The sequence below is a fragment of the Cavia porcellus genome, unplaced genomic scaffold (assembly GCF_034190915.1).
Source record: "Cavia porcellus strain 051 isolate PalLab524CR breed Dunkin Hartley unplaced genomic scaffold, mCavPor4.1 scaffold_20, whole genome shotgun sequence".
NCBI lineage: Eukaryota > Metazoa > Chordata > Mammalia > Rodentia > Caviidae > Cavia > Cavia porcellus.
The window spans coordinates 6952811-7096989 of record NW_026947503.1 but is presented as its reverse complement, the minus strand read 5'-3'; the positions used below and the strand labels follow the sequence as shown (position 1 = coordinate 7096989).

Here is a 144179-nt window from a genome sequence, read left to right as displayed (position 1 = left end):
GGTATTCTAGAGAGAGAGAAAAGTACTAGGATTCCAGGAACAGTGGCAGAGAGGCCTCAATGAATGGAGCAGAAAACAGAATGAAGAAGATAAGTAGACAACTCATGGCAAAAAAAGAGCATAACAGAAATGAGACAGAGAAGATTTTATTCAAAACTGATATGATTGATAGTATCAAGTCTGAGAGTATAGGCAACTACACTGAAGATGACAAGACTCTACGATACACATTCTGGTTTGTTCACTGCTGGTTTTTGAAGTTCTATACTATATACAAAGTTGTGTTTTTATTAATACTGTTATGTACTGATATATTCAATTATACTATGTCTGATGATATAGCAAATTCTAGTGGAGATAACCAGAGACAACACAGGAACCATGGTAGAACTCTTTGCACAATGGTCTTATATGTTTATTTCATTTCATGTATTTATAGGAATATGTTTTGTTTTGCCTTGCTTTGTTTTGTTTCTCCTTCTAATATAGAAAGGATAGAAATACATGTTAAGACTCATGTATTTGTAGAATCTATAAATAGTTTATGAGAACTGATCATATGACACATGATGAAATGAACAGATACTTTGAAGGAAAAGAGAAACTAAAATACCCAGTGCTAATCCTGGAGTGTCATAATGTGAAACCCAGCAATAGTAATTATTCTTTGTTCAGAGTGATATTAGCCTGCTTGGGTTTATTCAATCTCAACATAATTGAAGAGGTGGATAACTGCATGTATGTTTAAGTGTATAGGATTGATAACCATATTTCTAAGTTTTTGTTGGATAGTTCAACAGAACTGGTTGCAATCTCATTGTTTGAATCTCCACTTTATATGCTCCACTTTAGTATCTTGAATATCTATTTGTAAGAAGACAATCTGTAATCATCAACTAGTGATTTCTTACTGTTTATTTTTTCTTTGAAATTGTGTATTATTTCTGTTTTCTGTTTTTAGTCTTTCTTTAAATTAAATTTTTAAAAAAGACACTACAGTACCCAGTGCTGATCCTGGAGTGTCATGATATGAAATCCAGCAATACTATTATTCTTTGTTCAGAATGATTTTAACCTGCTTTATTTAATCTAAACATAAATGAAGATATGGATAACTGCATGTATGTTTAAGTGTATAGGATTGATAACCATGTTACTAAGTTTTTGTTGGACAGTTGAACAGAACTGTTTGCAGTCTCGCTGTTTGAATTCCCACTTTACATGCTCCATTTTTGTACCTTGAACAACTATTTGTAAAACGACAATATGTAAACATCAACTAGTGATTTCTTACTGTTTTTTTTCTCTGAATGTATGTATTATTTTTACCTATTTTCTGTTTTGTTTAGTCTTTCTTTAAATAAAAAAAAAAGAATCTTTTGGTCACCGGAGTGTCACTATTCTGAACTCACAACCATTCAGATGTCCAAAATTCTGCCCCACAGAGGAAAGGAACAAATGGATGAGAGGCATTCCCTACATGTAGGCTTAATGTCAGGACTGTTCTGATGTGATCTTTTCAATAATTATTTACCACCACAGGCAGATATCGCCCCAATCTTGAGATGAAAAATGGGAACCAGACAAGTGCAGAGTGTGACTTGGATCACATTCCAGTGGGTAGCATCAACAGGACTTGAATCTTGATAGGTCTAAGGTCAAAGAGTTTGTTGTGCACTTCACTTGTCCCGTTTGGTAGGTTTATAAAGCGCAGTTTCTCTAAGAAACTTGATTTTGAAGTGTGTTTCAATGTACCCAACAGACATAGCCAGGAGTCCAAATTGGAGGTAAGGAATTTGCTTTGGGGTAGAAGTCTCTCCAGTTAGTATAATTTAATCAGAATCCTGGCTGGCCAGATCCTCCTCAGACCCTCCCAGCTGCCAGGGACCTCTCTCCACACCCACCCCAACCCCAAAGACCTTCTGCATGTTCTTTCATCACCATCTTTCAGGTCCTAGAAAAGAAAAAAGCTGGTACTGCTCCTCCTGCTTTCCCATCGTCACTAATAAATAATTGTGACCAACACTACAAAGCCACGCCTTTCATGTGCAAAATATTTTTATTGCCCCCAAAGCACTTCACCATTGAAGACATCATTTTATTTGAACTTTTCAGGTTCTTCAAGGCCTTCTGACTCACAAAGAGGAAATGATGATTAGAATCAAAAAACTGAGTAAGAATTACAATGGGGAAGGAAGATAATAAAGCTGTCAGTGAAAAATCTTGGCACTGTCCTTAACTATCTAAAACACCTACTTACTTTTCAAATATTAAATATCAATTATTTTCTGGGCCTATATTAAGCAGGAAAATGTTAAAGAAATTGCCCAGTAAAGCACAATAGGCTGTGGTACGTTGAGAAATAAAAGTCATTAAAAACCCACTCACCAAATCAAGTTGGGGTTTGGGGCGGACCAATAACAGATGCTCATGAAGTACATTTCACTTTTATTAGGTAGCTATTATGTTCCACCCACTGGCTTACCAGTGCTCCAGGGAGAATAAAAGTTCTAAACATCTGGTCTGCCTCCACTCTTCAGCATAGTCCTTCTTCCAACAGCTGGAACAGCAGATATCAAGTATTAACTTTGATATTTTCCAGAATTTCTACCTACATTTCTTTTTCCACTGTGGGGTAGCATAGATATATTTTCAAATATCTTTCTGAGAGTCCTATGTTGACATCAATGCTCTGGATATGCATTTATTTTATATTTAATTTTATTGGTACATATTATATATAATAATCAGACATATAACTCATCATCAGTAATTTATACTTTTACATAAAAATTTGATTCTTTAATCCCCAGTAACTGCCCCCCTTGATGTCTCTTCTTGTTGTTCCAATTTTCCTTCTATTCTCTTTTTTTCTTTTCCCTTCCTTCATTTCCTCTTCCCCTCTTTAGTTCTTCCCATTTGAATATTTTCTTCTTAATTCTCAACATCTATTATATATTTTGGTTCTTATCTATACTTTTAGTTTCTCACATCAGAAAAATGATGAGATATTTAGGAGGCACCTCGGCCCGTGCCCAGCCGCGCCTGGCCATCGGTGTGCGGAGGAGGAGCTGCGCGGATCCGGAGGGCCTGCAGAGGCCCCTTCCTTTGTCTGGAGGAGGAGGGGTCCCGGGTTCCTGAGGCACCTCGGCCCGTGCCCAGCCGCGCCTGGCCATCGGTGTGCGGAGGAGGAGCTGCGCGGATCCGGAGCGCCTGCAGAGGCCCCTTCCTTTGTCTGGAGGAGGAGGGGTCCCGGGTTCCTGAGGCACCTCGGCCTGTGCCCAGCCGCGCCTGGCCATTGGTGTGCGGAGGAGGAGCTGCGCGGATCCGGAGCGCCTGCAGAGGCCCCTTCCTTTGTCTGGAGGAGGAGGGGTCCCGGGTTCCTGAGGCACCTTGGCCTGTGCCCAGCCGCGCATAGCCATCTGCGTGCAGAGGAGGAGCTGGGTAGATCTGGAGTGCCCGAAGGAGGCCCTTCCTTTGTCTGGAGGTCTGTGGATATCTCTGCAAGCAGGGGGGGATCACAGGCTCCTGAGACACTGCGGTCTGTGGTGAGTACCCTAACCCGGCTGCAATCCAAGAGCTGTGGATCTACCAAGGGGCAGGTGGGCGCACAGTGTCCCTGAGGCCCAGCTTGTCTGGAACCGCAGAGTTCTGAACAAGCAGAGAAGGGCCATTGGTTCTGCAGGCCCAATGGCCTGGGGTAGAGTGGTGCCAGAGTCTCAGTAGCTGCAAACATAGAAGGGGATTTTCAACAGATCCTGAGGAGGCTTTCAAATAACACTTGAAACACAGAAATATAGGAAAATGACAAAACGAAAGACCAAATTACAACCTCAAACCTCCAGCCCATCTCAGGAAACCCTAGGAGAAGTGTATTTAGAAGAAAATATATCCCATCCTCCTCATATAACAGACACAATAGCTACTGAAGTTGACAAGCAACTCCAGGAAGCTTTAAAGAAATTCAAACTCGAAATAATATCCCAGATAAAAGAAGAAATGATAAAAGAAATGAAAGAGATTCTAAATATATCTAAAGAAAACACAGATAAAAAATTGGAGGAACTGAACAAAAAGATAGAATCCCTAGAAGAGCAATATAAGAAACAAACAGAATACATAATGCAGATACACAGAGATATACAGGAAATAAAAAACTCCACTGAAAGTTGTAAAAACCGCCTTAATGAAAGTGAAGATAGAATTTCAGACCTTGAACACAGGATTGCAGCTAGTGAACAGGAAAGGAAAGATCTTTTAAAAATAACAAGGAATCAGGAAACAACAATTCAACAACTGCAAGATGATGCAAAGAAGAATAACATAAGAATGGTAGGGATTAATGAAAAAGAAGGAGACAACATAAAGGATATCAAGAGGATATTTAGAGAAGCAATAGCTGAAAACTTCCCAAGCATGAGATCAGAAACTGACATCAGGATCAGTGAAGCATATAGAACTCCAAATAGTCATAACCAAAATAAAACTACACCCAGACATATAATAATCACCATCCCAGAAATCCAACACAAGAATAGATTATTAAAAGCTGTCAGAGAGAAAAGACAGATCACTTATAAAGGAAAACCTATCAGAATCACAGCAGACTTCTCAGCACAAACAATAAAGTCAAGAAGAGCATGGAGTGAAGTATTCCAGATCCTAAAGCAAAATGATTTCCAACCTAGACTGATATATCCTGCAAAACTATCATTTAAAATAGATGGTGAAATACGATACTTCCATGACAAAGAACAGCTGAAGAACTTTATGAACACCAAACCAACCCTGCAAAAAATATTGAAAGACAGTTTAGATACACAAAGGAAAAAACCACTAAGCAAAGCAAATAATTAAACAGAACAGAAAGATAAAGATGCAACAGCAGAGAGATAAGAATCCTACAATTAAACAACATTTAACAGTAATAACCATTAATGTAAATGGTCTCAATGCACCAATCAAAAGAAACAGACTAGCAGAATGGATCAAGAAACAAAATCCAACCATATGCTGTTTACAGGAAACCCATCTAACCCAGAAGGATACTCACAGACTGAAAGTCAAAGGATGGAAAACAATTCTTCATGCAGCAGGAATCCAAAAAAAGGCAGGAGTAGCCATTCTGTTTGCAGACAACGTGAACTTTAAACCAACAATGACCATAAAGGATAAAGAAGGTCAATACATACTCGTAAGGGGAAAACTCCAAGAGGAAGAGATAACTATCTTAAATATATACGCACCAAACTCCAGAGTGCCCAGTTATATAAAACAATTATTAACAGAAATGAAAACTCAAATTATCAGTAACACAATTGTAACGAGAGACCTTAATACGCCATTGACACCAAGGGACAGATCGACCAGACAGAAAATGAGTAAAGAAATAACAGAACTGAATCATACCTGTGAACAAATGGGTTTGATAGACATATACAGAATGTTCCACCCAACAACATCAGAATACACATTCTTCTCAGCAGTACATGGATCATTTTCGAAAATGGACCATATATTAGCTCATAGAACATATTTAACCAAGTGCAAAAGAGCTGAAATCATCCCTTGCATGTTATCGGATCACAGCGCTCTGAAATTAGAAATTAATGATAAAAGATACCGCAAAAATCCCACAAACACATGGAAACTGAATAACACACTCTTGAGTAATCAGTGGGTCACAGAAGAAATTAAAGAAGAAATCAAACAATACCTAAAAGAAAATGAAAATGCAGATACAACTTACCGGAATCTGTGGGATGCAATGAAAGCCGTCCTGAGAGGAAAATTTATTGCACTGAGTTCCCACATCAGGAAAACAGAACGAATACAAATAAATAACTTGATGCTACACCTCAAACAGCTAGAAAAAGAAGAGCAAGTCAAGCCCAAAGCCAAAAGAAGAGAGAAAATTATAAAAATCAGAGCAGAAATCAATGCAATAGAGACTAAGAAAACAATCCAAAGGATCAACAAATCAAAGAGTTGGTTCTTTGAAAGAATAAATAAAATCGATAAGCCCCTAGCCAACCTTATTAAAAAAAGGGAAGAAAAAGCTCAAATTCATGCAATAAGAAATGAAAAAGGAGAAGTCACTACAGACCCAATAGAAATACAGAAGATCATCAACACCTATTTTGAAAACCTCTACTCTCAAAAGTTTGATAACAGAAGAAATAGACAGTTTCTTAGAAGCATATGAAGTGCCAAAGCTAGATCAAGAGGATATAAAACTGTTGAATAACCCAATCTCGGTTACAGAAATTGAAAATGTAATTAAGTCCTTACCCACCAAGAAGAGCCCAGGCCCAGATGGATTCACTGCAGAATTCTACAAGAAATACAAAGAAGACCTAATGCCGACACTCCTCAAACTATTCAATGAAATTGAAAGGGAAGCAATCCTTCCTAAGTCATTCCTGGAAGCAAATATCACTCTAGTACCAAAACCTGAGAAAGACCCAACTAAAAAAGAGAACTATAGACCGATCTCCCTAATGAACACAGATGCAAAAATCCTCAATAAAATATTGGCAAATAGGATCCAGCAAATCATCAAGAAGATTATACACCATGACCAAGTGGGATTCATCCCAGGAATGCAAGGATGGTTCAACATATGCAAATCAATAAATGTAATCCACCATATCAATAAAGCCAAAAATAAGAATCACATGATCATTTCTATAGATGCAGAAAACGCCTTCGATAAGGTCCAACATTTATTCATGATAAAAACTCTACAAAAAATTGGAATAGATGGTATTTACCTCAACATAATAAAGGCCATTTATGACAAACCAACAGCCAGCATCATACTAAATGGCCAAAAATTGAAAGCCTTTACTTTCAAATCAGGCACAAGACAAGGATGTCCTTTATCACCACTCCTATTTAATATAGTACTGGAAGTACTAGCCAGAGCAATTAGGCAAGAAAGAGAAATAAAAGGGGTAAAGATAGGAAAAGAAGAAGTTAAGTTGTCATTGTTTGCAGATGACATGATACTCTACATAGAAGACCCCCTAAGCTCCATTGAAAGACTCTTAGATACAATAAATAAATTCAGTAATGTGGCTGGATACAAAATCAATACTCAGAAATCAATAGCATTCCTATACACAAACAACAAAACCACAGAGAGGGAAATAAGGGAAACTGGACTATTCACATTAGCAAGCAAAAAAATGAAATATTTAGGAATTACTCTTACAAAAGAAGTGAAAGACTTATACAGTGAAAACTATATTACTCTGAAAAAGGAAATTGAAGATGATCTCAGAAAATGGAAAGACATCCCTTGCTCATGGATAGGAAGAACAAACATTGTGAAGATGGCCATTCTCCCAAAAGTCTTATACAGATTCAATGCAATCCCAATAGAAATACCATCAACATACCTTATAGATCTAGAGAAATCACTCCTAAATTTCATCTGGAACCAGAAGAGACCTAGAATCGCAAAAGCAATTCTAAGCAGCAAAGACAAAGCAGGAGGCATCACAATCCCAGACTTGAAATTATACTACAAAGCAACAGTAGTAAAATCAACATGGTATTGGAATCAAAACAGAGCTGAAGATCAATGGAATAGATTAGAAGATACAACCACAACTACAAACACACTCAACCACCTTATCTTTGATAAAGGAGCCAAGCAGGTTCACTGGAAGAACGACAGTCTCTTTAATAAATGGTGCTGGAAAAACTGGCTCTCCATTTGCCGAAAACTAAAGCTAGACCCATGTCTATCACCATGTACTAAATTAAAATCTAAATGGGTCAAAGATCTGAATATTAAAACAGAAACGCTAAATCTATTGGAAGACAAATTGGGTAGAAACCTTGGAGACATAGGAGTAGGTAGAGAATTCATGAATAGGACTCAAACTGCACGGGAAATACTTCCCAGAATCAATAACTGGGACCACTTCTTATTAAAAAGTTTCTGCATGTCAAAAGAAATCTCCAGCATAGTGAAAAGAAAACCCACAAACTGGGAAAAGATTTTAGTGAACTCTCTCTCAGACAAGGGACTCTTGTCTAAAACATATAAAGAATTAAAAAAACTCAGACCTCCAAAATTCAAAGATCCAATCCAAAAATGGGCATCTGAGATGAATACGCAATTCTCAGATGAAGAAATGCAAATGGCAAATAAATACATGAAAAAATGCTCATCATCATTGGTCATTAGAGAAATGCAAATTAAAACCACACTGAGATACCATCTCACTCCTGAAAGAATGGCCAGGATCAAGAAAACCGACTACAAATGCTGGAGAGGCTGTGGGGAAAAAGGAACTCTGCTGCACTGTTGGTGGGAGTGTAGACTGGTACAGCCTTTGTGGAGGTCTGTCTGGAGGTTTCTCAAAAAGTTGGGATTGGAAATCCCATTCATTCCAGCTATTCCACTTCTAGGCATATTCCCAGAAGAACTGAAAGCATCATACCACAGGGATATATGTGCACCTATGTTTATAGCAGCACAATTTGTAATCGCCAGATCTTGGAAACAACCCAAGTGTCCATCAACTGAGGAATGGTAAAAAAGTTGTGGTATTTCTATACAATGGAGTATTATTCAGCTATAAAGAATGATCGCATTGAGATATTTATCAATAAATGGGCGCAGCTTGAGACCATACTCATAAGTGAAATAAATCAATCTCGCATGTATGAATACCGAATAGTTTCCCTAATGTAAGTAATGATTCAAATATATAAAAATATGTGATAATCATGATTCCCCATTATGTGGCCTTGAAGCCTTATAAAATTTTCACTTGTTAATTAGAAAGGCTTTACTCTGGGCTTTTTGATATGGAAATATTTGAAGCTATAGTATATGAAGTTTTATCCAAATATTTTAAGGAAAAAGACAGACACTATGGTAACTACTATTCTTTAAAAAAATTATTTAGCTATTTCTTATGTTTATTTTAATTAAGGGAAAAACTTAAAAAATTAGGATATATAGTAGTAACTCTTTTTGATCTCCTATTAACTTGTTTTGAAGTCCTGTAATACTCCCAAGATCTTGTTTTGACTGATTAGACTCTGTTCCATTCTGTGCGATAGTAGCAAGTTTGAAGGTATCGGCAACTAATTTGAAGGCAATAAGATTCACAAAGATGCCCATTCTGGTTTGACTATTGTCTCCTTTGGAAGTCCTGTAATGTTCACAATGCCTAAGTTTTATTGGTCTTGTTCTCCACTGTTTTGTCCGGCTTTATAATATCTAATGAGATGGACAATTCCTTTTAAGGAAACAAGAGACAACGTTGATAACCATTGTTGATAACCTTGTACTCTGTTCTACATCATGTGCTATGTCTATCCTTGGTTTTGACTTACAGCTTTGTTTTGCCATATTTGACTTTATTCTCTCCCCCCCAAAAAAGTAATAAGAACTAAGGAGTAATAAAATACAAAATGTGTAAATTTTGTTATAAAAAAGAGAGGGAGGGGGAAAAAAAAGAGCTCTAACGGAGATAACAGCAAGTGTGTTTAGGGATGTTAAATAGCTGACTATATTAATGTTTTTGGATCATTGAACACAGCTGTTTGCAGTCTCTCTGTTTGAATGTCTACTTTGTATTCTTTGATACTGTGATTTGAGCAACTATTTCCAAGATGATATTATGTAATCTATTAACAGGTGATTTCTTACTATTATGTTTTTTTTTTGTAGTTCTGTATTATGTGTAACCTTACACTGCTTTGTTTTGTTTTGTGTTTTTCTCTTTTTCCTCTTAAATAAAAAAAAAAAGAAAAATGATGAGATATTTAAACATGTGCCTAGTTTATTTCACTTAAGTGTATGGTCTCATTTACCAAGAAATATCTTAAATTTATCCTTCTTTATTGCAAAGTAGTACTCCATCATATAAAAATATCTTCTTGTCCGTTTATCTATTGATGGGTGTTTGGGCTGTTTCCAAGATTTAGTTATTACAAACTGTGCTGCTACAAACATGGGTACACATATATCACATATGTGTGGCATGATGCTTTTAATTCTTTTGAGAAGACACCAAGAAGAGGATTACCTGGGCCAAATGGAACTTCTAGTTTTGGTTTTTTGAAGAATCACCACACTGACTTTCACAGTGGTTACACCAGTCTACATTCCCACCAACAGTGGAGAAAGGTTCCTTTTTCCCCACACAGCCTTGCAATCAATTGTTACTAGTCAATTTCTTGATGATAGCCATCTGGAATCAGATGGAATCTCAGTACAGTTTTAGTTTGCATCTCTCAAATGACCAGTGATTTTGAACAGATTTTCATATATTTATTTGCCATTTGTGTTTCTTCATCCAAGAAGTGTCCATTCATTTAAAACACCCTTTTTGGATTGGGTCTTCAAATTCAATGGGTCCAATTTTGTGAGTACTTCATATAATCTAGATATTAGTATGTTGAAGAGCAGCTAGCAAAAAAAATTTCCTACTCTGAGTTGTGACTTCACTCTGCTGGCAATTTCTTCTGCTGTATCAAAGCTGTTTAATAAGATGAGATCTCAGTGGTTCATTGGATGGAGTTTTGCTCATAAAGTTTTTGCCTAACCAGTGTCTTCGAGTCCTACCTATTCTCTTCCAGCAGATTTAGTATTTCTGTTTCAATATATCAAAATTTGATCCATTTTGATTTTAGTTTAGTGCATGTTGAAAGATACAGGTCTAGTTTTAATGATAGGGATGCAGAAAACCAGTTTTCCTAGCATAATTTATTAAAGAGGCTATCTTCCTTCTAGTGAACATGCTTGGCCCCTTTATCAAAGATAAGGTGATTGTGTGTAGAGTTGTTTCTGCGTCTTCTGGTCTTTGCCATTGATCCTTTGGTTTTTGTTTGTTTGCTTGGCTGTCTTTTTTTTTTTTTTTTTTGCCAGTATTACGCTGTTTTTATCACTGTAGCTTTGTACTATGATTTCAAGTCAGAGATTGTGATCCCCCTACCTTGCCTTTGTTGCCCAGAGTTACTTTAGCTATTCTAGGTCTCTTCTGTTTCCAAATGAATTTTAGGATTGTTTTCTCTAACTCTGTGAAGTATTTTGTTTGGGATTGGATTACCTCTGTAAAAAAATTTTGGAAATATGGCCATTTTCACTATATTGGTTGTTTCTACCCAAGAACAAGAGGTATCTTTCCATTTTCTGATATGCTCTTCAATCTTTTTTTTCCAGAATACTATAGTTTTCAACATAAAGGTCTTTTATTTTCTTTGTTAGATTGATTCCTAGATATTTCTTTTCTTTTCTTTTTTCCTTCAGAATAGTATTGTGAAAAGTATGGCTTTCTTAATTTGTCTCCCCATGAATTCATTATTTACATACAGAAATGTTACTGATTTCTGAGTGTTGACTTTGTATCCGGCTACATTACTGAATTGGGTTATTATAACTAAAGGTCTTTTGACAGAGTCCACAAATAATGATCATTTAACTTCTTCCTTTCTTATCCTTATTCCTTTTATTCTTTTTCTCTTGTCTAATTGCTCTGATTGATATTTACAGAAGAATTTTGAATAGGAGTGGTGATAGTAGACATCCTTTTCATGTTCCTGATTGTAGAGTAAAAGCTTCCAAGTATTAATCATTTAGTAAAATATTGTCTTTTGGTTTGTCATAGATCACATTGAGATAAACACCATCTATTCCAATTTTCTGTAGGGTTTTATCATGAATGGGTGTTGGACTTTGAGAAGTGCTTTTTTGTGTGTTATTGGGATGATTATAGGTTTTTGCTCTTGTTTCTATTAACTTTTTTGTTTGTTTGTTTTGTACTGGGGGTCAAACTCTCGACCTGGCACTTGCCAGGCAGGCGCTTATGTTGCTGAGCTAACTCCCCAGCTATTCTTGTCTCTATTAATATGATGTATTACATTTATTTATTTGTAGATATTGGACCACTGCTGCAACCCTCGAATAAATCCTACTTGATCATAATGTACAATCTTCTAATAATTTGCTACATTATTTGCCGCTATCTTGTTGAGAATTTTATCTATGCTCATTAGGGAGATTGGCCTGTAGTTCTCTTTTGTGGTTGGGTCCTTCTCTGGTTTTAGTATCAGGATAATGCTTACTTCTAAGAATAGTTGCTTCCCTTTGAACTTTGTTAAAGAGTTTGAGAAGTAGTGGAGAACTAAATCTTCTCTAAATGAATCATCAGGACCTGACCTTTTCTTTGTTGGTAGCTTTTTAATTACATCTTCAATTTCATTGTCTGATACTGTGTTATTCAGAATTTTATATTTTTTTGTCTCAGCTTTGGTAATTCACATGTTCATTTCTCTGTGTTTTCTATATCTGATACATGTTTCTGATAAGAGAACTGCAGGAAGTCAGGGTAACAATCAAAACAAAGTCCACTAGATGTATCCATCATGTAATAAGACCTGCAAATTAGTACTTAATTAACAATTGGCCCCAAGGTGACTCAAACACAATATTCGCCTTAGTTGGTATTATGTACTGAATAGATGTTTTCCAAAGTTCCTGCTTTGAAGTCTTAATCCCCATCATGGCTTCATTTGGAATAAAGTAACCAAAGTGAAATGAATAACAAGGGTCTGATAAAACTAGTGTCCTTATAAGAGACACCAGAATAATCTTTCTTTCACCCTGCCATATGAAGATAGAGTGACAAGATGATTCTGCAAACCAAAGAGAGAGCCCTTAACAGGAACTTGATCTGGTGTATTTAGCCTCCAGACTGTGAGAAAGAGACTATTGTTATTTATATTCGTAGTCTGTGGTGTTTTGTATGAAGTGCAAAAGGTTAGAACAGCAGAATTTCATTATCCTCCCCATCAAACTCAAATGTGACAACAGAGCTGGGATGATGAGAAAAAAGGGAAGAGTCAGTAGTGAGTCACTGGTTACTGTCCCAGAGCAGAAATCACCCATTATTTTGCATCAATTCTAGAGCTACACGGGGTAATCTCTTCTGATCAAAAGCTCAGTGGTTATCAGTGTGGCCTGACATACAGCAATATAGCGTATAAAGAAATGATATCAAAGAAAATGATGTGACTATTTGCTTTCTTTTTGGCTTGATACATCAGTGTTTTAGAATTCAGACACAGGTATCTCCTCAGCCCAGCTCTTAACTCTGAGATTTCACTTGTGTTCCTTGTATCCTTTGCTTACACCCTCAGGAATAAGGAGCTGGCAGGGAAGGGCTGAGTTAAGAAGGAATGCAAAGAAGATCAGAAATAACAGTATCTACCCAAGTTTTATTTTTTTAACAAGGTTCTTAAGAATTGTTAATAAATGTAATAAATCAGATTATAAGTGTTTTGTAAATCTATCATATATATGGGCTTAGTTACATGTATTGGTTTCTAAAAATTTAAATAAACCCAATTTTTGCATAGAGTATTGTGAAATTACTATTTAGTGTCTGTGAAATATGTCCTTGCTGGACAAAAAGAACATCATTTAAATTGAAAGCTTAACATTGATAGTGATATATGAAAATACTGATGATGGTCTTCATTTCTGTACGAAATATTTCAAACACATCATCCTTCTTAGGCACTGCTTATTATTACCCACACTGGCTTCATATCACTTTTTAAAAATTCTTCTCAGTCTCACTTTCCTCTTTTCCTCCTTACGCAAACAGAATCACTCACTTGAATAGAGCTTAACATTTCCATGCACATTAATGATATTACTATAGATACATTTTATTAAAGATATTGAGGGTTAATTTTGATAATTTTTAAATCTTATGTAACCATCACAATTAACCCTCTTTATATTTTGATATTTACCCATGTTCAACCATGTAGTTCCAGTTAATTCATATTGCTGTATAATATTAACATTTTATGAATATGCCACAAACTATTAATTGATTTTTCTGTTGAATATATAAGACATTTTTAATTTCTTGTTATTACAAACATACATCATAAAACAAAGTTTGTAAACCAAGGTACAGTACCACAATAGATTCCTTGTTGAACTTCATTATTCTGAATTTTGTCAATAGTTTAGTTTGTGATATTGCTATAAATACGCACTTGCAAGTAACAATAATTTGGTTACTTCTAATCTTTTCTCATTTCTCTTTTACCAATCTTACTGCACTGCCCCAAACCAAGTCAATTCCACAAAATTAAAAAACAGACAAAACTAAAACACTTGGCAACACAAGCTAAGATTGTAAAAGTATGAATAAAAGTAAGCATGGGAACCTATAGGGAAAAGCAAGGTCTTTCTTAGGAAGAAAGGGTTCCGGGGGGCTGGTGGGCCACAGCCATAATGGATGAGGTCAGCAGAGGTTTGAATCACAGATACTTTAGTTTGATGCAGTTTTCTGTAAATTTACAATTTAGGATTTTTCAATTTTTAATCTACTAATATTATGTGGCTCTTGAATATGAAGTAAAAAAAAAAAAAAAAAAGAAAAGAAAAACAGCCCCGCCAAAAAAAATTCCTTTAACTACAACTTTGTAATGCTGGGTTTTTTGTTTTTGTTTTTTTTGCTTGTTTTGTTTGTTACTGGCAATTGATCTTAGGATTTTGCACTTGCCAGGCAGTTGCTTGTGCCACTGAGCTATATCCCTGGCTAAAGTAATGCTGTTTAAACGTATGGATTTAGGCTATTGATTGAATTTCTTTAATGGTTATCTTTCACTCACATGTTCCATTTCTTATCAGTTTTTCCTGTAATATTTTTCCAATAAATTATGTTTTCTTTATATTTTCCTTTGGAATAGATTTGTTTATAATACTCTCAGATTTTAAATCTTTAATATATCATTATCTCATTTTGTTATTAGTATGAGTTGTACTTATTCGCTTTAGAATTTTTAAAAATTTTCCTCATACTTTGCATTTCTTGAAAAGAGCATTTATCATTTTTATCATTTATACAAATCCAAAAATTTGGTAAGTTTTTCAAAGAAAAAATGAAATCTCTGAGATTTCCATAGTGTGCAAAAAACACTTCATGAGACAAAAACAAACAAAGAAGAAAACTACATCCCAATGTGTCTAATCAATAATCTAACATTTCACAAATCAGGTTTTTTTAAATGTACTTCCATATAAGAATGTGAATGTCAGTTGGCATATTTTAAAGGCAATGAACATGCAAGGATATTTCTGCCAAGAAAGAGATTCTCCTTCACCTTTGTGTCTTGCCCCATGGATGCCCAAGGTTGCATCAGCTCTGATGGTGGGAAGGAAGCTCTAGACCAGTGTGGTGAACTTTCCATAATACAAACAGCCCGCTGAGGCATGTATGCCTCAGACATGCAGCTGAATTCTAGGCCTGGAATACATTCACCCTAACGGCTGATTCTTTGGGCTACTGAAAACAAAGCATTGCTTTATTTCCTCCACCTTTGGGATCATCCCGGTATTTCAGTGAAACTTTTGAAAACATATTTAGAAAGGACACATCCTTCAATTGAAAGAAAGTAAATTGTTTTTACCAAAGCTTGATAATCTGAAATATTATAGAAATGCAGTGTATCAAGAAAACTATTTCATGTGCTTTTTAATCAGGAGTCATTCATCAATATGTTTTAATATTTGTTATGCCATTTGTTTGCAACTGAACTTCATTTTAAATAGTAGTACCACATGGTCATAATTTATCTTTATCTTCTATTTTAAACTACAAAACAAAGTGAAAAACATCATTCTCAAAGGTCAGTGTTAATCATTTTCTTTTTCACTTCTCATAAGGTAGAGATAAGTTCTCCAAATAATAATCTCTTCTTGTACACTGTATGTAGAGATGATAGCCTGAAAGGCAATTCTGCAAATGACACGTGTGATAGTTTATCATTTATAAGAATTACAGCTTGATAGAGGGGCTTATCCCGATATATCTTAGTTGAATTTTATCCCCATTATTTGATTTTCCAGGCTAAATGTTACTAAAACTATGTCCCAAAACTGAAGCTATTAACTTCTCTGGTTACACACAGCCCTAATATGTTCTGTGGACCGAGATTTGAGCACAATTTCTAATGTTCTTTTGCTTTAAAAATAAATTGCCTAATCACATTTACAGAGCACCCCTTTTCTAATGGATATTAGTGGTTTAATTATTTGAGTCAAATCAGGAAAAGATGTGTAATTACATATACTTCAACAAACTCACTTAGTTCTGACCTTTGTTGACTCTCTACTGTGTGAATGATGACATCAGGTTATTGCCTTAATCTCTCTTCTTTGGCAAACTTTAATGAAGTATGAAGCTTTATCAATTCAACATGTCCTCTGTGAGCTTTATTTAGCATGTCAACTTAGTCAGCAAGATTGTCTTCTAAATGACATACTAAGGGTCATTCTGGAAGTAAACCAACCATCAAGTTATACCCAAGACATAACACCCCTCTTCAAGGCCCAGATGCTTACAGTATACATAGTTTACATGCAGCCACATTGCCCCTAACTTTCTAAAACTTGGTATTTTCAGCTGCATCCCACCCTCCTCATCTGCACTGCCTCCCGTTAGACACACTCCTGTTAAGCTGCTGAGGAGGAGGGCAAATTACACTGCAGCAGTTGATGCCATCTGCAGCTGCCTGATATTTATATGTATGTGTGTGTGTGTATGTCAGATTTCCAGTTCCTGGATGGGCACAACTGACATCCTCTCATACGGAACAACTGTTCCAAGATTGCAACATAGCAAGTGAAGAGCAGAGCAACAAGCCCATCTTTAATTCATGGAACCTGTCATGATTTTCTGGTTTAAAGTTATATGGGAACTTTAATTGGGTCTCTAAAAATGTAGGCATATCTTCAAATTAAATAGAGACTAATGGCAAGAAAGACAGAAATTACTGTTGTACTCTAGACAAATGTTCGTGTAGAGTGTACCGAAATATATGTTGTAGAGACGGGTCTTCATTTATACCTTCTGGGTTTTCGTGTTTGTGGAACAGAATTTGGTAGCTTGGGAAGAAGCCTGAATTCAAGCAGCTCTTTTCACTTGCCTGGCCTTGGTTTCTTCTGTACTTCTTAGTGTTGGACTCTGTCCTCCACCTGACATCCTGAGGACATATAGCAGCTCCACAAGGAATTTCTCTTCTCATTACTGAGTGATTTCATATACTGTATGCTGCAGCAAAGGGACAGTAAGAACAGTGATCTGCCTCAGGGTGCATTCTTGGTGGCCTTGATTTACGACACCTAACCGTGATAGATTATTTTCCCAAAATATTAACCTATGAATGTTTCCAAGGAAAGAGAGGGAAGAAGGCATAATCTATCTTTGTGCATTAAGAGTGTTACAATGTACCTGTCATTGCAAACTACTACAGCCTCTCTTCCATCCATTTCCCTGCAAGTTTTATGCAGCAATGACCTCTCTCATCCTGCACGGATGCTCATATCAGAAAATCTTTATTTTTATCATTCATTTCCCCAAGACAGTGTCATTCTTGGTTATATGAGGCTGTAGACTCTTCCTGCACTAGGAGATATGTAATTGCTTGCTTGAAGAGCAGTTCACCTCGTCTATTAAGGACAGGACAGACAATGCTCTTGTTGGTATTGTGCACCTACTTGGATTTGCTTTCAGGCCCCTCTACCCCAGTGAGTGGCATATTTCTAACTCTAAGGCAGAATCATCCTTGTTTATCAGCAAGACTGCTGAGAGGGCAGGGGGTGCCTCAACACACTCACCACATTGATGCTGCCCACAAGGACCTTTCAGGTCACTACAGTCCCTGGCTAGGTTGTGAGTGGTTTTTTTTGTTTTTTTTTTTTTTAATTTTATTTAAGGAGAAAAGAAAAAAAAAAAAGCAGGGAAAGGGTACAAGTTATACAGATTTACAGAAAAAAAATGAACAGTAGGAAATCACTAGTAAATGGATTACATATTGTCATCTTAGAAATAATTGTTCAAGTCACAAAATTAAAGCTTGTAAAGTGGACATTCCATCAATGATACTGCAAACAGTTCTGTTCATTGATCCAATAAAACTCTGTGATATCATTTTCTATCTTATACACTTAAATATACATGCAGTTATATAGTTTGGAGCACTTTCTTTTCCTCTCTTTTGTACCATGACTATTACACATTTTGGATTTCATTGCTCCCACAGTTCTTATTACTTTTTTGGAAGAGAGTAAAACCAAATGTGACATAACAGAACAGAATCGGTCAAGTCAAAAGGGTGGACATAATAGATAATGTAAAAACATAATACAAGGTGATCAACAATGGTTACCATAATGCCTCCCACTATCTCTAATAGAATTGCCTATATCGTTATAATACAATTGAACAAAACAGTAAAGAATAAAACCGACAAAACCAAAACATTGGAGACATTGTAGGTCTTCAAAAGTAGATAAAAGTCAACAAGAATGGGCGTCATAATGAATCTCATTATCTTCACAGCTGATGCCTAAACTTTTGAACCTGATACTATCCAGCAAAACAGAATAGGGGAACATCAGTTAAAAACCAGATGGTGAGAGTAATACAGGGCTTTAAATCAAGGTAATGAAAAGTCAAAGTGGGTTACTATAATATATCCTGCTATTTTTTTTCCTTTAATTAAAAGGATAAAGATAAAAAAAGTAAATAATGGAGTGGAGATTGAGATAAAAGAGGGCATAACAACGAAACAGCACAGATCAAAACATAACCATTTAAGCAGAATAGTGTTCATCTAGCTTTTGTCCTTCTGTCTCCAATGGTCTAAATAGGCTGTATCTTATTGGATTTTATTATGTACGATAGTATAAGCAAAAACCTTTTAAAGACAAGGAGATTATACAGAAACCATTGTTCATTTTCTGTTAGTAGATTCTAAATACTCTGTAATGCTGTCATTCTCTTGAATGGTTTTACATTGTTTTGATATACTTAATGTTACAGTATACGAAGTTGTACTCAAGGATTTCAAAGAAAGAGACAATATGGTAACTACTTTTAGGTTAGGATTATCTGGTTGTGAGTGTTTCAAAGGCAGGGAGCATGCAGGACACTCCCTATGTATATTCACAGTGGTCTAGGTGCAAAAGGATAGTTTAATGAGTAAAATGAATGAATGAATGAATGCAGATGACTCACACAGAAATTCGCTCTATAGTTGCTTCTGCTAGTTGCATTTTCTCAGAAAAGACATACAGATATCACCTGGAGATACAGGAAGGAAATGTACAAAAAGGAAAAGTCTCCCTACACCGACCACTGGTCTGTCTTTGCTTTGGGGTCACTGAAGCACAAAACCTCCTCAGCCTGGCTCCCAGAATGTCCTTTCCAGCTGCAGGTGAGAAGACAGAGTCTGTGATTTTTTTATACAATGATTTATTTCTACTCTGCTTTCATAGATCTGTATAGAACGAATCATACATAACTGAGGTCATTGAAAAGGTAAAACTACACAATTTGAGGCATTTCCTGTGTGAACTCAAACTGAATGCTGTCACATATTTATTTAAAAAAAGACATTATATTGACATGTAAAATTTAAACTCTGAATATTATTTTCCAAAGATATGAACTCTTCAGTGTAACATTTGACTGCATAAAATCCAATCATGTGCCACTGCTGGTGGCCAAGTATTTATGATATCTATGAAGCACCCTAATTTAATAGTGTAGACAGGTCATGCATTATCTAAACTATACACATACATTGAAAAAACTGAACAGCTCCAAACTAAACAACAAATATTACATCTATATCAAAATCATCTCTGAGAGAAAGACACTGTAAGAAAAATATCTGAATCCAGTAGGCAAATAAAAAGAAAACAGAAAATTTGGAGTAGGAGCAGCCTACTCGATGTAAATACAACCTTTCCCACCTCTGACAGCCTGAGCCGTTTTCCTGAGTTGTCTCCACCTCTGTGATAGTCTACCCCATCTCTCTCTACAGCTTTCCTCCTCTGCCCACACCTTCTTCCCTGTCCTGCGATATCTCTCATGGTCTCTTTCCCGCACTCATGAATTCGGTGCGCATTAGGATAAATTGTGAAGCTCATTATTCAAGTTGGCCTTTAAATACTGTAAAGGAAGCGACGTTTTCCCACAATCTTCAACTTCCTTCTCTTCCTTATACTTTTCTCCATACAAGACAACCTGAGTTTTACAAAACAAAAAATATTTTAATGTCTGCTTTATCCAAATGATCCTTATGTCTTTTCAGCTTTAGATGTACCACATCTTGACTGTTGCCTTATACCAAATAGGCACACAATAAATGTGTGTTGAATCTCATTTTTTGGAGTCACTGACTGCTGGTGAATTCTCTCACCAATGAGTACCATAAAGTATGAATAAAAACCTGCTACTTAGGTAGCACAATTTGCAACAGGTAAGCTCCAGAAACAGCATAGAGGTCTACCAAGAGATAAATGGATTAAGAAAATGTGGTGTATAACTCCAATGGAATTTTATTCAGCCATAAAGAAGTATAAATTTGAGTCATCTGTAGGAAAATGATAGATTTAGGGACCATAATATTAAGAGAAATAAATCAGATAAAGAGAGTTAAATATTATATGATTTCCCTCATAAAAATCCAATCATAAATAAATTATAAATAAAGCATAAAATACAGGCAGACATTTTTGAACTGGGGATGGAGGAGAAAGAGGAAGAAAAAGGACAAAGGAAAAAGGAAATGCTTATGTTATATACACACTAATCCCCTAAAATGAATGGAAATTTCATGTATTGTAAATATAAACCAATAAAGATACAAATAAATAATAAATGTAAATTATTAGCGATAGCTAAAGGAAAATTTATGTACCTAAAATCCAAGTTCATGCTAAACTTTGGCACCAGTTTTCACCTTCACCTGCTCTTACTTTAGAAGTAAAATGTCTTCCAAAATTCTCATGTGTAGAAGTCATTGCATCACAGGAATGTTACACTTCGGTGGATTCATTCACTGATGGATGTTCATAATTCAGTATGCTGATAGGAGGTGGGGTCAGAAGAGGCAGGTCACAGAGACCATGACCTGGAAGGTTATATATCTTTCTCCCTGGTTTCGCCTTTCTCTCTGTTGGGAGACCTTTTCCACTACTGTATTCCTCCTCTGCCACCCAGTTTCTACCTTGGAGCCAGGCAACCATAGACTAAACCATGACCCAAAATACTCCTTTCCTTTGTAAACCATGAGTGTTGGATGTTTTGTCCTAGTAACAACCAAAATAAATAATCTTATAATCATAATTTTACCATTCCATTGAGACAGTTCAGTATATTTTTTCTCCTCAATTTTAAATAATTGAGGGCAATTCTAAGTATTGCCCAAGAAACCCTATTTAATTCTACAGGATTCAGATTCCAGCCCTTAGAGAAACTTAGAGAAACTATTTTCTCACATCCACAGATTGGTGGGGGAGATCCTGCATATGGAAGTAATGCTCTCTGTTGCCATTAGGTTTTTAAAATAAATCATACAGCCGCGCCTAGCCATCGGTGTGCAGAGGAGGAGCTGGGCGGATCCGGAGTGCCTGCAGAAGCCCCTTCCTTTGTCTGGAGGAGTGAATATTTCTGCAAGCAGGGAGGGATCCCAGGTTCCTGAGGCACCTCGGCCTGTGGTGAGTGGCCAGCACAGTCTGCCCAAATCTCAGACTATTCCGGACCCCCCAGGCTTCTGGGTCCAGTGAAGTGGAGCAGTGGGTTAGACGCCACTACTGCCGCCTCCCAATCCCAGCTACACCTGGAGGTCTGTGGAGCTCACCGGGTGGGCCGGCCTACACTATCCCCTGAGCCCACCCGCGCCTAGCCACCTGCGTGCAGAGGAGGAGCTGGGCGGATCCGGAGTGCCTGCAGAAGCCCCTTCCTTTGTCTGGAGGAGTGAATATTTCTGCAAGCAGGGAGGGATCCCAGGTTCCTGAGGCACCTCGGCCTGTGCCCAGCCGCGCCTAGCCATCGGCGTGCAGAGGAGGAGCTGGGCGGAGCCGGAGTGCCTGCAGAAGGCCCTTCCTTTGTCTGGAGGACTGTGGATATCTCTGCAAGCAGGGAGGGATCACAGGCTCCTGAGGCACTGTGGCCTGTGGTGAGTACCCTAACCCGGCTGCGATTCAAGAGCTGTGGATCTACCAAGGGGCAGGTGGGCGCACAGTGTCCCTGAGGCCCAGCTTGTCTGGAACCGCGGAGTTCTGAACAAGCAGAGGAGGGCCATTCGTTCTGCAGGCCCAATGGCCTGGGGTAGAGTGGTGCCAGAGTCTCAGTAGCTGCAAACATAGAAGGGGATTTTCAACAGATCCTGAGGAGGCTTTCAAATAACACTTGAAACACAGAAATATAGGAAAATGACAAAACGAAAGACCAAATTACAACCTCAAACCTCCAGCCCATCTCATGAAACCCTAGGAGGAATGTATTTAGAAGAAAATATATCCCATCCTCCTCATATATCAGACACAATAGCTACAGAAGTTGACAAGCAACTCCAGGAAGCTTTAAAGAAATTCAAACTCGAAATAATATCCCAGATAAAAGAAGAAATGATAAAAGAAATGAAAGAGATTCTAAATATATCTAAAGAAAACACAGATAAAAAATTGGAGGAACTAAACAAAAAGATAGAAACCCTAGATGAGCAATATAAGAAACAAACAGAATACATAATGCAGATGCACAGAGATATACAGGAAATAAAAAACTCCACTGAAAGTTGTAAAAACCGCCTTAATGAAAGTGAAGATAGAATTTCAGACCTTGAAGACAGGATTGCAGCTAGTGAACAGGAAAGGAAAGATCTTTTAAAAATAACAAGGAATCAGGAAACAACAATTCAACAACTGCAAGATGATGCAAAGAAGAATAACATAAGAATGGTAGGGATTAATGAAAAAGAAGGAGACAACATAAAGGATATCAAGAGGATATTTAGAGAAGCAATACTGAAAACTTCCCAAGCATGAGATCAGAAACTGACATCAGGATCAGTGAAGCATATAGAACTCCAAATAGTCATAACCAAAATAAAACTACACCCAGACATATAATAATCACCATCCCAGAAATCCAACACAAGAATAGATTATTAAAAGCTGTCAGAGAGAAAAGACAGATCACTTATAAAGGAAAACCTATCAGAATCACAGCAGACTTCTCAGCACAAACAATAAAGTCAAGAAGAGCATGGAGTGAAGTATTCCAGATCCTAAAGCAAAATGATTTCCAACCTAGACTGATATATCCTGCAAAACTATCATTTAAAATAGATGGTGAAATACGATACTTCCATGACAAAGAACAGCTGAAGAACTTCATGAACACCAAACCAACCCTGCAAAAAATATTGAAAGACAGTTTAGATACACAAAGGAAAAAAACACTAAGCAAAGCAAATAATTAAACAGAACAGAAAGATAAAGATGCAACAGCAGAGAGATAAGATTCCTACAATTAACCAACATTTAACAGTAATAACCATTAATGTAAATGGTCTCAATGCACCAATCAAAAGAAACAGACTAGCAGAATGGATCAAGAAACAAAATCCAACCATATGCTGTTTACAGGAAACCCATCTAACCCAGAAGGATACTCACAGACTGAAAGTCAAAGGATGGAAAACAATTCTTCATGCAGCAGGAATCCAAAAAAAGGCAAGAGTAGCCATTCTGTTTGCAGACAACGTGAACTTTAAACCAACAATGACCATAAAGGATAAAGAAGGTCACTACATACTCGTAAGGGGAAAACTCCAAGAGGAAGAGATAACTATCTTAAATATATACGCACCAAACTCCAGAGCGCCCAGTTATATAAAACAATTATTAACAGAAATGAAAACTCAAATTATCAGTAACACAATTGTAACAGGAGACCTTAATACGCCATTGACACCAAGGGACAGATCGACCAGACAGAAAATGAGTAAAGAAATAACAGAACTGAATCACACCTGTGAACAAATGGGTTTGATAGACATATACAGAATGTTCCACCCAACAACATCAGAATACACATTCTTCTCAGCAGTACATGGATCATTTTCGAAAATGGACCATATATTAGCTCATAGAACATATTTAAACAAGTGCAAAAGAGCTGAAATCATCCCTTGCATGTTATCGGATCACAGCGCTCTGAAATTAGAAATTAACGATAAAAGATACTGCAAAAATCCCACAAACACATGGAAACTAAATAACACACTCTTGAGTAATCAGTGGATCACAGAAGAAATTAAAGAAGAAATCAAACAATACCTAAAAGAAAATGAAAATGCAGATACAACTTACCGGAATCTGTGGGATGCAATGAAAGCCGTCCTGAGAGGAAAATTTATTGCACTGAGTTCCCACATCAGGAAAACAGAACGAATACAAATAAATAACTTGATGCTACACCTCAAACAGCTAGAAAAAGAAGAGCAAGTCAAGCCCAAAGCCAAAAGAAGAGAGGAAATTATAAAAATCAGAGCAGAAATCAACGCAATAGAGACTAAGAATACAATCCAAAGAATCAACAAATCAAAGGGTTCTTTGAAAGAATAAATAAAATCGATAAGCCCCTAGCCAACTTTATTAAAAAAAGGGAAGAAAAAGCTCAAATTCATGCAATAAGAAATGAAAAAGGAGAAGTCACTACAGACGCAATAGAAATACAGAAGATCATCAACACCTATTTCGAAAACCTCTACTCTCAAAAGTTTGATAACACAGAAGAAATAGACAGATTCTTAGAAGCATATGAAGTGCCAGAGCTAGATCAAGAGGATGTAAAATTGTTGAATAACCCAATCTCGGTTACAGAAATTGAAAATGTAATTAAGTCCTTACCCACCAAGAAGAGCCCAGGCCCAGATGGATTCACTGCAGAATTCTACAAGAAATACAAAGAAGACCTAATGCCGACACTCCTCAAACTATTCAATGAAATTGAAAGGGAAGCAATCCTTCCTAAGTCATTCCTGGAAGCAAATATCACTCTAGTACCAAAACCTGAGAAAGACCCAACTAAAAAAGAGAACTATAGACCGATCTCCCTAATGAACACAGATGCAAAAATCCTCAATAAAATATTGGCAAATAGGATCCAGCAAATCATCAAGAAGATTATACACCATGACCAAGTGGGATTCATCCCAGGAATGCAAGGATGGTTCAACATACGCAAATCAATAAATGTAATCCACCATATCAATAAAGCCAAAAATAAGAATCACATGATCATTTCTATAGATGCAGAAAAAGCCTTCGATAAGGTCCAACATTTATTTATGATAAAAACTCTACAGAAAATTGGAATAGATGGTCTTTACCTCAATATAATAAAGGCCATTTATGACAAACCAACAGCCAGCATCATACTAAATGGCCAAAAATTGAAAGCCTTTACTTTAAAATCAGGCACAACACAAGAATGTCCTTTATCACCACTCCTATTTAATATAGTACTGGAAGTACTAGCCAGAGCAATTAGGCAAGAAAGAGAAATAAAAGGGGTAAAGATAGGAAAAGAAGTTAAGTTGTCATTGTTTGCACATGACATGATACTCTACATAGAAGACCCCCTAAGCTCCATTGAAAGACTCTTAGATACAATAAATAAATTCATTAATGTGGCTGGATACAAAATCAATACTCAGAAATCAATAGCATTCCTATACACAAACAACAAAATCACAGAGAGGGAAATAAGGGAAACTGGACTATTCACATTAGCAAGCAAAAAAATGAAATATTTAGGAATTACTCTTACGAAAGAAGTGAAAGACTTATACAGTGAAAACTATAATACCCTGAAAAAGGAAATTGAAGATGATCTCAGAAAATGGAAAGACATCCCTTGCTCATGGATAGGAAGAACAAACATTGTGAAGATTGCCATTCTCCCAAAACTCTTATACAGATTCAATGCAATCCCAATAGAAATACCATCAACATACCTTATAGATCTAGAGAAATCACTCCTAAAATTCATCTGGAACCAGAAGAAACCTAGAATAGCTAAGGCAATTCTAAGCAGCAAAGGCAAGGCAGGAGGCATCACAATCCCTGACTTGAAATTATACTACAAAGCAACAGTAGTAAAATCAACATGGTATTGGAATCAAAACAGAGCTGAAGATCAATGGAATAGATTAGAAGATACAACCACAACTACAAACACACTCAACCACCTTATCTTTGATAAAGGAGCCAAGCAGGTTCACTGGAAGAACGACAGTCTCTTTAATAAATGGTGCTGGAAAAACTGGCTCTCCATTTGCCGAAAACTAAAGCTAGACCCATGTCTATCTCCGTGTACTAAATTAAAATCTAAATGGGTCAAAGATCTGAATATTAAAACAGAAACGCTAAATCTATTGGAAGACAAATTGGGAGGAAACCTTGGAGACATAGGAGTAGGTAGAGAATTCATGAATAGGACTCAAACTGCACGGGAAATACTTCCCAGAATCAATAACTGGGACCACTTCTTATTAAAAAGTTTCTGCATGTCAAAAGAAATCTCCAGCATAGTGAAAAGAAAACCCACAAACTGGGAAAAGATTTTAGTGAACTCTCTCTCAGACAAGGGACTCTTGTCTAAAACATATAAAGAATTAAAAAAACTCAGACCTCCAAAATTCAAAGATCCAATCCAAAAATGGGCATCTGAGATGAATACGCAATTCTCAGATGAAGAAATGCAAATGGCAAATAAATACATGAAAAAATGCTCATCATCATTGGTCATTAGAGAAATGCAAATTAAAACCACACTGAGATACCATCTCACTCCTGAAAGAATGGCCAGGATCAAGAAAACCAACAACAACAAATGCTGGAGAGGCTGTGGGGAAAAAGGAACTCTCCTGCACTGTTGGTGGGAGTGTAGACTGGTACAGCCTTTGTGGAGGTCTGTCTGGAGGTTTCTCAAAAAGTTGGGACTGGAAATCCCATTTATTCCAGCTATTCCACTTCTAGGCATATTCCCAGAAGAACTGAAAGCATCATACCACAGGGATATATGTGCACCTATGTTTATAGCAGCACAATTTGTAATCGCCAGATCTTGGAAACAACCCAAGTGTCCATCAACTGAGGAATGGATAAAAAAGTTGAGGTATTTCTATACAATGGAGTATTATTCAGCTATAAAGAAGGATCGCATTGAGATATTTATCAATAAATGGGCGCAGCTTGAGACCATACTCATAAGTGAAATAAATCAATCTCGCATGTATGAATACCGAATAGTTTCCCTAATGTAAGTAATGATTCAAATATATAAAAATATGTGATAATCATGATTCCCCATTATGTGGCCTTGAAGCCTTATAAAATTTTCACTTATTAATTAGAAAGGCTTTACTCTGGGCTTCTTGATATGGAAATATTTGAAGCTATAGTATATGAAGTTTTATCCAAATATTTTAAGGAAAAAGACAGACACTATGGTAACTACTATTCTTTAAAAAAAATTATTTAGCTATTTCTTATGTTTATTTTAATTAAGGGAAAAATTTAAAAAATTAGGATATATAATAGTAACTCTTTTCGATCTCCTATTAACTTGTTTTGAAGTCCTTTAATACTCCCACGATCTTGTTTTGACTGATTAGACTCTGTTCCATTCTGTGCGATAGTAGCAAGTCTGAGGGTATAGGCAACTAATTTGAAGGCAATAAGATTCACAAAGATGCCCATTCTGGTTTGACTATTGTCTCCTTTGGAAGTCCTGTAATGTTCACAATGCCTAAGTTTTATTGGTCTTGTTCTCCACTGTTTTGTCCAACTTTATAATATCTAATGAGATAGACAATTCCTTTTAAGGAAACAAGAGACAACGTTGATAACCATTGTTAATAACCTTGTACTCTGTTCTACATCATGTGCTATGTCTATCCTTGGTTTTGACTTACAGCTTTGTTTTGCCATATTTGACTTTATTCTCTCCCCCCCCAAAAAAGTAATAAGAACTAAGGAGTAATAAAATCCAAAATGTGTAAATTTTGTTGTAAAAAAGAGAGGGAGGAAAAAAAAAAGAGCTCTAACGGATATAACAGCAAGTGTGTTTAGGGGTGTTAAATAGCTGACTATATTAATGTTTTTGGATCATTGAACACAGCTGTTTGCAGTCTCTCTGTTTGAATGTCTACTTTGTATTCTTTGATACTGTGATTTGAGCAACTATTTCCAAGATGATAATATGTAATCTATTAACAGGTGATTTCTTACTGTTATGTTTTTTTTTTGTAGTTCTGTATTATGTGTAACCTTACACTGCTTTGTTTTGTTTTGTGTTTTTCTCTTTTTCCTCTTAAATAAAAAAAATAAATAAAATAAAATAAATCATAGCAAGTAAAATGCATGGGTATGCCCTCTAATTTAATAAAACCCTTGAGGAATAAACATGAATGGTCACATAAATCCATGAGACTGCATTATATTGTCTGCCTCCAGAATGCAGCTTTGCATTTACTTCTATCACTTGGAACATTTTCCATCTTGTGCTTTCCTGAAACAATTTTTGTCATTCAGAAACTTTTCCTACAAATGGCTTTGATATTCTCTTTAAAAGAATTGTGAGTGCACCATAATGAGCACCTGCAAAAAGAGAGGAGCAAACACTTATAATCGAAGGACAGGCATTATGCAGGCCATTTCCATAGCACAGAGAGCACAGAGCAAATAGAAACAGCAGTGCAGCCACTTTGGAAGCTATTTCGAAAACAAATTTCTCTTCCATGAGCATTTATCCCACTTAAGCAGAAGCAATAATAGGGTAAATTAGCAATTTAGTGGCAGAACAGTACCCAACAGAATCTTATTACAGAAAGTGTCCTGTTCTAGGAAAATGGGTAGATGTGGTTTATAAATCTGTATGAAAATAAGTATGTTAGTATTTTATTGCATGACAGCTGCAATTCTTGCTTTAATGCAAATAGATCAACATGTGTCCAAAAACCACAAAAACCAGTGGCAATAGAGGACTCCTGAGAGACAGGATACATGCAAATAAAAGGTCAAACAATTTTCATTGCAAACTCCATAATCCAGTTATATCAGAAATTAATGGTAGAATTAATGTAACAAGAAGCTAAGTTTCTGATATTTTATTACAGTACAGCAACACTACAAGAATTATAACTAAAATGTACTCATAATCTCATGACTTTAATAAATCAGATTTCATTTATTTGGCCATCAATCCTTTTATTATAAAAATATATAATTTGGGACTGGATATTTAGCTCAGCGGCATAAGCACCTGCCTTGCAAGTAGGTGGTGGTCAGTTCAATTCCTGGTACCGATAAAAAGTTTAAAAAAAAAAAAAAAGAGCAAACAAAAAATATATAATTTTAACTTAGCTTAGAGTATGCTATGATAAAGAAGTACTTGGTATTTTAAATCAATAAAAATTTCTCAGAATATTTTAACCCCACTATTTTTGACCTGGAGTATATTTAGAAACTATTTATCGATAAAAACATTGCCTTCCAAATCACAGCAACATTAAATGTTAAGCCAACATAATTCTTCAATTAAGTTTCCTATATCACATAGGTAAATAATTTGCCTCTTCTCACTTTTCTGTTTTGTTTGTACACGTCACAAGACAAATTTGGATTACTGATGTTTCCATGTCTGCCATCTTTACTAATTAACATTTTTACCCTGAGGCTTTTCTTAAATTACTATTATTTTTCCAAGCGTAATGTTCTTAGATGAAGTTCTAGCTACCACTATCAGCTTCATTTTCAGTTTCTTGTTTCCCATAAGTCTAAGTTTTACTAGTAATGCACACAATAAACATCATTATTTCTAAAATGGTAGAGTAAAAAGTTTCATTTTTACATACTTTACCTAACAGACTTTCTTTTTTTATAATAGAGAGATGTATAATTGACTAAAGTCCACTAAAATCCAGTTTCTTCAGCAGTTGCTAAGAAACCTCCCTCCAGTTCCCATTTATACACTGATGAGCTAAATCTGAACTCATAGTGGAAAAAATACAGCCAATGAGTTATACTTACACCATTGGTCATATATAAAGATGGATAGATACATATTTTTAGTTACTTAGAATCAGATCTTGTGTCTAAGTTGGAGCATCATAGAGTTCTCAAAAGAGGAAAAATGAAGATCCTGTACCTAAAAAGATAAAATGGTACCTGAACTGAGGCTGAGATGCCAGCATATGGAGACTGCTCATATAGCCTTTTTCTCTTCATGGTTAGAACATGTAATATGAGCTCTATCTTCTTTACAAAATTTTAAGTGCACAACACAGTATTAGTAACTTACAGGGACAGTAGTTGCTCTTTGTATTTATATATTAAACAGCAGTTCCCTATTTCTTCTCCCCAACTCTGGACAACCACATCCGACTGTCTGTTTCTGGGAGTTTAACTATTTTAAATTCCACAGGTAAATGAGATCTTATAGATCTTATAGTTCTTTTTCTGGGTCTGGCTTGTATACTCAGCATAATGCCCTCCAAGTTCATTAACATCTTTATTTTTTTAAGGCCCAAAGTATTTCATGTTGTATGTGTGCACGGGCATATGTTTCATCCTTTCATCCATCAGTGACATGCACACTGATTCTACATCTTCACTTCTGGGAATATTTTAATGAGCCTGGGAGTTCAAAGACCTCAAGATCATGATTTCAATTATTTTAAACATATATTCCCAGAAGTAGGACTGCTGCATCATACATTAGTTCTACTCTTAACCTTTTTGGAAACTTCATACTCCTTTCCTTCATGGTTGTACCATTCACATTCCCACCAACAGTGCACAATGGTTCTCATTTTACCATGTCATCACCAGCAGGTCCTGCCTTTCTTTTGTCATTATGGTAACACCATTCTAACAGGTCTGTGATAATGCTTCAAGTTGGTTCTGATTTGCATTTCTCTGATGATTAGCGGTGGTTTGTTTTCATATACCTGTTGGCAAATTGCATCTCTTCTTTGGAGAAATGTTTGGATCTTTTGTCCATTTTAAAATCAGGTTTTCTCCTTTATTGTGAAGTTGGGGGTTACCTATCTTGTCTTCGCAGGGCTTTCTCACTTTAATTTTCACTATTAGATCTATAATTCACCTGCAGTGTGCCTCTGAGCATGGAGTAGAGTAGATGCACTTTTCTTTCTTCTAAGTGGCTACACAACTGACCCAGCATCACCCATTTCAAAAATCGTCTTGATCCCACTGCTCTGTGAAGCCACCTTTATAATAAAATTGAGTTGTATCTGCATTCTGAGCTCTAAATTCTGGTCCATTGTCTATGTATTTGCTTTTATTTGCACTAAAGAGTCTCCTGTGGAAAGTCTTTTGAAGCCCTGAATCCTCATACTTCTTTAGAGTCACTTGGTTATTCTCAGCTCTTGGTGTTAGTAGAAAACAATTTTATTGATCCTTAAGATACAATTCTGTTAACAAATTTACCTGTCAGGCAATATTAGCTTCACTGTACATGTTTAATTATGCTCTGCTAAATGCCTACAAGTTATAACTCTGTATGGTATGTTCATGATGGATCTCCTGGTCCTAGCACTACAGCACACGGAGCATAGTGGACTATCCAATAGGGCCTGGACTCTAGGATGAGGCACATCCTAGCTGTGACTATTAGAAGGCGGGTCTCTCTGATGATTTAACTACTATGATCTCAGCTCGTTGTTATGAAATATCATTATCAAACTGTTTACGCCTAGGATTATAGGGTTTTTTTTTTTTATTTAAAAGGAAAAAGAAAAAAAAAGCGGAACAAAACAGTGTAAGGGTACAAGTAATTCAGAACTAAAAAGACAGTAAGCTATCACCAGTTAATAGATTACACGCTATCATCTTAGAAACGGTGTTTCAGGTCACAGGATCAAAACATACAAAGTGAACATTCAAACAGTGAGACTGCAAATAGTTGTGTTCAGTAATCCAATCAAAAATATTAATATGGTCTTCTATTTAACACACCTAAACACCCTTGCTGTTGTATCCTTTAGGGCACTTTTTTTTCCCTCTCTTTATTACAACAAAATTTACACATTTTGGGTTTTATTGCTCCCTTAGATCTTATTACTTTTTTTTGTAAAAGAATAAAATCAAGCATGATAAAACAAAGCTGTCAGTCAAAACCAAGGACAGACAGCACATGATGTAAAAACAGAGTACAAGGTTATCAACAATGGCTACCATAATGCCTCTTGCTTCCTTAAGAAGAATTGTCTATCTCATTAGTATTATAAAGTTGAACAAAACAGTAGAGAACAAGACCAATAAAACCTAAACATTGTAAATCTTACAGAACCTCAAAAGAGGATAATAGTCAAACCAGAATGGACATCATAGTGAATCTTATTGCCTTGAAAGTAGTTGCCTATACTCTGATACTTGATACTTTCATACAGAGCAGAATAGAGTCTAATCAGTCAAAACAAGATAACGGGGATATTACAGGACTTGAAGTTAATAGGAAATCAAAAAAGTTACTATAATATATCCTGGTAGTTTTTTTGATTTTTCCCCTTAGTTTAAAAAAGAAATTTAAAAAATTAAATATTTTTTTAATGAATAAGTGAGAGGTTGAGATAAAAGGGGGCATAACAACATAACAATACAGGTTAAAGCATGACACTTTTAGCAACCTAGTGCTTCACCACCAAATAACTCGACTTAATAGTAGTTACCATAGTGTCTTTTTCCTTGAAATATTTGAATATAACTTCATATGCTATAGCATCAAACATATCAAGACAGTGGTATTTTTAAAGATACTATACAGAAAAATTATTGCATATCACCTGGAACACAAAAAGCTCCCAATTATTAAAAATGAGAGCTACTACTAATATTTCATGGTGAATTTTTCACTTTCTCCCCATCCAGCATTAAGTCAGTGAGAAATCATTAGTATTTTATCTTGATTCTGTGAGCACTTTTCTGAACTAGACATGTAAAAATAAATGCTTTCTTCTTGACCACGTCACTGTGAATCAACTACATGACTATATATCAATCAGTAAGCATACACTTAGGCTTTGGGTCAATTCCCAGAGTTCATTTTTATAATCACCAGAGTGAGGAGGACAACAGCAGTCAACCATCCAGGCTGAAGCAATAGAAAAAGGCTGAGGACCTGCCATTCACTGAACAAATCTCCAACAAATCTAACATCAAGCAGATGAAATCTCATCATTTATACATCTCTGAGTATTTGCTCAACTACACACACCACTTTTAGGAAAGAGCTGACTCAAAACTGTTGTGTGCAGCTGAGAAGGTGAGTAAATTGCAGAATCTCTGGCTGAGCACTCTTGGTTCTCAGGAATTGCTGGTGCACTTGTAAGCTACAACTTTAACCAGTTTTGCTCAGACCAGATTGGCCTTCTTGGCTACTTGAAATCCTGCATCCTCAGCTGCAACAGGCATGTGAGATCCACCACTGTGCTGCTTTCAAATGTGCATTGCATTTCTCCATAGCTGCACCTTGCTTTCTGAGTCGCCCACTATGGCCCGTTCCTGCCCCTCATCTAATCCCATTGATCCGTGCTCAGTAGTAGCGCACCTCACTCAGGGGCTTCTGCAGCTCTGGATCTGAGCAGAGATCTTGTTACTAAAACTCACAGAAAACCTGAAGCCAACAGAGACCACAGAAGACAAACCAAGACTCAAGCTGGATACTACCCTATCTATGTATGAAAAGCACACTGGTACTTTAAGACCAACAGTTCTGCATCCAGCTTGTTAGAAGCATAATTTCCTTACATTATAGGCATGGAGAAGACATTTGATATTGATCTTCCTGTGTAAGCATTTTGTTTCTGAAGCAATTATAATTATTAGAATTATAAGCAGACAATAAGAGACAATTATCCAGTTACTTATAAAAGTCATCTGTATAAAGGCTGGTCAGATCTTTGACCAACTTTAAAGCAGCCAAGATTTTGCATCTGTATATACTTGATATAAAAATGTGTGTTCCTACAATGGTAGTAGATAAGCTTTTCTTGTTTTCTTTGCCAATGGCATAATTAAGAGTTTGCACCTGTTACTTTTCTTGAATGGATAAAACTCAGTACACCCCTACTTCATGTCGAGTTTTTTGTACTTAAAATGCGCCAGCATAATCATTCCTCTTGATTTGCAAACAGAAAGTTTTCTTCCTGACAAAGAAACATGATTAGTAAATGCTTTTACTGTATATGTCTGACAGCTTAATTTCAATACATACAATATTAAGATGATTTCTTTGTTTTTCGTTGTTGTTGTTGTTAAAAAAATATCTGAGAGTGAATAATTTATCAACAATAGGGTTGAGTTAGCTCAGGACTTGGAGGCTCGGGAGTTCAAGAGGATGGCCCCAGCATCTTGTCAGCATATGGTGAAGGCATTGTTGCTGCATCCTAAAATGGTCAGGTGTCAGAGGGCAAAGGTCAAGTACTTAGATTAAATGAGGCTGGGAGACAATATTTTATATTCTGCTGTATATATTCCTATTACCACCTTTATATGTGAAAACAAAACAAAATATTTAAGCCTTTTGATCCAAAGAGTAAAGTTCCAATTTGAAAATACTCTGGTAATCTTCACAACCCAACAGCACAGATTTGGGTTCATCTCCCCAGGTGATAACCACAGCAAACCTCTCTATTGCCTTTGTGTCCTTTCTTTATACACTCCTGGGCTTTGGGATTCTGGAGTTGTACTGTGATTCTACTGCAGGCTTGCTGGGATCACATAATTATCAGTCTGGGTTCTATCTGTCTCCTCTGTTCAGCAACAGCAGAGACGCATCCTGAAGTAGACACTACTGCAAAACCGTACACCCCAGAAGAGAGCCAGAGGCTTGAAATCACACAGTAATCTCCCTCTCTTTTAACTGTAAATCCTTATTTTTTCATGAATGTGAACAATTTTTAGATTTGTTTTGTTCAGTTCTTGTTTTTGTTTCTTGTTTCCCTCCTGTGTTCTTCACCAGCAACCAAAAGCTTTTCACCAGTATCCTTTGTCCTTCAACCTTGCTTCTAATCTTTTTTCTCTATTTTATCATCTTATCCTTTTAAAAACTTCTCACCAGAGGTAAGGTCACTTGAAGGGATATTTACTGTAAATAATTTTCTGGTTTTAGATTTTTTTCTGTAACTATACATCTTGTTCATAGGGTAAAGGCAAATAAATAGTTGCCACAGTTTGTCATTTTCTAGGCTGTGCTACACCCTATTGTTATTACTGACTATACTACCTAAGACAAGGTGATATAGTTGTTCTAATTAGTTGTTTGCCCTTGTATACCCAGATCAAGATGATCTGAGAGTCATTATCAATACTGTAGCCCAGCTCCAAAGAACCAGGGGCCAGCCAGGCGTGGTGGCTCATGCCTGTAATCCCAGCACTCAGGAGGCTGAGGCAGGAGGATCCTTACAAGTTTGAGACCAGCCTGGGCTACAAAGTGAGCTCAAGGCTAGCCTTAACTGCATATTGAGACCCTGTCTCAAAAAGACAAAAACAAACAAACAAACAAAACACCAGGGGCCAGGCCCAGACAGCAACTTCTCATCCCTAATAAACTGAAGAGGTTGGATCTTGTAACAGATGCTAAAGCCAAAACCAGCTACACCTAGAAAGCATCTCTGAAAAGTAGTAATTTCCTAAGGAGTTCTCAATACCAGCTACCTACCATAAGCAACTTACAAGCATCAACACAGAAAATAAATTTTATAAAAAATAGAAAATGAAAACACACAGAATCAAGATGCAATCCCAGACTTTCAACTTGCCCAAGGCAAACACAGAGGGCAATGAGGTAAACAAATCAAAAGCCACCAACCTGAACACTCTGAAATGGTGACAGAAGTAACGAAGCAGATGAATGAGGTTCTAGAAAAAAACAAATCCTCATAATGAAACAGATGATGACTATAATGAAGGACACAGTGAATCTGAAGTAAAAAAAAAAAAGATGATTTACTGCCACTACTCCTCCAACTCTTTAATGAAATTCAAAGGGAAGCAATACTCAAGTCATTCCTAGAAGCAAGGATTAATCTGAAACCAAAACCAAAAAAAGACCCAACCAAGTGGGAGAACTACAGTTCAATATTCCCTAGTAAACACAGATGCAAAAATCCTCAAGAAGATACTGGCAAACAGAATGCAGCAAATCATTGTAAGATTACCCAATCATAACCAAGTAGGATTCATTCCAGGGACGCAGTGATGGTTCAACATACACAAATCAATCAATGTAATAAACCCACATTAAAAGTGAGTATAGACACAAAAATTCTCACTAAGATATTGGCAAACATAATATACCAAATTATCAGAAAATTACCCACCATGACCAAGTAGGATTCATCTCAGGGATGCAAGGATAGTCCAAAATCTCCAAATCAATAAATGTAATACATCATATTAATAGAGAGAAGAACAAAACCATGTAATCATCTCAATAACATACAAAAAGCACTTGACAAAGTACAACACCCATTCATGATAAAAACTGTATAGAAAATTGGAATAGATGGTATTTATCTCAATCTGATAAAACAATCTATGACAAACCAACAGGCAACATTTTACTAAATGGTCAAAACCTAAAAGGTTGCACTCTAAAATCAGGAACAAGATAAGAATATCCACTACACCACTCCTATTCAAAATTCTTCTGGAAATAGTAACCAAAGAAAGAAAAAGAATAAGGATAGAAAAGAAGAAGTTATCATTACTCATGAATGACAGGATACTCTACATAGAAGAACCCACAAATTCCAGTAAAAGAAGTGCAGATCTAATAACCAAATTCAGCAGCATAGCAGCATATATATCAACACTCAGAAATCAAGAGCATTCCTATCTATAAAAAACAAACTCATTGAGAGACAAAATAAGAAACCACAACTTTCACAATAGTATCCAAAAAAATGCAATATTTAGAAATCAATCTAACAAAGGAAGTGAAAGACTTTTATGTTGAATGGCCAAACTTCCAAAATTGTTACACAGATTTAATGCAAACCTGATCAAAATACCAATAGCATACCTCACAGAATTAGAGGAAACAAACCAAAAGCAACTGAGAATAGCAAAAGCAATTAGAGGCAAGGAAGGCTACTGAGAACCACGAATTCACAATGGCTAGTTTTTCCATACTGCCCTAAGGGATAAATGGAGGCTTGGGATTATGGTATCACCTTTTTAAGACTTCCCATTAACTCTAGGAATGAGCCATCCTCTCCACTCACCAAGACTAAAACTTTCAAAATGGAAAAAAAAAAAAAAAAAAAAACACTCCAGAGAAAGGTCCTTCTTTACCATAAAATCATCTCCACCCTCTTGAGTCATCCCAGGATTATCTGTTGCCTGGAATCTGTCACTAGCCCTTCCTGTCACTGAATACCATTGAATATCATTGCATTATACATACCCAATAAATAGTGGTTATTGGAGTTTCTGGGTCTTTGCCTGACCTGAGGCAATGACCTCCCACCATCATGCATTACTAAATGGGTCTGTTTCTTATTTTATCCTTTGCTCTACCCCTCACATGGCAGGGCCTGGATCTTGGCCAACTCAGAAATAAAGGCAAGGCAAGGGGCTTCACAATCTCTGGTTTAAAAATATACAACAAAATTACCATGATAAAAACAGCATGGTACTGAAAAAAGAGAGAGAAAAGAAAAACAGGCCGTAGTGTTAATGAAACATTAGAAGATATAGAAACAACTCCAAATACACTCAGCTACCTAATCTTTGATAAAAGGGCCAAATAGCTTCACTAAAAGAAAGCGTCTTTATAAATGGTGCTAGGAAAACTGGTTTTCTATATCCCAGAGATTAAAACTAGACCTGTATCTTTCAACATGCACAAAATTAAAATCAAACATCTAAATATTAAAACAGAAACATTAAATCTGCTGGAAGATAAAACTCTTTTAGACACTGGTAGAGGCAAAGACTTTATAAGCAAAACCCCAATTCCACAGGAAATACTAGAAGAAATCAAAAATTGGGATTTTCTTATAGGCAGCTGAGTTAGACAGAAATATCACAGGCAGTTAGACAGGGCTAGACCCTCAAAGGATCCAATACAGAAGTTCCGATACATTGTGATCTCTGAGGAGACAGGCACTTAATGCTGTGAGCCAGGCCTTAAGACAAAAGATCAAACAAATGGACCAGATACCTTGAGACTGTTGCAGGAGATAGACACCCTCCAGTAGTGGGCCAGATCTCAAGACAGAAGGCAAACAAATGCAACCAGATCCTGAGTATAAACATTAGGGACTGATACTTTAATAGTCACATATCGCCTTGATACAGCCAGGAGCCGCCATCCCAACACCCTACAGAGTCACTGCTCCATAAGAATGTGCACTTGCTACATGACTCACTTCCTCATTTGTCCCTGATTTGGTCAATTTTACCTGAACAATTAATCTTATTGGTTGGCCATAGTTCTGTCCCAACACAAGCCTGTCTGCCTTGCGAGTTCCTAAGTTTTCCCCATCTTGAACCCATTTCACCCCATGGTTTTACTCTATAAAAGCCCCTAGAAAAGACAGAGTCTTTGGCAACCCACTCAGGACCCCTTCTGTCTCTCTCAGACAGAAGCTTTCTTTTAATAAATATATTCTGCTCTTAATCTCCATTTTTCCTAAAATTCATTCCTCAATTTTAGAGAACACTGAACTCTTACCAGACATACAGCAGGTTAGGAGTTTCATTCCCATATATTGATTTCATCATATTAAACAGCTTTTACATAGCAGAAGAAACTGCCAATAGAGTGAAGTGACAATTCATAGAATAAGAAAAAAATTTTGCCAGCTGTTCTTCAAGGTATTGATATCTAAAGTACTCAAAAAACTTGGACTCACTGAATCTAAAGACCCAGTCCAAAAAGAGCATCTGAAATGAACAGACATTTCTCAGATGAAGGAACACAAATGGCAAAAAAATATATGAAAAGTTGCTGAAAATCACAGGTCATTCGAGAGATGCAAATTAAAACAATATTGAGGGTTCATTCTACTTCAGAAAGAATGGCTATTATCAAGAAATCAACCAGTGACAAATGCCTGAAAGACTGAGGAAAAAGGAACCCTTCTCTACGATTGGAAGAAGTGTGGACTCGTACACACACTGTGGAAATCAGTGGGTAATTCCTCAAAAAACTAAAACTAGAGATTCTATCTGACTTAGCTAGTCCCCTTCTCAGTATCTTTCTGATAGAATTAAAAGCATCATGTTATAGTGATATATGTACTCCCACATTTGCAGCAGCACAGTTTGTAATAGCTAAATCTTGGAAACAGCCTAAATGCCCATCAGTTGATGAATGGATAGAGATGTGTGTTTTTTATACAATGGAGTACTATTCTGCCATAGAGAAGGACAAACCAGACAATTCTCAGTAAATGGTTGCACCTTGAGATATACTTTTAAGTGAAATAAACTGGACATGTTTAATATCGCATTGTTTCTCTGGTGTGACAAACAAATTGTAAAAAAGGACAAAAATGTTAATAGATATTATAAAATAGGACGAAAATGTTCAAATGGGAAAGGGTTATAAGGGAGGGGGAAGAGGGAAGAGGGAAAGGAAGAAATGGAAAAGGAAAAATAACAGAACATAAGGAAAAAATGGAAACCAGGCTCTTGTAAATAATGGTAAGAAGAGGGGTTGAAGGGTGGGGAAGTTACTTGTGGGGGGGGACAAGATATACTACAAACACAGACACAAAAGAAATCAGAAGTACCACAGCTGAAATTTCTGAAATGATAGCAATGGAAGTAAAGCAACAACAGTGCTTATATTGTTTGATTAACTTTGCATGCTTGTATCTGGTAGCCTGAGCAACTATTTAGAGGATAACAATGTGCAATATAGTAACTATTGTTGATTTCCTACTGTCTTGTTTTTGAAATCTAATATAATTGTTTCATTTTATTGTTGTTTTATGCTCTTTAAAAAACAGATATATTATGTATAAGTACAACTATCCTATGATGAAATATATATATATCCAATAAAATTAATTTAAAAAATAAATGGGACTTGAAGATAAAGAGAAAATGAACCTACAAAAAGACAAAGAAATTGAAAAAGACAAATGATTTTAGTTTTTTTGTTTTCATTTTGAAATAATTCCATATTTACAAAAAAGATTACAAAAATACGGCAAGATTTTTCCATAGGCCCTCATTCAGACTCTCCAAATGTTAGCATGTCATATTTTGATATCAACATCAGGAAGTAAGCATTTATGGAATGCTGTTGTCTAATCCAAAGCCCTTCATACTTCACCCACGGCTTTATCCCTAATTTTTTGATTTGGTTGTTTTCAGATTTACTACAAGCAATACCTGGCTCCATGATACTGCATCTCCTGGTTCTGCTTCTCACTATCACCTTGTCCTTGTCTCTGGCACTGCTAAAGCAAAGCTTCCTTCATCCCCAACTCCGACTCATATGCAACAGGCATGCTACACATGGTCTTTGGCAAATGAAATGACACGTCCTATGCTCCCAATGTCTGATACGGATTTCAAGTTTTTGTCTTCTTAAGGGATCTGGCCCATGGCCAAGGAGACAGGAGGGTGACGATAGCGCTAACAGCAGGGATCCTTTCTCTTATATTCTTGGAGTAATAACTTAACAGCACTCTCAAATTTTATTGCCAAAGAGAAGCCCTAATCCCATATTCTCTTACATACTCACTATCATCCACATGTCTCAAGAGGAAAATAGCCAAAGAGGAAAGAGAAGAGGAAATGGCCATGATCAAAAGGAGAATAATGAAAAGGTTTAATCATGCATACTTGAATAGGAGAAATACAGTATGATATAAAAAAATCACCTCTGAGAATAACTTCTTAAGGGGAAAATAAAAACATAAGCAAAGATAATAAACCCCAAAACAAATTTAGAATCAAGCAAGCTACAACAACATATGCATGGATATATGCTGCCAGTATTTGATCCACATACATCTGTGAGTTCACTCAAAATATTCCCAGAGGAAGTGTTTGATAACTCATCTATCACCCTCCTACTAATGAAGAGCCTGGAGCTAGGTGACTTAACTGTGTTCTATTATTCTCTTATTACTGAATGCTGTGAGCATAACACTTTGTATAGCTCTAATGGATACCATGAAGTTCACATTAGTGAACTTCTCATTTGGGCTCCTTGCTGATTAAGAAACAACAAAGCCTTATCTATACATCACATATATACACACACAGGTTTGCACACACACACACACACACACACACACACACAAACCAATCACCTGCTCATGTAGACTTTTTTTAAATTAAGGGCAGAAGAGAAGTAAATAGTTTTTCTCTTTTGTCTTACATGAAATTTCATTGGGACATACTATTTTTAAAAATTTAACTTAATCTTCTAAATGTTAACTTAGAAATGATATGCAAATCATAATTTCTATTATAAAGTAAGCATCATAGAGATTTCTATAAATATGCTTTATTTAACTTTTAATAGCAAGAACAAAACTGTTAGTCAAAAACAAATGTCTAACCAGCAACAATGCTTTGCCACCTACTGTTTAGTATTTTGTTCCAAACCAGTGGTTTATTTTTGCTACGCTGAGGTAAAGGACCAGGTTGACAATGAAATATTCTTCTGTCTCCTCAATCCACACCAGCTCTGCATGCACTCTTCCTTCCACGTCGTTATAGTCAACATAGAATGTCTGTCCCAAGAAATGAGGTCCATCCGAGGGGCAGGCAGCTGGCTTCATATGGACTGCAGAGCTCAAGCACCAAAAGGGCTTCCTGTGCTCATCCAGAAGAGTTACATCCATGACAGAACAACTCTAAAAACAAACATAAAGATAAAATGGCCAAATATACCTTTCTCTCATTGTAAAACTGACTAGAAATCTTGGAGGTGACATCAGACGCAGAATATTACTACTGGCTGTGTAACCTACACGGTTCTAGACTGTCAATGGCGAATGTTTTAGAGCTTTCAATGGTACAAAAAGGCCTCTGTGGCAAGCATGTCATAGGTTCATCACCACTGCCCTACAATGGCATTTATCGGGTCCCATCATTTCATACTTCCTCCTGCAGACATGTGAGCCCTTGAGGACTTTCAGTATGACACAGTCTAGAGCTGGATCCTAAGATACAGAGTAAACTTTGCCCCTGCTCACGTTCTGGAGGCAATGGACATTACCCAATGACAGATGCAGCAGTGTTAGTGCTTCTGAGATCCCGAAGTGCTCTGGAAAGCAGTGGTGATGTCCTCCTGGCTTCTCCATGCACCAACATATGTCACAGGCCATTCTATTGTAAAGCTCTTCCTTCTCTGAGGCTAGGGTTTTGGGCTCTTCCCCTTGCTCCATCCTTGTTTCTTTTGTATATGAACCTCCTGCTCACTCCTCTTTCTTGAAGATGGTGGCACCAGACTCACTGTCTGTCTCTGTGTCTCTTTTGGTCCTAGGTCTCACCATCACCCTGAGTAGCTCCACATCTTTGAGGATCCCAGTAATGCACTAGATTCTCAGTATCCTCTCCCTCCACCCTCTCCACTCCACTCCTCTCAAATGCCTCTAACAGATGATCTTGATCTTCACACAGATAAAAAGGGTATTTTCCTTATCTTTCCAACACCAAAGCCACAAACCTGCTGCCTCTGTTCCTCCCCTTCTCTCACCTACATACACAGTTGTTTTTAATCTAATCTCGTTTGATCTGACCCAGCAACCTGGATTGTGGCTCATCTACATTCTCTCAAGAAAGCTGCTTCTCAGACTCAAGTGGGTACTTTCCACCACCTTGCCAACTTTAACCTTAAACATGTGCAAGTAATTTCCATACTGGAGAAACTGAGAGAAATAATCTCCCCAGACCCCAACATCCCCAGCCTTTTTCCTCCCTTCACACAGAGATCTCTGTCTTTCCTGTATTTTTCCACATTCGTAGCTCCTACTCATGCTTCAACACACTCCAAGCAAACACATGTCCTAGTCTCCATTTCAGCATTTAGTGCTACTTATCATTCATTCTGAAAAACTGTCCTACCAAATGCTTTCAGAACCTGCCACTCTGCAGCTTTCCACCAGACCTCATTGCTGGAGGGCCTCACAACTCTGTCTAAAACCCTGGTTTCACTACATACAATCCCCTTCCTTATACAGACTCTGTTCACACCCACAACTCGAACTATAACTACTGTGCCTGTGAATGCTAACTCTATCTCCAGGTGGAACCATCTTTCTAAGCTCAGATACCTGCTCAACATCCTAGATGCTTCAAAAGTCTGGTGAATTAATTCAGCATGACTATAGCCAAACCTAGGATCAGTCCACTAAACTGGAATTAGTGCTCTTAGAAAAGAGGCCCTAGGAGATTCATGCCATGTTGGAACTTATAGGATGCTGGGAAGCCAAGCAAGCACCTCCCCTCCTGGTAAGCGGAGGTGGTGTGGCAGACTATGGACCTTCCAGGGGGAGAACCACCAGTGGCTCCTGAGATCCTTGCCATGTTGGCACTTAGGACCCTGGGAAGCCAAGCAAGCACCTCCCCTCCCTGGTAAGCGGCTGCAGTGTGGCAGACTACAGCCCCTCCAGGGGGAGAACCACCAGTGTCTTCTGAGATCCACACCATGTTGCAACTTACGAAGCTGGGAAACCAAGCAACCAGACTGCCTCCTTGCTAAGCAACAGTGAACCTACTGGTGCACGGCCTAGAGTCAAACATCCCACTTCCCCTACCCACTTCTCCTGTCCCCCCATTAGCAAATGGGAACCAAAAATCTGAGCATCTCCTGGGAGGATGACCATAACAAATAAGGGAGATTTCCTTCTACCATCTCTTTGAAGGCAAATATTTTTATTACTGTTTTGTTCTATTCTGATTAATGGTACTGCTCTATTCAGTATTCTGTTTTGATAAGTTCTATAATGTTCTGTATTTCATTTTATTTTGATATATGTGATTGAAAGAACAACTATTGTGAAGATAACAAAATGTACTGTGACACCTACTACTGTTATCCCGGTAACCTGCTCTGAAGTTCTGTACCAATTTCACTGTACGATCTTAGTTGGCTTTATTCTGTCTTGTTCTGTTGTATTTTACTACTTTCAAAATAAAATTAAAAAAAAAAAAAAAAAAAAAAAAAAGAAAAGAGACCCCAGAGAGATGCCTCACCCCTTCCACCACATAAGGACATGGTGGGAGGATCTCATCCATGAACCAGAAATCAGATCTTCCCCACCAGAATCTGCCAGTGTTCTGATCCTAATTTCCCACTCTACACAACTGTAAGAAAAAGCTGTCTGTTGTTTAAAAGCCACCTAGCTCCTGGTACTTTGGCAACAAGCTGCCCTTTCTTTAAGGAACCACAACAGAAACTGACCTCCTTCCATTCACTCCCATCATCTGTGTTCAGGGGATTAATCTGCATAAAATTCAACTCTGGTCATGTCACTCACAGTTTAAATCCTTCTTCGTGCCTGTTACTTTCAATAAAAAACCAAAATTCCTTTCTGTTGCCAATAAGCACTATCTGTGTCTATCTGTCCATCTACCCTCACTTCATGAAATGCTTCCTCCTGCCATCTGTGTGTGCCACCACCAAATCAACCTTTTTTCCAGTCCATGAACATGCCATGCTCTCATCTGACAAAAGGTCATACCTGAGCACTCTCCTCTCCCCTGCATTTGTCTTGACTTTTGGAATTCAGTTCAACACCAAACCCTCCAGGAAGTCTCCCTGACACTCCCATTTCAGCAGACCAGAAGTATAATGGGGAGACATACCATGTATTGTGTGTTGTGCTTTTCTTCAGGTCTCATTTCCTATGCCTGAACACCTAGCTCAGTACAACCCTTAGTAATTAAAAAATATTTGATGAAGAATAAATAAAATGAAGTCTTGTCATAAAGGATGAAAAGAATTTGAGTCATCAAAAAAGGAAAGAAAAAAGGGAACAAGATATGCCAAAAGACTGGAAGAATATGACACGGCTGCATACTGAGGATTAGTCAGCATGATAAGGACCAGGAGGACCAGACTCCAGCATCTTGAGGACAGGGCTAACGTCAGCTCCTGGACTTATAAATATGCCAGGTTCAAAACTCTGGGGGACTGCAACACTGCCATGTATGCCCTGTTCTTTTAACTGTGTTTGTTCTCTTGGAACCAGCCGCCTTGGTCCTCATACAGCCAGCTCAGCACTACTGAGTAAACTAGCCAAAGCACCCTTGGTATGAAGCACAAGTATCCACAACATGCTGAACCCATGAGCTCAGAATGACCTCAGGCTGTTTGAACTCAACTCTTCCTGTATAAAACAGAACCTAAGAACTATCCTAAAATATCTACTTTAAATTAAAATTGATGCCAAGCTCCATATAGATTTAGAAGCAATATTAAAATCACATTTTTAAAAAAAGCCAGGCATGGGGGCACATGCCTATAATCATAGCACTCAGGAGGCTGAGGCAGAACAATCATTGCAAGTTCCAGACTAGCCTGGGCTACAAGTAAGCTCAAGACCAGCCAGAACTACAGTGAAACCTTGTCTCAAAAAGACAAAAATATATAAATAAACAAATAAATAAAATAAAATATATCAAAACACGAAAGAAAAACATAAAAGACATAAAGAAAAGCCTTACCAAAAGAAAATTCATCAGGCAGAAATTCTAGGGAGAACTGAGAATGACAGATCATAAGAGTATTTTACTGTCAATTATACTGAAGGTTGCAGCATAACTGCTTTATAATAGTGTAGTCTAGATATCCAAAATGACTTCAAAAAATAACACAGTAGCCATCCAAAAAGCAACTGTACAGTGTGGATTCATTACGGACATCAGTCATGCTAAGCATCTTTAAGATACATTTGGTATCATAATCTGACTTTAAAAAAAAAGACTAGTCTGCTTATAGTATAATCATTTTGCTTTTAGAATCGAACAGTCTACCACAGCACTGTGTGAGCTCCTAAGTTAGACTCCAAGGACTCCAGCTCAGGATGCTTCCTATCAGTGTCAGCAAATGTTAAATGTAACTGCATGCCTGAGCTCCAGGTAAGAACTTTGTTATGGGAACAGTGAAGTCCAAAGAATCAGAGATCCCTGCCAGGACTACATGTTCCTTCAAAGAAAATGATGAAACAGGTACTACCTTCTTTCCTTATCATTAAGCAGTTGTTTTTTTGTTTGTTCATTTGTTTCTGTTTTTGTCATAAGAACCAGAATCAGATTTGGGTGAGAGATTTTCCTTATCAACCTTTGCTCAGATGTGTAAAGTATTAGAAGACATCATGTGAAAGGCTATGTCTTCTATTTCTAGAAGCAGTTTCCATTTAACTCTGTTTGTAGTAATTATGTGGACCTAAGGAATTTTTTTCTAGCTTATGCCCTTGCTTAAAAAAAAAGTCTTTAATTCACTGAAAGCAATTTCTTAAAATACTTTTTATTGATTCACTATGCTTAAGGTAATCATATTCCCAAAGGAAAATCTCTTGAGTTGCATGGCAAAATCAAAGAATATGACATCATTTACCTGTCTTCTTTCTTTGGGAACTCCAAGGACAGATTAGTCTTCATACTGACTCCCTACACAAATAGCAAATGCAGATCAGCCTACTCACCCTCTGCTCTGAGCCAGGGGACAGGCTGTTGCACTATTCTCCGTCTTCCTTCTCCCAAGAACAGGAATTCACAGGGAAACTGACTGGAGCCAAGCCTTCCACTCCCTACTGCAAGAATTCCCAATCTTCTTGTCAGATTCAGCTGTTCTGCCATCCTGTGTACCTACATTCACTGTGTTAGCAGCCTAAAGAATCATGGTCTGCCGTCGGCTAGAGGGTCTGGTTTTAGGCTCTGAGCCCAGTTTCTATGAGAACTGCTGCAAGAAAATGTACTGATAGGCTGGGGATTTAGCTCAGTGGCTTAAGTGCCTGCCTGGCAAGCGCAAGGTCATGAGTTTGCTCCCCAGCACCAGAAAAAAAAGAAAATGTACTGACGCATTTGCTGCTAAACATGTTTTTAAGATTTCACCTGCCTTTCCTACATTTCCGCAGGAGACTTTGATTTTAGTAAAGCTTTGTTCCTTGGTATAATTACTCTGTTTCCTTTTTCCCTTTAAGTGTAGACAAAATGACTATTTTTACATTGCTTGATACTCAAAGTCTATTTTGATTTTAATATTTACAATAAGCCCCATCTAAATCTATCAAAGCTCCATGGAGGTCTACAAAGTGTGCACTTTTTATCTGCTCATATGTAATAAACATGCTTTTTACCAAAACACAAACATTTGCTTACATATAAGTAGGATGAGTAAAACATATTATTGTATCAAATACCAAGTGGTCCAGGAGATAAATACTCCATAACTGGTTATGGTCTTGGTCATCATTATTAACACTCCTAAGAAAGAGTCTAGGAGATGAGCTCACTCATGCCTGTGACTATGAAATCCTATTAATTCTATCAAATAAACATGGAGAGTAATGAGCCCCAGGGCAGCCACAAGCATAGAATCACAGAAAAGAATAAACTACCTGGGAACAGTCTTCCTCTTCCTTCCTTTACTTCATCCTCCACTCCTCTCCCTTGCAATGCTCAGCACTAAATCAACTCTCCAATCCGCGAGGCTAAATTTTACTTAACTACTAAGAAGATGCTTATATCCTGGAACAAGAACTTATAGCTTTAAGCTGATATGCAGGGAGGAAAGTGTTTTGAGGAAATCCCGGTTGAACTTTTAGATCCATTTTATCTATAGAACAGACAGGCAGGGCAGGGAAGAGTGGAGGGTACAAGCAGTGCAGTTCAGAAACTGTTGCAGTCCATCACCCTTCACAAAGAACAATAGATACTCTATAAGCATTTGATAAAGGAATCAAGTGAGGGCCAATGACAATGAGAATGTGTACAAATATACACAAGGACAATTAATACAAAATTAAATATATATATATATCAACCAACACCTTTTCTACAGAAGCAAAAAATAAAATAACTTTTTTACCTCTATGAAGGTATCAAAAATATTAGTTCTCCAAGCAAGGCCGATTTTTCCAATAAGAGGAAGATGTTCTCTGCTATTTTTAAAATTTATCACAGTAAACTTCACATATCCATCTTCAATGCATCCTGAAAGGATTTAAGATAATTTTCATTACATTCTGATGAAGGATAGCAAATCAAGAGTCTTCAGGTTGGGCACTCAAGGAATACCTCATACTGCTAAGTTTCAGATTCACCAGGGGATATCAGCGCAGATAGTACTGTGGCTAGAGCAAAATATCTATGTCCCAGTGATAGAAAAATGAATGTATGTTCTGGGAAAGGAATGCCAATGTTAGTCAGAAAAAATGGCTAGAGAGAGCTTGGGTATCACTAACAGAAAGTCTATAAAAAGTCTTTTCTCACTTGGCGCGTTAGTCTGCTTCCCATTGCTGTATGAAATACCTGAGGAAATCAACATATAAAATTGGTGGGTGCTAGGCCCCATTACTTCTAGGTCTATGCTAAGGCAGTGTATCATGGCAGGGAGCACACTGTAGAGCAGGCTGCTACCCACATGGCAGCTGGAAACGTACTGCTCCACAGCCCCTTCAAGAGCATGCCCCACTTACATGAAGACATCCCACAAAGCCCTACTCGCTTAATGGTTTCTACCATCTTTAAATAGTGCCAAACTGAGGACCAAGCCTTTATTACAAATGCCCTGGGAACGTTCCACACCCAAATTATAGCATCTGGTCAAGCTCTAACACACTGTCCAACAATGGAAACCGAGAACAAGAAATATGGAGCTTCAGAATTAAGATGCAGAGATGGCAACTAAAGGAAATAAATGAGTGGTCCATGTTAACACTTCCCCCAAAAGGGGAAAATGAAAAACGGCAGATAAGAAGAAGGACATAAGAAAAAGAACCCAGCACATAAAATACACATCTTTATAATATTCATAAATGAGTAAAAGGCCTCACACGTGCTTACCAACACATGAAGCCAAGCCCTATCCCTCCTCTAACTCACTCAAAGCTGGATGCCAGCAACCTCACTGCCACTTATGGTCCTTCACCATCATGCAACACATATGTTCTGCCTTCCAAGAACTCTTGTGTTGTAAGAGAGCCCACAGAACTGTCCAGTTTTCAGAATATTAGGCTCCATGGTCCATTTAGTGCAAATGAAAAGTGATTGTGAAACACAATAATATAACTAAATCTTCACTTATAGGAAAAACTTTTTCAGACAGACATCTGAATAGAGGTAAGATGCACATCACAGGGCAAAGTAGATAGGGAAAATGCAGAACAAATCCATCTTCAATGCATCCTAAAAGGATTTAAGATAATTTTCATTACATTCTGATGAAGGATAGAAAATCAAGTAGTAGTCCTGGGGTTGGTTATTTCACAGGAGCCAAAGCTGTGTTCCAGAAGGACCGTACAGTATTTTCCAACTTAAGCGCTGCCAAAGGTTACAACTGATGCTTTCCCTGGGTCTTCTGCTTACAACACAATAATGTTCTATATGTGACAGAGACCATCACGGCAGGCACTCTGAGTTCTGAGTCCTGCAGGTGGTACTCAGCCTTAGTGGCCAGGCTTTGTTTTTTTTTAGACAGTCTCACTGTGCAGTTCAGACCGGCCTTGAGCTCACTTTACAACTCAGGCTGACCTCGAACTTGTAATGATCCTCCTGCCTCAGCCTCTCTAGTGCTGTGATTACAGGCATGTGCCACGATGCCCAGTTTGAAAATCTTACTTTTGTCCCAAGGATGGAGGTAGTAGTATCTGCTTTCTCTTGGACTGCTGAGTAATTAACAGAACTTGCAGTTCCTCTGTCCACTCTCCCTAGGTGTAGGAACGAATGCCAAATGATACTGTTCCCTCCCAAGTGTACCGTCACCTCGGCAGGACTGGACAGAAGCAGCAACAAACTCTGTGAAACACAAGGACAAAATGGAGACAGAGTAGTGATCTTCTAAATGGACCAGATGTGACTTTGGTCTGCTATGTACTACAGCACCACCATGTGCAAAATCTGGAGAGATCTCCAATGTCTCGACGAAGGCAACTTAGGCAGTGGATCTGGCAGTGTGGAACAGAAAACTGGAAGTCCTTTTTCCACGTGGTTCCATCTCAGAACACTGTGGGAAACAGATTCCATATACAACAGCCAATTACCACTCAGTAGCAACTGTCGAAGCTGATAAACATGACATTCTTAGGAAGCAAAGCCTGCTACTTCATTATTGCCACATAAGTGCCATTTCAGAACAAATATAAAGCTGCAATGCGTTAACAGATCGGACTCTTTCAGCAGGCTGTCTATACCTTCTTAAAGCTGTATGGCAGGACAGGTTCAGCTGTGTTCAGATTTAAGTGATCTGCAATAGGAAATGTGAGGAGTAAGAGTATATATAAGATGTACTGTTGTTGGAGACTGTAATCTTAACCTTCCAGTACTGGCAGTACACTGGTATAAATATAAAATGTTGCCCAAAGACTGTATGTTGAGGGCTCAATCCCAAGGCAACAATATTCAGAGGTCACACCTAGAAAGGTGACTGATCACAAGGTCACCAGGGAACTGATTCTTTGATGAGTTCATAGCTGAAAAGCTATTAGGAGGTGGGGCCTATTTGAGGAGTAGGCCACTAGAGGGGGATTTCTTTGAAGAATATACTTTGTCCCAACTCCTTCCCTCTTTCTGTGTCCCCAGGTGCCATAAAGTGAGCAGCTCCGTTCCATACGTGCTGTCTCCACCATGGTGTTCAACCTCATCTTAGGCAAGAGCATCGGAGCCAGCAGACCGTGGACAGGAACCTCTGAAACTCTTAACTAAAACAAACCTTTTCTCTTATAAGGTGTTTATATCAGTTTTTTTGTCACATTGACAGCTGACTAACAAAAAAGACTATCTCAAAATGCTGTAAAATATAATTTAAATTTCACTATCTTGACTTCCAGCATCCATGGGCATACAAGCATCAATGCTGGAGTCACAAAGACTCCTTCCAAACCCTGACCAGCGATATAGCCATGTAACCACTGTCAAGTTTCAAGCTGAGTACAATATGGATACAAACAGAAAGCACCTTGTAAGGCTCTGTGAGATCTAACTGAACCAAATATAAATATTAACATTACAGGGTAGCTTATTATATATATCAGGCTAAACATGCCAATGTACCTTATGTGCATTATTTCAATGATAATACTCTAAAAAGCCAAGGCTACTATCAAATAGAAAATAAGGATATAATACAGTACATAAATGCACATAGAAGACTCTATTATTAAGATGCCCATTTACCCAAGTCTGTCTATCGATTTAATACAATTACCATCATAATCCCAGAAGGCATTTTAATAGCTCATAAGTAATTAAAAATCACAGATAAATAAAAATGAACAAAATTAACCCATAATTCAAGTAGAAATGGTGAAGTCTTAAAATAATGACAATTTTGAAAAGAAAAAAAGTTGACTTCAATACTATAGACCTACAGCAATCAAGACGGCTTCCAAAGTTACACAAACAGACCAGCACAATAAAAAAGTATACAAACAGAATCAAACTTTTTACATGTAATCAACTTTTGACACACCACAATAATCCAGCTAGAAGAGAAAGTCTTCACAAATGATTCAAAAACAACTCTACACAGAATTAATTAGATAACAGACCTAAAAGTTAAAGCCATAAAACTGATAGAAGAAACAATGGAGAATATTTTGTAACCTGAGTAGAAAAACTTTTTAAGACAGAAAAAGAAATTAATAACCAGAAAATCAAAACTTGATAAATTTCATCAAGAAACTTATGATCAATCATCACACAATATCATTAAAAAACCAAGACTAATATTTGCCAAAAATATTTCCAACAAAGGACTGCTATCCAGACTACATCAAGTCCTACAATTAAGTAGGAAAAAAATAACTTATTTTTATAAAGGCAAAAAGATAGATACTTCAAAAAGAAGATAAATAGCCAACCATTATTTGAAAAAGTGCTTAGTATCACTGGCCATCAGGGAAATGCAAATCAAAAACTAGAATGAGACACTATTACCTCACATAGAATGGTTGAAATTTAAAACCAACAATATCGAATGGTGGCCATGTAATGAAACCTTTAAATCTTTTATATATTACTAGTAGAAATGACAAAATGCATAACCAGTGTTTAAAAAAAAAAAGGTTGACAATTCCTTATACATAAATCTTCACTATGATTCAACAATTTCAGTCCTAGGCTTTTAGCCAAGAGAAACAAAAACATGTCAACAAAAGACTTTCACAAGAATTCTATAGCAGCTTTACTCATAAGAGCTACAGAAAGAAAACAACCCAAATTTTCTGTCTACAGGAAACAGGTTATCAAATTATACTAATCATTCAATGGAATACCACCAATCATAAGAGGAGATGAATTATTAAAATTTTCAATTGTTTAGACAAATCCACAGCATTCTGCTGAGCAAAAAAATTTGGACACAAAAGAGTACTGTGAAAGAACCCAAGAATAAGAGAGTGTAAGTTGTGTAAATCCATTTATATTAAGTTCTAGAAGTGAAATTATTCTATGTTGAAAAACTATAGACGAGTCCCTTGAGCTATCCTTATACTTTTTTATATCTTGTACTTTATTATAGCAAAATAAAGTTACAGGAAAAGAAACACTCAACAATTGTTCATTATTGACAATGCTATCAACCTTCCTCCAAAGGCTCTCTGTTTATTCTAGTAGGGAGTTTCCCTATCCAGCTGTAATTTCAGGATGTCTCAAATCTCTGTTCTCAGGTCTTCCTCTTTGTACTTATCCCCTCAATTTAGACCTTCAAAACTTTAACATTTACTTCTTTGGATAAAAGCATCTTCAATGTACAGTAGTCTATTCTTTTTCTAAATTCCTACTGCACACACTTTAACATTTCATTATATTTAATGGTTCCTGCACGTTAGACCTGTTTCCAAAAAAAAGCTACAATATTTGGAAACAAAAATCTTTATGGCATATCAATGTCATTACTAGTAACATTTTTCACTTCTCAGCTATGATCTTCTCAGCTCCTTATCAGCAAAGGACGTCATTTCTTCCTCATCAAAAAAACACAGAAAAGACAGGAAGTAGGAATGACTAGCTGACTGATGAATTTTCCTAAAGCAAACAGAAAGTGAAAAGGGAAGGAAGTTAAAGGAGACTAGAACAGACTAAGTGAAAAATAACCAAAAGAGATTAAAGAGACAAACCCAGGGCAAAATGAATGAGATCAGACCCTATAACACCATCCAAGAGAACACCTTAGTAATGCACAACTACACAGAATGGACAACAGTACACGTATCTTATGTGCATGTGTAAGTCTTGGATAAAGAGGTAAGGAAACCTAAACTCAGAACCCTGCCACAAAGCATTAACCAGTATTGATCAGGCCACTGAGACCTGACTCTACAAAGAAGTAATTAATAATGAAATAGCATAATCATTAAACCCTCAATTAGAATTGGTATTAATTCTTAAGGAGAGAAAATCTTGAGTATTCCTCCATTTTCTATTGTGTATCTAATATAAATCTCCCCAAGGCATACACGTTTCCTCTCGGACAATTATTTCAAGATACCACTGTTATTTTCCAAATCTCTAAGTAGCTAGGTTCAGTTATAGATCATGAAATGTTAAAAGAGGTAAATTCTGTGGACATAAGTGTGAAAATACTCTCTTCTAGTTTCTTTTATTACAGGTTACAAAAGTGAAATGAGGGGGGCTATATTGTTTGCAGATTACAAAAGACAATTTCAGATCTTTAAAATAGTTTCTCTCCCCAGTTCAGGTTTCCATGGTCATTGCATAGGACAAGGTCAATAAAATTTTCTAAGATATTTTAATCCACAGAATCTCTACATCTTTCCTATTAACTAGAACCTAACAGGTCACATATACTGGTGGTACTGTTCCTGATACTGGTGACACTTAATTAGCCTGAATTTAAGGAGAATAAACTACATTTTTAGACTCTCTAAAAATTTACTGTATTAATTCAGTAAAGTTTAAAAGTAGTTTTTCTATTGCTGTATTTAAGGGTTTAGACAAGTATTTTCATAAGAGTTCTATTGTTTTTCAGAGTTTGGGCCAATTTTAGAACAGTCCACTTAAATATTATTAATTTTTTCTAGACTACCTTCATAGAAGCTAATGAAAAAAACATATTGGTTTTTGGCTCCCTTACTTCTCTTATAAAAGGTATTTCAATATTTCTGTAAGCAATACACCTGTATCAGGCCACATGCTTCGGATAGCAGAAGCTGGGCCCAAATATTAAACATTCTACTCGTCTTGCTACAAGACTGTCTTAGTTACTTTTCTCGTTGCTGAGACAAAATATCCACTATCCAAAGTTAAAAGGAGCAAGATTTCTTTAGCTCATGGTTTGTGGAGATTTCAGTCCATAATCAGCTGACTCCAGGACAGGGTGGCACATGGCAGAAGGGCAAGTGTTCATGGCAGTGGAATACAGCAAACGCAACAAAATAGCATGAGACAAGCCTCTTTCTATTCTTTATATTGTAACTAAGTCTACTAGGATTAGGGTGGTGCCAGTTCAGTGACTGATCCAGCAATCACCCAACCTTAATCTCAGCACCTTTAATCCCAGCATTAAACCATAAATCGATCACAAACTCTAGATTCAGCTGCCTCCAAAAAGTCCATCTAAAAGTGCATGAGAGTATGGGGGACATCCAGACACAAAGCATTTAGGGATAAGTTTATGATCCGATGAAAACGAAGGAAATGCAATGAGAACAAATGGGGAGATCTTCGAAAAGGGAATCTTAGAAATGGAACACGGGATCTAGTGCTACAAAGAAATAGAAAGCTAACCAAGAATAAAGTAGGCCAAGAAAAAACAGGATGGGAGAGAAGAGACAGGCTGTCTACAGATCCAATCCTATGACAGGCATTGAATGAGCCGCTCCATCAAACTGTATTTAAATAAAACCTACCTCTGAATTTTTCAATAAATGAACCCTTTTGCTTAGGCCAGTTTGAGTTAGGTTGGGTTTTATATAGTTCTCAATTTAAAAAAAAGTCTGATACAGAACTGGTGTTTTTTCTTTTAAAATAATTTTTGACACAGAAAGCATGGATATATTTTTAAATAAAAGAGGACTTGAGGAAAAACAGATTTGAACGATGAGACAGATAAGAGACAAATGTCTAAATAAAGGTCCGAGAGCAGGCAGGAGCAGATATATTTAGGAACAGAAATTGAAAAATTCACTTTGGAGAGAAGTGGGACATTTTTTCTGTGACATAGGAAAAAATAAGAATACAGTGATATGAACATCATGATACAGTGAAGACGTGATGGTAGAGAAAGATCAGGAAGAACAACAGGGTGACATCTTCTTAGCATATTCAGATAAGAATAAGGAGTTTAGGAAAAGATGCCAGGATAGTATTTTTAAAAGCCTTTATAAAATATAAAAGAGGATAAACAAGAGTTGATTAAAATATAACTGAGTAACAAGAAGGGATAACTTGAAGTTTGAAAGTGCCAATGGACATGCTTTTATGATTCCTCCTCAGAAATGGCTAAGCATGAAAAGTTAAAACAGCAACAGTAGGGTGGATCTGTGTTTTAGATCAAGGAAGGCACAGAGAAACAAGCAAAAGCCTCTGCAGTGTCACACAGAGTATGAGACAACCAAGGGCTCATGCAGGCTGTCCATCCAGGAAAAAAAAAATGAAGCCATAAAAACAGACCAAAGAACAAAAAAAGCTAAGAAGAAACTCAAACAACTCATTATGAATAAGGCAGGTGGCATCATGGTTGTTAACACATTTATGAACCAAGAAGAGGCTCTAAGCTCAGTATTCTGGAGATCAAAAGGCTTAACACCAACTAAATTCACAACAGGAGAAAACAGAAACTCCATTATTCATGTTTCTTATTATCCTTTTTTATCCTCCCCAAATTACTTGTTTTAAGAGATTCTATTTCTATAACTGTCTTGCTAAACATCTATAAATGTCTTACTAAACATCTACTTACAAACATCAATAAAGAATTCACATCTTTCCTTTTGAATGGTTAGAAGAATTCAAATCACCAGAGAGAAAAAAACTAATCAAAATCTGAGGTCAAAGCTCAAATAGAGGCCAGAGGCACGTATGCAAGAGAAGCTGAAATGTTCTGCCATGCAGGCTCTCAGAACCTTGAGATGCCTCTGCTCCTCACAAGTTGTGTTGTGGGCAAGGCCATGTGTTATGGTTCGTGTTCTTGTGGCCCCTCTCCAAGCCTCATGTAATCAAAGATGCAATCAAATCTAGCCTTTGTGATTGGTTTGTCGTCTAGTGCTCACACTGGTGGTGTGTATTTTACCCATTCAGGGGTGGAGCAAGGATATTATGTAACATGGCAGGAAGAAGGTAAAGTATCTCTCTCTCTTGGCTTTTGCTTTTGCTATTTGCAGCGACCAGGAAGAGCTGCCCCGCCACACCATGCTGCCTTGGAGCCAATTGAGTATGGACTGAAACACCCAAGAACTGTAAGAAATAAACCTTTCCTTCCCTAACTTTCGGTGTCAGGTATTTTGTTTCAGTAATGAGTAAAAAGTAACTAAGACACCATGTCAAGATCCCTTCTGGAGTAAGGCTGTGCTATCACCATTTGGACATTATTAATGATTTCATAACACAGATCCTCACATCTTCCTTTTGCTCTGAATCCCATTAAATTATGTAGCTTGTCCTGCTCATGGATAAAACACCATTTAATCCTGATGAGCCCTGACATGATATATATGAAGATCTGGGCTCACCCTCTGTGGTAACAGTAATTTGTAATGTTTATTTTCCTAACAAGTTCCCAAACATACAAAATTGGAAAACTGTATTAAAAACTACTAATGAAGATGCTATAATGAATTACCTGCTCTCATTTTTCTAGGTAATCACTATCCAGAAAGGATAATACTATTTCTAAGACTTACCTGTTATGATAAATGACAACAGAGTACAGCCTAACCTACAAACACAGAAAGCAATTAATATGAGGAAAAGAGCTGGGAAAAAGTCATCTATATTTAGAATCACAACAACAAAAAGGAGATAACATGATATATGCAGAAAGTATCTGAAACAAGCAATAAAATCTTTAAAAGAAGAGTTTTCTAAAGAGAGGTTACCTAGGCTTTTCAGGTTCAGCAGTTAAAGGGCTGAATGAGCCCACTTTTGCCACACACAAAGTTACTAAGGCTCACAATTTTTAAAATTCCCCTCAGGATTTTCTAGGATGACTTACTGAATAATCCCTGAATATCTATTTCTTAGTCAGCATTTAATAGAAAGCATATAGCAACAACTATGTAGGTTTAGGCCAACTTCAACAAGCAAAAAATGGAAAAATAATCCCAAAGAATTTATTCACAATAGCCATACAAAATGATTGTGAATTGAGAAAGGATCTACATAAAGAACATTTTCTTATAAGGCTATTAAAGGAAAATATAAATAAATTGAAAGACATCAAAACCGAATTAAAACTATAGGATATTTCTCCAAATTAATGTATATATTTAATATGAATAGGTCAAAATTCAAGTAAGATATTTAATAATTTGGTCAATGAGTAATAAATATATCTATGCATAAATGAATAAAAATAATCAAAAAAAATTGATAAAAGTTCATTAGTAAGACATTTTATATTGGGGTAGGAGAAACAATTTTTATAACAAAATGAATGAGCAAAATTTGAAATATCATCTTGCCTGGGAATCCAAGATGATGTAGTTGGAGAGAGAGGAAGAGCCCTAAGAGGCAAGAGTATAGGAATCTGCACACTGTATGTAATTTTTATGCTAATCAAAAAGTAAGCATAAATTTTAAAAATGAAGAGATATTCAATCTGAAGGAAATACAGGTGACTACGCACCAGATATTAAAGAGTAGGATTTTCTATACATAAACATTTTGGAAAAAAACAACATAAAAGAATCACTCATATATAATTAAAAGACTTTGTGAATGTCCAAACAATATATATATAATTAAATTTTTAGGCAAAAAATGGAGAAAATATTTGCAATGAATATTTTAAAAATCACATAAATTTTGTAAATGTTTAAAGCAGTGAAATCAATCAAATATTAACAAATGAATATTTAGAAGAGAAACATAAAAACAGATAATAACAAGTCTAACCATATATAAAATTTGTCTTATCGCCCCTCCCTGGTAATCGGTGGCAGTGTGGCAGACTGCGGCCCTTCCAGGAGGAGAACCAGCAACAGCTCCTGAGATCCACACCATGTTGGAACTTAGGACTGTATGAAACCAAACAACCAGCCTGCCTCCCTGCTAAGCATAGTGAACCTACTGATGCACGGCCTAGATTCAAATATCCCACTTCCCCTACCCCGCTTCTCCCCCCACCCACCGCCCATTAGCAAATGGGAACCAGAAATCTGAGTGTCTCCTGGGAGGTTGACCATAGCAAATAAGGGGCACTTCCTTCTACCATCTCTTTGAAGGCAAATATTTTTATTACTGTTTTGCTCTTTTCTGATTAATGGTACTGCTCTATTCAGTATTCTGTTTTGATAAGTTCTACAGTGTTCTATATTTTTGTCTCAATTTGATATACGTGATTGAAAGAACAACTTTTTTTTTTTTTTTTTTTTTTTTGTCTTTTTCGTTTTTATAGGTACCAGGGATTGAACCCATGACTGCCTGCTTGCAAGGCAGGCGCTTATGCCGCTGAGCTAAATCCCCAGCCCCAAACTCAACTCTTTTTTTTTTTTTTTCTTTTTTCCGGTACCAGGGATTGAACTCACGACCACCTGCTTGCAAGGCAAGTGCTTATGCCGCTGAGCTATAGCCCCAGCCCTAGAACAACTATTATAAAGATAACAAAATATACTGTGATACCTATTACTCCCGATAACCTGCTGTGAAGTTCTGTACCAATTTCACTGTATGATCTTAGTTGACTTTATTCTGTCTTGTTCTGTTGTATACTTTCAAAATAAAATTTTAAAAATAAATAAAATAAAAAATAAAATTTGTCTTACCTCATTTTAATCCTTGCAATGCGGAAAAAGGTTAAGTTTTAATGTCATTTTTCAAGCAAGGTCTTTACGCTAATCAAGTCACACAGCTAGTAATAAATAGTAATGAAGCTGGATGATAAGCAGATACATTTTATATGCAATAGGCTCTCTACACTAATAACTATAAACCTACGTTATAATTAACAACTTTATGCACATTCAAAGACATGTAAATTTAAAATAATCGTGTATCATTTCACCTCTCAAATCAGATATTTTCAAAATAACACTCATGATAGTACTACTATAATCTGAGAGGACCTCGATAGGCCTGTGAGAGTACTGGTGACGCCTCTCTACATCTGGAGGACCTCAGCAGGCCTGCAAGAGTGCCAGAGACACATCACCAAACCTGGAGGACCCAAGATGGGCCAAATGACGCCTCCCGTCATCTGGAGGAACCAGGGTGGATCTGCAAGACACCTAGTGACACAGTAGGGCTCTATTTGGGGCATACACCATAGACAGCTAGGTCTGGCAACCTGGAAGTCTGAAGCAGCAACAACAGTATGAACCATGAGTTGGTTCACATCAAAACTCCTAGGCCAGTCAGCCCAGGAAGAATTCAGGACTCACCCAACTAGACCCACAGGAGGAATTCAGGTGACTGGTCTCTCCTCTACACTGTGAATACCGGCAACTGGGTGAACACTAGGAACCTAGACACACACAACAGAGAGGAGAGACTAACAAGATTGAAAAGACCAAAATATGAAACAAGAGGTGAAAATGCTAAGATGAAAAAGCAAAATGCAATCTCAGACATCCAGCCCATCCAACACAAGTATATGAGACACAGACATAAAATAATGGGAAGATAGACACCTAAAATTTCTGAAAAGATGGCAAGTAAAGCAAACAAACAAGTTCACGAGATTATAGATGAAATCAGATCAGAAATACTCTTTCTCAATGCTGAAAAGAGTAACTTTTAAAGTCAGCACTTCAAAGCCAGGGCTTTCAAAATAAAATTTCTGCCTACGGAAAAAGACACACATCTTTCAGCGATTTAGTTGCTGATGACAAAGAGTGAAACTAAGACATGTAGTTGTTCAAAAAACAAAATAAATAAAAGGTGGATTTTTATGTCTCAAAAAAAAAATCTCTCAAGTAAAAAAAAGAAATGCCAATCATAATGAATGAATTGTTCAATATAGCTCAAGAAGACATGAATTAAAAAAACACAAACACAGGAAAATGATGGAGACCTTGAATCAACGATACAAGAAAGAAATACAATGCACGAAACATTTGAAAAGATATTCAGGAAATTAAAAATTTCACTGAAAGCTGGCAAGACTACTTGGAGGAAACTGAAGATAGACTTTCAGACCTTGAAGATAGGATTGCAGCTAGCAATCACAAAAGGAAAGAACTCTTAAAAATAACAAAGGACCATGAAATAACACTTAAATAGCTCCTAGACAATGCAAAGAAAAACAGTAAAAAACTGAGGAGAATCAATGAAAAAGCAGAACGCAAAATAAATGATACATTTGCAAAAGTAATAGAAAAAAATTTCCAAGCACAAGAATCTGACATACAGATAAGTGAAGCATATAGAAACCCAAATAGCCATAACCAAAATGAATCTAAACTCAGATATATAATAATCAAGATCCCAGAAATTCAGCATAGAAACACAATATTAAAAGCTGTTAGAGAAAAGAAACAGATTGCCTATCAAGGAAAGCCATTAGCATCACAGCTGACTTCACAAACTTTCAGGTAAAGAACAGTATGGAGTGAAGTATTTCAAATCCCAAAAGAAAACAACTACCAGTCCAGACTGATGTACCTCACAAACTTTCAGGTAAAGAACAGTATGGAGTGAAGTATTTCAAATCCCAAAAGAAAACAACTACCAGTCTAGACTGATGTACCCAACAAAAACTATCTTTCAAAATTAATGGAGAGGGGCTGGGGATTTAGCTCAGCGGCATAAGTGCCTGCCTTGCAAGTGTGTGGTCATGAGTTCGATCCCCAGTACCAATAAAAAAATAAAATAAAAATAAAAAAGACAAAATTAATGGAGAAATGAAATACTTTCATGACAAAGGACAACTGAAGAAATTCATGACCACAAAATCAACCCTCGAAAGCATACTGAAAGATGTTCTAGAGATAAAAATGATCACAATTCCAAGAACAAAAGAAAGAAACCACCAAGCAGGGCAAGCAATTAAACAGAGGGAAAAAAAAGAGGGAATCACGAACAGGAAAATAACATGACGAAGATAATGTAACACATATCAATTTTAACCATCAATATAAATGGCCTCAATTCATCAATCAAAAGAAACAGCTGACAGAATGGATTAAGAAACAATCCAACAATATGCTGCATACAAGAAACATATTTTACTAAAAAAAAAAAAAAAACTCATACACTGAAAATCAAAGGAAGAAAAAAAAAAAAATACTCCAAACGGAAATCCAGAAAAAAACAAGGGTAGCTATGCTGTTTGCAGACAATAGAACTTCAAACAAAAAATGATCAAAAGAGGTAAGGTCACTACATATTTGTTAGGGAAAAAATTCAAGAGGAAAAGATAACAATCATAAATATATATACACCAATATGGGAGCACCTAACTATATAAGACAAATATTAATAGACAAGAAAATCAAATAAGTAACAACACAAATATAATGAAGGAACTTAGTACTCATTTGTCACAAACAGATCAACTAGACAAAAATCTAGCAAACAAAAGAATCAAATATGTGTACAAATGGACTTACATTTACAGTGTTCCACCCAGCAACATCAGAATACTCATTCTGCTCAGCTGCACTTGGGATTCTCTAAAATATACCATAAACTAGCCCATAGAACATGCTTGCCTAAAATGCAAAGAAACTGAAATTATTCCATGTATATTATCTGACTACAGTGCACTGAAATTGGAAATTAATGGCAAAAGAAATCAAAAAAACTCCATAAACATATAAAATTAAATAACACCATCTTGAACAACCAATGGGTCATGGAAGAAATTAAAGAAGAAATTAATACCTACAATCAAATGAAAATGCAAATAGAATATACCAGAACCTGTGGGACAAATGAAAGTAGTCCTCAGAGAAAAATTTACAGCAGTGAATGCTCACATCAGGAAAACAGAACAAGCACAAATAAGCAACTTAATGCTGCAACCTCAAGCTTCTAGAAAAAGGAGAGCAAATAAAGCCCAAAGCTCATAGAGGGGAGGAAATTATAAAGATCATAGCAGAAATCAAAGCAGACTAAGACTAAGAAAAGAATACAAAGAATTAATTGAAGAGATGGTTCTTTGAAAGAACAACCAAAATTGATAAAACCCTAGCCATCTTATCAAAAGGAAACAAAACATTCAAATTCACGTAATGAGGAATGAAAAGGGTGAAATCACTAGAGATTCTGTGGAAATTCAGAAGATCATCAATACCTACTTCAAAAATTTTTACTTGCATATGCTGAAAAACACAGAAGCAATGGACAAATTCTTAGAATGTATGAATTATGAAAGCTAAATCAAGAAGATAACAGAAATTTTGAATGACCCAATATCAGTTAATGAAATTGAAAATGTAATTAAAACTTACCAAAAAAAAAAGTCCAGATTCTGAAAGATTCACAACTGAATTCTGTGAGAAATTTAGAGAAGATTTAACTGCAAACTCTTTAAGGAAATTGAAAGGGAAGCAATTCTCCCTAACTCATTCTTAAAGGCAAGTATTATGCTGATACCAAATCCAGAGAAATACACAACCAAAAAGGAGAACAACAGATCACACTCCCTAATAAATATAGATGCAAAAATCCTCAATAAAACAGAGCAAACAGAATATACATCATGATCAAATGGGATTCATCCCAAGAACATAGGGGATGATTTGACATACACAAATCAATAAATATAACACACCATATGAACAGAGTGAAAGACAAAAATAACATGATCATCTCACAGAAAAAGCTTCTGATAACGTTCAACATTGATATTCATGGTAAAAGTCCTAGAGAAAATTAGAATAGATGATGGTCTCTACCTCAATCTAATAAAAGGCATCTATGACAAACCAACAAGCAACATCTTAATAAATGGAAAAAAAACTGAAAGTTTCCATTCTAAAATCAGGAAAAAGACAAGGATGTCCAATATCAACACTTTTATTCAATTTAGTTATGGAAACATTAGCCAGAACAATTAGACAAGAGAAAAAAATAAAAGGAGTAAAGATAGGAAAGGAAGAAGTTAAACTATTATTACTTGCAGATGACATGATACTCTATATAAAAGACCTCAAAAACTCCACCAAAAAATAACTAGAGTTAATAAGCAAATTCAGCAGCATAGCTGAATACAACAAAGTCAATATCCAAAAATCAATTATCACTCCAGTACACAAACAACAAACTCACTGTGAGAGAAATTAAGGAACTAACACCTTTCATATACTAGCATCCAAAAAGATGAAATACTTAGGAATCAATCTAACAAAGGAAGTAAAAGATCTATACACTGAAAATTATAGTGCTCTGAAAAAGTAGCCTGAAGAGGATATCAGAAAATGGAAATATATGCCTTGCTCATGGATATTAAGAATCAATATTGTGAAAATGGCCACACTCTCAAAACTGTTATAAAGATTTAATGCAATCTCAAACAAAATACCATTAATATACTTTACAGATCTAGAGAAATCATTCCTAAAATTCATTTGGAAACAGAAGAGACCTCGAACAGCAAAGGCCCTTCTGGGAAACAAAAGCAAGGCAGGAGGCATCACAATCACTGACCTGAAATTATACTACAAAGCCACAGTGATAAAATCAGCATCCTTCTGGCAAAAAAAACAGACCAGATGATCAATGGAACAGATTAGAATACGCAGACACAACTACACACAAACTCAGTCACCTTATGTTTGACAGAAAGGCCAAACATGTTCACTGGAATACAGTCTCTTTAATAGCTAATACAGAAAAAACACGCTGAAGACTAGACACATACCTATATCCACACATCAAACTAAAGTCAAAATGGGTTGAAGATTTAAATATTAAAACAAACATTAAATCTACTGGAAGATAAAGTAAGTAGAAATCTTGAGGACATAGAGGCAGGCAGAGAGTTCATAAACAAAATCCAAACTGCAAGGGAAGTACTTTAAAGAATCAACGGGGCTGGGGATTTAGCTCAGTGGCATAAGCACCTGCCTTGCAAGCAGGCAGTCGTGAGTTCGATCCCTGGTACCGAAAAAGACAGAAAAAAAAAAAAAAAAAAAAAAAGAATCAACAACTGGGATCTTATTAAAAAGTTTTTACACATCAAAAGAAATCACCAACAGAGTAAAAAGAAAACCCACAGAATGGGAAAAAAATTTAGCCAACTTTCCCTCAAAGGACTTCTATCCAGAACATATAAAGAATTGAAAAAAATCAGGCCACTCAAATTCAAACAGTCCAAAACTGAGCATCTGAGATGAATACACACTTCTCAGATGAAGAAACACAAATGACAAATAAAATCTATTTTAAAATAGATCATTGGTCATTGAAGAGATTCAATTTAAAACAACACTGAGATTCCACCTCATTCCAGAAAGAATGGTTATCATCAACAAATGCTGGTGGGGCTGTTGGGATAAAAGAACCCTTCTCTGCTGTTGGTTGGAGTGCAGACTGTACAACCACTGAGGAAATCAATATGCAGATTCCTCAAAAAACTAAGATTAGAGGTCCCATTCAACCCAGCTATTCCCCTTCAGGACATTTTCCCAGAAGAACTGAAAACATCATACCACTGCAGTATACAGGTACTCATATTTATAGCAGCACAATTTATAATAGATAAATCTTGGGAAACACCCAAATGCCCATCAACAGCAGTACCAAAAAAAAAGATGTAGTATTTTTATACAATGGAGTACTACTCAGCTACAAAGAAGGAGAAACTCAGGGCTTCCATATGTAAATGGATGTAATGTGAGACCATACTTATAAGTGAAATAAATCAGACCTGCCTGTGTAAACATCGTATCATCTCCCTAGTATAAAAAACAAACTATCGGTTGAATCCCAGCACACAGGGAAAATTTGGAACTTAGCTCCCAGGCAGTAGGACCACGCCCCATGTCTGAAATCACCCTAGGACACACGGGAGGCAGCTTCAGGCCTAATGGGCCATGCCCAGCAAACGCCAAACAGCTTGCAGAGGCCGGAATCTAGTCCCAGGCCCTGAACACATGAGCAGGTTGAATCCCAGCGCAAGAGGAAGCCTTGGAACTTTGCTCCCAGATGGTAAGATCATGCCTCATGTCTGAAATCACCCTAGGACATACGGGAGGTACCCATGGGCCTAACTGGGGCACGCACAGGGAACTCTAAGCAGCTAGCAGGGGCCAGAATTCATTCCTGGGCCCTGAACCCAGGCAGGTTGAATTCCAGTACATGGGAAACCATGAAACTTCACTCCCAGGCAGTAAGACCATGCCCTGCATCAGAAATCACCAGAGGACACACAGGAGTCTCCCGTGGGCCTAAGTGGCCCACAACCAGTGAACTCCAAGCAGCTAGCAGTTGCCTGCAGTCTGCCTCAGGAGCCAAAAGTGAGCCAGGTAACTCCCAGTGCACAGGGGAAGCTTTGAAACATCACTTTGAAAATCTGGAAATATAGGAAAATAACAAAACAAAAAAGCAAAATGCAATCTCAAACTTCCAGCCCAACCCAAGCAAGTGTAGAAGACATGAATACAGAAGAAAATATAATCTATATACCTGAAATTCCTGAAATGATAACAAGTGAAGTAAAGAAACAACTCCAGGAAGCTATAAAAGAACTCAAATCAGAAATAGTCTCCCAGGTAAAAGAAATGATAAATGTAATGAAAGAAATGCTAAATACATCTAAAAAAGACATAGTTAAAAAATTAGAGGAACAATGAAAAAAGACGGAAACTCTGAATGAACAATATAAGAAACAGAATGCATGAATCAGATTCAAAGAGATACGCAGGAAATCAAAAATTCTCTCCAAAGTTGGCAAAAGCACCTCAGTGAACGTGAAGACAGAACTTTAGACCCCGAAGACAAGCTTGCAGCTGCTGAACAGGAAAGATCTTTTAAAAATAACAAGGAACCAGGAAATAACAATTCAACACCTGCAAGATGATGCAAAGAAAAACAACAAGATTGATAGGTATAAATGAAAAGGAACGTGACAACACAAACAATATTAAGAGGCTATTTACCAAAGTAAAAGCTGAAAGTTTCCCAAACACAAGAATGGAAACTGACATACAGATCAGAGAAGTATATAGAATTCCAAATAACCATAACCAAAATAAAACTATGCCCAGACATATAATCAACATCCCAGAAATCCAACATACGAACAGAATATTTAAAGCTGCTACAGAGAAGAGACAGATCACCTATAAAGGAAAACGTATCAGAATCATAGAAGACTTCTCAACACAGTGACATCAACAAAAGCATGGAGTGAAGTATTTCAGATCCCAAAGGAAAATGACTTCCAACCCACACTGATGTACCCTCAAAACTGTCCTTCAAAATGGATGGAGAAATAAGATACCTGCATGACAAACAACAGCTGAAGAACTTGATGATCACCAAACCAACCCTGCAAAGAATACTGAAAGACATTCTAGACAGACATTGGGAAAAACCACTAAGCAAGGCAAACAATTAAACAGAGTGGAAAGGTAAAGAATCAATAGCATAAAGATAACATGTCAAAAGTAAACCAATATATATCAGTTATAACCATTAATGTAAATAGGCTCAATTCATCAATTAAAAGAAACAGACTGGCAAAATGGATCAAGAAACAACATCCAGGGGCTGGGGATTTAGCTCAGCAGCATAAGCGCCTGCCTTGCAAGTATGCGGTCGTGAGTTCGATCCCTGGTACCGATTAAAAAAAAAAAAAATAACAGAAAACATCCAACTATATGCTGTATATAGGAAACCCATCTAACCCAAAAGGAAACTCACAGACTGAAAATCAAAGGATGGAAAACAATACTACATGCAGCAGGATCCCCCAAAAAAGCAAGGGTACCTATTCTGTTTGCAGACAATGTGAACTTCAAACCAAGAATGACCCAAAGAGATAAAGAAGGTCACTACATACTCATTAGAGGGAAAAATTCAAGAAGAGATAACAATCTTAAATATCTATGCACCAAATTTGGGAGCACTCAGCTATACAAAACAAATATTAACAAATGATTATGAAAAATCAAATAAGCAATAATACAATTATAACAGATCTTAACACACCATTGACATAAAGGGACCGATCAACCAGACAGAAAATCAGCAAAGAAATAACAGAACTGAATCACACCTGTGAACAAATGGACTTAGTAGACATATACAGCGTGTTCCACCCAACATCAGAATATACATTCTTATCAACAACACATGAAATGTTCTCTAAAACAGACCATATACTAGACCACAGAACATGCTTAAGTAAATGCAAAAGAATTGAAATTATCCCATGCATGTTATCTGATCATAGTGCCATGAAACTAGAAATTAATGACAAAAGAAACTGCAAAAACCCCACAAACACATGGAAATTAAGTAATACACTTCTGAGCAATCAGTGGGTCATAGGGGAAATTAAAGAAGAAATTAAACAATATTTACAGGGAAACAAAAATACAAATACATCTCTCATTGGAACCTGTGGGACACAATGAAAGCAGTCCTCAGAGGAAAATTTATTGCAGTGAACTCCCACATCAGGAAAACAGAACGAACACAAATAAGCAACCTGATGCTACACCTGAAACATTTAGAGAAAGAAGAGAAAGTCAAGCCCAAAGCCAAAAGAAGAGAGGAAATTATAAAGGTTAGAACAAAAATCAATGCAATAGAGACTAAAAAAAGCAATACAAAGAATCAATGAAGCAAAAAGTTGGTTCTTTGAAAGAATAAATAAAGTTGACAGGCCTCTAGCCAACTTTATTTTAAAAAGGAAAGAAAAAACTCAAACTCATGCAATAAGGAATGAAAAGGGTGAAATCACTACAGACCCTGTAGAAATACAGAAGATCATCAATACCTATTTCCAAAACCTCTACTCTCATAGGCTTGATAACAGAGAAGAAATGTACAGATTCCTAGAAACATGAATTACCAAAGCTGGGTCAAAAAGATGTAAAACTGCTGAATAACCCAATTTCTATTAACAAAATTGAAAATGCAATTAAATCTCTACAAATAAAGAAAATTCCAGGTCTAGATGGATTCACTGTGGAATTCTACAAGAAATTCAAAGATGATTTAATGTCAACACTCCTCAAACTCTTCAATGAAATTGAAAGAGAAACAATTCTCCCTAACTCATTCCTGGAAGCAAACATTACTCTAATACCAAAACCTGAGAAAGACTCAACTAAAAAAGAGAACTACAGACCAATCTCCCTAATGAACACAGATGCAAAATTTTTCAATAAAATTTTGGCAAACATGATTCTTATTTATAAATATCACATTGTGTCTCTAGTGTAAAAAGTAATAATAGAGTAATAAAATCCAAAATGTGTAATTGCTATTGTAAAAAAGAGAGGAAAAGAAAGTGCTCTAAAGGATATAACTGCATGTATGTTTAAGTGTGTAAGACAAATGACCATATTACTAAGTTTTTGTTAGATCATTGAACAGAAGTATTTAGTCTCGATGTTTGAATGTCCAATTTGTATGCTTTAATTTTGTAACTTGAACATTATTTCTAAGATGACAATATGTAATTTATCAACTAGTGATTTCTTACTGTTTCCGTTTTTTTAAATTCTGTATTATTACTATCCTTTTTTCTGTTTGCTTTTTTCACTAAATAAAATTTTTTAAAAATATACTGCATCAGATCAAAAAGAAGTCAATATTCACAGGAAACATTAAGTATGTAGAAGGTCATATGGAATATCAAAAAAAAGCTGTTAAATTTAATATAATAAAAATTTAATTGTATTTCTTTGTAATAGCAATGAATGAGCCAAAATTGAAATGTAAACATGAATCCTATGTATAATTGCATCCAAAAATACAAAATATTTAGGGATAAATCTCAGAAAAGATGTGTACCTGTATTTTGAGAACCACAAAATATTGTTGAAAATAACTCACGATCTAAATAAGTGAAAAATCACACAGTATTCACAAACTGGAAAACTCATTATTAGTATGATGTAGTCTCTAAAACTTTATCTATAGGTTAAAAATTATCCCTTTCAAAATCTTAGCAGGCTATTCTATTGTAGGAAAGCAAATTTTAAAATTCATATGGGAAAAAAAGGGATCAGAATAGACAATATGACTTGCAGAAAAAGAATGACTTTGAAATAAAATTGAAGGATTTAAGATACTCTGAATTTAAGATTATATGGCAACAGTAATTAAAAACACTATGGAGTTGACATGTAGACAAACAATGAAATTGAACAGAGTCCAAAATAACTCCCCTATGAAGTTGACTTTTGATAACTTGTTAGAGAGGCTAAAATTAATAAGAATAACATATGATGTGCCAGTAAAGAAGTGAAAGGAGTTCTCATACACTACTGATTGGAATTCAGAATGGTACAACTACTTCAGAAAACAATTCTATTATCTAATCACTCTACGTATTATTGTAAAAGGAAAAATGCAGATGACTACATAAAGACTTGTAAGTTAAAGTTTACAGCATTTTATCTTCCACAGGCAAAAATGAAAACCACCCAAAGGTTCATCACCAAGTGAAACAAAATAAATCTTCATTACAATAAATTATAATCTATTCATACAATAAAGTGCCAGTCACAAATAAAAGGAATAAACTGTTGGAACATTCTACAACATGTGGCAACTGGTGAATCTTGAACAAATTACACTAAGTGAAAGAATTGAGATAAAAAAAGACATATCTATAATTTCATTTTTATAGAAATTCTAGAACATGTAAAATTAATGACAGTGAGCAGATCACTGTTTTCATGGGGAAGATAGAGAAGTTCAAGATGTAGGAATTATGTAAAAAATGGTAATGGTAATAAATATGATCAGTATCTTGGCCAAGATAAAGATTTTATGGATATGTAAATATGTCAAAAACACAACTGGTGCATTTTAAATACATTCAGTTTATTCTGTCTCAATTTATACCTCAATAAAGTTATTTTTAAATGAAAAAAAACTTGGCAAACAGAATACAGCAAATCATCAAGAAGATTATAAACCATGACCAAGGAATCCTAGGAAATGCAGGGATAGTTCAACATATGCAAATCAATAAATGTAATCCACCAAATCAATAGAACCAAAAATCAGAACCACATTATCATTTCTATAGATGCAGAAAAGCTTTTGATAAGGTCCAACACTTATTCATGAGAAAAACCTTACAGAAAATTAAATAGATGGTGTTTACCGCAATATGATAAAAGCCATCTATGACAAACCAATAGCCAGCTTCATATTAAATGGCCAAAAACTGAAAGCCTTTACCCTAAGATCAGGAATAAGACAAGGTGTCCATTATCACCACTCCCATTCAATATAGTGATGGAATACTAGCCAGAGCAATTAGACAAGGGAGAAAAACAAAAGGAGTAAGGATAAGAAAAGAAGAAGTTAAATTATCATTATTTGCAGATGACATGATACTCTACATAGAAGACTGCCAACACTTCATTGAAAGACTCCTAGGCATAATAAATAAATTCAGCAATGTAGCCAGATACAAAGTCAACACTCAAAAATCAATAGCATCCCTATATACTAACAACAAAACCACTGAGAGAGAAATAAGAGAAGCCACACCCTTTACAATAGCATCCAAGAAAATGAAATACTTAGGAATTAATCTAACAAAATAAGCAAAAGATCTATTCAGGGAAAATTATAATACTCTGAAAAAAGAAATCAAAGAGGACCTCAGAAAATAGAAAGATATCCCTTGTTCATGGATAGGAAGAACAAACATTGTGAAAATGGCCATTCTCCCCCAAAATTGTTATATAGATTTAATGCAATCCCAATCAAAATGCCACTAGCATACCTCACAGATCTAGACAAATCACTCCTAAAATTCATCTGGAACTAGAAGAGACCTAGAATAGCAAAGGCAATTCTAAGCAACAAAGGCAAGGCACAAGGCATCACAATCCCTGACTTGAAGTTATACTATGAAGTTATGTAATAAATTCAGCATGGTACTAGAATAAAAACAGACCTGAAGATCAATGGAATAGATTAGAAGATACAACTACAACTACAAACACACTCTGCCACCTTACCTTTGATAAAGGGGCCAAACACGTCTACTGGAAGAAACATAGTCTCTTCAATAAATGGTGCTGGAAAAATTGGTTTTCCATATGCTGAAAACTAAAACTAAACCCATGCCTATCACCGTGTACTAAACTATAGTCTAAATGGATCAAACAGTTTAAATCTAAAACAGAAACACTAAATTTGTTGGAAGATGAAGTAGGTATACATCTTGAAGACCTAGGGGATAGGTGGAGAATTCATGAACAAGAATCAAACTGCATGTGAAATACTTCACAGAATCAACAACTGGGATTGCGTCCTACTAAAAGTTTTTGCATGTCGAAAGAAATCTCCTGCATAGTGAAAAGAAAACCCACAAATTTAGAAAAAAAGCTTAGTGAACAATCCCTCAGACACAGGACTTCTGTCCAGAGCATATAAAGAATTTTAAAAAATCAGATCCCCAAAATTCAAAGACCCATTCCAAAAATGGGCATCTGACATGAATGCACAGTTCTCAGATGAAGAAATAAAATGGCACATAAATATATGAAAAAATGTTCAGCATCACTGGTCATTAGAGAAATGCAAATTAAAACAGCACTGAGGTTCCATCTTACTCCAGAAAGAATGGCCAGAATAAGAAAACTACCAAAAACAATTGCTGGAGAGTCTGTGGGGAAAAAGGAAATCTCCTGCACTGTTGTTGGAAGTATAGACTGATACAACCACTGTGGAGGTCCCTCTGGAGATTACTCAAAAAGGTACGATTGGAGATTTCATTTGACCCAGCTGGTCAAATGGGTATATTCCCAGAACTGAAAACATCATACTACAGTAATATATGTGCACCCATGGTTATAGCAGCACAATTTGTAATAGCCAGATCTTGGAAACCAGCTAAATGCCTATCAACTGAGGAATGGATAAAAAAGATGTGGTATTCCTATTCAGTATAGTTCTGGAAACACTAGCCAGGGCAATCAGACAAGAGAAAGAAATAAAAGGAATAAAGATAGGAAAGGAAGAAGTCAAATTATCACTATTTGCAGATGACATGATACTTTATATAGATGACCCAAAAAACTCCATAGACTACTAAAGTTAATAAACAAATTCATCAGGGTAGCTGGATACAAGGTCAGTGCTCAAAAATCAATAGCATTCCTGTACACAAACAAAAAACTCACCAAGAGAGACATTAGGGAAATATTACCCTTCACAATAGCATCTAAAAAATGAAATACTTAGGAATCAACCTAAGAATGTAAAATACCTATATGCTGAAAATTATACAATGCTAAAAAGGAGATTGAAGAGGATATTAGAAAATGGAAGGATATTCCTTGCTCTTGGCTAGGAAGAACCAACACTGTGAAAATGGCCATACTCCCAAAATTCTTATACAGATTTAAAGCAATCCCCATCAAAATACCATTAACATACCTCACAGATCTAGAGAAAACACTCCTAAAATTCATTTGGAAACAGAAGAAACCTAGAATAGCAAAGGCAATTCTGGGCAACAAAGGCAATGCAGGAGGCATCTCAATTCCTGAATTGAAACTATACTACAAAGCCACAGTGATAAAATCAGCATGGAACTGGCAAAGAAATAGACCTGAGGATCAATGGAACAGATTAGAAGATGCAAACACAACCACAAAGACACTCAGCCACCTGACATTTGACAAAGGGGCTAAACATGTTCACTGGAAGGAGAGCCTCTTTAATAAATTGTGCTGGAAAAATTGACTTTCCACATGAACAAAACGCAAACTGCGGGAAACACTTCAAGGAATCAACAACTGGGACCTGATATTATTAAAAAAGTTTCTGCACTTCAAAAGAAATGATCAATAGCATGAAAAGAAAACCCAAAGAATGGGAAAGAATTCTAGCCAGCAACACCTCACACAAAGGACTTATATCCAGAACATATAAAGAATTGAAAAACATCAAGCCCTCCAAATTCAAAGACCCTCTCCAAAAATGGGCGTCTGAGATGAACGCACAGTTCTCAGATGAAGATATACAAATGGAAAATAAATCTTACTCCAGAAAGAATGGCCAGAATAAGAAAACTACCAAAAACAATTGCTGGAGAGTCTGTGGGGAAAAAGGAACTCTCCTGCACTGTTGTTGGAAGTATAGACTGATACAACCACTGTGGAGGTCCCTCTGGAAATTACTCAAAATACTTGAAGAAATGTTCACCATCACTGGTCATTCAAGAAATGTAAATTAAAACAGCACTGACATTTCATCTCACTCCAGAAAGAATAGCTGCCATCAAGAAATCAACTGGTAACAAATGTTGGTGAGGCTGTGGGAAAAAGGAACACTGCTCTATAATTGGTAAAAGTGTAGACTGGTGCAACCACGATGGAAATCAGTGTGGAGATTTCTCAGAACACTAGGATTGGAAGTTCCATTCAATCTAGCTATCCCCCTCCTGGGTATTTTCCCAGAAAAACTGAAAAGGTTATGTCACAGTGATGTATGTGCACCCATGTTCATAGCAGCACAATTTGGAATAGCCAAATCTTGGAAACAACCAAGATGCCCATCAACCACAGAGTGGATGAAAAAGATATAGTATTTTTATACAATGGAATACTACTCAGGTATATAAAGGATGGTTGTGAAGCCCTCACAGGTAAATGGAGACAACTTAAGACTATCATCATTAGTGAAACAAATAAGGATCATATTTATAAATATCACATTGTGTCTCTAGTGTAAATAGTAGTAAGAAACGTAGGGGCAATAAAGCCCAAAATGTGTAATTGCTATTGTAAAAAATTAAGGAAAAGAAAGTGCTCTAAAGGATATAACTGCATGTATTTTTAAGTGTGTAGGATTGATAATCATAGTACTACGTTTTTGATGGATCATTGAACAGAAGTGTTTACAGTCTCGATGTTTGAATGTCCACTTTGTATGCTTTACTTTTGTAACTTGAATTATTTCTAAGAGGACAATATACAATTTATCAAGTAGTGATTTCTTACTGTATATTTTTTTGAAATTATGTAATATTTGTTCTCTTTTTTTTCTCTTTAAATAAAATTTAAAGAAAAAAAGACATGGTATTATTATACAATGGAATAGTACTCTGCTATAAAGGATGATCACATTGAGATATTTATAAGTAAATGGATGCAACCTGAGACCATACTCATTAATGAAATAAATCAAACTTACATGTGTAAATACCGTATAGTCTTCCCAGTGTAAGAAATGGTAAGAGTACATAAGGTATTTAAAAAACTCAATAAACACAATGAAAGGACAAGAATCTGCTTAAAGGGGAAAAAATAATATCTCATGGAAAATGAAAGACAAAAAGGAAGGGAAAAGAAAAAGTATCTAAAATTATATAAACGCACTTAGGATAGGTAAGATGATTGCACTACAAATTCTGTAAGTTCTTGGAACAAAATAGTTAACATTCATAGGATTGGAACAATTGTGCATTTTATCATTTGGTGATCTGAGGAACTCTTGAAGATCATTATATGAAATAACAACCCTAGTTATGCTCATATCACCTTGTTTTGAAGGCCTTTATTGTCAGTGTTCTGGGCTCTTTGCTATTGTTTATATGTCTTTTTCGTTTCGTGTTTTTCTAGGAATTTGTTTGTTTTGTCTTGTTTTATTTTGTTTTTCCCTCTAATACAGAAAGAATAGTTATGCATGTAAAGACTCATGCATGGTAGAACTTCTAAACAGTTTACGAGAATCGATAATATAATGCATGATGAAATGAACAGCTACTTTGAAGAAAAAGAGACACTAAGGAATCTAGTGCTGACTCCATAGTGTCTTATGTAAAATCTAGCGATACTATTATTCTTTGTTCAGAGTGATTTTAGTCTGTTTTGTTTTGTTTAATGCCAACATATGTGGAGGTATAGACAACTATTTTGAAGAGAATGAGAGACATTATGGCAGCCATTGTTGATTTCTCTATTGTCTGGTCTTGAAGACCTAAAATGCCTTCATCATCCTGTTCTGATCAGTTTTATACTTTTTTTTGGTATGAATTCATTGTATGTGAAGATATGAACAACTATTTGGTAGAAAACAAGAGACAATGAGATAGATAGTGAAGAGCTCCAGTTGTTATGCTTTGAAGTCTGTGTCTCTTACACTGTTTTCTTATGATCTGTTTTGTTCTGTTTAATTTTACCCTTTTTAAAAAAATTTTTTTTAAAAACTCAAACTAAATAAGATTTAAAATGTATACAGATATTGTGAAAAGGAAAGCACAAGAAATTGCTCAAAAGCATGGAACAACTAGGATGGGGGAAAGGAAAAAAGAAAGAAGGGGAAAAAATATATATATATAAATAGATATAAAAATGATTTTATATATATGATCTTATATATGTAATTATGCCAGTATTATCTATATATCACAGTTAATTATACTACTAATCTCTATTAGGTCATCAAAAAGAATGGTTTGTGCTTTCACTGTTTGATTATGTTTTCATGCCTACAGCTTGTAATCTGAGCAACCACTTTGAAGATAACAATATCCAATAAATTACTCATTGTTAATCTATTGTTTTGAAATTCTGTATTACAGCTTTTATTCTTTTTTTGTTTTAAAAGAAAAAAAAACAGTACTATAATCTGAAATATAAGAACCTGATTTCCAACAGGAGGAAAGTAAGTCAATAAAGCAAAATAAAATTAAACAATGGAATATCATACAAACTTGAAAACCAATTTTATTGGGAAGGGTAATCTTGAGGAATAAACAGAAAGCTGTTGTAACTACATTCCCACCCTTTTTATTATTTTTTTGAGACAATGGTTCCCTAAATCAATACATTAGTCAGGCTGGGCTCAGTCTTGTAATACTTCTGCCTTAGCTTTCTATAGTTCTGGGATTAGAAATATGTGCTCTAACCTAGCTCAAAAATCAAATATTCTAAGAATATTCAGTGACACTAAACAATGTTCAATGTAATATTTAGGAAGAACAAAAATCAGAATTTTGTTCATGTTATACATATATATATATATATAAAATATAAATATATAGAGTTGTATTTTGAAAAAGAATCAAATTATGGATAATAGTTGTCTTTGAGTGATTTTTATTTGCTTATTAATAAACTTCTATGTTTTATAATATATTTATAATATATAAAAATATAAAATATATTTTTATGCTAACTCAAGTAAAAAGTTAAATTGCTTTTTTGGTCTTCAATTCAGCATTATAAGAAATCAGCAAGTCACCATTTCATCCTACTAAATAAAAGCTTGAAGAAACTGAAAAATCAGCAACACATTTCTAAATGACACACACATCAAAAAAAGAAATCTCAAGAGCATTTTTTAAACATTTTGAACTAAGTAGCAATGAAAACAACTGGCTGAAATTTGTGGTATGCAAGAAAAAAAACGCTTAGAGGAAAATTTATAGTACTGAACACAGATAGTAAACAAGGAACACTCTGAAATCAGTTTCAGATTCTCTACCCTGGAAAACTAGAAAAAGAAGGGCAAATTATACCCAAATTCAGCAGAAAAATAGAAATAATAAAATTCAAAATAGGAATCAGTGAAACCAATAAAGAAATCAATGACATCAAAGGCTACATCTAGCTGGTCAAAAAAAAAAAAAGACACAAATTACTAATATCAGAAATGAAAATCAAGATCATCAGTACAAGATCATCAGCCATGGATATTAAAGGAATACCATGAATAAATTTCACAACCTAGGAAAAGAACTGAGATGGGAGAAAGAAAAACAGAAAAAAGGGAAAAGAAAAATATGTATCTTATCTGTATATATACATACACGAGATGGTTAAGACAGTTATACCACTAATTTCTCTTAGTTCATTGAAAGGTTTCTGCTAATATTGTTTGAACAATTTAATGCCTGTATCCTGTACTCTGAGATAACAATACATAATGTATTAACAATTGTTACTTTCCTATTATTTTGAAAATTTTTTATCTTTAATATATATATTCTATATATATCTATAAAATATAAATATATAGAAATACAGGTTTTTTTGTTTGTTTTGTAGTCTTTGAGTGATAAAGATGTGCCAACATCTTTTCTGCAGATTTTAATAAATACTCCACTCTAGTAGGGGATAGTAAAGGTAAAAGGAACACATTTTGAGTATGGGGTTATCAGTAGGCAAAATTCCTTCCCCTCAATTTTGCTGAAAATTAAAATGGCTCTAAAAATTAACTCATGGGGCTGGGGATTTAGCTCAGCGGCATAAACGCCTGCCATGCAAGCAGGCAGTCATGAGTTCGATCCTCGGTACCGATAAAAAGGAAAAAGACAAAAAAAAAAAAAAAATTAACCCATGTAGCTGGGCATAGTAGCACATCCCTATAATCTTAGCATTAAAGAGATTGAGGCAGGATGATCACCACAAGTTTGAGACCAGGCTAGGGTACATGGTGAGTTCAAGGAGAGTCTGCACTACAAAGTGAGACTCTGTCTCAAAAAACAACAAACAACAATAATAAACATAAAAACATATTTAACCCACTTTTTTTAAATATCAAAAGACAGAAGCAGCCTTTGTTATTTTAAATGACTTTCCTCTGCTTCCTCACTATGACTATTCCTCTCAATACTGCTAAAACTACAATATACTGCATTATGCAAAACCTTTTCCTTCAGCTTCTGAAATTGGCAATAATTAGCTTGATACTAAGATCAAATAAACATACATGCCTTTATACTTTGCATTGCTGATCAGGCCCTTTGGCAAACTCTATTTACACTTCAAAGACACAACTGAACTATTTCCTATCTTCTCCTCATAGGCTGGATAATAATTTTTTCAAAATGTTAAAGGACAGTTGTGCAGAAAAGAACTAGTAGAGCAGATCTGAGTCTGTATTTTTTTTCAAAAAATCTCTTTTCAAGGTTGGACCTCCAATGTCTGAGAGCTCAAGAGTATAGGAGTTCCCACCACCATTCCATCAACCAATAAGGCTGGCTTATTGCAACTAACCAATTTGTATGATATGGTTTATGTTAAATATTCTACTTCCTTCTGAGAGTCTAAAATTGTGATATTACTATGAGGTGAAGCTTATACGACCAGCCCCCAGTAAAAAGCCTGAGTGCTGAATCTCTAGTGGGCACTAATTTAAGCTCTGATGGTAGATGCCATTTCACATATGATGACAACCTACTCCTAGAGGAACTAGGCACATTTTATAAAGCTCCAAAAGGAAGGGACTCTGGGAAGAGAGTACTGGTTCCCTCTGTACTTCATGTCATGCACCTTCTTTCTTTGATTTTGTTACCATAATAAATCTTAACTATTAACACATATGTCTCTTACCTATGAGTTTTCCTGGTGAATCATTGAACTCAAGGCAGATCTTAGAGCCCCAAGGCCAATAGTCAATTTAAATTTCCAAAGTTTTAATTTACAAATTCTTCACCCTCTTTCTTCACTTTTGATCCCTTCCTCCTTCTTGACCTTACAACTTCAATTCAGGTACAAAAATATTTCCTCAGGAAGCAAGAAGCAATTATATACAGGTTTAGAGATAAATGTTTCTTTGTAAAAAGACTACATGAGTCCTTTTAAAAACTCTGAAAATATCCATGACTTGTCAAAGTAACAGAATATGTAAAAATACCAAAGGAGAAAAAAGAAAGAAAATTTCCCAATTCTTTAGAAGAGTATGACAAAGTCACAAGGAGAAAAATACAACTATGAGGAAGAAGAAAGGACACAGATCATGACTATTCACCGTCAAGAACAGAACACACTTTAATCTGAAGGGTGCTGAAGAGCAGAAAGCAAAGCAGGACTTGGTATTTAAGCGGAGAGGTGGGGAGAGTAGCACTTGGTATTCACAGCAGAGTGCTGGGCCCACTGGAATTCGACTACGAAAGCAGCTCTAGCCTCAGACTGGATAAGCCAGCACAGCTGAGCTCAGACACTCTGCTGATCAGCCAGGAAGTGATGCTGAGCCCTGAGCATTCCCCAGAGTCAGTCTGCTATAATACCACCACCACCACCACCACCACCACCACCACCACCACCACCACCACGCCCCTACACAGCAGTTTAGAAATCTAACTGTGGCCTACAATAGCCAACTAGTAATTTTTGGTTGATTTCAACTTGCAGGCACTGGAAAAAAATTTTTCAAAGAATCTTATAGCAAAGTATGTAGAATAGAGTTAAGAAAATAGAACATACTTTATTCAGAGAAAGTACTATAACTGGGGGTAATACTCTGACTACTTTATTGAGACTTCTCTGTCTGAAAACAAACACAAATCCTTTGAGTATTATTTATATTCCCCACATATCCAACTCTAGAGAGCCCTTTAGTCACTAACAGGCAAATTCTTCTGCATAACACATTCTACATATGCTAAAGAAATACAAGCATATTCTATAAAGAATAAAGACATTTGTCTACTTATTTTTGTTTTTCTCTTTAAAATAAAAAATAAAGACATACCAAGATATACAGCTATAGCATGATACAATTAATTAAAAGCTAATAACTGCTTTTCCATAAATCTAAAATATATAAAAATATAGATAAAGGTTTTATGTATATAAAACAATGTGTCAAGCCAGAGGTTTAGCTCAGGGGCATAGTGCCTGCCTGGTAATTGCAAGGTTGTGAGTTCAACCCCAGTACCAATAATAATAATTATTATTATTATAATAAAACAATTTGCCAAACAAATCTTAGAAGATGTATAGAGGTATTCTATTTCACTTGCCTGGATTTCATCTTCTCAATGATATTATACTTTCTTATTTATCAGAGATTTAGAGTATGTTTAATGTTTGCTAAGCAATTTTCCTCTTATTATTTTCAAAATTTAATCAGCAACTGGATGGTGAGCAAACAGATGTCCATTTTATACATCTCTTGTGTGTATCATTTCACAACACAAAAGAAGTCTGTACAATTCACAACACAAGAGAGACAACGGAAACAATTAATGTAATACAGAATGATGGTTCCCTCTTGCAAGAGAGGTAGAGAACAAAGGGCTATGCAGATGAGCCCCAAGTTCTAGGTGATGATCTATTTCTTAAACTGTACAATAGTTCTTTGGTTTTTACTTCACTGTCTTTCTGTAGTCCAAACACCTATCATATATAGAAAAGATTACACTAACTTGCAATTAAGAATTTAAAACAAATCTTCTCAGCCATTTCATATACATTTCAATTGGATTTTTAAGCTCAGCTTTTCAAGTTTCATAATAACTTACCATTGGAATTTTTAAAAAATAGAACTGTAATGAATTTGTGATGAAATATGAATACTCACAGAATCCTTACTCAAAAATGGAATGCTGGAAATGGCCCTTGAAAATGACCAATTTCAGGCCCAACTTACAAATCATGTTATATTTAAATTTGTCCCTTTGGACTGCTATCTGACCGTGGACCTGAACACATGTCAGTTTGGACCCTGAAAGTGGTTGCTTTATTCCCTCCCAGGTCAACTGCTGGTGCTGCTCCTGAGGGCCTGGCAGGAACTCCCAGCACCATGCCCACCTCTCCCACCTCTCAGTATCTCATAACTTTAGGGCAGGAATCTTGTCTACCCCTACACCTGGCATAGCTCCTGCATTCCATATCAATTTGTAAATGAACCAACCTCATCCCTTTGGCTTCCCACTGTTTCACTGAGTCTGCCCCTGTATCACAGGATCCTCATGTTCCACTGAGGGTGAACAAAAGCATAGAGCAACCTATAGGGATGTGATGATAAAATATTTTATCCTTGAAAGTGTTTTTTTTTTTTCTAAATAGGAGCAAAGTGCTGTCATCCCCAATTGCAATGAAATAACTGGGATTTACTAAATATACCACACAGTACCAAGAGAGTTTCTCAAAACTGTAGAGGACATTTTACTTGTACTTTTTAAAAATATTAGATACTCTGATGGCAACAGCGCCCTCTGCTGACTCTTCCAGACCACATGAAGAGGGAATGCACTTAGGTTCGTGTATTGTGGAGAAGGAAACAGATAAAAGCAAATTCCTTCTGTCTCCATTTACACTCTCTTTAATTTAATTACTCATCTGTTCTAACAATCATAGTCATGGGGGTGAGATGCAGGTTAGCACAGCAGCACCCTACCCTCATTGTACGTATAATGCAACACAGAAAAAAAAGTAAGAGTCACACAAGAAAAGATACCCTAAAATCAAACCATTAAAGTGCAGAAATACACAGGGGGTTGGTTATACGGCCAGGTGTTTAAGACTCAGCTTTGTAGTCATGTGGGCCTAGCTGCAGACTGAATTTTGTCACATGCTATCTTTCTGGGATTAGAGAAGTGACTGTACTATTGGCAGTAGCATCCTCTCATCAATAACACAGGTGAGATGAATGTATTTCACAGGTTTACAATGAAGACTGTAATTAATTAATGAAGACATAAAACTTTAGCAGAAGTCTATGATGAATGCCCATAAATGTGTCCTATCGCTATCATCTCCATCATTACTAAAAGCATATTTTAGCAGTGAGGAATACAATATAAAATTTAATAATATTATGCTGTATTTGTTTCAAACAAGGAACAACAGGGCTTTGCTGAAATTCTGCATATTCTTCAAGATAGACCTGGCACCTACCAGACTCCCAAAAACTACTGACCTGGCTAATTTGACATATGTATCTACATGTTTATAAAAATATCTGAGAAGAAACATAAAGTAACACAAATATGCCAAAATAAGATAAAATGATGAATTCTGTAAAAAGGCCATACGGAAGCTCTCTATAATTGTATAATATTAAATTATTTTGAAATAAAAGTTTTTATAAATATAAAACAATTATCTTAGAAGCAATTCTTACAGATTAGTTGGTTAATTGCAAAACCAGGTCTTATAAACTAGGTCAGATCAGAAATAGAAAAAACGCCTCACATTAGTTTTACAGTAAGTGGATGAGATAGACACTTTGCAGCTCTATTCAGATTTTGAAGAGCAAAGCATTGTACTAGAAGTACACAAACACAAAGCTTTCTGTGAGCAAATTAATTTTTTCTTAAAAGGAGAGATGTACAGAGTGAAGTACTTAAAAAGAATGGCTCCGCCTTTTCCTCTTGGTTGTAAGAGAAAAAGAAATAGGAAACGGGGGGCCAAACCACAGTGAGTGCTTTGAACCTACGAAGCTGCCAAGAACCAGGCCTTGCTGGGGTTTGTGGAGGGAGCAGGGGTGCAGGGTCCTGAGAGACAGGATTTCACTCTTATCCACAGTCTCAGGCACTGGCTGTTCCCTCCAGCAAGGAGGCCATTAGGTTATAACACTTCTCTTTGGCATCCTGTGGGACCTTCTCCTCTAGAGGAAAGAAAAATACTAAAGCTTTCACCAAAGTCTCACCAATATAGTGAGAATTCCTTAGCTACAGAAACAGCTTTAAGCAACAGGCCCAGGACAGTATCTCTCAGAGCACTTCAACTGTGTGACCTTTGGGAAAGGCAGCCAACCACCCACTCTTCTGCCATTCTGGAAGACAACCTTGAACACAATAAACAAAAATACTGCTTGTGGAGCTTACTTTTCTTAAGTATAATATACTAACTAAAAACAGTTTGAATAGCATGAGAAGTAACACTACAGAGAAAAACCAGGCAGAAGAGTGCTGGAGAGCATGATTCCAGGTATGGCATGGTAGAAAAGCCGCACCGCACAGCTGTCAGTCAGTCAGGCTGACTGACACGGATCTGGGGCAGGAGCACTGCAGGCTCAAGGGAGCAGGCCAAAGATTCAAGGACACATGATGTCCGGGACACAGTCAAAAGACACTGAGGAGATCTGTACAACTAGAGCAGGGCGAGAGAAGAAGAAAAAGGGTGAAGAAGGGAAGAGATAATACCACAGAGGGCACAGAGGCAGTGCTGGCATTAGATAGAGGAGGTAGAGTGGGGACCCCACAGGCCACTGTAATGGAAACATGGTTCAAGACAGAGGAGAAATCTAGGGAGCAGCTGTAGCAGGAACAACCCCACCTATTTTATTCCCTCACTGTGGGCAAACAGAATTTTAACCACCCCACAAAGACAAGTTTGTTACCATGGTGATACCAAGACAGGCTAGATGCCCAACTCAACACTCAATAGGAGGGTAACAGTTACCTAAGTAACTGAAGGTTGGTACCTCAAAAAGCAGAGACTAAGTTCTGTCAACAACAGCACCAAAGGCATAGGCATTTGCACCCATGTGTGGAACGGGGTGTGTCAGCAGCCCTCTCCTAAATACTTGGATTTCAAGGATAAGAATATATCTGTAGAATCCCAAATGTCAGAATAAAAGTGAATTACTAAAGTACAAAGAAGCCAATTTGAGCTCCATGAAATACAAATTTTGACAGCCTTGAAAAATGGTAGCTGATCCCAAGCCAGGCCACCTACCCACCAAAGCTGCCAGCCTGCGAACAGGCCCCAGCTGAGCAGGTTCAAGCTGAGGAGACATGTAGAAGACCCTTTGGTGCTTTTCTAATTCTGAGAGCTCAAGATGGGGCACCACAGAAAGAGCACTAAAGAAAAACAAGAAAGCCTAAAATTGAAACCACCTGAACAGCAAATTCAGAACACTCAACAGAGATCAAAATAAACATCCAAAAGACAGTTAATTTTCTAGGAAACCATGTAAATACTAAATTTAATTCCATAGAAAATCTGATTAGTAACGAGATAAGTAAGAAAAAGAGAAAAATATAGATACTCTAAATATCTGTGAGTAAAAACGGAAAAATATTAAAAACCTAATACCTGCAATTAGTACTTTAAAAATAAATATATGTATGACAAAAAGAGCTTAACAGCAGGATTCTAAGATGTTTACCATTAAAAGATAAATTAATAAAATGCACATTAATAGTGGAAAGGAAAGGAAAAATATTTAATCATCAATAGACACTCAAAGAGACATCTGGTAACATTAAACAAACCTTTCTGATTTTAAAAATCATAAGAGTCAAAATTACCTATAATAGAAACTTTCTTAATTTGTAAAGATACATAACAAAAACCTTAAGCAAAACCATTCTCTCAACAGGGATTGTGGGGACACAGTGCCTTCCTTTTCTTTCCTCTAGCTTCCTGGCTATATGGTGAGTAATTTTGCTCTACTGCATGTTCCCACCATAATGTGTTACCTCACCAAAGGTCCAAAAGCAACAGAGTCAACTGACCATATGATGAGACCACTAAAACCAGAAGCCAAAATAAACCACTTCTCAGAAGCTGATTATATCAGGTATTTCTTTTCTATAATGAAGGAAATCTAACACATGAATAAAAAAAAATCTACATACAGATACATACCTCAGAATTGTGGAATGCCACTGAAGTAGTACCTGGGTAGACATGTGTAGCACTGTGCGTCTCTATATTATAAAAAAGAAAGTCCTTGGGCCAGAAATATAGCTCAGCAGCACAGCATCTGCCTGGCAAGTGTGAGATCATGAGTTTGATTCCCAGTACCAAAAAAGGAAAAAGAAAAGAAAGCTCTTGAATCAATGACTTCAGTTTTCCTATTTAAGAAACTAGAAAAAGAGGAAATTACAAAGCAGGAAAAAGTAAAAAAAAATTAGCATGCAAATCAGTGAAATACAAAACAGAAGAACAGAGGAAAATGAATGAAACCAAAAGGTGATTTGCCTTAGAAAAATAATAAAATTGACAAGTTTTTAGCACCCTGATCAGAAAAAAAGAAAAGGAACAAAGGAAGGAAGGAAAAGAAAAAAGGAAAGAAATTACTACTAACAGGAAATCAGGAAGCATTACATTGAAGCATTAGATTGAAAACATGTTAAAAATAAGAGGCTGTGGATTTCAAGGTATATTACAAAGCTACAGTGACAATAACAGCATGGTACTGGCATAAAAACATGTGAATCAGTAGACGATAGAGGATGCAGAAAAACAAATCCAGTCACATCCACCTATCTTATCTTTGACAAAGAAGCCAAAAACATGTTGGAGGAAAGATAACCTCATTAGCAAATGGTACAGAGAAAACCAGCTATAAACATGCAGAAGGCTGAAGCTAGATCCATGTGTTTTGTCATGGACTAAAAAAACCAAAATGTATCAAGGATCTAAATATCAAAACAAAAACACTTAAAACAATTCAAACTCTTTAAGACATAGGCATAGGCAAGGACTTTCTGAACAGAACCCCAACTACTCAAGAAATACCATCAAGTATAAATAAACGTGATATATCAAATTATGAAGCTCCTGCACAGCACACGTACATGCACCCCCCCCCAAAAAAAATATGAAGAGACAACTCCAACAAAATGGGAAAATAAATTTGCCAGATACACCTCAGACAGACAATAAAACATGTATATTCTGGAATATATAAAGACCTCAAAAGAAATCAAGCCTCTAACATAAAAAGACCCAATTAAAAATTGGGCAACAGAAATTAACACACACTTCTCAAAATAAGAAAGATAAATGGACAATACATACATGAAAAAATGCTCAACATCTCTGACCATTAGATAAATGCAAATGAAAACAATACAGAGTCTCTCTTATTCCAGAAAGAATGGCTATTATTCAGAAATCAAATAATAACATGCATTTCTTCGACTTTGGTGCTTAGAAAGGCTACCTTTTGACTTCCGGGAGAACATGGCGGACAGATAACAGCAATTACCGGAGGCTCTCTGAAAGACTCGGCTCAGAAGCCAGGAATGGTGCGGACTAAGGAGACATAAGCAGGTGGAGATATGCTCTGCTGACTCAGGAACGAACTGGGCTGAGAGAAACCAACTTGGAATGCATTCCTGGTGCTAAAACAGGAACAGAAAAGCCTCGGTGTGGAGGCTGGACCCCACGCCATTGTAAGCCGCGATTTGGGTTTCCCGCCGCGCGGCGGCTGGCTGCCTCTACAGTGGCTCGGCAAGGAGAGAGACGCGCAGAAGCTCTGAGAACGGCAATCTGCGAACGGCAGGGAGGCGTGCACTGACTTGTGGTGAGGTGAGTGAGAGAAGCTGACACTCTACCACAGTTTGACTCCAGCGGAGGACTTTCTGGGCCCGAGCAGTCCTGCGGGAGCAGGGCGCGGTGGCGACTCCAGCCACACATCCCCCTCTCAGGCGGGATTGGTGAAAAGTGCCTGGCCTGCGTGACGCTGCGGGCGGACCTGGTAGGCTGTCCCAACCCAGATCCCAGAGCCTGACGGTGGCCGGGAGGGGAGACGCGTAGGCTGCCTGGTCCGTAACTCCCTGGTGCGCAGCGGTGAGCGGGAACACCTAACTGGCGCAATTCGATCAGGCTGTGGCTGACTGGGAGAGAAGCTGGGCCTCTTATATAAGCTTGCATATATAAGGAACAGAGAAGAAGAGGCAGCATGGGAAGAGGCAGCAACAAGAAAGGCTCCTCGGCCCCCAATTCTGAGAAACAGGCAATAGCAGACACCGCACCAATATACATAAGGCACCATATAGAGAGCCTCATAGACCAATTCAGGAATGAAGTTATCAACGACCTGAAGCTAGAAGTATGCAGAATAGTTAGAGAAATGCTAAGTACCACCCAAGAAAAAACAGATGGTGGAATGGAAGAACAGAAAAAAAGGGGAGAATTGTTTGATGGAGAAAACAGAGAAAGCATAGAATACGTGAAGCAGGTTCAAAGGGACTACCAAGATACTAAGAAGTCTATAGAAGACTAGCATAACAGCTTGAAAGAAACTAAGGACAGACTATCTGAACTGGAGGGCAGACTTGTAATATGGGAGAATGAAATGAAAAACTTCTTAAAAATAACAAAGAAACAAACAGCAATAATACAAAGACAAGAAGATGATAAGAGGATCCATAACTTAAGGATTAAGAACATAAAAGAAGAAGTAGGGACACAAACAAGTGAACTACAAAAGCTACTCACAGAAATAATCCAGGAGAATTTTCCTAATTTAGCAAAAGGTAAAGATACTCAGATGTATGAGGCATACAGGACCCCAGCTACCTACAACCCAAACAGAGCAACACCCAGGCATATAATAATAAAAATTCCAGAAATTCAATACAAGAACAGAATATTAAAAGCTGTAAGAGACAAGAAACAGACCACTTACAAGGGAACACCCATCAGAATTACAGATTTCTCGGCACAAACCATCAAATCACGAAGAGCATGGGGGGAAATAATTCAAGCTTTGAAAGATAATAATCTCCAGCCAAGATTGAGATATCCTGCACAACTGTCCCTGGAAATTGATGGAAAAACAAGGTGCTTCCAGGATAAAGAGGAACTGGGGGAATTTGCAACCACCAATTCAACTCTACAGAGAGTATTGCAGGATATTCTAAAAAAAGAAAAATACAAAGAACCCAGAAATAGTGGCGGGGAGGCCACAATGAATGGAGCAGAGAACAAAATGAAGAAGACAAACTGACAGCTACTGACAGAAAAAGAGCTCAACAGAAATGAGGCAGAGAAGATTGGATGATAGGCACAGCTATTTTGGAGAAAATAACATCTTAATAGGTAATACTGATTTAGTATCATCTTGTTTTGAAGTCTCATCTAGCTTCTGTCCTTCTGTCTCCAATGGTCTAAATAGGTTGTATCTTACTGGATTTTATTATGTACGATAGTATAAGCAAAAACCTTGTAAAGACAAGGAGATTATACAGAAACCATTATTCATTTTCTGTTAGTCGATTCTAAATACTCTGTAATGCTGTCATTCTCTTGAATGGTTTTACATTGTTTTGATATACTTAATGCTACAGTATACGAAGTTGTACTCAAGGATTTCAAAGAAAGAGACAGTATGGTAACTACTTTTAGGTTAGGATTATCTGGTGGTGAAACACTATTCTGCTTAAATGGTTATGTTTTGATCTGTGCTGTTTCGTTGTTATGCCCTCTTTCATCTCAATCTCCACTCCATTATTTACTTTCTTATCTTTATCCTTTTAATTAAAGGAAAAAATAGCAGGATATATTATAGTAACCCACTTTGACTTTTCATTACCTTGATTTAAAGCCCTGTATTACTCTCACCATCTGGTTTTTAACTGATGTTCCCCTATTCTGTTTTGCTGGATAGTATCAGGTTCGAAAGTTTAGGCATCAGCTGTGAAGATAATGAGATGCATTATAACGCCCATTCTTGTTGACTTTTATCTACTTTTGAAGACCTACAATGTCTCCAATGTTTTGGTTTTGTCGGCTTTATTCTTTACTGTTTTGTTCAATTGTATTATAACTAATGATATAGGCAATTCTATTAGAGATAGCGGGAGGCATTATAGTAACCATTGTTGATCACCTTGTATTATGTTTTTACATTATCTATTATGTCCACCCTTTTGACTTGACCGATTCTGTTCTGTTATGTCACATTTGGTTTTACTCTCTTCCAAAAAAGTAATAAGAACCGTGGGAGCAATGAAACCCAAAATGTGTAATAGTCATGGTACAAAAGAGAGGAAAAGAAAGTGCTCCAAACTATGTAACTGCATGTATATTTAAGTGTATAAGATAGAAAATGATATCACAGAGTTTTACTGGATCAATGAACAGAACTGTCTGCAGTATCATTGATGGAATGTCCATTTTACAAGCTTTAATTTTGTGACTTGAACAATTATTTCTAAGATGACAATATGTAATCCATTAACTAGTGATTTCCTACTGTTCATTTTTTTTCTGTAAATCTGTATAACTTGTACCCTTTCCCTGCTTTTTTTTTTTTCTTTTCTCCTTAAATAAAATTAAAAAAAAAAAAAAGAAAGGCTACCTTTTAGGACCTCATTGTGAAGAAGAACCATTAAAAAGATCGTAATACTGCAGTTCAGAAGAAAGGAACAGAGCTAAGTATTTGAAAAAATACCTCTTCTTGAAATGAGGTAGTCTCCATAGATAAGCTAGAAAATGTTGAACATCTTATAAGAGAGCTCACTTACAGGTGTGTGTTTCTCACAAAGCAAACAGTGTTAGACAATTGGAAGATTTATTGGACTTTAGGGAGTTAAAGGAAACTTTTAAGTGTGGTTTACACAATAAAATTGCTGAAGTAAATGGAAAACAAGAAAAATTCTCAGAGAATTCAGAGGATCATGTCAACTAAACTAAGATATAAAAAGGAGAAGGAAAAAAGAGAGAACTGCAGCAGACCCTCCCAGGAGGTACAGTGTATCCATAACAGGAATATCTTAAACGGAGGACAAAGCAAATGAGCTGAAATAATTAAGGAACCAATTGAAAAAAACTTTCCAGAGTTGAAGAATGAAGTAGATCTAGAAGTAAAAAAGGTTCACAGATTGCCTTTTAAATTTAGTGAAAAGAAACAATGCTTAGATATAACCTGGTAACATTTTAAAATTTCAAGGGTATAGAAAAATTCTTCAAGCGTGAAAAAACAGAAAGCAGGTTGACTATAAAGGGACAAAAGTCGGACTGATCTCAGATTTTTTTTTCTCTTGGAAAATGGAACAGCTACAAAATTTTAAGGGAAAATAATTTTGAACCAAGAATTACATACCCTACCTGTTAGTACTTGTGTGTGAAAGCAAATGGAAGACATTCTCAAATACCAAGAGATTAAGACAGTATACTGACCAGGAACTCTGAAAATTTTGTTGAATAACTTACTACAGCAAACAGAAAAACTGAAAAGAGTAGGAAGATAACTGTATGCAAGACTTGATGGTAATCAAAACTAGTTTAAAAGCATAAAGTTTAAAATTATTACATATAGGGTAATCAACTAAATGCAAAATACATTTATAAACGATATGTAAAATATTTATTTTACAGAGTTTTATATTAAAATGTCAAACCACATGCCAAATACTCAATCTATTGGACAAATAACTAGTTTTATTTTTGCCATGTAATGTTACAGATAAAGATTCATATTAAACCAAAATTTTGTTCGATAAAAGTACTTAATCACTTGTGGACAGGACAAGACATTATAAATGTTAACCTGACAAAATTAGAAAGTGGTACAGTATTATTTCCCTTTTAAAAAAACTAGCAAGTTCATATGCTAACATCAACAGTGTAAGAACAAAATTTACAAAGCATTGGTTGGAGAGGGGTAGAGATATTTAATGCACTGAACTGTCAACACCAGTAGTTACTATATCAGATGGATGGTAGTTCACACAAGTCAATTTGTCATTGAGTTGTGGACAAAAATAGACTACATATATTCCACATTGATGGATCTGAAAACTAGTAAAAAACTAAGAAAAAACAGCAAAAGAAAAATGCCGAGAAAGCATTAAAATTTCCATAAAATATAGACAGCGATAGAAGTGAACTACATTCATAAACTTGTTAAATTCCCAACTAATAAAATTCTAATTGAGTAAAAAAAAATCAATCTCTGATCCAAGACATTCACATTTATATAAAACAAAGACTAAAGGTTTTAAAGGTCAGAGAAACTCTTTAGGTCATAGAAATGAAAAGTAACATTTTCATCACACAGAAATAAGGATATTAGAGATTAGAGAAGATGACAGCTTGCTAGGTTGCTGGGTGGACAGCCTCTCTGGAAAAATAGCTCAGACGTTGGAATTTGACAACATGGAGAGGGCTGGACGAGAGGAGAGGGACTCTCATGAACCCAGGAGGAAACTGAAGTTAAAAGAAAAATAGGATGAGGAAGGAAAAATGTAAAGTGGAGGGCTGGAGCCCAATGCGCTCACTGAGACCGGTCCATGCTGTGCTGGGAGCACCATAGAGCCGGGTGATTCAAGGTCACGCTGAAGCCACAGTCACCAATAATGGGAACTGGTAAGTCCCAGGCCCTTGGTGGGAGGATGCGGTGCTGTGTGGAGTGGAGCCAGGTGGAGAACTACATTGATTCCCGGTGAGTGCTGGAGATTGAGTCCTGTGGTGGGTGTCGCTGGCTGGAGGACATCTTGCAGTGGGGCAGAGCCTGGTACCACGGTGGCGTCAGTCAGCTGCCCCTGGCCCAGAGAGGACTGGTGGGATCTGCTTGGGCTGAGCCATGCCCCTGGTTGGGACTCAATAGCCAGGGACAAAACTGTCCCAACCCTGTGACGTCTGCAAAGCACAGGCTAAGTTGCTGAAGGCACTTGCAGGTTGACTGGCTCAGAGGCTAGAGGCTATCCTGCATCGTCCCTGCATGCACCTCAGATAACAGCAAATTGGAGAGGCAGCAAAACCCCAGTCAGCATGCTTCAGAAAAACTATAAGCAATACGGAGAGGGACAGGGACCTCCGTAACACACCTGTCTGAAAGAAACTAGAAACATGACAAGAGATAGAAATAAAAAAAAAAAAACCCTCCAGCCGCTGACCCTGGGAAAATAAGCCCAGGAGAGCTAAATACGAAAGCGAACCAACGCAGCAATCATGCCATATTAGCCACACCATCAGCAGACATAAAGAAAGACCTTCGTAACCTCATAGATGAACTTAAAACTGAAATTCTAATCCAAGTGAGGCAAGATATAAAAAGATTAATTAAAGAAATGCTAAGCCCCTCCCAAGAAAACACAGATGGAAGAATGGAGGAACCCAGAAAAGGAAGAGAAACCTTTGATGAAGAATATAAACAAAACCTAGAATACATGAAACAGATACAAAGAGATTTCCAGGAAACTAAATACTCCATTGAAAGCTGGCAAAATGCCTTGAAAGAAACTAAAGTTAGCCTTTTAAAACTTGAAGAGAGATTTACAATGTGTGGTCATGAAAGAAAAGATCTCTTAAAAATAACAAGGAACCAGGAAGAAACAATTCAAAGGCTACATGACTAACTGAAGAATAAAAAACATGAGCAAAGAAGCAGGAGTAACCACAAATGAATTACAAAGACTATTCACAGATATAATTAAGGAAAACTTCCCAAGCATAGGAAAAAGAAATGATATCCAGATAAATGAGGCATACAGAACTCCAGCCACCTACAACCAAAACAGATCTACACCCAGACATATAATAATCAAGATCTCACAAATCTACCACAAGAACAGAATATTAAAAGCAGCCAGAGAAAAGAAGCAGATCACCTACAAAGGAAAAATCATCAAAATAACAACAGACCTATCAACACAAACTCTCAAATCAAGAGAAGCCTGGGGGAAAATAGTCCAGCCCCGAAAGAAATAATCTCCAACCCAGATTGATATACCCAGAAAAACTCTCTCCTGAAATTAATGGAGAAATAAGATATTTCCAAGACAAGGAGGAACTGTGGGAGTTCATGGCCACCAACCCAACCCTACAAAAATACTGAAGAACATTCCAGACAGAGACAGAAAAAAAGTCCTACAATGTCTCCAAAGTTGTGTTTTTATTAAAATAGCTATGTAATGCTATGTTCAATTGTATTATGTCTGATGATGTAGACAATTCTATTGAAAATAACAAGAGAAAGCCTAGTAATTACTGTAGATCACTTAATATTGTGGTCTTATATGTCTCTTTCATTTCATGTTTTTCTAGGAATTCATTTTGTCATTTTGTTGTTATGATCTGTTTTTCCCTATAATACAGAAAGGATAGAGATACATGTAGAGATTCATACATGGGGAGAATTTCTAAACTATTTACGGGGACAGATTATATAATGCACAATATAATGAACATATACTCTGAAGAAAAAGAGACACTAAAAAACCCAGTGCTAATTTTGTAGCATTATGATATAAAATCTAGCAATACTATTATTCACTGTTCAGAGTGATATTAGTCTAGTCTCTTATGTTCAGTTTCAGCATACGTAAAGATAAGGACAGCTACCTCAAAGAGAATGAGACATTATGGCAGTCGTTGTTGACTTCTCCAATGTCAGGTCTTGAAGACCTAAAAAGCCTTCATCATCCTGTAATGATTTAATTAGTTCTATAATGTTCAGTATATATTCAATGTGTGTGAAGATGGGGACAACTATTTGGAAGAAAACTGGAGACAATAAGATAGACAGTGAAGATCTCCAGTGGACTTGCTTTGAAATCTGTATTTCTTTAAATTTTTTCCTTATGATCTGTTTTGTTGTTTAATCTTACCCTCTTTAAATTAAAAAAAAACAAACAAAAAAGAAGTAAGGATATTACAAAGTGTTTCCCATTTAACAGACAATGTGGTATTCACACGTAAGATTTTTGTTCAGTATCTTGATGTGGGTGGTAGTTTTACTGTTATAAACAGATACATATGGATAGATATATATTATATATCTATATCTTAAAACATTTAAAATTAGTGCATTTTATATACTTAAAAGTTCATTGAGCATTTTATATACTTAAAATTTATTTTCTTTAATCTTCAATTAAAGAAAATACATGTAGCAAAACAAACACAAATGCTGGTAAGGCTGCAAGAGAAAAACTCTTCTACACTGCTGATGGGAATGTAAATTAGTACAACCACTATTGAAATCAGTATAAAAATTGCTCAAAAAAGCTAAAAATATACATTCCATTCCACCCAGCTATAACCCTTCTAGGTATCTTTCTGAAAGAGTTAAAGATGAATTATAGTGATACTTGTATAACCATGTTTATAGCAGCATGAGTTGTAACAGCTAAATCTCAGAAGCAACTTACATGTTCTTCAATAATGAGTGGATAAAGAAAATGTGGTATTTATACACAGTGGAATACTACCTTGCCATAAAGAAGGATAAACTTAAGTTATTTGTAGGAAAATGGATGTACCTTGAGACCATGATGTTAACTGAAATAAATCAGACATAGAACCTTAAATATCACATAGTTTTTTTTACATGAAAAAAACAAAATACAAGTAAAATAAAAAATAAATAATAGGAAACAGCTCTTTTGCAAAAAGGAGGTGAAGGGAATGAATACATAATTAAAATGTTACATGCATATACCAACTCTTCATGATAGATGCAATTAATATACACTGCAAACATTGAAAAAAATAAAGGACAACTATGAACAACTTTATACCAACAAATTCATCAACTTAGATAAAATGGACAAGTTTCTTGAAAGACAGTAAATACCCAAAGCTCACACAAGAAGAAATACATAACTTAAGTATTCCTATACTGATCAAAGAAATTGAAATTGTGGTTTAAAATGTTCCCACAAAGAAAGCTCCAGGCCTTGATGGTTTTACAAGTGTCTATGTAAAATCTTTCAAAAATTAAAGAGGAAAGAATACTGTACTTCCCTGCTCATTTAATAAGAATAGCAGTAGGCTGAGGTAAAAGCCACATAGATGCTATAAAACAACTAGAAGAGAAAGAATCAAACATTAACCCTGTTTTTATGAGTTCATCCAGCTGATAAAAGAATATGCTTTATAAAAGCTCAGCCAACAGATACATAGAAATGATACAATTAGAAAATGGACATTTTCAAAACTCAAAAAAATTGATTTAGTAAGAGTCCTAACTGTATGTCAAATCTATATGTTAACTGAAAGACTTCAGAGGAACAGTGTTTGCAAGAAAAGGTCCTTACCATAAAGAGATCCAGTGTGATTTTGTTTGTTTGTTTGTTTTTGTGACAGGGTCTTACTCTGCAGTCCAGGCTGCCCTTGAACTCAGTACATAGCCAAGGTTGGCCTTGAAGTCATAGCTCTTCTCTTGCCTCAGCCTGTTAAGTGCTGAGATTACAGATGTGAGTCACCATGCCCAACTCGAACGGCATTTTTAACCAACTGATGAAATCTGGCATTCCTAACTATAAAGCAACTTGACATTATATGCCTCTTAATATGATTTCCCCCATAAAATATCCTTATCAAACATTTTTAATTTATGTAAGCCTTTACATCAAACTCTTAAGTTTACAGGGTACAGAATGATACCAACAGGAAATAGGCAAATACAAATAGGAGCATTTCTTCTATACTACTTTCCTGTAATTTAGTTTGAGTCGTCTCCTCTCCTCTCCTCTGTCTACCCCAGCCTCTGTCTTGGCTTTGACAAGTGTGGCAAACACTGATGCACTATACACAGCACAAAGACTATTACTGCTTTACTCTTTTCATGGATTGGTCTTACACTAGACCTGTTGGCACACTGACAAAATTTCTTTGCAAAAGAAATGAAAATGTTTGGAGAGGTGAAAAAGTAGTAAGAGAATATCTGCAGCAAAGATGAGCAAAGTCTACATATAGAAGGTAGAGCCACAGTGGTGAAGGAGATAAAGCTAGAAGCTAAAAAGAGTCACTTTAGTTAAGGTATAACACAATTTCTAAAGTAAGGTAAGGTCAGGGAATGCAGCTATACCAACGGATTATAAAGAAACCAGGTATGAGAATGATTCTTAACTCACATATAGAAATTGACTCCCTGTTCCCTACAACCTTCTTAATTTCATAATGAAACACAAATTAAATTAACTTCACCTTTCATAGTGAAGAGATTGCGAAATGTACTACACAGGAAGAAAACTCCACCACCATGCATGTCAATGTGGAGTTGGTAGCCATGCAGTCCATACTCTGGGTTGTCATCCAGAAAAGGAACGTGAGGAGGCAGCTCATAGGGGCTGAAAAGCAAAGCACAAACACAGATTTGTCAACCCCAGGGGTAAAATACTTGGATTGGAAATATTTCTTTAAAAAAAATTAGCACCCATTCAAAGCACTGACTCCTTCCAATGAGACACTACAACAATTTCAATAATCTCCCATTTAAAGAATTCCAAAGGACTTCTCTTACCAACTACTAAAAAAATAGCCACAAATATGAGTTCTAAAGGCAACCATAAGACTACCAGACTTCATATGTTTCTACAGTTTTTCTACAGTGTTTCTACAGTGAATGTGTTTCTGCAGCAATTACACAAGTCACTCCGACCCCAGTGTACTTCTTATGACTAGGATTAGGATATATTCACCAGGAAAATGCACCAAACAACCTATAGGTAGGCATCTGGGTGAAGACTCAAGCTAAGATGCACAAAAGCTTGTTCAACAAGAATTTACCATGTAAGGTAACACCACGTAAGGCAAGGCATTCAGGGGCTCTTCAGTCAACAGAGACGAATGTGGGTGAATCTATATCCACAGGTAAAGGGTGACAGCTATAGGTAAATGGAAAGTATATTCCTCACCTAATAACATTTGAATGTCTTAAAAGACAACCAAATAAAATACATCTGCAGACCAGAGTCTATGTGCCTTGCAAAATATAAAAATTCACATAAGTATAAGATTTTGAGTGATGCAGAGGTAGCATCTTGTAGTAATGAAGCATTCCTGCTTATATAAATATTTTTCTAGGCATAAATTCCTAAGCCAAAATAAACCAAATATATCATCATGAATAATCCAATTATAATAATATCAGCTAAGTAATTACACATGTTGGTCTGTGTCTAATGATTAAAAACAGAGTATTTTGGGGGCTATTCTCAGGATATTTAGATGACAGCAACTTCTAACATTCTGTACTAATATTCCAAATTTTAATTCACCCACATACAGATACATACACAGTGGCCGAGCCTAATGTGCTCCTCTCCACGAGATGATGGAAATGAAGATTTGCCATGACAAAAGCCAGTTCTTCCTCCTTCTGAAAGTTAATTTAAAAGAATACATTTTTCAACTGAAATATTTTAATTTTTCACAGTCATTGTGAAGATTGCAATACATTCATCTTGCAGATACATGCAGTTTCTTACAGCTATTAGATCATCACATTAGTAAGTACTAAGGCATTACTACTGCTAATATATTATTACTATCTAATAAGACTTGCATGTCATACTGACAGCAGGGTATGCAGTACCAAAAGAATTAATAACCTCATATCCTGATTTAATATTTTGAAATATCAAAATATTATATATGACTCCAAATATATATATATATATATATATATATATATATATATATACTGTCAATTTCATGCTGTTTTGAACTCTTTCAAAGATAAACACTGGAAAGACCTTCACAGACCCCAGATACCAGATTATTTCCATAAATACTGAACATTATTGGCCTAACTATTCCTTTCTCTAGCTGCTTAATTCTTCAAAGACAGTGGAAGTGATGAGATTCAGCTTCCTCACATGCCCATCAGGTTGAACAGCAGAAAATGAGACTATTTGGGAGCTGATCCATTCCTCCCCAGACTCATAACTAACACAAGCTGGTGTGAGGACCTCCAAAGGGCAACCCTGAAAGTGCCATTTTACATAAGCCAGGCAGAGGACAAACACAGACAGTTCATGTAGCTCTGCAGGCCAACACAGATCAATGATTCAGGTCATAAAAGCAGAACAAGCAAACTGCTGCTTCACTCACATGTCACTTTCATACAGAAAAGAAGGAAGAAAAACTGATTACCACAGTTGACTGAGAAAAGAAAAAGATACCAGTGAATAACACTGCATAAAGCTGTAAATCTCATTGTTGTTTTGTTTTGTTTTGTTTTGTTTTGTTTTGTGGTACTCATGATCGAACTCACAACCTTGCACTTGCAATGCAGGTACTTATGCTGCTGAGCTAAATCCCCAGCCCCAAAGCTGTAAATCTTGATTCTGGGTAGTCACTGAATATAGAGTCACAGTGCTATTCTCGGTATTAAATTTGTGAACTATTCTCTTAAAACATCCATAGCCAAAGCCACTGACTTAACCCAACTCTAGTATACAGAAGTCCTTTATGCTATTTGGCTTTTCACTAAGTGACTACCCAGAAAATAACTCCGAGAAAGAGTTAGCAATCAGTCTTTTGAAATAAGAAACCTATTTAGAGAAAAAGGATAATTCCTAGATGCTCAGCCCTGAAAGGCAGGGCATATCCCATGCCATCTCCACAGGTCAGAAGCATGCTTGTGAGATGACCACAGTGAACATCCTAGAGAAGAGCTGTAGCAGAGAAAGGACAGGAAGAAACAGAAGAAACAAAACGATAGGAAGGGGAAACGAGGCCGTTCTATAACATTAAAAAGATATAGCATTAATGAAACAGGAAAGCAGAAGTGACTGCAATCTGTGATAGCAACAGAACAATGGAACAGAGGGGTCATGTGGGTCATATAGCTAGGAAAATAAGATTGGTAAAGAGGTAGCTACTGAAAAGTCTTCAAAAGGAGTTTCATTTAGTCTCATACATAACTGGGAGCAACTCTTGGGCTATGATGATGAAATGGTACAATACATGCAAGATTCCATCTTACCTTCCATACCCCTACCACGAGACCAGGGTCTAGGCTGAAGATTCGAATAAGTCTGTCACAGCCAATCATGGTTGATTCATTTAAATGTCTTAGATCATACTTTGCAATTAAAGAATGCCATCGAGGTCTTTGAAAATCCATGTCACAGAAAGGAGAGAGAGAAAAATGAGCATTACTGTCTGTACCATTGCCAATTCTCAGTAGTGTGCATAAAATTGTTAAAGAACAAACTATATAAACTCAATTGCTCAATCATGCAGTGAGAACACAAAAACTTACATAAGTAAAAATTAAAATGGAGTCACTTAAATTTCTCAATCTATGTTTTTCTTCCCTTCCATTTTGTTCTTATTTCAACTCAACAACCTAGCCAGAGGTAGTTCAAGAATTAGGATGGTGATGAAATAACAATATCGTCTTCAAACCCCCCCCCCCGCCACAAACACCCAGGACAACAGTACAAGCAATATTCAACACTCAGTGTGTATTCCTACCTGACTGAAATACTGCATAAGCAAAGATAAAATAGTTTAACATAAAAAAGCAGGTGGTCTCGGTAGGTTATCTACCGAGTAGAAGTGCCATTCAAAGTTATTTTAAAGGACAATTCAGAGAAGTGAAAATGGAAACATTAGAAAATAAATTTAAAATAAAATCAGGAGCATTTTCACGAAGGAGGCACACTGTGAACTCACAGTCTCAAGTGTCTAAGAATAAACACTCAAATGTGTAAGCAAAGAGAATCTGACTCTGCCCTTCATCATAAAACTTAAAGATATCTACAGTGAAACATCCTCAAAACACTATGAGTGGTAGACACAGATGTCTGTCTTCTCAGGGATGACATGCTTCTGCCTGTCAACTAACAGAAGACAGCATTAGACCAAAGACCTTAAGGGGTGGGGGCCAGAGTCCAGAGTCTGCCCTTCAGTACCTAATGTACAGGCCAATAGGTGGTAAATATGCAGATGTTCAATGAAAAAATTTAAAAGGTCAGTATGGCACTGTTTCAAACCAAAGTGAAGGCTATAAGATACTACAAATTCACAGCTTCAATACTGCTGATTTTAGTCTTTCAAAAGAACTATCTGTGTTAAGACCTATAGCCCAGTAAGAAGAGATGGTCAATGAGCATATATATGTATATAAGCTACAAATGTACTTATCAAATGTGCTTAGAAGAGGATGAACACTGAGCTAGTGAACTAATGGTGGATTCTGGAGAAACAGAAGTGAAACCTTACATCCAATAGACAGTGACTGCATGCCACCTCAAACTAGTGTTCCCTCTGTGTGTGAAATCACCAGCCTCCTCAGAGCAGAGACTGGAAATTAAGGAGAAAATGTCATGAGTCCTTAGCGCACATAACAATAAATAGTGGCCATCGTCATCATTATTAAGGTAGAGAAAAGTTAGGCAGGGATGTAAAGAATCCTCTCCTCTTACTTTTCAATGTATCCAGACATAGAAGACACACAAGTCTGGCTGTGGAGGCATTTAAAGATACTCTGAAGATGTGAAGCATCCTTGTTTGCCTTGGTCTTACAGACCACTGACCCATTCACAAATGTGGGGAGGCACAAGATCCACTGCAAAATGGAAAACGCAAAATGAAAAAAACTTAGAAGTCCAAATAGACAGAAATGTTATAGGGAAATTCAATTTGCAAGTCATATCAGTGGTCTTTCACTGTTCCTGAAAAAAAAGTCCTCAACAAGGAAACAAAAAAGACCCAAATAAAAGTCAAACATGCTTTCTTGGCCATCACACAATTACAAACAAGGATCTTCACTCCTGCATGATGAATGTGTTGGCTCACAAACTTGCACTGAAAGACCGATCAAAATACATTCCTGAAAAATACTTCTAGAGTTGTTTAGGACAGTTGATCCAAGACTGGCTGAAGTCTATATGGTTGTAATGAAAATAAATTACATGAAATGAATCTCCCCAATAAATTTTCCAGCATTTGTCACTACAGGAAATACTATTCCTGAACTTGATGATTTTCTGGAACATAGTTTTTAAGTAAGCTTCACAGTTCATTACCCATTTAGTCTTTCACAATCACTTTAATTAATGTTAACAATTATGTCCCAATGCTTATAAACAACAATTCATGATATACCAAGTAACAAAATATGCACAGAATTTGTGGACTCCCCCCACAAATAATTTCATAGTGTATAAAAACCAAAGACTAAAAACCTAGTGTTCAGCATACTACCTTATAAAATTTCAGATTTATCTCAATAATGGGACTATTTAAAAAGATAACTGTCCCAAAATATTTTTAGTAATATAATGATTGACAAACAAAACACTGAATACATTTCAAAAGACAATGAGACCTAAACCTGCTCAAAGTATCCTCACACTGCTGCAAGAGGACAGCTTAGTGATCACTAAACACTCTCAAAGAGCCAACACCAGAGAAGAGCTGGACACAGGCCATTTCTAGGGAACCCATGAAAAAATGCTATCTTTCCTGGGGACAGCCAGTACTAATGTCAGACATCAACACCTTCCACGGCAAGGACAGATGTGAGAGACTCATGAACAGAACTGCAGTAAGAAAAGACAAAAAGGAAACTGATGAGGAAAATGCCACTGGAGATTTGTGGACCGCAGAGGGAGAGATCCAGGCCTCACAAGCAGGTGACTCCTGCCTGGAAACCAGCACCATGGGTAGGCACAGAGTGGAGACAGCCAGACCCAAGCCTCATTCTCTGTAAGTCAGCTCCATTCATGGACTGCAGAGGGAGAGAACCAGGCCTTACCAGGAAATGATCCCAACCTAGAAACCGTATCATTTCATTGTTTCATTGGGTTGGGTTTTATTCTCTCTTGTTTTGTTTGATTATGCTAAATCTGATGGCATGAGCAGCTATTTAAAAGACAGTAAGACGTATTATGGCAGTTATTTTGGATTTACTATCAGCTTATTTTGAAATCCTTTGTCATACTCATTGTTTTGCTTTTACTATTTGTATTCTATTCTGTACTGTTCAATTTTTACTATGTCTGAAGGCATCTGCAGCTATTTTGAAGACAACAAAAGGCATAATACAACTATTGTTGATTTCAGAAGGTTTTAAACTCCTGTATCACTTATACTGGTTTGTTTTGATTGGTTTATTCTGTTTTATTTTCCTTAGTTTTATCCACTTTAAAATTAAAAAACATGAAAAAAGAAAACACTGGAAATTCAAAGGACACTGAGGTAGTGAAGGAAGCAAGAGGAAAGGCAAGACACTAACTATAGAGAAATTAATTCTATGCAGATATTACTTCTGCCTTTGCCATAGATTTTCTACAAAAATTTATTATCTTGTTTGGGAAATAAAGAAGTTACACATGCCATCATCTAGCTGTTAAAAGAAAATAATTGAGAGTGACAAAGCAAGCATAAGAGATTTTTAGTAAAGACAGAATTGAGCCTTTTAGTGAATATGGACTCTTTATGAAGTCATCTAACTACAGGATAATAATAGGTGCAATGGGATGCTCACTGATCTAATCTATGCATTTTACAATGCTATCTTTGATCTTCACAACACATACATGTTAAATGCTACATAACCATTGACATCAACTCATTTTGCACATGTGAAAATGAAAGCACAGAAAGAATTATATACACCGGTCATATATCCAATAAGTTCAAGAGAAAGGCACATAAAATAACTGATAACTATGCTTGCAATCTCATATGTAAATGACAATTAGTCTACCACTTACTGAAGAAAAACAATGTAATAGCCTGATATATCTTTCTATTAAAACAATTAAAGCTAAAAACTTCAAAAGGTTCCATCAATAATTCAGCAAACACTGTTAACTAGTGTACCACGTTTTACTGTTACAGTAACCATGATAGATGAACCTAAATTTAAACCTAACCATAAGTGCAATAAACCTATTTTTTCTCAATTCCATTGTAATAGAATGACAGAAAAGTCTTAAAGATGCAATCAAATTAATTTATATTTTTTAATTACAAAAGAAATGCTACTTAATATTTGCCTGTAAGATGTTCTCATTAATAGTTCTACTGACAGTACTTACCCATGTTTGGCATAGGCTTTATACCGGTCCATAAAAACTGGTGTCATACCACACAAATTCAAGGTTATCAGTGTAGCTAAACAAGGCCAATTTTTGCCATACCACACAACAGTAACAGATGTATCATTTAAAGAAAAATCAACATGGGGAATGATATATTCTCTTCCATTTTTTTCTTTCAATATAATTCCCCAACCTAAGCCAGATAGTCTGCAGAAAGAACAGAAATGTTATTTCATTGCAGCAGAAAAAAATGCTAAAGGCAATTTTATATATTATCTCCAAAGCATTTATTTCCTTAAAAGTCAAAATTCTCAGAATACAGCCAACATAATTTTTAGTATGTCAACTTTTCCTTCTATAGACTTCTATAGACTTCTATAGACCTCCTCACTTAACACTCACTACACATCTATGATGTTCCAGGAACCAGCACTACACTGATAAGTAAGTATGCCCAGGAGGAAGAACACCTTGGACATCCTACAGCAGATCACTATCCTGCTTTACATATAAGACCATGTATCAGGGACAGGAAAACAGTGTGTGTGATATAGATAGATACACAAAAATATGCAAGACAATCCTACACAACCTAAGCTGTACAACTATCCTACGTACATAACTCTCTGAGCTGACACTGTCATTCTTTTTCAAAGTGGTTATAAGCTAAAAGGTTTCACAGTCCTGATCAGGAGCGTGAGAAGCCACTGTGCAAGAACACACCACATACCTGAGAGCCTCTTTGATCTTCACGGGAAGGCCTGTGTAAGGGCTGACAGGTTTGAGAACCTGGGTTAATGCTGCTTTCACAGATGTGATCTGTTTTGTAATATAGGTTTTCTTCCAATATCCAGCTTCCTTATCCTCAACGGACAGTAAGCTCACAGACACAGCTGTTTCCTCTACTGAATTAACTTTCCAATTAGATCTTTTAGGTGAAAATGCTGTTGCATAGATTCTGACCCAAATAAAACTGGAGGAAAAAGAGAAAATAATAAGAAACACTTCTAATAAGAAACACTGTCTACAGTAATAGTAATAATTAAATTATAAATACACAGTAATTTTTAAATAGTCCAATTATAAGAATAAGTCAAGCTGTGTATATGTCAAAGTGAACTGAAGTTTGAAACACAGTATTTTAAATTCACCAACCCCTAAAACATACTTTTAAAAGCCTATTTCTGAGCATCAAGTTTAAAGTGAGCAATCTCATGTTATACGGGATTGTTCAATTCTGTGCCATCCTATTCAATAATTAAAGAGACAGTCTGTATGGTACTATACTAGAAAAACAACAAAAGTACAAAAATAGTTACTCTTGTTTTACATATACATGCTTTTGAAAAGATCAGAAAAGATATGTAAATACACAAAGAAATATTAACAGTGAATAAATGAATTATACATTGCTTTTGCTTCCTATTTTTTAATTTTTCACCAATGAACATGCATTGCTTTCCCAAATTTTTTTGAGCGAGCATTTGTAATAACAATGACAGGGGTTTTTTGAGCACATGCTATTTGGTGAGTGCTGTTTTAAGCACTTCATAAACATTAAGTCATTCAATCTTCACAATAAATACATGAGGAGCTACTCCTTTTTCTGCATTGTACAGCCGATGTAAAGTGTTCCAACCCAGATGAGTGCATTCAAGTGTGTGATGAAACAGGGTTTTGCACCCATGCAGAGTTCAGTCTTTCCCCTGTACTTCACTATCTCCTCAGTAACACAAAGAGCTGGGTTTAAAGCAACTAAATGAGCTATCCAAATTCAGTTGGTAAGTCACGATGGTGGAATTCAGATTCCTCTTGGACAAGGTCTGAGCTCCTTTCACTCACAGCTGCCAAGAGGTTGTGAGAAGCCCTGCTGTGTTGGGGGCTTAAAGTTGGACTAATGGCTCCTCAGTCTGAGCCAATACTCTACACAGGGGAAGAGAATTAACATTTAGGGAAACCAAGGCAGAGTTTAGAATCAATTTCCTAATCTGAAAAGAGAACTTCACATAAGTAAAATAAAATCATTTGCCAATTTATGTATCCACATTTCTATTTAAAGAAGTTTGGCTGCTGAGAGAGAGCAATTCCCCTATTGAGGGTAACACTGAACTGCAGATGGAGACACCACTATTTCATTTGCTGCAGCAGGAAAGGATCTTTGCTTAAACACAGGACTTTAGATCAAATCTCTCTGATTCAGATGTTACATGGTTTCTCAAAAAACATGAACTCACATGTCACATACCTATTGATTTCTCTTTCTAGCACTGATTTTTCAAATCATTCCTCACACCAAAAAATCATTTCATACCATCATTTATATTTTGAGTTCAGAAATGTCTGGTCAATCATATGTAAAGCAATGATTAGTGGAGTCTATGTAGGAAAATCTGAAACTGTTTCACCAAAGTCTCTTTTTTGTTTGTTTGTTTTTGGTTTTGTTTTTGTCTTTTTCATTTTTATCGGTACCGGGCATCGAACTCACGACCGCCTGCTTGCAAGGCAGGTGCTTATGCCGCTGAGCCAAATCCCCAGCCCCTCACCAAAGTCTCTTTAATAGACACCTTTAAAAACTCCCTGCGCTAGCCAGGCATGACAGCACATGCCTGTAATTCTAGCATTCAGAAGACTGAGGCAGAAGGATTGCTGTGAGTTTAAGGCCAGCCTGGGCTACAAAGTGAGTTCAAGGCAAGCCTGAACTGCATAGTGAAACCCTGTGTCAAAAAGACAAAAGAAAGAAAAACAAAAACTCCTGGTGCATAAAATCTTATTTGTGCTTTGTTCAGAATTATTTTACTCATCATCTCATTCTATTTAAGTGTTCCCTTGGTTTACCAAGACCTTGAAGGAACTTTACATTTCTCACATCACCACTACCAAACTGCCACTGATGCGACTTTTATATGCCCCAGTCCTTACAAACCACAAGAGTGAGCACCACCATGGAGAGGGGTGACAGCAGCAATCATCCACCACGCACAACCAGCAACGGTGATCACATGTACCCTGGGTGAACGATGAGCTGCATTCAGAGAACTATCACAGTTAATTTACCACAATGCAGCCTAAATAAAAATATTTTATATCACGGTGTAAAATATTGTATTAGCTGTTCCCCTTGATTATTTATAAAATAAAAATGTTAAAAAAAAAGAGTAAATGCTAAGTTTAAAATGTTTTTAACACTACCACAGCATTACAGTTTTGGCCATTTGGCTGACTTTCCATGAAAAATGCCTCATTGTGTTTTGCTTCAGTGAACACCTTCATCTCTTTCCATATGATAAAAAAAAAAAAAACTCTACATTCATTCTACAATTACCAAAAATATATTTCATAAAAAAATTTGAAATTTCATAAAAAATGATTATTTCATATTTTGTTTGTGAGTATTGATATGGATGGGTGAACATAAGACATTCTCCTACATAGAAAAGATCTTTTTAAGCTAAAAAGTAGGAAATATCATCCTTCTCAACCAGAAAACAGTGTATGTCCACCTTCTGAGTATGACATAATTGAAGACAAGGTCAAAGGGACATGAGAGCTTATTCTTAGTTTCTTACCCAAGTGGTAAACACATAAAATAAAAAAATGCACTGTATTGGTAATTTCAGAACCTCACTATTCATTGGCATGACCTGAAAAATATCAAAAATCCAGATTCCAGAGCACTACATTACAACCTTCAGAAATGTAAGATAGGAGTCCAAGTTTTTAAACTTCCCCAGCTGGTTCTGATTCAGTCTTTTATAGACCAGAATTTGAGAACCACTGTACCATTTAACATTTCTTGCCCACTGTCTTAGTTATTTTCTCATTGCTGCCACATAATATCAGACACCCACAACTTAGAAAAAGGAAAGGTTTATTTTGGCTTGTAGCTTGTAAAGGCTTCACTTCCTTGTCACCTGACTCCAACACAAGGCAACATGGCAGAAGAGAATTGTTCATGGCATACCAAGCAGGAAGCAGAGAGAGATCAAGGAGGGTGCCCATGACCCAACTTCTCTCACCCAACATCACATTAGCTATAAATTCATCAGTAGACTAATCTACTGATGACTGTCATGTTCCCCATGATCCCATCACTGGCTCCCAAAAGCCCTACCTGTGAGTACACTTTGTATAGAGAGGTGCATGTGGCTTTGAGGGGACATCTAGATATAAACCATAGCATTCTGCCCCTGGTCCTCTAAAGACTCAAGCAAATCACTATGCAAGATGCATTTAGTTCATTGCTAAGAGTTGCCCAAATCCTAATAATTTTAGCACTGCTGAAAAATCTAAGTCCAGAGTCTCCTCTGAGATTTAAAGCAAATTCTTAGCTGGGCACCCCTGTAAAAACCAAAAGAAAATTAAAGACTTCCAACACACAATAGCATAAGATAAACATTCCCATTCCAAAAGGCAGAAATAGGAGTATAGGAAGGAGTGGGACCAAAAAAGACCAAAATCCAGCAGGGCAAGATTATACCCCACATTTTTACATCCAGCACCCTGGTCAAATTGTGGTGAAATGTGAACTCCAAAGAACTTGGGCAGCTCCACCCCTATGGCACTGCTGGTGGTAGCTAGAACCCTCATGGTTTCTCTCTTTGGCCAGTTTTGCTTCTTCCTTATAGCTGCCCTCAGACAGTCCAAGTTCCTGGCATTATCAACATCCTGAGATCTTCGCTGCACTTCTGGCTTCACTCTCATAGCTTTACAAAATGCCCCTGCAGGATGACACTTTCTGGCCTCCCAGGCCGTCTCTGGAAATCTGGGTGGGAGCCTCCCTGACCCTACAACTCTTGCATATGCAACTCTGCATGTGAGTTAAACCAATACCACATGGATGATACCAGGTCTGCCACAAGCAAGAGCAGCAGCTGAGCCATTTTGCACCTTGCTTGTGACTACGAAAGCCTCTAAGTGCTGAGCATGGTTACGAATACCAGGAATCAATTTCTGTTCTTTAGGCTATAGTTATTTTTGAGCATCGTTTTCTGGGGTTCTCTTCTCAAAACAAAGTCTTTCATCTTTGCAATTTTGAGCCTTTGAAGGGTAGGATATTGCTGCTTCCCCATATTCCCTTAAGGCGTTTTTGAATGATGTAGATTTGAGGTCCTGACTTCTTTTTAATGCTAATCTTTTTAGTAACCACACTCTCTCTTTACAGGCCACAAAGAGTTTCCTTTTGGGTCAAACTCAACAGTTTTAAAATTATTTAGCTGGGTTATTTGCTCTTGATTTTTAATACAGATCTTGCTAAAGGCTCCAAACAATACCTACGCCACAGCCTCTGTATTAGGCTGCCTTGAAATTTCTCCTGCCTGATTAATTAGCCTGCAAATTAGCTCCTAATCTCAGTTCTCCACAAAGTCTCAGGACATGAACAAAATCCAGATAAATTTTCTGCCAGTTCCTAACACACATGACCAAAAGTCCTAACTGCTCAGTGGAGTTCCCAACTGAAACCTCGTAAGCCTGGTCTTTATTGGTTGTATTACTATCAAGATTCTGGTCTTCAGAATTCTCATTGGAACCTTGCATCAAGCTCAACTCACAGAATTCTAGGGCTGCTTCTCTAGCTGGCATGTCTAAACCTTTCAAACTCCTCCCATAAGCCAGTTCCAAAGGCTTCTGAACCACATGGTCAGGTAGCATCACAGCAATGACTCTACTTCTCTGGTACTGAAAATCTATCTTACTTCCTCATTGATGGGACACAATACCTGGTATCTGTAACTTAAAAGATGAAAGGTTTATTTTGGCTCACAATTTGTAGAGGTTTCAGTGCTTAGTCAGCTAGCTCTCTAGCTGCACAGCAGGCAGAGAAGAATTGCTCAGGGTATGGTAGCAGGAAGCAGAGATCAAGAGAAAGGGGAAGGAGATAGACCCCTCAATGCTACAGCCTCACTGATCCACCTCCTTCCAGTAGGCTGCATCTCCCAGCATCACATTCACTATAATTCATCAGCGGACTAATCCACTGATGAGTGTCACACACCCATGCTCCATGCACACACCCAAAGCCCTACCTAAAAGTGCATATGGCTTTGCAGTAACGTGTAGATACACCATAACACCCACCATGTTCCAAGACTTATTAGAGCACTTTTGTTGTCATTCTTCATTCACTTCCTTACCTATTAACAAAACCACCATTAAAACTTGCATTCTCTCTTACTTGGTGTTTTCTCTAATGCTATGTAGGCTCTTTAGAGGACCAATATTTGTATAATTTTTTGATGTTGAATGAGAGAGTAGTCTTACAAAGCCAAGATCTTCAGCTATGGGCACAAAAAGCTCACTAGCAGTAAGGGAGATCCCATCATCTCTCTACACAAGACAAATTTCTCAGGTACAAAGATCATGATAAAAAAAAAAAGTAACAGGAGTTTCTCCTCTTTATTCATATATACCCATGGAGCACAAGTGGAACTGACTGTCTTCTTCCAAAGGTAACAGCTCTAGAAGACATTCTGGACCTCTCTCCTCCTCTCCATCACTCAGGAGCTAAGTCTATTTAACTTGTCCTAAGCTTCTTCTTTCTCTAGGATCTGCTTGACTTCCAACAGAAAGAACAAAATCTGCTACAGGAACCCAGGTCCAGGAACAATGGGGCCCTGAAGTATGTTTGAGATTGTATAGGTAAGCCTTTCCAGTTTGGGGTGAGCACAGCTAACACTCCAGGCCCAAAGTTTCACTCTCCAATAACTATAGAAATAACAACCTTGATCCTTCATCATATATGCAACAAATACTCCTTTCTTTAAGCATATAAATGCAATTACATGAAAATATCATGTTATAACCTAAAGCACTAGACTTGCATCTAAAAATACTATTGAAATTAATTATCCTAAATTGTAAAAAATGGTTAAGAGGTCTTATTAATTTTCATAACTTCTATCAAACTGTCATTAAAACATAAGAGTTGGTTTTCTCCTTACTTGTCATTGGCCAAATGATAAAACCGCCTGTTCACACAGCCAGTACACAGCAGGCTTATAGCATCCAAGTAGGAAAATATCTTCAGCAGGATTTCTGAAGGCATCCTGAGAAGGGGAAAAATATATAAGTGAAACAGTGCTTAATTTACAAATTACCCAGAAAACTACTTCTCTAAATAGAGACCATAAACAGATCCCTCCTATCTAAGAGGCAAGCTATAACCTCATCTTCAATTATGTTCTTGATTGAAGTTTCTGGTTATTACAATTCTCATAACATAAACCATTAAAGAGACTCAAGGGCACACAGTACAAACTTGCTGAGCATTTCAATTATGTTCACACACTATGAATCAACAGGTAGGATTTTACTGACTCTCTCATGGAAGTACATATTATTCATTGGTGAGATAAAAAAAATTGTGAAAACGGCTAAGATGAAAGAGTTCTAAATACTCTTTATATGGTCGCCTCTAAGCCGGAACAATCAATATCCAAACATACATTAAACCCATAGCTTTCAACTAAATATTACTTCACATTCATAGTTTCACACAATTATTGGGGTTGGGTTAGGGGACGATGGGGAGAGAAAGGGCAAGAGGAAGGTAACCAGTAGGACAAAGAGCTAAAGTGTAGGAGCAAGGAAATTTTGCTTTAGGCCACTGAGCTTCCCTCAGACACGTTAAGTTAATTTGTGTATGTTCACTTTCAGGACTATGGAATTCAAATATGAATATGAGCTCATCTCTACTTCATACTGTGGTCCTACCCCAATTCCTAATCCTATTACTCCTGTTCTAATGGAGAATGTCCATTTCCTACTATCAAACTACCTGTGCTCTGGGTCTCCAAAGCCTTCAATCTTCCATTTCTGCCTCAGTCTTCTGAATCATTGACACTAGCATCTGAAAACTCCTCTAAATATCTCATCCTAACATTATACTCTTCTCTTGATTCCTCTGATCCTCAAACTCTCTCTAGCCACCACACAATCTCTGTTATCCCTTTCACTGCCAAACTTCTGCGGAAGAACAAAAGAAAACAAAAACTGGTCTGTACCTGTTGCTTCTAGGTCCAGGGCTCTAATTTTTTGTTTCACACATTTCAATGTGAAATATAACATGCAAAAAATAAGCACCTAGTCCACCCTCCTCCACTGACGTAAGAAAGTTCTTTAAGGCTTCTCAAAGCCTCCTTGCTGATCACTCCTGTTTTTGTAGCAAAAACTCTTCTTCTGGTTTGCTCAGTTTCCCCTTCTCTTGGATTTCTTGGACCTCACAGGTCCTCCCTGGCTCTTTTAGTTGCCTTTCAGAATCCTAGTTCCTCTACGCTCCCTGAGAGCCACTTTGCTTCTCTTCTCCACTCTTTTCCCAAGACACTCTGTCCACACTCAGGACAGTCAACTCCCTCCAGACTTCACCATGACCCAGACTCACACCCACTGACACTTGGCATAACTCCTTTGCCATTACTGTGACTCTTCTGTTGCTGACCTCAATTCTTTCCCATCCCAATCTGTTGCACCTCCATTTACTTCAAGGCTTAAACCAACAGTTTTAGGTTGCCACTTAAAGTCTGTCTTCCACTTATATCAACACCTAAGTTCACAAATGAATGATATCTGTTATACCTTCAAATACATTCACATTTGTCAGTGTCTCCATCTCCCCTCCTTCTAGAGGAAAGATGCAGGAAAACAAGCAAATGAGATAATCAAAGGCATCACCCTCTAATTACAGGGTCTGAACCCCTGACCATCCTTCTGCCACCTCACTATTGCCCTGGCACCTGCTCCCACCACACTCTGAGCACTGCCTTGCTCTGCATCTCTGTGTTCCAGGTTTGGTACAGTCTTCACCAGGCTCTTTAATCTCAATTTTCAATTTTCATCGTTAATGTAACCTCCTCAATGAAGTCTTTCCTTATCTACACCATTATTCTGCACTATGGAATCCATTTTTCTTGACATCATATACCCGAATTTTAATGATTTACTTGTTTAAAAATCTGTCCCCCTCACTGGTACATCACCTCTGTAAGAACACAGGTAAGGGCTCAATGTGTCTCCCAATACCAAATACACCACCATACATATTAATGGCTAGATTAACCAAATTAAAAAAAATTTTCCCAATTTCTTATATCAGGTTACTGTATGACAGATTCTACTCCCAGAGTAAAGAGTTTTAAAACTTAAACCAATGTCCTTACATTAACTAAACTAATTAGTATTAGATGCTTAGAACTTGAAAACAGGCAACCTATGTTTAAATCACAGTTTTGCACACTTAGATTATGAGGGTTTTATTTCTTCCAGTGCAAAGTGTCGCTCTATAATAATACCAAGTTTTCAGGGTCCACACAATGCTTAGCATACAGATGATACTCCATAAACGTCACTACAGCACAAATGTACAAACACCTCATCATCAATTTTAAATAACTTTTTTAAAAGATTCTATGCTGCTGAGGGTCACCATATAAAATCTTTCCATGAAAAAAAGTTCCCAAAATATTGAAAGCTAAAGCGTTTCCAAGCTTTTCAAAGGTTTTACTTTAATTCCTTTCTCCTTTTTCAAGGGCCTTCATCAACTGAAAAGTGAATAGTTTTGAAGAACATTTTAATAAGAAAAAACTTTAACTTGTCATTTTTAGAAGTTTGGTTTCAAAAAACTAGTCTAATAAGGATAATGGTGACAGGCTTATGACTCATATCAAACTCTCCATGTTGTAAATTCTTCCTACACAATCCTATTCTGAGAGAGTTCAAAATAGCACGCTGGTGTACACAGCATGATATCTCTAAAAACTGAATGCCTAGAGTGTCCCCCACCTACTTAGAGCAGGCTACTTCTGCTACTTACCTATCCAAGTACACAGAACAGTTAGAGAACGATTTATCCCAGTACGGACTTCCTTGGGCATATTGCTTCAGGGCAGTATCGCCTGCACTGCTTTTGACACCCCGTCCCTTTCTGAAAAGGAAAGTGGGAAATTCAAATTACATGCTTAGCTGAGGTGAATTATCTGTTCCCCTGCACACATTTCTAAAGGATTCATAAAGTCAAAGATTACTCACTGTGAAACTTGATCTCTGCAGAGATTATGGAAAGAAATCAAAGAAGGGAAGGAGAAAGGAAAAGAGAAGGACAAAAGAAAGGACTGTGAAACTGTAGTGTCTTGGATAAAATAAACCTGAAGTCTGGACTCTCAGGTGTTTACAACCTAAGGATTAGCACCAGCCTGCACTAAAGGCAGTTAGTATGTCAGAGAAGTGCTACAAAATGAAAACAAAGAAAATGACACATATGTATTGACTGGTTGGTTTTGATAATACAACAGAAACTCAGTTGAATACACCATCAGTTTTAAGAACTTCAGATCTGTGAACAAGAACTGTCAACAGAATCTATGACTTTGCTGATCTTTCAGGGATCAGAACAAGTTCCAGTTCTGGCTTTGGCAGCTTTACCTATAGAAGTATCAAATAGCCACAACTATTTCTTTACATTTTAACATCTTAAACTCAGTAAAAGGTATTTGAATTGGTTACCTTTTTATTTTACTGATGCATAAAATAATAGGTCATCTTACAATAAAATGGTTTTTTAGATTTTAGGAAATAAGGTATTTGTTATGCAGTTAGTCCTTTTCAGGGTCTCTAAAATAATTTTCTATTGAGATCAAACTTCAAAACCAGGAAAGCTCAATAATAGCTTAAAGGAATCTGAAACAGCCAAGAAGTCATGAAACACACGTCTCCTACTTCTTGGCAGCAGCTCCCAAGAAAGCTCCTAGTAGGTAAGTTATTTCTCTGGGGAAGGTTTTGAAGCTGCTTCTTTAATCTACAACACACAAGTAGCAGGCATTGCCCACCCCTCCAACCAGCGCGCTATTTAAGAAGAGACTACAATCTACAGCATATGTTACCTATATCCTCAGTTCACCAGCACCTTTGCTCTGAATATGTATTCTGTTCACCAAGAATTTAACCACACTCAGTGTTTGTTTTGTTTGGTACCAGTGATTGAACTCACGACCTTGCACCTGCCAGGCAGGTGCCTGTGCCACTGAGCTAAACCTCCAGCCCTCACACTCAGTGTTTTGTACTAGGCTAATTCCCCAGATGCATTTGAACCAATACTGAAAAAGGATGTGGGCAATAATTGGAGACAAAAGTAAGACACCCTAAGAACTTCACATGAGGGCTGATTAACCCTCTGGTAGCTGAAGTATTAAACCACACAGAATGGATCATAACAGAGGACAGCCCTCAACTCCAAGCATACTCTGTCTGCCATTAGGGGACAGAAGAACCCTCACGCAAAGCCTCAGCATATCTAAGAGTGACAACACAGTCTAGTGCCTACTGCAGAAATGGTATACCATGATGCATGTATGCCAAATCAGCCAGCAGCATCTGTTTGCTACGCTGTTAGCACTGTTCCCAGGTGGTCTGAACAGCTGGCAAGTAAGTTTCTCTTCCTTCAGTAGACTTTCCTCTTTAGAAACAAGTAAAATGGCTGGCACCTGGAAAGCCCTCCACAAATACTACCTGTTCCACACAGAGGTACCTCAATGTAGCAGAAGCTGAATAAGGTAAACTTTCCCAGATCCTGGAGGGTAACAAATGCACTATAGTGAAAAATGCTGGTTGCAGAAGCTACTCCATTCCAGCTCTGGCACAGAGAGTTCAGTGCGTTTTTTGTCTTATCTGACTTTCTAGTCACTGCTTTCAAGTTAGTTCAAGTAGATGGTTCTCAACCTGCATTCTGCAGAGCAACAAAAAGAGGAAAACAGTGCAGGAAAAAAAGTGGATTTAAACTTTTTGAAATGTGTTCTCTCTAAAACAAAAAAGTCTATAAATTCTATAGTCTGAAAATTCTATATTCAAAGATACAGAATTCTATATTGACCTATATTCAAGGATAAAATACCAATTGAAAAAGGTTCTTAACATTCAAGCTTTAAATAAAAGGAATTTCTATTACTCATCTATGAAATATTAATATCTATGACACTTCCCCTAGGGCTGTGTGAAGTGTTAAGAAGTCTTTGAGTCCATATGTACACTAAGTACTATATGAAAGCTGAGTAATGTCTCTCATTAATATATATCGTTGCTTTAAAAGAAATGAATATTGTTGTAATCAAATATATCTTCAAAGGATTACTAAATTAGTAAGTTTTTTGTCCCTATGTATTTCCTCAATTAAAAGATGCTAGCAAAATAAAAACTACTTTCCCCTAGTCATACCCAAGACAACTAAAGAAAAATCAATTTTAATCTGGCAAACTAACAGTGACTAAATAAATGAGAAAAGACTCAGGCTGGCTGTGTTACATAGAAACTAGTATATCTCACTACTGGGATGTGCAAACCTTATGGAAAGCCAAATCTGGTTTGTGTGATCCAAGATCCTTAAAAAGCACACATTTTTTAAACCAGGAATTCCACCTCTACAAACACACTCAAAAAACAATATGCCTAGATGGTTCACTAAAACATGTCTATCTCAAAGTTGTCTTCACATAGGGAAAATACTTAGAAACAGCTTAAGAAATAATTATGCTGAATGGCCTCCACAGATGAACAACTTTCAGTCAATGAGAATGCAATTTCAACACAGGTGAAAGTGTTTAAAATAGAACTAGGTCTAACATACACTGCAGATATCTGCATGAATTATTCCCTCACCTCCTGCAGGAACTTACCATCATCTACACTCACCATAGCTATGCCATGTAAAACTGCAATTCAGACCCTACACACATACCCTCTCTTCTCTTTTCCCACTTTTTTTCTCCTTAGTACATATCACCATCCAATGCTGTCTTGTTTATCACCACTGTAAAGTTCCATATGAACAGGAATGTTACGTGAGCCTTGTTCAGTACTAATTCTTCAGCACTCACATGTCTAGCATGCAGATGGCACTCAATATACATCTACTAAATTAAAAATATATTAACTGAAAAAGCAGATCATATCAGTTTTGTATTTCTCCAAAAGGAAAAGTAAACATGCACACAGAGAAAAATACTAAAAGGAAAAAAACATAGAATTACAAGGTTGATACTGATAGCTTTTAATATTCCACGATGTGTTTTCTAATTTTTCTTAATACATTGAATACACAACAAATTTTGGAGGTGGTTCTTGCTTTCATTTCAGAACTGACAGGCTTAGCACAATCCTTTATCCTGAAAGCAATGGCTCCCAAAGTAACCCTGAAGAAGCTAACACCAAGACTTCCACAACTAAAAGCACAGCCTGCAGCCAACTCAAAACTTCTCACAACTCACTCACTTCAGCTAAAAATTAATGCAGATATTCATTGAATTCTACAGAACAATTTTATCTTTGCCTTATAAAAATTACCACTTAAACTATTTAATATTTCTCCCCAAGGTCTTAATTTTACATATGAGAAAGAGGTCCTATGTATCCCTACCCACTGGTACCTAGCTTTTTTGAGATGCATAATGCCAGAATATGCAACTTGTTTCAAGGAATACACAATGGCACAATCTAGTAAACTTACTGAGATGGTTAACTCCTAAATTGAGAATTTATGAGAGCCTATTATGAAAACTTACATGAAATGAATAAAGTTTCCTGCTTTGTATATATCTGTGAATGAACTATATATAAATATTAGAGGGTGCCACAAAACCCACCTTTACTAAAAGGTAATTTTAAATAACAAACAAGAAAGCTGGTACTATTTTAAAAGAAAAAAAAGTGACAAAGGCTCTTCCCTAATGTAAATCCCTAATTTAATAATAGCAAGTGAATACACTAACATCTTTGACAAAAATATTTAATATTTAAGGATTTATTTATTCAATTCTACAAATACTTCTTAAAGACACACTCTGTAAATGTTCTACATGCTTTAAAACTTTTTCTTCCATCCTTATTTATAAAATAAATGTTATTTTATTACAAAGATATTTCAGTACTTTAAAAATGTTAATGCCTATTTTTTGCTGGGTTTTTTTCCCCACAACTGAGATAGATTTCCCTTATTTCACAAAAAGTATTAAGGCTCTAATTAAGGCTTTAAAGAGACAAAGGGCAGAGGCAAGGGCTTAGAAAGCCCCTAGGACCTTCATCTCCTAAGCACCTTCCAGAGCTCTTTTTCCATAACTTAGATTTCATGTCACATCAATGTAACATTTGGTTCCACTGAGAGTACAATACTATTTCTTCCTAGAAACAACTGCATAGTGCTAAATGGACTCACATTTAACAACTTCATATAACTGTAGGGAGGGCGGTGGTTAGGGAAAAAAAAAAAAGGATTGAGATATGTTTTGTACATTTACCAATTCCCCACAATGAATGTAACCATTGTGTACTATAAACATGTCCTAATGAAAATTAAGTTTTAAAACAAATTTTAAAAAGCCAAATTAGTAAACTGCATGCATATCCTCATTCAAGTCTAATATTAAGTCAGATAATAGTTTCAAAACACTTAAGCGACATATTTTCTCCTAAAAACTTTGAATAAGTTTAGTATTTTAGTATCTAATTTCTGGGCCTGATCATTAGTATCTAGGTATAAAATTAAGCTTAATTAATATTCTGCTGTATTTCTTAGAATTTGTGATATTTATACTCACATTTTGTGTTTAAAAGATGACTAATATCTAATTTCCCACAAAGAGCCATTAAAAATAATGATGTTCTTAAAACATACGCAATCATTCTATTCTTAGGAGCTTTTACCAAAACTTCATACAGGTTCAAATCACAGGTTGAAATGCAAGTTCTCGTGGCAAGCATAAATGACAGGCACTTTTACTTACAATCATTCCACCAAGAAGTGTGCTCAACTTACAAAAGAAATAAAAAAATTCATCATATAAAAATAATTGTTTTGCCCTAACGAAGTACTGTATACGTAATAGTGGCAAAATGATTTAAAGTTCAAGCTTCCTATGCAAAACCCAGCTTTTCTCTTCTACATAACAGAATTTTTGCAGACATTGCCACAATTTCATTAACACAGGCCTGTGGTTTGTCTAGCACTCTAGCTACTTAAGCAAGAACTATTCTGGAGCTGGGCATGGTGGTGCACACCTGTAATTCCAACTATTGGAGCAGCTGAGGCAGAACCACCTCAAGTGTTGGAGTTAACCTGGGCCAGTGAGACCCATTCTCAAAATTTAAAAATGACTTTAAGCCCCCTAAATTCAGAACCCGGTACGAATAACAACCTATTACAGGAAGGTACAGGGCTGTGCTTTTGAAACCAGAATAAATGGGGTTAACAGAAACTGAAGGACAACAAAAAACAGAATCTTAGAGAGGGGTAGAGAGAGACACTTGAAACAAAACAGAATCCTTTTATCATGCTTAAACATAAAAAGCAAAATACGGATGACTTCACAGCTGCAGATCAAAGAGCTTGAGAGCAAAAGCTAAGCCTCACCAGGGTGATGGATTCAGGGCTAGAAATTTCTTCTGATAAAAACGAGTGGGATTTTGTAATGTCCTATTGCCACATATTGATATTTTGACACATTGACTCACTCTATTTCTTTAAATTACACTGAAGATCTTTCTGAAAGGCAGCACAGCCTCCTGCTCTCTGCTCCTTTCCCTTCTCACTGAAGCTGCCATCTCTCACAGGAGCATATGACCCTTCAGTTCTAGTCAGCCCCGGAGAAACAGCAGAGACATAAATACACACAGGTCCCTGCACTTAGGTAAGAACAGGTGGAACAGGTAGAGTTGAGCACCGCCAAGTGGCTGTCTAGAAAACAGCTTGGCCTCACACACGCTCCATCTTCCATCCTTGCCGGCCAAGATCCGCACCCGAGAGGGGCAAGACGTAAAGAAATACGCGTAAGATCTGGGATGGGTCTATTTCACTTCTCTAAGCCTGTAATCATTAAAAAACCACATAAAGGGACTCCGATTCTAGAACTGTAACTATATTAGCAACAGGGCAATGCCCAGCTCTCTCCGGCCCACCAGGGAAGCTCGCGCTGGGCGCCGCCCTGGTGGACCGGCAGACCACGGTCTTCGCCGCGGGGTCCCGGCGCTGCCGAACAGGAGCAAGAGCTTCCCACTGGGCCTAACAGTAACACCCGGACTGCCACAGAATACTTCTGGGAAGCGGCTCTACCAAGCCTGGGAGACACCAAGTTCCCAGGGTGAAGAAACTCCCTTCAGTCTTTCGTCTAACCTTTCCCGCGTTAAGAAGAAAAAAAAAAAAACGCTGAGTCACGTGCCAGAGCCGGACCAATAACACTCGCGAGCGCGAGGGGGCCTGAGCGACCGGGTGAGGGCTACCTCGCGACACGGACTCCTCCCGCTGGCCCTGACGGTCTCCTGAAGCGGGACGCCCCGGAGCACCCAGCCGCAGCCCCTGTCCTGCCGCAGGCCGTGCCGCCGCCGTGATAGGGTCCACGCGGCTCCTGTTGGCCCAGCAAGCGGTGCCGCGAGGGCCGACCGCGTCCTGTCGCCATAGAGACCAGGCAGGTACAGCCCAGGGGCCAGACTTCTCCAGAGGATTCCGCCCCCAACCTCGCGCGCGTGCGCAGACGTACGACCACGCTCGTGCATGCGTATTAAGCGTCAGTCCTCGCTCTATCTCTGGGAGCAGCTTCTAGACCCTTCCGGGGTTAGCTCCGCCATAATGACGCCAAAACGCCATATGCCGTAAAGCCACGAAGAGTTTACGACACACGCCTGCTTGAGGTTGTAACCTGTTGGCTGTTTGGGTTTTTGAAAGGAAATTGAAAAGCAAACTAAATCATTTGCCCATTAGTAAAACCAAATAAGACGAAAGACTTCCTAGATAGCACAGCCCTTTTCAGGAAAGGCACTAAAAAACACTCAGGTCACAGCTGTTCATTTAATTTTTGCACGTTCTGTTTGAACCGCCCAAACACTGGCACAAATTCAGCCACAAGTCTTGAGGAGTAAGAAGGGTGAGCCGTGTCGCCAACGCTACTCTCGCAGAGACGTCTGGGAGGCGGTAGAGATGGGCCGGGCTCTGGCCGCCTTGTATTGTGGGAAATACAGTCCCTCTTTCCTTCCACTCAGTGACCCCGCGGTTAAGTGTAAAGTCTTTGAACTCCGCTTCCCAGAATCCCTGGAAGAGTCCCAGACTGCTTTGCGAGGGTATGGTCGGGAAGGTGCAAATGTCAGCGTGAAAGGTAACCGGGACATTTTAATTCAAACTACAGGAAAAACCAGAAGAGCATTCTTTCCAGAAACTTTTTGTCAGGATATCCCTAAAGCAGCTGTAATATAAATGTGTGAATTTCAGTACGTGTCTGGCCATGTGGTGACTCTTTGCTGATTGTAGTAAGCATCCTCAATACGCGGAAGTTTTCTTTGAACATGATTTGTACCTTTCTGCGAGCTGTACAGTATGCAGAGAGGCTACACAGGTCCTCAGGGAGGCGATTGCTGTCGCCACAGTTCACGCTTAACAAAGCGTGCTTTACGACCGAGCCTAGTTTGAGATGGGGGCTGCAAGAGCGGAAGGAAAAGGTGCTATCAGGATGTATCTTTGAAGTCTCCCGGAAAACTATCTGGACGCAGGGACCGCGACCCCAGAAAGCACAAAACACCGGCAAGCAAGTATCTTTGCACAGAAGTCAGAAAGGGGAAACCGCTATTCCAACGACCCAGAAAGGTAAAAAGTAATATTTGTAGTGTCGTGTCAAACATCCAATCTGACGAGAGCTGCTGATAACCTTTATCTCGAGCTTACAAGTAAAATTGAAAAACCAGGTCACACAAATTAAAAAATATGTTCGTTAAAGATAGTTTACAACCATAAAACATAGACCTACTATTTTCACAAATTTGAATTCGGACTTGAAAGTTGATTGTGAGCCTGTAATCCTAGCACTTGGGAGACTGAAGCTGGAGGAGGGTTGAGAGTTCGAGACCAGTCTGGACTATAAAGTGAACTCAAGGCCAGCCTGAAACTACAAAGTGAGACCCTGTCTCAAAAAGAAAAAGTTTATTTTGATAGCAATAAAACAATTGTGTTTAGAAAACTTGTATTATGATACACATATGTAAAGTCATTAAAGGGTATAAATAGAAGAGGTTATTTAGTCATAATCAACATGGTTTTATTTCAGCTCCATAAACTCTTACTGAATAACTGACTTTATTTCTAGATCCTGAGTTAGATTTTACAGACTAAAGAATTAAAGACTTGTAAACGTTCCTTTCCGGCAGACAGTTTAGGTGTAGTAATAGAACACACTGAGTAGGGAGGATTAAGAGTAATTTTTTTAGGAAAAGTGAAAGATGTTTTCACAAATATTTTAAGTTATTTGAGCCTAACACGGTGACGCATGCCTGTAATCCCAGCACTAAGGAGGCTGAGGCAGGAGGATTGTCACAAGTTTGAGGCCAGCCTGGGGTACAAAGTGAGTTCAACACCAGCCAGAACCATATAGTGAAACCCTGGTCAAAAAAGACCAACTAAATAAATAATAAATGTTTTGTTTATTGCTTCATTTTACAAGTAACTTATAAGAAAATAATAAAGGGAGGCAAAGTAAGCAGTTCAGACCCCGTTATTATACAACACATAGGTGACAATTATATTTTAGTTGTCATAATAAATATATATTTGTTAATGTTTAACATTAAAATGAATATCCTATCAGTCGTTTTGTAGCCTGTGAAATGTGTTAAAAATATAATCCAAGATTTCCATTCATGATAGTAATTTAGCACAAAACAACAGCCTGTATGCGGAGGTGGAGGATACACAAGTATCTTTGTTATGTGTTGGGTCATCTGGCTGAAGCAATAGAGCTGTTTGTACTGCAAGAAGAAGTCCTTTCCTGGGATAGCCCTCATCCAACGGTGAGAGCTTTCCTTCCTAGTGATTCAGTGAACCAATGAGAACAGTATTCCTACATATAGAATATGCTGCCTCTAAAATCCAAAAATGTCAACCAAGAATTATGATAACAAATAAAGGATGAAATACTTTCTCATTTACTTAGGATAAGATATCCTATCATACCTCAGAGAGTTTACCCCCGCAAGTCTCGCATTTAGTTTGGTGAGCTTCTGTCATGTCAAGCACGCCTCACATTTGGAACACACACCTTACCAAGCCCTCTGACACACTTGGCACTTGTTCCTCGGCTCTAATATAGTAGCATCGATGTAGTATACAGATGGGTTATTCTGCTGAATGTCCAGAGTAGCATCATCCAAATAAAATTTTGTGCAGTGATAGAAATATTCTTTGTCGGGCTGGGGATTTAGCTCAGCGGCATAAGCGCCTGCCTTGCAAGCAGGCAGTCGTGAGTTCGATCCCTGGTACCGATAAAAACGAAAAAGACAAAAAAAAAAAAAAAAAAAACAGAAATATTCTTTGTCTTTGTTGTCCAATATGGTTGCCACTGACCACATGTGGCTTCTGAGCATGTGAAATGTAGCTAGTGTAACCAAGGAACTTAAATGTAGTTAATTTAGAATTAGACTGAAATAACTATAATTGGCTAGTAGCAACTGTACTGAACAGTCCAGGACCAAAAGGTTTCAGTTCCATAAGATTATATAAAGAGACTTGGAAAATTATCAAACTCTAGGAAAGACCACAAATGTATACTGCTATCTCTTTCATGTTACTGCTGACTACTACGGCTGCTGTTTCTCAGTGCTGTGTATTAATGTGCTACATAATGTTCTTATATTTGGCATCGTATATGTATAGGGGCTACCGCTTGGTTGACTGTAGTGATCTACAATTATTCTTTAGTACCTAACTGGTTTTTGAAGGGGAACACTGATGACTTAAATAGGAATATGACAGCAAGCACCACTCCCGTATCATTAGGTCTTTAAGAATTGAAATGCCCTTGCCATTCTCCCCTTAGATGTAGTAAATTTTTTTTATTTTCTATCTTGGTCAGCAGGAGGAAATTTAGAGGCTTTCATTCCAGTTTGGATCTAGCTGTAAATCTGTTAAAAGCAACTTTGTTACACAGCCCTAACATACCTAACAGGGATTTGATTCTTTGGATGACTCCAGATCCTTGGAAATTATTGTTGGTGTAGACTCTCTGGGCAAGTTAATGGCCCAAGTTCCCTTTACTAAAGCACCAATCTAATCATGTACTCTTGCTCACATTGTTATGAAAGAACGGTCTTTCTATTAGTGTTTTCCAGGTCTGAATACTTGTTCAGGACCAGAAAGTACGGCAGTCATCATACTTTCCATTAGAGCAGTTGCCTTAAGTGTCCTGATTTTCCTTAATTTTCATGATTGCGTAATTGAGCAGTATCCTTATCAGCTGCCCATTAGTCTTGCCCTTGGGAATACAATGGTATTGTAATCGTCTGTTGCTTTCTGCAGGTCAAACACCCCTGGCTGCCACTCATCCTTACATGTATTAGGATAATTGTACCTACCCAGTGAATACCATGACTTTGTCTTTCAGGATTCTTTTATCCCTATATCGTGAGGGAATCCTGTCCTGTAAAGATGTAACTGTGGCTTCCAATAAGCTTTTGGTTTTTGTTTTGGTACTGGGAACTGAACTCAGGACCTTGCGCTTGCCAGGCAGGGGCTTGTGCTGCTGAGGTATGTCCCAAGCCCAGCTTGTGGGTTTTGAAGCTTTCTATCTTACATCTACTCTAGTGTGCCTATTCTTAGCCCAGTGAGCCTTTATCCAGTTTGCCATGCCAGTTCCATCGTTTATTTTCACTTAATGTGGACCATTACTGTTAACAAGTTTTCAAGAGCAAACCCAGCTGTTATCAGCTTTCCAGGTGCTTTCCTCCTGGGTAAATTCGTTGTCACAGTACACGGTGCCTCCATGTAGATCAACCCTTACTCTCGAGGTTTGTAGGCTCTGCTCCTTGATAAACTTGGCGACAGTACAAAGGATTGAACCCAGGGCCTTTATACTGAACTATATCCCCACCCCTTTTTCTTTTATTTTGAAATAATTTTACGAAGTTGCTCAGGCTGGGTTTGAACTTAGGATCCTCTTGCCTTAGTTTCCCAGAGTATTGGGTTTACAGGTTTGTGCCATCGCACCCACTCCTTGATGTCCTTAATGGACAGTCATATTACTGTTTATGTTCTCCAAGTTCCTTGAACGTATTGTCCATTTTTTTTCATCTCGTACCTAGTTATGTTGTCTTTAGGCAGAAAGGAAAACAGGAGGAGAGACTTCCTGAGGGACTACATGTCTTGCTAGGCCAAAGTCCTATCAAAGGAGAAGGACTTGCTGACCTTTAATGAGAATGAATAAGTCACTTCTTTGGGCCTAGAACTTTTAGAAGAAACTGAAGATTGCATATTTTTAAAAGGATTAACCTCTATATCTCAGTACCAAGCTTTAGGTTTCCTTTCATCCCAAATCAGAACTTGGCTTTCACAAAGGAGATCTGCTAGTCTTGAAATGCTGGCCTGTACTGTTCTGATGACCTGCATCTGAGCCTCAGCATTTCCTTTTTTCTGGGTGTAGCCATGATTTATGACATCAGAGAAACATCTTCCTTTCTTTCTTAGCCTTCACTGGGGATTCCTGTTATCTTCTCATCTTTCACTGTATACCTATGCCCCATCTATAGCCACTATCCTGAAATTGTTTATTCCTCCAAAATTCCCTAAAATAGCAGTTCCCAGTACATTGTGTCTTACCGGGATGGAATATTCATCAGTCCTGGGTCAGAGTTGTAACAGTACAGTACAGCTGCACGCTTGGGCCTGTGAGTGCTCCTTGTGGCCAGCAAGAGTCTAGTGATTGAGCTCCAAAATCTAAATTTGGGGCTGCTTCTTCAGACCATTCCTTGTAGTACCCCTATAGCTCAGCTTGCTAGGGATGTGGACATAGTGAAATTCAAATAAAGAGGTTTGTTGGGAACCAGTCTGAGGGCCCGTTAGGGTCAGATGAAGTAGCACTGGGCTGAGAAACTCATGTCTGTGTGCAGTGGGGCCTTGGTCCTGGGGGAGCTCGGTCCTAAGGAAGAGCCATGACCCAGTGAGGATCTGTTGTTGGATAAAGAAATGCACAAAGAGAACTCAGCTGAGAGCAATGAGCTACTACTCTCTACAACTGGAGGTACCCACTAAGGGGCAGAGACACAAATGGATGAGGTTTTTTTTTTTTTCATCGTCGATGATGATGTTGTTGTTTGGGTTTTTTGTTTTGTTTTTTGCTTATTTTTTTATCAAATTGCTAGATCTCGGAGGATTAAAAGAGGAGGATAGACCATGAGCAACTTCCACTGGAGACACCGGTAAAGTAACAGTACTATCAACTTGGAGCTTGGGCATCCAGCTGGCAGCATTTGTTGAAGTGTATTACTCGTGTTTCCATCACTGGACACAACACTCAACATCCACAAATTAAGGGAGGAGTTTAATTTGGCTCACAGTCTGAGTCCATGGTTTGCTGGCTCCAAAGACGGTTACAGTGGGGAAGCAAAGCAAGAGAAGAGTGCCAGAGAAGCAGGGCACAGATATGGAACCCACGACCCACCCAGACACATCTACAAGTATGCACCTCTAAACCAGGACAAATCCCAAAACCAGTCACTGTGAAACTCAACCCTAACTACGGAATGTGGCATTTATGGCATTAAGGGGGAATGGCATGGAGATACTGTCATGGTAGACCTCTCGACATCTAAATCTGGGTGACAAGTTTGTTGTTACAGTCATGGATTAGTCTTGTGAATTATACAGATTTTAACAGGTGCATCTCTTTTAGTGTTGGAATCACGTTTTTTAGGTTAGGAACCTGCACTGAAAATGTAAAGAATTGTGCTATGCTGAAGATGATTTTAAATAAATATTGTAAAGTAATAGAAGTTTATGATACCGAAAGGGAGAAACAATAACTTAAAATTTTGCTTTTCTGAAAAAAATTGTAAGAGATTTATATTTAAGATACCTAAGTTCCTAATGTGAATAAATTAACCAATAAATATGATACCAAGCAGGTAATACACTTTTTCAGCGTCACTGAAGTAACTGTAATTGTAGGAACGTTTGCGTATATATGTAGATAAGATATTTATATAATGTGCATACATCTATACAGTGGTACCTCGGTTCACAAACTTAATTTGTTCTCCAACTTTGGAAAAGATGGCCATATTTGTGTTTATGTAGGAAAGATGGCCACAATCGTGTTTGTCACCTTATGCATAGTTTGCAAACAAAAACAAAATGTTGTCAAATGTTTCTGTTTGTGAAGTGAGGTGCTACTATACCACGTCCCATAACAGTGCTTGGTTGAATTTTTTAGCTCCTAGAATTTCTCTTCAATCCACATATACATCTCTATTAGTGTGGAAAAAAGTGAGCACAGTATGTCTTCCATGTAGATTCATTTTCTAAGCTTTTTAAATTCACAAATCTTCCTCACCAAGCAGATTCCAGTTCTGAATTCAATTCCCTTTGTATCTCAAGCTCTAGTCAGTTGGGAAACATGGCTGAAGGCATTTGAGAATGTTAATCTGTGCCCAGAAAGCCTGGGCCCATTGTTTTTAATCTGTTAACAGCTGTTCTCACTGAGGGACTGAATGAGAATCTCCTCCTCCTAAAAATCAAGGCAATACTAAGTTTATTTAATAAAACAAAAACATATTCCTAGACCCTGTCGCAAGGTTTTCCTAAAGCTGTGAAGCACAGGGAAATTTGAGAACAGCTCCCGAGAACACACTGGAGCCCTCACTTTGACCCTGACGCCTGGTGTCCTGCTAGAAATGCCGAAGCTGGGAGCAGACTGGTTTTCGGGCGGCACATGTATGACTCCCTGGTGTTCTCTCTTTGCAGTGAAAGAAGCTGGACGAGATTTCACCTATTTAATAGTGGTACTCATTGGAATCGGCATTACAGGTAACCAAAAACAGCAAGTATAACACTCCTGAATATCTCTTTAACGAAACGTTTCATCTCATTCTTGCTTGGCTTCATCTTCTTTTTCTGTGATTTTTCAGGTGGCTTGTTTTATGTGATTTTCAAAGAACTTTTTTCTTCATCCAGTCCCAGTATCATATATGGGAAAGCCTTAGAAAAATGCAGAACGCATCCTGAGGTTAGTTCTCTGAGGAGAGGGAGAATATGTTGGGGAGGAGGAATAGGTATAATTCAAATACCAATTCTGAAACTGTTGAAATGCAAAGCAATGCTACTGACTGAGGTGTGATTGTGATATTATTGAGTGTATTTGAAACACTTTGGTTGCAATCACCCAAAAGTCAGTATATAGCTATTTTCATCCTAATTGTATGTATATATTACTTTGAGCAAACAGAACTCCATAAAATCAATACAAAGAATGAGCTATTATTAAAGTTATAATTTGCTACCTAAGGGAGTTCTATGAATAAGCAGTTAAAATTTAACAATGAAAACTGAAGTTTTTCCAGTACTTTTTTTTTAAGAGCCAACTCTCTGTTGGGTACTATGCCTGCTCGAAAAAATAATAAAATCCTAATATTCTAATGATCATATATTTATTAAGTTACTTGAACATTTGCTGTATTTGTTTAAGCAAATATCTGTCATATATTATTCCTTTTCATTCATGCCCAGAAGTTATGAAGATACTCAGCAAAGAAAAATTATATAAAGTTGAGGGCAAAACTCTTTTAAGTTTGATATCAAATTTAGATTTTTAGAGCCAGGGATTTAGCTCTGTGGTATCAGCACCTTCCTGGCAAGCATGAGGTCATGAGTTCGATGCCCACTACCAAAAAAAATAAAACAGAAAGAAAAAGAAATTTATATTTTTTAGAGAGGGTCCTAAGTATTTGATTATTAATTAAATTGATAAAAACTACATTTCTACTTTTGAATTTTTCAATTAAGAATTATAGATTCATACTTTATTTTAAATATGTCATTGTTAACTTGGTTTTTTCTTAGTGTGTTTAATAACTTAAAATGCCTTATTGATCTCATAGCTTTTAGTATTAGACCCATTCATTAAATTTTATTATAAATGTTCAAACATTTTGTCTTCAAGCTATGAGGTATTAGTAGAGAAATATTTGAACACTTCACTTTTTTGTAAGGGGAATGGAAACAGCTTCACTTTAATGAACATTGTTCCAAAATTACAAGTGACACCATAAAGTTACCTGTTTCCAGTTCGTGCATGAAATACTTGAATTGTCAATGGAATGATTTTTTTTTTTCGTCTTTCTGAGACAAGGTCTCAGTATGCAGTTCAAGCTGGAATTGAGCTCATTTTGTTGCCCAGGCTGGTTTCAAACTTCAACCACTTTCCTGCCTCAGCCTCCCAAGTGCCACAATTACTGGCATGCATCATTATGCCTGGCTATGGGATGACTTTTGCATAATAAATTCTCCCCCAGTTTTCTCCATCATTGGAGTCACCATTTTTGAAAGGGCCCTAAACTTACTAACTTGTTTCCCTAAAATATTTTTATAAAAACCTGTAAAAAAAAAAAAAAAGTAAAGCACTAAAATTAAACATTGTCTTTATTTTGCAGGTGATCGGTTTCTTTGGTGAGCCTGTTAGAGGCTATGGGGAGATGACAAGACGTGGTCGAAGGCATCATGTCAGGTACTGCTGTCTCCCTGAACTTAGAAAGCTCAAGGATAGTTTCTAAGTAGAAGGAACTGTGACTTACATTTATTTCATGTCTCAACAGTTTTATTGATTATGTGAAAGATGGGCTGAAACATACACGTGTGAAATTCTACATTGAGGGGTCTGAGCCAGGGAGGCAAGGAACAGTGCATGCAGAAGTGAAAGAGGTGAGAGAATGCGGTCATCAACGTCGCTGGCTCTGACAGTGTTCTCTAAGCTCTGGAAGGGAAATAACACCTGGAAATATATTTTTTTCAGAATCCAAATAGTGGAGAATATGAATTTCGGTACATATTTGTGGAAGTGGAATCCTATCCTAGAAAAACTATTATCATTGAAGATAATCGATTCCAAGAAAATTGAAGAATCAAGCAAGCATACTGTTTCCTGGTGGGTGTGAAACGGTGCAAATTCATTATGATCTCCACAGCTCCTGAGTACAAGAGTACATCACTCACAAAAGTAAATGTAATGAGGTATTTGATGTGAAAAATCATGAAATAGACTATGGAGCATATTTTGTTAGTGCAAATTGTCAATTATGGCAGTATTTCTCCTCTATTTAACATCATCATGATGAAAATTTTTGTTACTGAAAATTTTACACAATGTAAATAAATTTAACTATTTAGGCTTTTTTATATATTACATAATTATATAAAGCTGGCAGAAAAAGCTAGAACTAAGAAAAATGTCCAGAATATCTTCTTTCTATGTAATTTGGAATCTATCTTCAGATGAACATATGGAAGTATTTGAAAACTATAGTGAGCGAAAGGATAAACACATTGTAGAAAGGCTGTAGAAATCATGTGATTTAGAATTCGTATTTCCCGTTTTCCACCCCGTGATGGTAGGCATTGTCTACTGTGAGAAGAGCACACACTGCACTCTGAACTGTTCTCACTCCGCCTTTTCTAGCTGGTGTGTGGGCCTTGCAGGTCCTCAGCTTCGTCAGACCTCGCTGTTCTCTGGCTGCCTGGTGACTGAGATGATGGGTCCAAGTACCTGGACTTTAGAGGCACCATGAGACATCCCAGCCCCTTTAGAATGTATGCTGATACTGGACACTGCCAAGAGAACGCCAGAGATAAATGGTAGTTATTCAAATGTGTGTGTGAAGCCTTTTTTAAAAAAATATGAATACCTTGTTTTATTTGAAGTGTTTGCTGGAGATCTGTTAAAAAGTGACTTTAACTTTCAAGACTTTATCACATAACCACAGTGCTCTGTGTGCTGTCATCTGTGGTGGCTTCAGAGTGGGGATCTCCCAACACTTTTTTTGTTCTTTAGAACTGACAGTGGAGGGATTTCTGATGAGTTTTGAGATCCTAGCATATTCAGGATAGAAAGATCTCAGGCAAATCTGTTTTCCTGCTTAGTTTATCTCTTTGCTTAAGTTAGTTAAATTTTTTGTTTAACTACTGCCTTAAGTGTTTTATTATTTCAATTGTAAAAATTTCAAACATTTAGGATAAATGGAAAATATCACAGCATACCTGTTATCTCGCTGAGGAGTCATGCCTTTAATTACAGGGTGAACTCAGTTTGAGTTAGGTCTCTCCGCCAGTTTTTCTGTCCTTCCCAATAGATTGCTTCTTATCACTTATATAGAACTATTCTTTTATATATATAATAAACGTTTAAAGTTTTTAAATGTGATCTGATTTTGGTTTTGGCAGTAAAAACGTAACAGGTTATCTACATCTAACTAGCTGTCCTAATGAATCTCAATGTAGTTTGATTTTATTCAACTGCTCATTGACATAATTTTACAGTCAAAGTTGTATCACTACTTAAAATTCATAAAGGTGTTGTACCTTGTGACCATACTGTTAAGTAAAATAAATCAGATACAAACCTAAATATCACATGATTTCTCTTATGTGAAAAACCCAAAATATAAATAAAGAGCAAAAGTAAAAGATAGTATAATAGGAAGAAGGGAAATCTTTCTCAAAGGAAAAGATCAGGAAGTAGGAGGGAGGGGAAGGGGATGGAAAAAGAATTAAGACGTGTTATGTACATGTACCAATCCCCCACAAACTGTAATCATGAACTACAACCATACTAATAAAAATACTAATGAGAAAAAGATATTACTGTTTATCATTTTATAAATATTAACTGGTTATATCACAAAATTACTGAAATACATATTTGCATCTTAAGAATTGAAAAGCAAAGGAAACAATATTTCCTTTTCAAATACTCCTGCTTGTGCTGAGTAGCTGTCTGTCCTCTTCCTCCTTTACCTCACCTTCAAATAAACTGTCTTTTATTTAAAAATAAAATAAAATAAAGGAAAAATAAGCCACCAACAACAAGAACATAAGAAAAAATGCAGATAATTTATTTCTTATCTATAGTTGTTGAAAACGTTCCCTAATACAAAGAAGTCTGTTGATAATTGTATATAAAAATTAACCTACTTTAAAATCACTGTAAGGAAAAAATTTTTTGTATTTACATATAGAAGTTAAGCTTTCTCTTGGATTTTTTTCATCTTATTAGAAGCTTCACAAAATGACTATAAAACCAATAAAATATTTCTCTGACAATTTTCTGTCCAGTAATAAGTAACATGAGCTAATTTTGTATCCATCTTGTGATAAATATTTATGGAAGTGGCCATTTGATAAGTGCAGTGATAAACGCTATGGGGGAAATCATCTAGTACTCTTGAAGGCCTAAATTTTAAATCAGTTGATTATAAGATAATTAAACATGAGTTTCAATCTGTATTTATTTAATATACACCTGCATGACCCTTCCCATGTACCAGTCATTGTTCTAAGCACTGTATAAATAGCTTGTTTAACCTTTGTAGTAACTTCATGGCTACTCCAACACTGCAGTTTTACTGATGATGCAACTGATACATGGATGGGTCTCAAAGCTAGTAAGTGGTTAAGATAGAATTTCACAAAGTTAGTGTTGAAAATAGAATATTCACTTAAGTGGTATTTCGCTGTCACTATGCATTGCTATCTATGGTGCTTTTTATTCTCAACTTGATGGCTTACTGTGAGGTTGGCAAGAACCACAAAGAATTTGAGACTGAAACTAAGGAGCATTAACAGTAAGGGCCTGAGAGAAAGAAGAGGAGGCCTCAGAGGACATGGACAGATGAATAACTGATGGCTGTTGACACTCATAGATGGATAAGATGAGGAAGGCAGAAGGAAAGACAAGATCAAAAAGGGTGGGAGAAAACTAGGACAGTGATACTGACTGCATTATGTCACCCTAAAGACATGTATGTTGGAGCCTCCAAATCTCAGAAATCTCAAAACATGATTATATTTGGAGATAAAGCCTTTAAAGAAATTAAGTTGAAATCAACACTATGGCCCTAATTCACTTTAACTCGTGTTCTCATAAGAGGACTTTGGAATACACAGCAACATACCAAGAATACTCTCACACAGGAAAGACCATGGGAAGACATAGAGAAGAGAGCCATCTGCCACAGGAAGAAACCTCGGGAGAAACCACACATGCTAACAGCGTTGTGTTGGACTTCTAGTCCCCAGAACCATAAGAAAATAAATTTCTTTTTAAACTACGAGGGCTAGGGTATTTAATCATGGCAGTCCTAGCAGGCTAATACAATACCAAAATCAAGAAAAGACAAAGCGGAAGCAATAACCAGCAATCTCAGATGCTGATAAGACCATAAGCGGTTGTTCTGAATTCAAATTAGCATCATTATGCAGCCATACATTGCCACTCTGATTTCAGGCTTCTGCTTTTGAGATTTGTTTAGCCTTTTTATAACTGAGCCGAGCTGGACTTCTCTTTTAACATCTTTTTTTTATTATTATTATTTAAAGAAATACAAAACAGAAAACGGGCAGAAATAGTACATACTTTCAAAGAAAAGAAATAGTAATCACTAGCTGATGTATACAAATTATCCCCCTATAAATAGTTATTCAAGGTACACAAGTGGAACAAATAAATGGGATTTCAAACAGGGAGACTGCAAACAGTTCTGTTCAACTATTCAACAAAAACTTAAGTATTATGGCTATCAATCCTATACACTTAGACATGTATGTATTTATCCATATCTTCATTTATGTTGAGACCTAACACAGCATATTGGATTAAAATCCTTCTGAACAGAGATTAATAATATTGCTGGATTTCACATCATAACACTCCGGAATCAGGATTGGATACTGCAGTGCAACTTTCTTTCAAAGTTTTTGTTCATTTCATCATGTGTCATCAGATCAGTGTTCATAAACTGTTTATAGGTTTTTACGTAAGCTTGAGTCTTAACATGTATTTCTACCCTTTCTATATGTTAGAGGGAGAAACATAACAAAGCAGGACAGAACTAAACTTTTTCCTATAGACATATAAAACTAAAAAGACATATAAATCTGCTGTATAAGAAGTTCTATCTTGGTCACTATGCTGTTTCTTGTTATCATCTACAGAATTGGCTGTATCATCAGAAAGTATAATTGAGCATATCAGTACATAACAGAATTAACAGAAATACAACTTTATAGATAGTGTAGAGCTACAAAAACAGGTAGTAATCAAATCAGAATGGATATCATAGTAAATCATTGTCATTTTCAGTATAGTTGTCTGTACTCCTCAACTTGTTACCATCAACCTTAAAGGTTTTGATTAAGATCTGTCAATAATAAGCAGCAATCAAACAAGTCAAATTTAACTAAGATCAGTCATGATACAACAGTATAAGTCTATATGGATTCTGATTGAGTTAATAGGGTATTAAAGATGTCCCCTATGCTATGGACAGCTGTCTGTGCCCCTCAGATCCAGTGCTTGTATACAAACTAGGACAGAACGAGTTCCAACCAAGCAGAGTGGTGCAAATAGTAAGGGTTTAAATTCCTGATACACTATTAGCTATGTCTTCTGCTTTTTTTTTTTTTTTTTTTTTTTTGAAGACTGTTCCTTCCCTTTACTCCCCCAGAATGAACTGTATTTTTGGGTCCCCCCAACACTAACGGTTTTGACCTGGGGGGCAACCTGCTATTTACCTAAGTGTTTCTGAACTTTCTCACTCCTGGGCTGGATTTTTAGTTACATTTCTTCATTTATTAAAGCCTGTCTGTTCAACCTATCCATATATACTGATCTAATTACCCCTGTTACTCTCTGATTCCCTATCACCTCGAGTTCCATTTTCTCGTGTTTGATTTTGATCCATATAACCTTCTTCAGGCTAATTATATTTTCTATAAAGAGCCTCTCAGTGGACCCTATCTCTTGATCTACTCTGCCTGCAATTCTCTCTTTTTTCCCTTAAGTTACTGTATCTAGGCCATCTATATTAGAAATTATATCCAATCTTCTCTACCTCATTTCTGTTGAGCTCTTTTTCTGTCATTAGTGGTCAGTTTGTCTTCTTCATTTTGTTTTCTGCTCCATTCATTGTGGCCTCTCTGTTGCTGTTTCTGGAATCTGTTATTTTTCTCTTTTAGAATGTCCTATAGTATTCTCTGTAGAGTTGAATTGGTGGTTGCAAATTCCCCTAGTTCCTCTTTATCCTGGAAGCAACTTGTTTTTCCATCAATTTCTAGGGACAGTTGTGCAGGATATATCAATCTTGGCTGGAGGTTATTGTCTTTCAAAGCTTGAATTATTTCCCCCCACGCTCTTTGGGATTTGATGGTTTGTGCCGAGAAGTCTGCTGTAATTCTGATGGGTGTTCCCTTGTAAGTGATCTGTTTCTTGTCTCTGATGGCTTTTAATATTCTGTTCTTATATTGGATATATGGAATTTTGATTATTATATGCCTGGGTGTAGTTCTGTTTGGGTTGTAGGTGGCTGGGGTCCTGTATGCCTCATACATCTGAGTATCTTTACCTTTTCCTATATTAGGGAAATTCTCCTTGATTATTTCTGTGAATAGCCTTTGCAGATCATTTGTTTGTGTACCTACTTCTTCCTTTATGTTCTTAATTCTTAAGTTAAAGATCCTCTTATCATCTTCTAGCCTTTATATTATCATTGCTTGTTTCCTTGTTATTTTTAAGAAGTTTTTCATTTCATGCTCCCACCTTACAAATCTGTCCTCCAGTTCAGATAATCTATCCTTAGTTTCTTTCAAGCTGTTAGGCTGGCTTTCAATAGAGTTTTTAGTTTCCTGGTAATCTCTTTGAACCTGCTTCATGTATTCTAAGTTTACTCTATTTTCTCCATCAAACAATTCTCCTCTTTTTTTCTGTTCTTCCATTCCACCATCTGTTTTTTCTTGGGAGGTGCTTAGCATTTCTTTAACTATTCTACTTATATCTTGCTTTACTTGGTTAAAAACTTCACTTTTGAACTTGTCTATGAGGCTCTGGAGATATCGCTTTATGTCTATTGGTGCCATGCCTGATATTGCATGTTTTCTGTCCTCATTCTCCTTTGCATTTACCTTTCCTGGATCAGTGTTCTCAGAATTGGGGACTAAGGACCCTTCCTTGTTGCCTCCTCTTCTCATATTTTTTTGTTCCTTCCATACAGGTGTATATAGGAGGCCCAGTTTCTTTCTTTTTGGATTACAGTTTGTTTGAATTGCGCCGGCTAGGTCTTCCTGCCCACTGCAGTATACTAGGGAGACACAGACCCGGGCAGCCTATGCTGGGCCCACCCCTCCAGGTCAAGCTACTGAAGCCTTCACTACTAGGGTGCACCGCCAGGTGGTGGCATCCGTGGCGTCACCCAGGTCAGGTGTTCCCCACCAATCCCTCTTGAGAGGGGAATATGTGACTGAAGTCACTGCAGCGTCCTATTCCGACTAGTTTGCCCAGTCCCAGAATGTCCTCTGTTGGAGCCTACTTATCTATGGAAGTGTCCCCGTTCCTGTCACTCACTGCAGGTCGATGCAGGGCACCCTATCAGCTCTGCTCTCAGTTTGGTTCGCCAATTCCTGCTCTCAGAGCTTTCACATCTCTATCCCTGCTGTGCTAATTCAGATGCAGCAGCAGTGGCAGGAAATTCAAGCTGTGGTTTCCAGAGGTGCAGGTTTCAGTTTCAGCGCTGAGACTTTATCTGTTCCAGTCATAGCACCGGGATTGCATTTCCAGTTGGTTTCTCTCAGCTTAGTTCGTTCCTGGGTCGGCAGGGAATATCTCCCCCTATTGAGGACTCCCCACACTGCACCATTCCTGGAATCTAAACTGGCTATCTCAGAGAGCCCCAATAGCTGTTGTTATCTATCTGCCATGTTCTCCCAGAGCTGGACTTCTCCACACTGGAGAGGGATGGCACAGGAATCTACCAGCATCCTGGTATCCGCCTCCATGCTGAGCTAGTTGAGACAAGCCATCCCTTCCTCCATGACCAAGGGATGATGTTTCAGGGGCTCGGTTCCTACACTTGAGGGGTATGCAGAGGTCAGACCTCTCAGTGAGACCTTAAGTAGAAAGCAGATACAACTTTTAAATGGACATTTCTCACAGGAAGATTAATCTTCTAGTAATAAACCTTGTTACAGTGACATGAAATTCATTTTTCTCAGAAAAACACAAAAATGTTCCTCTTACATCTCGCACAACAAGATCACTGTCGTGTGAGGATTGGAGATTTTATCCTATAAAAGAGAATTAGACTTCAGATTACATTTTAAAATGTAGATCTGGAAAACATTCCTAAAATTTCACTATAAGCTACTATATTTATAAAAAAATATTTTTTAAGGTAGCTCTTAAAATCTATTTCATCACACTCAGGACCCAGTGACATCTTTCTCTGTTGCTATTAAATCTTTGGCTGTTGAGGGCTACTTCCTTTTTTAATTCTTTAATTGACAACTAAAAGTAGCATATATTTATAGTTATATTTGAAATATACTTTTTTCATCACTTGATCATGTGGTTAAACACCTGACAGTTCACAGTTAAGAAAAACATGATTTTTCATTGGTAGCTAACACTTTCCAAGTTAAAAATAATAGTCAGTCTTGGGGTTAAATGATAAAATATAACAAAGCTAATTAATGATATTGTATAAAACAATGCATTTATTAAAACTATCAACTGTACACATTTGAGTCTTGCCAGAGTTAAAATTTAATAACTATTCAGAAGTTCGGAAAAATTTTAGTTTAGAAATTTCTTCATAATTTTTTGAAAATTTTAAAGGTATCTATTAAATGTAATACATTAAAAAAATTCAGTAATTTAATCCAATGATAAGCCTAACCATGTAGAAGTGAAACTAGGTATTTGATTTGCTGGTTTCAATATTTAAAACTCAATTTCTGACAAAGGCATTCAGCCTGTTCCACTTCTTAAAAAACATAAAGGGGAAAAAATTTTTAAAATATATAAAAGGCAACAGATAAGAGTCTCAATTTTTGCTAGCAGAGATAATAACCATAAAATATTATCCTATTACCACATGAAAAGAATGATACTTCCGCTCCCCCTTTGGATCCAACTGCACAAAATTGGGTTAATGCTTAGTTCTGCTCCTGCTTCATTCTTCATTCATTATCTTAGTACATTTCCTGTTGCTACAAAAAATACCTGAGACTCAGTTCATTTAGCTAACAGAGGTCAAAGGTATACCATGAGCATCCTCTTGGTTCTGGTGAGGGCTCTGTGGTGAATGGCAGGAATCACAATGGTGGAGGTGTGTACAGGTGACAAACAGTACATGTATAAAAGAGCTTTAGATTTGCTTATAACAACCCATTCTCAAGAGAACTAATCCAGTTTCAGGAGACCTCACACACAAATACATGCATTAATCCATTCATCAGGTGGAGCACCTCCTGACTTAATTACTTGCTAATAGATTCTATTTTTTAAAGATTCCACCCCCTCAGCACTGCCACACTGGGGTCCATGCTTCCAGAAAATGACCTGTGAGGGACATATCAAATCATAGCATCTATAAGTAAGCCTCTTTATTTAGTTAGCTGCATTTAAGATCTATGAAGTCACCATTCCAGTAAGAGCTGGTATCTTACTACCATGATGACAATAACCAGCATCTCACCATGTAGCTTCCTTCTTGTGGAAAAAATTGAATCGAGCTCAGGAGAAGAAAGAAAATTTATTGACACTAGCAGACCTCAGAGGAGTAATCTCCAAAGTTGGAGGTAAATTTTATGGAAAGTTTGTCTTTTTATAAGACAAACAGAAGTTTTAAGAACTAGATAAGGTTTTATTGAAGTCCATGGTACAATGGATATCTTATGATGAGCATGGTGATAAGCATAGTTGTATATGTAGCAAGTTGGTTTTAGCACATTCACAGGAGTTTCAATTTGATAACAAATGCAATTTAGCTGAGTTCAGTAGCAGAGAACAGAATGACTGCAGCTTTAAGTAATAGAATGGCGGCAGTTAGGTCAGAATTTCTGTTTCAGTCTGATTTCACATTTTCCTGCCTCTTGAGGTAACTGCAGCATTTATTATGGCCTTGCTTTCCTCTTTGCATGATGGTGCTTGTATATATCCCACAAGTCTTTTTACTTATATTTATATTAGGCTTCTATTAATACTTGATTGATTGCATTTAACATATAGTACTTCATATTCTTTAATATATTTTAGTCAATTATTTTCAGCTCTATTTAGTCTTGAGATATAATACTCTTTTTACTTAGTATCACTTAGTCAGACTCACACAACTGCTTGCACTTCTCCTAGGCCTTTGCTTTCACAAATGTGTGCTATTTGAAAATTTGCACATTAATGTCACTGTTTTTTATACAGCTCTAGGAAAGGGTGTGAGGTTATAGAGTATTGATGTTCAACTTTGAGAAATGTCAAAGTAATTCTAACAGTTAACACCACAACCAATCATGACTGTATAACAAGTTCTGAGTACATTAATTTAAAAATCTTTCATTGGTCAAAAATAATGTGTTAATTATTACAATCTAGTTCCCATAGATCATCAAAAACTTTTAAAATAATTAAATGGGGACTCCTTAGTCTCAAAAAATAATTATTCCGGTCTTTAGAAAACTAGTTTGGGAAAATAACGAGTAGCCAGGACTCACCTACTCCAATCACTTCAGTTTCCAAAAAAGAAACAGGAAACTATGGAAGACTACCCCGCCACCTTTCCCGGACCCAGTGTGACTATGTTTACTTATGAGCAGTGCAGGCTGTGTAGAGGTGACTTCCCTAAATTGGATTTCAGTTTAATTACTCAGTCTGTGAGGCTGTGTACCCATCTTCCAGAAAGCAGGTGCTGATGATGGACTAACACTGTTATCAGTGGCCATGGCTGAGTTCAGATGGACAGCTGTGATTTGGGCTAAGGTGTGAGATAAGGTCTGAGGCCTGCATGATTCCAGAGGAAAATTACTTGCCAGCATTGGCTACAAAGTCAGTTACTCATTAATCATAACCTGAATCTGGCCGTTCTTATCCCTTCCACAAAAATGCTTTGTTCCCTCAGTTACACACTGTGCCAGACTCACCACTTGTCTAGTACATCCCGTCTCGATTCCCTCACCATCTCCTCAGTGAATAAATATCAGGGTTCTGGGTGACTTGTGGCCGTTTTTTTCTGAAAGAACAAGTGGTCATCCTAGCTCCCTGCGGCACCCTATTTTGTCTCTTGCTCTTTATTCCTGCCAAATTTGTTGTCTCCTAGCTTGAGAGACTAGAAGCCCAAAATCAAGATATCCAGGGCCATGTTCTCTCTGAGGGATCTGGGAGAAGGAAACTTCCTGGCTCTTGTTTTTTAAATTTTATTTAAAGAAAGACTACATAAAACAGAAAATGGGTCGAAATAATACATACTTTCAAAAAAATAAACTAAGAAATCACTAGTTGATGATTACATGTTGTCCTCTTACAAATAGTTGTTCAAGATACAAAAGAAGTGAAACATATAAAGTGGGGATTCAAACAGCAAGACTGCAAACAGTTCTGTTCAACTATCCATCAAAAACTTAGTAATGTGATTATCAATCCTACATACTTAAACATACATGCAGTTATCCATATTTGTTCATTTCATCATGTGTTAGAAGATCAGTTCGTGTAAACTCTATAGGTTCTATGTATAGATGAGTCTTTATCAATCCTACATACTTAAACATACATGCAGTTATCCATATTTGTTCATTTCATCATGTGTTAGAAGATCAGTTCGTGTAAACTCTATAGGTTCTATGTATAGATGAGTCTTAACATGTGTTTCTATCCTTTCTATATTAGAGGGAGAAACAAACCAAAGCAAGACAAAACAAAACATATTCCTATAAACACATGAAATGAAAAAGACATATAAAACCACTGTACAAGGAGTCCTACCATGGTTGCTGTGTTGTCACTTGTTATGTTCAATAGAATTGGCTATATTGTCAGACATAGTATATTTGAATATAGCAATGCATAATAAAAACACAACTTTGGATATAGTATAAAACTTCAAAAACAGGTAGTAATCAAACCAGAATAGGTATCGCAGTGAATCTTGTCATCTTCAGTGTAGTTGCCTATACTCTCAGACTTCATATTCTCAATCATAACAGTTTTGAATAAAATATGTTGATACCAAACAGCAATCAAACAAATCAGATTTAACTAAGATCAGTCATGATAAAACAGTATAAATTATACAGGCCTCCAGATTAGGAATAGGAAATTAAAGATGATTACTTTACTATATCCTGATATTTTTGGGATAGCAGTCTGCGCCCTTAGATCTAGTGCAAGTGCAAACTGGGACAGAATAAAATCTATCTAAGCAGAATGGTGCGAGTAATATGGGTTTTAATTCCTGATACACTATTAACAATATCTTCTGCCATCATTTTTTTTCCTTTTTTTTTTTTTTTTATCGGTACCAGGGATCAAACTCACGACCGCCTGCTTGCAAGTCAGGTGCTTATGCCGCTGAGCTAAATCCCCAGCCCCTTCTGCCATCATTTTTAAGACTACTCCTCCCCTTTCACTCCCCCAGGGTGCGCTGTGCGTTTTTGGGTCTCACCAACACTCTCAGTTTTTAGATTGGGTGGGAAACCTGCTATTTACCTAAGTGGTTCCAAACCTTCTCCCTCCTGGACTTGACCTCTAGTTGTATTCCTTTACCTATTAAAGCCTGTCTCTCCAATCTATCCACAAATACTGGTCTAGTTGCTCCTATTTCTCTCTGGTTCCCTGTCACATAGAGCATTGTTTTCATATATTTGATTTTCGGTCCACATACCCTTTTTCAGGTCAATTATATTTCCTATAGAGAGCATCTCAGTGGACTCTACCTCCTGATCTACTCTGCCTGTGTTTCTCTCTTTTTTTTTTTTTTAGTGTATCAAGCCCTCTTGATACACTCAGATTATAGCCTACCTTCTCTGCCTCATTTCTGTTGTGCTCTTTTTCTGCCATTAGTTGTCTGCTTTTCTTCATTATGCTTTCTGCTCCATTTATTGAGACCTTTATGCCACTGTTCCTGGAATGCTGGTACTTTTCTCTCTCTCTCTCTCTAGAATGTCCTGCAGAATTCTCTGTAAAGTTGGATTGGAGACCGCAAATTCCCCCCAGTTCCTCTTTGTCTTGGAAGCATCTTATTTCTCCATTAATTTCCAGAGACAGTTTTTCAAGGTACATCAATCTGGGTTGGAGATTATTGTCTTTCAGGGCTTGGAATACTTCACTCCAAGCTCTTCTTGATTTCATGGTCTGTGTAGCGAAGTCTGCCATGATTTTGAGGGGTTTTCCCTTATAGGTGATCTGTTTCTTGTCTCTGACAGCTTTTAATATTCTGTTCTTATATTGAATTTCTGGGATTTTGATTATTATATGCCTGGGTGTAGCTCTGTTTTGGTTGTAGGTGGCTGGAGTTCTGTATGCCTCATACATCAGAATATCATTTTCTTTTCCTACGTTTGGGAAATTTTCCTTAAATATTTCTGTGAATAGCCTTTGTAGTTCCTTTGTTTGTACCGCTGCTTCTTCATTCACATTCTTTATTCTTAAGTTATAGATCATCTTGTCGTCTTCTAGCCTTTGTATTGTTACTGTTTGTTTCCGTGTTATTTTAAAGAAATTTTTCCTTTTGTGATCTCACATTGCAAAGCTGTCCTCCAGTTTGGATAATCTATCCTTAGTTTCTTTCAAGCAGTTTTGCCAGCTTTCAATGGAGTTTTTTTAATTTCCTGGTAATCTCTTTGAATCTGCTTCATGTATTCTTTGTTTTCTTTATATTCTTCATCAAACAATTCTCTCCCTTTTTTGCACTCCTCCATTCTTCCTCTGTGTCTTCTTGAGAGGTGCTTAGCATTTCTTTTATTAACCTACTTATATCTTGCTTTATTTGGTTAAATATTTCACTTTTGAACTCATCTATGAAGTCTCAAAGGTATCTCTTTATGTCCACTGATGCCATACCTGATATTGCATGTTTGCTGTCCTCAATCTCTTTTGTATTTACCTCTCCTGGATCAGTATTCTCAGGATTGGGAGCTGAAGACTTTTCTTTTTTGCTTCCTCTTCTCATATTTTTGTTGTTGTTGTTGTTGTTGTTGTTTCCATACAGGCATATAGAGGAGGTGTCAGTCCCTTTCTTTGTTGGTTACAGTTCTTCTGAAGCATGCTGGATAGATGATCTTGCCCACTCCAGTGTGTTATTGAGGTGCAAACAGGGGTGGCATATGCTGGTCCCTCCCCTCCAGGTCAGTGAACCTGCTGAGGTCTTCACTGTATTAGTGTGAGCCGTGTATAGGGAATTGGTTTGGGACAACTTATTGGGTCTCAGCCAGGGTTGTGATGCAAGCCAAGCATACCCCACCAATCTTGTCTGGAAAGGGAACAACTGACTGAAGTCACTGCTGTTCCTTGTTCTTGCCAGACCTGCCCAATTCCAAAGTGTCATCCTGTTGGAACAACACCCTTTTCTATGGAAGGGTTTTATTCATGGCACTCACCACAGGTCAATACAGGTCCCTTGCCAGCTCCATTCTCCATTGGGCTTGCCAACCTCTGACTTCAGTGTGACTGCACTTCAGTGTAACTGAGGTTCCAGTGTGTCAAAGTGGTGGCAATTTGGGCAGATCAGTGAGTCACGGCCGTGCAAATTCGGGCAGCAGGAGCACCAAATCTTAGCTATTCTAATAGTAATACAGGGACTGCATGTTTGACTGGTTCTTTAATTTAGTTTCTTCCTGGGTCAAGAGGATTCATCTCCCTCTGTCTGGGACTCCCCACGCTGTGTTATTTTGGCATTTAAGTTGACTGTCTCAGGGAGCCTCTGTAATCTGCTCTTATCTATCCACCATCTTTTCCCTTCCTGGCTCTTGCAATGGCTCCTGGCTCCTCTTGTTCCTGGGCTTGTGGCTACATCGCTGCTGTCTCTGCCTTCATCTTCTCATGCCATGTCCTTTCTATATGTCTTCTGTTGTTTGTCTTTCTTACAAGAATTCATGTGATTGAATTTTGGGCCAACTGCGTAACCCAGAATAAATGTGTGCTTTCAAGATTCTTCACGTAGTCACAGCTTTTACCATATAAGAAGATAACAGACACAAGTCTCAGAGGTTAGATAACTTTCAGGAAATCACCTCTAAAGTAGTAAGTGGCTTACAGTAATCTACCTCATATGAGCTTGGAACCAGTGGTACAACTCAGGTATATCTGATTTTCAAATACTAGGAGTTGCCTTTCAGTGTTCCTTTTCTTCATATTTCAGTTTTCCTCTTTCTCACATGAGGACAACAATCCTTACTTCCTAGGGATTTTACAAGAACTATATGAGATAGAATGGAAGATCCTTCAGCAATGGCTAGAACACAGGTCTATTGCAACAGTCAGTGTGGCTCTTGTCATCCCCCTTATGGTGTGGAGATAGATTGGATCATCTCAGTTTTTGTTCCTATAGTTACAGCAGTATTTGGAAGACAGCTGGTTCCCAAAAAAACAACATTTTTTAGATCAAAACCTGATAAATGCCCTTATTCTAATACCTGAGCAATAGATTACTCAAAAGGTAACTAAGAACACTGCCAAATTTCTGGCATGCCAGCTTTAAGAACCTAAACAGTGTAAAAGTGCTGAATGTAGTATTGTCACATCCAAAAGTAACTCTGCATTAGTAAAACAAGTTGACAAGCCAAACAATATAAATCTAATGTCTATAGAAGGTTGAAAGACTGCCAGGGGAAGAAAGAAAACATGCACTACTCTTCAGGTTGTGAGTTTAGGCAGAAAAAAAAAAATGGTTGATACAAAAACTACCTTGGAAGACTTCTTACTTCATAATGTGACAAAACAAAATCAAAAAATAAAAAAAATGTTCGACTAAATAGTTACTAAGGTCATAGAAGGTACTTTGATTCCTAACTATTACTTTGATCCCAAAGATTTTATTTACAGTTAGAAAAAAATGTTTTATTCATTTAGAAAAGGAATTTTCATGATACAATATTTCTCTCAGTGAGGTGAGAGTTGTATAGTAATTTAATTGAAAAGCTGCAGTGTAAGCAAAAGCATAATAGCCATTTGCATTAATCAGATGTGTCTACAATCATCTGTCAACTATCGGTGTGGAATTCTGGCCTCTTATTGCTTTTCATTGTGTGATATATGATGCTAACAACAATTATCTGTGAGGAGCTTCTAAGACAAATACTTCTCACCTTGCAACAACACCCACAATATTTTCTAAGCTACTCTGCCACCAATAGTATTTTCCAAATATCTCACCTCTTTCAGAAAAATATTAGTGCTTCTCAGGAGAGTAGCTTGCATTCCATTGTACCCATACAAAGGCATCTGCAGACTTACACAGTTTAGGTGGGAGAATTGGGGCTTGTAAACTGGGGAAAATGTTAAATAGAACTAAACCCTTAAAAATTCAGGTGAGGGGCCAGGGAGGTACCTCAATGGTGCAGCACTTGTCTGACAAATGCAAGGCAGTGAGTTTGATTCCTGGTACTAAAAAAGAAAGCAGGAAAAAAAAGAACTCCTTTTAAAAAACACATCCTTGAAAGGCATGGTGATACATGACTGTAATGCCAGCCCTTAGGAGGCTGAGGCAAGAGGACCACTTTGAGTTCTAGGCCAGTCTAGGCTACAAAGTGAGTTGAAGGCTAGCCTGAACTGCAGAGCAAAACCCTGTCTCAAAAAGACAAAAAACAAACAA

General features: G+C 36.9%; 2 protein-coding genes across 7 annotated transcripts; one reads left to right on the top strand and one right to left on the bottom strand.

The window, feature by feature from the left end:
- Window positions 1-41394: 41394 nt before the first annotated feature.
- Fbxo15 (F-box protein 15) lies at window positions 41395-119121 on the bottom strand. 4 transcript variants are annotated; one of them, XM_003466507.5, is made up of 10 exons: window positions 118812-119100; window positions 112366-112476; window positions 109499-109603; window positions 103291-103533; window positions 102558-102767; window positions 98489-98615; window positions 96795-96877; window positions 95704-95846; window positions 47949-48073; window positions 41395-41766 (listed from the first exon to the last, which is right to left on the bottom strand). In XM_003466507.5, the coding sequence occupies exons 1-10, from the start codon at window positions 118985-118987 to the stop codon at window positions 41497-41499; spliced, it is 1593 nt and encodes a 530-aa protein (XP_003466555.2). In that variant the 5' UTR covers window positions 118988-119100; the 3' UTR covers window positions 41395-41496. The 4 variants fall into 4 exon arrangements, 2 of the variants coding, with proteins under 2 accessions (XP_003466555.2, XP_063087514.1); XR_010041363.1 differs by lacking the exon at window positions 41395-41766 and adding an exon at window positions 49700-49876 and having other exon boundaries at window positions 118812-119120; XR_010041364.1 differs by lacking the exons at window positions 41395-41766; window positions 47949-48073 and adding exons at window positions 49251-49267; window positions 49700-49876 and having other exon boundaries at window positions 118812-119120.
- A 19-nt stretch (window positions 119122-119140) lies between these two features.
- Window positions 119141-130186, top strand: Timm21 (translocase of inner mitochondrial membrane 21). Of its 3 annotated transcripts, XM_013149038.3 has the most exons (7): window positions 119576-120165; window positions 126304-126366; window positions 126468-126565; window positions 127989-128062; window positions 128151-128256; window positions 128348-128479; window positions 129011-130186. In XM_013149038.3, exons 1-6 carry the CDS (start codon window positions 119868-119870, stop codon window positions 128450-128452), a joined length of 744 nt encoding a protein of 247 aa, XP_013004492.1. In that variant the 5' UTR covers window positions 119576-119867; the 3' UTR covers window positions 128453-128479; window positions 129011-130186. The 3 variants fall into 3 exon arrangements, with proteins under 3 accessions (XP_063087515.1, XP_013004492.1, XP_003466565.1); XM_063231445.1 differs by having other exon boundaries at window positions 119141-119680; window positions 128348-130186; XM_003466517.5 differs by having other exon boundaries at window positions 128348-130186.
- Window positions 130187-144179: the final 13993 nt, after the last annotated feature.

Coding starts and splice junctions, on each gene's coding strand:
- Timm21 (XM_013149038.3), top strand. CDS start 119,868: ATGATTTGTACCTTTCTGCGAGCTGTACAGTATGCAGAGAGGCTACAC. Junction 128,063..128,150: donor GGTCGAAGGCATCATGTCAG/GTACTGCTGTCT, acceptor ATGTCTCAACAG/TTTTATTGATTATGTGAAAG. Junction 128,257..128,347: donor TGCATGCAGAAGTGAAAGAG/GTGAGAGAATGC, acceptor TATTTTTTTCAG/AATCCAAATAGTGGAGAATA.
- Fbxo15 (XM_003466507.5), bottom strand. CDS start 118,987: ATGGCGACAGGACGCGGTCGGCCCTCGCGGCACCGCTTGCTGGGCCAA. Junction 103,534..109,498: donor TATCATTTGGCCAATGACAA/GTAAGGAGAAAA, acceptor TTTTTCCTCCAG/TTTTATTTGGGTCAGAATCT. Junction 48,074..95,703: donor CAATCTCTTCACTATGAAAG/GTGAAGTTAATT, acceptor AAATCCTTTCAG/GATGCATTGAAGATGGATAT.